Source organism: Hyalella azteca, unplaced genomic scaffold (genome assembly GCF_000764305.2).
Source record: "Hyalella azteca isolate HAZT.00-mixed unplaced genomic scaffold, Hazt_2.0.2 contig10999, whole genome shotgun sequence".
Lineage (NCBI taxonomy): Eukaryota > Metazoa > Arthropoda > Malacostraca > Amphipoda > Hyalellidae > Hyalella > Hyalella azteca.
In genome coordinates, this window is record NW_025941012.1 from 9,836 (window position 1) to 154,014 (window position 144,179).

Below are 144,179 nucleotides of genomic sequence, written 5' to 3' on the forward strand. Positions count from 1 at the left end.
AGTATTCAAATTATATAAATCTATCTTAATTGCCAGGATTTCGGATGGTTTGACGGTAATTTTGATATTAACTTTTATTATAGTATTTATAAGTGTTTTTACATTACAATCTAATTTAAGTTGAATTTTTTTACAACGCAGTGAAAACTATGCCGGTTGAAAAAGTAAGGGGTTAAAATCTAGGTGTAAATAACTAACTGCTAATATTTTTTGAACAAAAAATTTTGCTCAGGGTAATTAAATACACTTGAATTACTTTTATGCTGAGAATAAGGAAAGAAAAAAAACAACAAAAAACGAGAGGAATTTATGTTCAACAACATTTACCAAAAATAAACTATATTAAAATAGGGGAGTGACATTGGCTAGGGGATCTAGATAACAGCTGACTAGATCTTGGTTGATATTGTAGTGAAAATCATACAATAAAGGTGGCGATCATGTTAAAAATTCTTTAACTGTTCTTATTATGCCGGTCACCTTTATATATGTTCACAACATATCGTCTATATATCTACGATATACCAGTATGCATACTTTAGCTAGAATTTGCTGGTGCATTAACTGTATAGCATGTTGATTGATTTTTGGTGTAACTCCCGGGTTTTATAGTGACGGCTCGCAGCTTCCAGAACAACATGCAGAGTGAGTTTCGATATAAATGTGAATAGTTGAACATAAAACATTCTTTAACTTTGCAGTGGTCGCGTGCAAAAGCTGACCAAATTAGTCACTTTTTCGTTCAGTTTCGTTACGGTCGATTTTCATAGGCGTGGATTGAATAATGTGTAATCGATGCGACCAATGTAGAGTTAACAGCCTATATAGCTTAGATGCTGCATCTCTCGCGCCCGCCAAGGAAAGATGTGGAACATATTAATAATATCATTTTACATTTCTACAAATAAAGAAAGAACTTCAAGCGGAGCTACTTAATATACGAACGTTAAAATGAAGAATCGAGAATTACTGTGATAATCAAATTAAATTTTGCTGCATAAGGTCATTTTTCTATTGGTTTGAATAAAAAGTGTTAGTGGCAATACGTAGTCGGCAAAGTATTATATCCAGCTATAAAATGTTTGGCATTCCGATTTGACGAAAGTTGCGAAACCTGACGCTGTTACGAACGTTTTATTCTAGACTGCTTAGGCTGCCTTCAATAAAAGTATGCCTAAATCAACAAGTTCTATACCTGAGTGAATTGTCAATATTCCTCCGCTCATAACGGCTTGGAATAATGCAATACAGCCAGACATTCAACACAAGGAATTAGTGATAACGACACATTCCAAGATCGCTGCTGTGTGATTACCTACGATATATCACTCAAGGAAGACACAGTTAAATATTCAGATAGGAACGTTCGTGGTGATTAGCATTTATTATTTAAGTCGTCGAGGTTTCGTAAATCTCGTATGTTCTAATGTGACTCCTACCTGCCGGGTCGATGATGATTTATAGTGCAGAACCAGTGGCCGCACGTGTTCCATGGGATGTTTTGGTTCCCATGTCGATGTTTGATGGCCATGAGTAAATTAATTCAACTTGTAATTTCCCTTGTCGATGTGGTTAACTCGAATCCCTTAGAATTGATTCAATCTTATTTTCAGGTTTCATACTATTATTATACCTGTGTAACGAAAAGTAACCTTCATCTTGAGAGTTAAGTAGCAAGATGGTACTACCCTTCCTCTTTCTATGCGTTGCGTTCTTACACCGAAATGTCAGTGCATTCATTATTTAGTGGCGTGCTGCCTTGCTAGTTCTTGCCCTCGGTTTTGCTTGATCGTTCTCTGTGAATATTTAATTCTACTTATGATGCAAGATTCTTTTAGAATGTTCACGTGGTATCCTATATTCGAATAACTGGAATACCTCAAACGATTCCCAATTCAATTGGTGATCTTCCTTGACTTTGTCTAGAGATCTTTTATTTCTTCATAGGGCCTTTAATTAATTCATTGAAATTTTCTATAAAATCATCTTAGTCTGGAATTACTTTCCATACTCTGACAGTACATCATCTTCCTTCAAATACTTCATTTAAATGTTCTAGCTAAAACATACGACCAGTTTGGAATTACTTTCCCATAGTCTGCCTGTACATCATCATGTGGAACAGCCTCCCTGATAGCATCGTTGACGCTCCGAGTATGAACATCTTCAAAAACAGACTAGACGAAGCTATGCAGGAACATTTGTTCAGTCTTAAAATGCCTAGCAAATTACGGACCAGGCAATAAGTCCAGCAGCTATCTCAATCAATCGTCAGTTATGGGAAGATCGGGTTCCAAAGGCCGGATCCCTTGTGAATCAAGTCACGAAAAGTTCAAGAATCGGCAACAGGCCATGGGCCTATTTCTTCAACGCCGACACTTCTATTCTATTCTATTCTAATATCTGCAGTACTTCACCTCAGTCTTCTATTTTTGTTAGCGTAGCGCAGCAGATGGGTTTGGCGAATATTTAGCTTCGCATGAAAATCATTGCAGAAGCGTACGACTTACTGACAAAATTCATTATGAGGAAATGCAACGCACCAAAGTTGTACTTCTGAAATGTGGTGCTTACATTCAACATTATTTAGTGTACAAAAATAATAGTTTGGACGTTAACGCTATGGAATTCTATCTTGCTTTTCATCAACAATAATTGATATTATTTATAAAAAATCGGTTAACGGTGATATTTAGGTTCAATAAGTATTTTTAATTTGGCTACAGAGAAGCAAATTACCACAACATTGAAAGTTTGCTTCACTGCATGATGTAGAAACTACTAAATCATTTGCGAAATTTCTAAGCATATAATAGAAAAATTTCTGCAATAAAATTGGAGAAAATGAATTGTTACAAAAATATCCCCTTCACATTTCAGAGGGCTTTCTAAAATAAATCCAGATGTTCATTTGAACCATCACTCTATAAATTTTTCCAATCCAATAGTGCGCGGGAGACTTTTACCGAACTATAAAGTGAAGAGGTTTTTTCTGCTTCCTTGTTCAACCACAGATTAGACGCGATTACTGGAAAATTACTGGAACGAAAAGATAACATAAGACTGTTTGATAACATAAAAGACATAACATCTTCCAGACTGATTTGTTAAATCCTTTGGCAACAACAATACATCAAATTTAGTTTTCTCTGCAAGACAAGATTACCAATTCAAAAAGTAAGGAAAATACAAGCAGCCAGCGTGTTCGACACATCTTTTGTCAACCATAGTCGCCAACGGCAAGTTGAAATCCCGCGTCGCAATTTATTAGTGGCAAAAATTTTAGAGAAAAGGTGGCGGCTTTGAAATTTTTCTCATTCTTTTCTTGTCGCTCGTGTGGATTAGGATGACTGCTCTGGGATTGGAAGGAAAGCCGGACAGAATTATGAGAACTTTTGGATCATGAAAACACGCGACGAATTTCCGGCAACAGCGCGCGTAAATTTCAGCTTGTCGAATACGCTTGCATGAGATCCGTTTGATTTTCAAGATTTGTGCTCCAGAATTTTTTATCAAATAAAGCAGTTATTAAAAAACTATTCATTTTTGCAGATTGAACATGACAAAAAATCTGTGATGCTCATCGACGTTTTGTTCACGGTCATCAAACGTCTACGTGTATGATCATTTGCACATGAATAGTGACATCAAGCCTTCACTCAGAGAAACCAGTGGGATTCGTCCCAATAGCCATGCACTTTTTTGCCCTTGTGTGGGTTATCCTGAACCACTTTGGCCCGGTAAAAAGGCGCATCACAGTTTTGGATGTTACATGAACCTCTTATTTTTTTGAGTGACGCCAGCCGAGCTAATCAAGCACAATTGCTATTCTCACCGCCGTTGCGTCATGATGGCATGTCTGGTGGCCAGCGCCAACATGGATATATTGCATCGGGACACCTTCAATTTTGTCGACACAGTCACTACAATTGTGGATTCCGTGCCACGCTCACTCCTCTGCTCTCATCTTCCAGGAAGAAGGAGTCAGAGTGAAGGATTGCCTGTGGATTGTTGAGTGAGTTGTTGGCTGCTGTTGAAGGCAGTAATTTATGTGCTGCGTTTCTCACTTCATCATCCACTTGTAATTGGCTCACGGCCATTAGGGAGCCCTGGCCTGTCCACTTCTCTTTCCATCCTAAATTCCATTGGAGGATCTGTGACGAGACTTGAAAAGGTTTCGATAAACTGAAATAGGAATGTGCTATTGCAGTGATTGTAATAGATTCTGTGTGTAAGCTTATATCGCGAGAAGTCGAAAAATCAGATGACATTTTACTGAAAATGGGAGAATTACTGTTAGATCTTTACGAAAATGTTCACAAAATGGTTCATTTTGGTTCATGAATATTCCGTAACGCGAATTTTATTTGCTTGATTTCATGCCGCTAAAATATTCCTTTAAGGGATAATCATTGACCAATGTCTCACGATCATCACTTTAGAAACAATGGAGGAGTTTAAAAATTATTAATCTATAATTCTCCATAAATAAACAATTTTAGAGCAACTCTGTCGAGAACAAAGGCCGCCTCTTTGAATACAAAGTTTTGCACTGTTATTGTTGTGTGGAAACGTGCAACACATAATAAATTTATTTACGTAGAGCAGCACGAACGAAACTCAACGACCTCCGACTAAGAGGCTCATTTATTTTTGGAGAAGTGAAGCGAAGCGAGGTTTTTGGCTAAACCTTAAAGAAAATTATGTCGAAAAGCTGCAATGCAATTAAATGTTCATGAAACAACATTTCCATTGACTAGTACCATGGCAAGGCAGTGCCTACTTATTCAATGTGTTAAGAATCATTATTCCTCTCGACAAAATTCCAAAGGCATGTCGATTTATTTCTTCTTTCACTTCCAGCTGTTTGATTAAACCATCCAAGTGCGCCTGGTATCTTCTATGACTTCATTCCAGTCGTTTATTCGTTCATCCCAATTCACTATCATTACAACACAATACGCTATTATTTCATTCCATTATTCAATTATTTCATCCCAATTCATTATTGATTCCAATCCACTATTATTTCATCCCATTGTTCTATTATTTCTCCCAATTCATTATTATTTGATCCCTGTCCACTATTATTTTATCCCATTCTTCTATTATTTCAACTCAATCCACGGTTATTACAACCCACTCATCGATTATCTCATTACATGCTGTCTTGCATTACTACATCCAAGTTATCCATTATCCCATCCCAGTCTTTCATTGTTTATCTAGGTTTGATATTACTTCTTCACTATCTGCAATATTTCACAAGTCTTCTAATACTTCTTAGCAATATAGTTTAACTTTATCAAAGTGCTTTATTAATCCACCTACTCTTTAATTTTGCCAACCCAGTCATGCATTACTACATCCCAGTAAGTTATTACATCATCCTAGTCATTATTACTTTATCCATCTTGGCATTATTCCATCTCGGTTTTTTAATACTGCATCACATTCTTTATTGATAGATTTAGTCATTTTTACACTAAGCCAGTCTTATGTTTCTCAATCCCATTATTTTTTTAACACCATAAAGTTCATTCATCTCTTCATCCCAGTCTTTTTAGCGCATTTTCTCATTTATGGAAAAAATGCACTATTGTGCTCGCCTTATCCGTCCGTCCGTCCGTCCGTCCGTCTGTCTGTCTGTCTGACCGTCCGCGACTTCAAGTTTTCGTCGACGAGAAAATGCGCTCTCTGTCACTCACTGCAGTGAGTACTGAGTTATATTTTTTTTACTTCGTACATTGGTACGAAGTAAATTTCGTAGTAAACTTCATAGTAAGTAAACTTCTTTTTCCACTTCGTACATTGGTACAAAGTAAAAAAAGACTGAGTTAATCCTGCTACCATCACATCATTAAGCTAGTCATCCCTCTCTATTTGGACTCTTCGCTGCGTAGTGACCAAATGACTGAATTTTAGCCTGTCGTTTCGTTAAGGTAATTAGCGACTGTTGGTTCACATAAAGTACAGCTTATTGCTGCTAATGATTAATGCGGCGCTAGCGTTTTGCCCTTCCAAAATCCTTGTCTTTACGGCGCCATTAATGAAACTGGGAGGCAGTTTTTCTTCAATAATTGCCAAGCGAGGTTCCCTAATAGGCAAGCAGATGGGGTTTGGGGAGTAGCTTTATGGGAAATGCGTAAGCTCGCCCAGAATACAAGAGAAAGCGCTTGGGTGTTGTGGGGAAAAACGATGGGGAACGAAGGAGGTAATGGGGTTTCATTTGCTCAGTATGAAAACAAGGAGTTGGAGAATGGTAACATTAAAAGTTTGAGAAAATTATGTACATAGAGACCAAATTGGTGCAGAATCAATATTGAATTGTTCTTTAGCTTTAGACGTAAAGCCATCTTGATTATATTTACTAAAAGTACGAGTTTCAATGTCCTTCGTTATTGTGACTCGTCGTCTTAACTCGTATATTAAATTTTCCTTTCAAAATTTGTTGCAAACCTAATTTTTGAGCCTTGTTCCGTAGCCACTAGATTTTTCACAGAATTTTAGATCACGTTTTGGCCAAGAAGAAATATTGAGCCGCTTTTCTGAGTCGTTAGCGCGAACAAAGACTCGTCTCTTCAGGAAAATTTATTGCAACAATATACCTCGGTCTCCGAGCTCGACTCCAGAACATTTTCGATGAAGGCTAAATTCTCAAGAGGAAACACTAAAGTTTGAAACAACGAACAAAACAGGTGGCGTTTGAAGCTTCCTTTCAACAGCGCCTTTTCATTGCATCACCGCTGCACCCGCTTATGCGTTGACAACTAAACCCTCTATACAAAAGGTGTAAGGAATACGAATGCTTATTCCAGTGTCCTTGCAAAACGGGTTCAAGAGTTGTATGCGCGGCTTAGGAATGCGAGTGAAGCAGGAAACTAAGATTACCCAGAGAACGGGCTAATACTCTTAGCACAGGCAGTGTTGTTGGCATATACAATTTCGAATAAGTTTGAATTTTAATTCATATTTCTTGTCAGAGCTAATCCATTCGAAGTTTTATATACAAATTATTATGAATAAAATAAGTTTTCGAACAGAACCAAAGTACTTAAAATGCACACCTCAATCAGTTTAGATACTACATACTGTTTGAGTCGAATCTATACAGCGTGCCCTAGGTTATGACAAAAATGCTGGAGACTATGTACTTCTACCGTAGCCACCTTTTCCTCGTCGTAATTTTATTTTGGCCGCGAATTCGCGGGCATTTTTGGTAGTCATTAAACGGTTGCTTCTTAAATTTAGGCACAATTTAATTTATATGCTTTATCTCTCGGTTTTAATTAGTATCTTCCGTTAGAGAGAATTCCTGTTGATTGAGACCGTTTAAAACGGGCAAATACCCAATGAGCCCGTTTGTAGTTTTCGGTAAATAGTGATTTTGTGATATTTAAAAATTTGTATGTCACATTTACTAGCGATGTCTGATCGTATAGGTGGTGATTATTGGTTTTTACCAGGTATCGGTTCTCAAATTAAGGACCGATACCTAGTCTTTTGTGTTTATATAATATTTTAGTATTTCAGAACCGAACTGTCAGTATTAACGTCCATTTAATTCATTGCGTGCCATTAACTGCTGTTTTTCGTTTATATCTGTGCATATTGATTAGAAATCATGTCCTCAACACTAATAAAGTTGTGTTATAAGTATCCCACTCGCCCCTCCACTCCCTATATAGTCGAAAAGTTTGGACTGGCTAGCGCCGAAGACCGTTCGACCATCACCGTCTCGCTCACTCTACTACTAAAATCTGGAGGGCGATTGAAAGTATAAATTAAATTTCAAATTACATTTCGTTGTAACATTACTTCAACCTACTCGGTTTACATTTATTAATGGTCTTAGAAATTTAAATGCGATTTAGTACAAGATCAAACTTTCAGGTATTCTTTTCATGATGGTGTTTTTGGGTTTAACAAAGTCGTCTGAAATAGATACAATTTAGATCATTATTAACTTTTCATACATGTAATTCGGACGAAAGTACTTCTAGATCAAGCATAAGGTTATTTCTTTGTCTTGAGAGAAGAGACTGGATTGAGTGTTGCATTCAGGCTGTATTTTAGCTCGGACGAAAGTACTTCTAGATCAAGCATAAGGTTATTTCTTTGTCTTGAGAGAAGAGACTGGATTGAGTGTTACATTCAGGCTGTATTTTAGCTCGGACGAAAGTACTTCTAGATCAAGCATAAGGTTATTTCTTTGTCTTGAGAGAAGAGACTGGATTGAGTGTTGCATTCAGGCTGTATTTTAGCTCGAACGAAAGTACTTCTAGATCAAGCATAAGGTTATTTCTTTGTCTTGAGAAAAGACTGGATTGAGTGTTGCATTCAGGCTGTATTTTAGCTCGGACGAAAGTACTTCTAGATCAAGCATAAGGTTATTTCTCTGTCTTGAGAAAAGACTGGATTGAGTGTTGCATTCAGGCTGTATTTTAGCTAATCTCTTTCGGGAGTTTGCAGCTCCTGAGGGAGCCATAGCTGGCATTGTCCTGGAAGGCAGAGCTTGCCCTGTCTTTGTACAATAGAGACGCGCTCCGACTGCCATTTTTCTTTATTGCGATTCGTTGGTCTGGAAAAGCATTCTGTTTTTCGACCGACTTCCTCTTGTCATTCAAACTCCAAGTTGAAAAAAGACAGCTTTTCTTCGGCAAGAAAAATGAAAAGTTTCATTAAAACTAACGGCTTGGTGTTCGTTATGAACTGCACGACAGACTCCATGCAGGACAAAAAACGAATAATTTCTTCTCAGATAAAATACCTGACGATATTGGGCCAAATGACGAACAATAAAAATTAAAACTCTGGTTCTAATGAGTGGACAAAGCCCTCTATATCAAGAGGATGAACATTAAAACTAATATAACGGACAGGAAACAAAATCTTGATAATTCGGTGAAAATTTTCGAGTGATGCAAAATTTTCCTTATATTTTTCATCATATTAATTTGCCATCGTATTTGCCATTACGTTTTTGCAAGCCGTTGGTAAACCTGCAACAGTTACTATAATGCGTGTTGAGCTAAAAGATTACAACTCAGGATGCTGTGTTGGAAGCCTTGTGAATAAATTGTGCTGTTGCCTTCAATAACTGACTGAAGAAGCTCCCTAACGACAGATAGCTTTCTCTGTTTTCCCGCGGGGTGGCGAACACGGCATCTAATTCCCGTAGAGTTTACACGGAAGAGCCAAGGTCAGAACACATTGAAGTGAGATCTTACGCGAAAAACGTGCGCCCGACAATCTTCGAGACCTTTATTTCTCGAGGTGTTCATAACGAAGGATTAGAACAGACCTTGGGATCTGAAGAAATTCTACCTCTTAATCCGTGGAAGTGCAGTAAAAACATTGGAAAAGCCTTAGTAACAGGTCTGCTGCGTGCTTGTCTTGAGTGCTCTGACTGCACTCTTAATCTGCAGCCGACATGACTTTAATACTGATAATTGTGTTCGTGTTGGTATGGTATGAATTCGACTAAATTAACGCTTGTGAAAAGAAAATGATGGAAGATCAATGATCAATTTGAGGTCTGTTGAATTATGAATTTCATGACATTAAAATGAAAAATGATAGAAAATTAACAGATTGGGCTATTTACTGGAAGTGACATGTTCATTACAGTATTTAAACGGAACTATATATTCACCTGGAATTTTTGTTCAATTTCGAAAAACGTAGAAACGGTGAACGTTCATCTGAATTACATGCAAATTGATGCCCTGATCATTTATTAATTTAATACCCATTGAGACATCGAAAGTTACCAGGAGTGAGAGCACTGATCGAGAGAACCCTTTTCATCACAAGCAAGACGAACCAGATTTCCACGTCAGAAAATATTTTTTCGACTTCATTTTCTATGATTTCGTAGATATCACAACGCGCAGTAAGGCCTTAGATCGACGTCTAGGTCTTCTTGCAATCCTCCGCTTGCCAGCAAACACAAACTTTGGCCCCAAAATCCCGGTTTCATTCGGAGGGCAATAACCAGAATGAAAAGATCTCGTTTAGTGGCTACGAGAATTTCAAACGGCACCGATGTGGGCTCCAACTGATGACCCTCAGGATTTAGAAGGTGAAGAGGTTCCACAGTGCCTAAGTAATCCTATATTAGTGCTCTAAAATGAGCAGAAAAATACCAAATTAATTTTTCACATATTCCTGCACTCAAAATATATATGTCTTCATAGATTTATTTCAATAATGACCGAAAATGGTCACCCTTGCGGGTAAGATGAGCTATAATATAATTAAGGTTCATGCAAAACTTAACTTGATGATCTTAATGCTGAACTTAAAGGACTCGCCTGAACTTGTGTGAAATCATGCCAGTTTTACTGATTTTTTACTTTGAGCCATATTTTTCTATATTTCGTACTTGTAATTAAGTACTCATTACCGCCCATATTATATACTAGTCTGGCCAAAATATTTTCGTTATAAACATCATGATTGGATTTATTTGCAAGTAACGCGTCCGGCCTTGATCAGTTTAGTTTTTATCAATGATTTTGAAGACTTTTGTTATCAGTTTCTATTCAGTTGATGCCTCATTGGTCGTATTTAGTTTTGAAAATTACACGACTTTATCACTTTTTTAAACTCCCTTGATGTCCATTATAATTTCAAATTCATTCAATATTCTCTTATAATATCCACATTTAATCCGGACATAAGCTATGGTTGCGATTTTTTCGCAACTCGAATACATAATGTGCATGAATTTGTACATCTCGATTTCGTTCCTGGATTACCCAGCCTATCGAACGGAAGCAGACAGAAATTGTCTGTGCTACCGGACACGCCCGCTGTTCCGGACACTCGAAGACGTCCAAGTCATCCGGAAGAATTCTCTGGAGTTCCTTGAAAGTTTTTCTGCTCCTATTGCCGAGCTGGAGCTCTGAAAGAAAAGCCATAGCAGTTTTCGGTCCTAATCCTTTTGGCAGAACGTAATCTTTACGCGAAGACTTGACTTCATCCTACTCTGAGCGCTTGTGTTATCCAATATGGACTATACACTTCACAACCCGTCAAATGCACTCTTACCTTATCCCCTCACCATGTGGTGGTATCTGGTAAATAAAAAATCTGCTTTTTCGTCCATATCAAAAGATTAAAAGGTGATTTTTAAATTGTTTTCACAATCACCTATATTCAGGAAAAATTACCTGTTAAAATAATTTTTACAATATGTCGTCAAGGAAGCGTAGAACATGAAATATACCGAATGTTCCGAAGTTCTTCGATTTATTAAGATGTATATATTTGGTGTGTGTGAATTGTTGTTTATTATAAGCCCTCATCTCGCATCTGTACGGAACGACCGGACACCGGCCCTATATAACCGGCAATGGAAACAAGATTTTGCAAATAAATTCTGGATTAAATCAAGAAATTTAGATAAAATGTTATGCTCGAGCTGCCCAGCAGGCATGCAAATCTCGTTTAAACTTCCAGACAGGGCAAGTGTTGCTCCGAATTGGAAATCCGTTCGGACTTTTGCCGCAATTTCTTGAATTAAAATTCGCGGTACCTGTGTGGGTAAACACATGTTAAAACTCTACATGTCGTGGATGAATTTGATATTGACGAGTTGAAGAATAGGGCTATCAATTTAGTCATATTCATTAAGATATCGTTGACTTTTACATATGCTTTCGGCCATTTACAAGTTTGCGTTTATAGTATTGGGGATTGTTGAATTAAAATATGCTTAAAATATTACTCATAATTTCAAATTCATCCACTAAGGTTCACAAAATCAATTAAAATTGGGATGCAATTTTGCACTTATCCGCTGCTTCTGAGAACATTTAACACCATCCAATAAAATATGGATGTATAGAACAATGTAAGGAGGTCACATAAACTGTCCTCCCTCGTCTAAAAAAATACTTGTAGATATTTCACGCAGCTGAAAATGTTGAACGTTGGAACTTGTGTCCATTTTTGAACAAGTATCCACCATTTTTTAGATTTTATGGTCATTTTCCACATAAAGTTCGTGGAAAGTGTCTTCTACGTAAAGAAGGTGGAAATTTTTCCACCAGTATAAACGGATATTGTCGTTCCAAGAAAAATATCCAGGCATGTTTAGAACTAGTAGTTATCACCGTTTATCTCATTCTTTGGAATTCAACAGTTTTATTGAAGAAATCTGGAGTAGCCAGTAGTTTTCTGCAATAGACTCCCTAATTGGAATTGATGATTGTGAAAGTTACAATTGCCCGTACCGCTTTTCTTGTTACGGTGCCGCTTATTCCCGTAACAAGAAATATTAATCCTGCACTGTTTGATTAATGATTTGATAGTTTGGATTAGGGTTTCTTCGCTTGCGTTTGTGTAGTTGAATTTTGGTTGGTAGGCAGTTGAAGAATGAATATAGTGATGTTAGTGTATACAGTTGTGACGCCGTCGGATTAGAACCTTCTTAAGAATTTTCGTTATCTAAATAGGGATATTGTCATAAAAGGGGGATAAATTCGTCATCTAAATAGGGATATTGTCGTAAAAGGGGGGATAAATTCGTCATCTAAATAGGGATATTGTCGTAAAAGGGGGGACAAATTCGTCATTTTCAATAGGGATATTGCCAAAAAATTCCAGTCTACGTACCGAAGAGTTTCCTTGATATAGTTCTGAGCCAATTAATGGGATATATATGCTGAATCTAAATGTAAAAACTAATGTCAAATTTCTCTCTACGCATGCTGTGAATTGAACTTTCGAAAATTGCGAGAGTGGCTTGCACATATCCAACACATGCTGTGCACAAATGTCCACACATATATTTAATTATTCGATTAAGTTTCCCCTCGATGAATTTTGCAGCATGGCTACCGAAAGCTGAATAATTCATTACAACCTCCAGCAATATCCGGGAGCCTCCCCCTCTTCGTTCGATGATGAAAAGGTTGGCATCGCTGTGGCATTTACGGGAAACTAGGAACAAATTGGGTCAAGTTTTAGCAACCCATTTATGTTCAATATTACGCCTTTCGTTAAATTTCTTTTTATATGAGTCTTTGGATCTCGGAAAAGATAAAAAAGAACAAAGATATATTTCGTTTGACCAAGGTAATTGATAAAGTCGTACAAATAAATAGGAATTTTATGTTTGCACTTTGGTACGTTGAATAACGTTCTATATAGTTACAACAATACAGCAGAAGGATATTGGGTTTTACAACCCGATATCATCAACAATCCAGCAAATGAAAAACGACAAAATACTGTTTTAGTTTTAATTTTCGTTTTCATTAGTAATTTATGAGTGTAACTGATGCTGAATTGCTTGCTAGCTCGAATTTTATTAACCTGGAAGAGCCTTGGTGTTTATATTTCAACTGATAGTTAAGTTATTAAGATTAATTTTTATTTCAACTGATAGTTAAGTTATTAAGTTTAATTTTTATTTCATTTATAGCATCTTCACGATTCTGAGTTTTATACTTTCCGAATAGTAATGACAGTCCAAATATTATTAGTCGCAGGTGCATAGAATATCGTGAAAAACTTGTACGGTAATTTTAAAATCTCGTAAGTTTTTTTTGTTATGAATGTTTTTATGTTTTAGGAAACGCAGATATTTCATCTCGCAACAATAAATTTTGGTCGTTCAGCTTAATTTTACTGACTTTTAATCAAATCTAATCTCGAACTAATGCTAACTTAGGATTTTTTAAATTCAAAATACATACTTATATTCTTCCTTGATTCCACTTGGCTTATTCATTTACTTAATCACAGGAACCAAACAAATAAGTTGTATTTTTTATTGTTTCACTGACTTTAGTTTGCTAAGTGAGAGGGCCGAGCTCAAGTTCACTTGCGACGCTCGAATAATTTAATAAAATCCTTGGATTTATAAACAGCAGTTTTGATCATTATGTTAAAGTGTCGTTAATATTTAAATCGTGAGTGGTTTCGTAAAGGATAAACAAAGAATGAAGACGTCCATATTGTATTACTATTTTCTACACATATTTTAGGCAAAAATAACTCTAATGTTAGACCTGATCTTGGTGCTTTGTTTTTCTCATACTGCTATTTACAAGAAAATACATTAATCTGCACTTCATAAGGTTAAGAGTTACTTTGAAGGAATCGCCATCTTGAACCGAGGTATTCCAGCATAGTTTTCGTGAAAAATTAACCGATGAGAAACGGAAAGCTTCCGCGAGTCTTTATGAGGTACCGTCTTTTGAAACAATCTTCTTTAATTAAATTTTATATTAAAGCAACATAACTTCCTGCCTTAGTATATTTTTTGGTTTGGCATACTTACTTGATCCACAACAACAAAGATGATGCTCGCTTCATAGGAGATTGATTTTATTTCTAAATTAATTGCATGAATTTTTAACCTAACAACCGCAAAAACCAACTAATTTTGATCGCGAGAGTGATAATCTTTATTAAGATATATTAAAATTTGTATGTCTAACATTGTTAGTGAGAACGCGAATATAAAAAATTAACACCTCTATTGAACGTATTTCATAAATGTTGCTAGAGTATATACAATGGAAGGACACTTTCAGCGACGTCGTTTTACAGAGCCAACACTTTGTAAATTAAAAATTTAGACCACGCTGCAGACATGAAAAAGGGTCTGTTCCATGGAAAACTTTTAAATTTAAAACTGCAGCGTTAGTCTCGCATTTCATCCCCGTTAAGAAGTGGAGACAAAATATTTCCATTACAAAGTTTTACGTTTTTTCGCAATTATACTAGAATATTGACGGTAAATAAATCTTTCCAATGTAAAAGAGGATCGTGGTATCAAAAATGAAAAGTGGCTTTGCATTTGAATACTATTTTAAGGTATAAAAATATTAATCATGCTGAATGCGATCATCGTTGTGGATTATAAAAATAAAAATGCTTGCTAATTTATATAATACACTTTTAATAATTATTGGTGAAATATGTGGTATGGGAATGTGAGTAATCTAGTTAATTCTGCTATGTTTGATACTATAATAAGTCAATTGTTCAATATAGTGTCTCATCAGACAGAACTCTCGCGTTCGCGGTCCGTTGAAGGCAAAACCACTTCCGTATCATGAGCTTTAATTTGGACTCGTATCCTGTCATTGTTGGGAGCAATTTTCAGTAAATGATCATGCAAAGGATTTTTGGCATGAAATCCTCCCGCGCGTGAATCTCCAGTACCAGATTTGGAAGTAGCCGGAATTGATTTTTCTATTCTCCTCTGAATATTATCAATTTTTTCTTTAGAATTTCTCCTCTTCATTGGATTTTCAGCAGCATACATGAAATTCAACGAATTATCTCTAGATTTTGCACGGAAATTCTCAACCTCATTTCCATGTTTCCATGCTTCGGGTTGGGGTGGCTGTTGCCGTTTACTGGGCAACGTTCGATACAAACCTGCATGGTCATTATCGCGGCTTGAAGCATCATGTTCACAGTACCGATACTGATCATTGTTTTTATACATGACGTCATACGCGTCGTCTAGCGAAGTGCGACTCGTGCAACGTTCAGACTGAGCTGAGAACTGAGGACCAAAAGAACCATAAGCACCATCGGGGTCCAAGTTACGGGATGGAGCGGGAGGCGGAGGGTCCTGATGATGGTGATGCTGGATGACAGCACCAAAACTTTCTGATGAAGTGCTGCTGCTGCTCACTGCGCGGCCGTTCTTCGAGCCGCCTCTGTAGTCCGAAGACGTGTTCTGTTCAGGTATGAAACATGCTTTCGTTATAGGCTTGCAAGGTGAATGAAGATGTTTTCCCTACTAGCAATTTTTTCGAAAGAGTCTATTTAGATGAAATAGGTTAGTTGAATTCGAACATTACAACATGAAAGTACCACGAAAGGTCAGTAGATAAGTCGCAAAGTAGCTTTGAATATCCGCATATTATCAGTCGAATGCCCGCATATTATTTCAACTATTTTAATGCTTAGTATAAATTTATGTATTTATTATTTTTTGTTCTCGAGAAAGTTGATCTAAGTAACAAAAAAGCTAAATACAAGGCTGGAGTAAGTGAAAGTAAACGGCAGATAGACAGTAATACATACATTGCTTACAAGTAATGATTTTAACGACACTTTATAAGTTCTGACAGTGCTATTTGTTCATATATTGGTATGAGGTCACTCGTAGTATGTAAAAATTATTAATTTCAACATAGTTTTAATTAAAATTAGTGCACATTTCAAATTCATAGTAAAAGTTAACGAATAATGAATTTGTAAATATCAAAATAACATTAAATATTGGCACTCACCACACTTGCCGTGGAGGTGCGTGAATGTTTCAATGTTGCGGCAGGGGTGGAGTTCGGGGGAGAGGCTGGAACTGTTAACAGCGGTTCTTCACTTCCACCTCGCGAACAGAACCGACCTACGACCATTGGAGGTGTGTATACATATGATAAAAAAATTTACAATATAATAGTTTTTGCGTGCAACATGAATAGTTATAGTAACTACAACAAATGTTAAATCTTATGCGTAGAGTTACTAATAACTTAAATTTATTATAAACAATTTGTTTGAACCTTGTTACATTTTTCACCCTGGTTTTTAACTGATTGTAGAACATAGTCACAACTATGGTAATAATATGCAATTAATAGATGTACGCTAATTTTGCATGTTCATTATTTGGAGTAGCACCGTCGGTAAATTATAGACGAGTCCTGCTAGACGTCACATAAAGCAAACAAAATACATACAATTCGGGACCAAAGTTCCGAACTATCAGGAACACCCGATTTTCCTGCCCGTTGAATGCGCGTACAGTCCACTCACAACATTCACATTCGCAACTCACCCTTGCTAATAATTCAACACTCCACCCTCAAAACTCACCCTTGCTAATAATTCAACACTCCACCCTCACAACTCACCCTTGCTAATAATTCAACACTCTACCCTCACAACTCACCCTTGCTAATAATTCAACACTCTACCCTCACAACTCACCCTTGCTAATAATTCAACACTCCACCCTCACAACTCACCCTTGCTAATAATTCAACACTCCACCCTCACAACTCACCCTTGCTAATAATTCAACACTCCACCCTCACAACTCACCCTTGCTAATAATTCAACACTCCGCCCCCACAACTCACCCTTTATAATAATTCAACACTCCACCCTCACAACTCACCCTTGCCAATAATTCAACACTCCACCCTCACAACTCACCCTTGCAAATAATTCAACACTCCACCCTCACAACTCACCCTTGCCAATAATTCAACACTCCACCCTCACAATTCACCCTTGCTAATAATTCAACACTCCACCCTCACAACTCACCCTTGCCAATAATTCAACACTCCACGCTCACAACTCACCCTTGCCAATAATTCAACACTCCACGCTCTCAACTCACACTTGCAAATAATTCAACACTCCACCCTCTCAACTCACCCTTGCAAATAATTCAACACTCCACCCTCACAACTCACCCTTGCTCCATGCAGCAGGCTGGGGCTGGATAACGTCCGGGTTGTTGTCTGGAGCCGCTGCCTCAGTCTCCAGGATGGTACGTTTCTCCAAGTCATCGCTGTCCAGCAGCGAACGACGCTTCGTGTTCCCAGGAGAATCTGTTCAAGTAAATTCATAAATGAATAAAAACATGAAAATAAATCGTTCAGTGAAATTACTCAATAGCTGTCTAAAAATTATACATGCATTGTAGTCCCTTTATGTAACGATTTTATTTTTTTGGAATATTTATTCGGGGGACCAACGGTGCACCGGTACATGGGCGAATACGTAACGAGATAATTATTGAGTCATGAAAAAATATTTCTTGATTGCGACTCATTAAACAAGTTGAAAATGATGATGCACTGAAGTTTTAAAATGAGTTAGTCTAACATGCATTTACTTGTAATAGCTGGCAAACCTCCACCTCGTGAGCTTACATGGACAATGGTTCCTGCTCAATGCATGGGTATCCCACGTAATTTTGGCTTAGGTCTTTGCATTTTTTTTAAGATAACTGCAGGGCATAGAAGTTTCATACACTCACCCACACGACGGACAAATCTTGTGTACGTAACGATGCTTATGATGATTATGATTTGTTGTTGTTGTTGCGGTGTCACTATATGTAAGAGTGGAAGAGAACAATAGGTGGCACAGAGTGGCCAGAAAGAAGGGGAAATGGAAAAGACAGTAGGAGATGAAAAGGCGCATTGCGCATAATTGGGTTGGTTATAGGTTTTAGAGGTTTTATTAGGGTATGGGGGATGATTATGATTTTAATGATTACTCACCGCTTATTGATGTGGACGTGGAGCGTATCCTAACGGAGGTGTTCTGGCAGCCGCTGGGCGCCCCGGACCTGAATTTGACGATGGCCACGGCGACGGCCACGACGAGGACGAGCACGAGGGCAGCCCCCAGCACCATGCCGATGAGGGGCGTCGTCAGGGGTCCCAGTGACGAGCTTGCCAATGAGGGAGGAGGCTTCATGGCAGCTGGGGATAAGAAAAAATAAATCCGTTGAATAAGCAGGTGAAGAGGTTAGTTTGTTGAAATAGCCGCTGTTGGCAGCTGGGAAAAGAAAAAAAATTGTTTGAAGAAGCAGGTGAAGAGGATAGCTTGTTGAATTAGCCGTTGTCGAGACTCGTAATACTTGCGACAGCTGGTCCCATAAATGAAAGAATTAAAACAAAAGCTTTGAAGACAAATCTGTTGCGTTTTGGCGTTAGTTTGTATGCGTAAGTCTTTCCAAAGTCTGCTACTTGACGTTGTTGTGAAGAAGCTTGCCTCGATAGACTCACTACCAGACGTTGTTGCGAAGAAGCTTGCCCATACAAAACCGCACCGCGCACGTCAAAAATGAGAGCTGGCCGAGCACATTGAGCAGCATTAGGCTTATTTAATAGGACGCTTCCAACGTTTATGACCCACTCGCGACTCCTAAAGGCGCTGTGCCCCCCGAAATTATGAACATCTTACTGTTCTGGGAGCTGGTGAACGGACGCAAGCGTTTCTGCCTCCAGCGAGCAAACAAGGAAAAGCCACCCCAGAATTGCTATATAAACAACGACAAGTGACGCTCAGGGAAGTTTGTTTGCCTTTGAAATTCGTCGATTTTTACCTGCCTGCGATAAAAATGAATATAGTGATGGGGAATAAATACAAGTGATTGATTTAATATTTGTATATTTATTATTCATTAAATATATAATATTCGTGCCTATATATACAATATAGGCACGAACTGGCGCGTGCAAAAATTTGTATCATTAATCTTGAGGCAGTAAAAGGTCAGCATAATGTAATAAATTAAGCATGAGAAGATCCAATTATATTATGTTCTGTAAATAAACCATTGGGATAGATATAGCAAATATAGTTTTATGAAAAAGTATCTGAACAATTTCTATCTATTAATTAATCGTCGAAAATTGAAGAAAAGGTATCACTTCTACCACGGTTCAAAATGTAGTTGTGGTGGGCAAATTCCTCATACATATAGGGGTCTTATTATCAGAGGTGGGCAGTAGCGCGCTACATGTAGCGGCCGCTACTAGCGGCCGCTACTAGCGGCCGCTACATTTTCAGTAGCGGTAGCGGTAGCGGCTCTACATTTAAGGCAATGTAGCGGTAGCGGTAGCGCCCGCTACATATTTAAGTAGCGATACGAGGTTTTGCCGTTACAGCGCTACCGCTACATTTATAGATAAAGCCTTTAGATTTTACTTAAGGGGACCGGCTACCCTCCAACAAAACTTTTTTGTTTACAGACGGATCGTTTTGAAACTTGGTGCACATATGTAAAACAAAAATTTAAAACCTTTTTGTCATGTAAATATAAAAAAATGAAAGAAAACGTGGAATTAATAGAAAACGGCAAATAAGGGGTACTCTAAAAAAGTTTATAACTTTTGCAAATCNTTCCAAGTAGCGCTGCCCAGCTCTGCTTATTATACAAGCACGTAGTTGAAGCCAACAATACTGCATATTACATAATTAATATAATGTTTGCTTCTGCTCGCAAAAGTGTATAAATGAAAAACAAAGCCCATTACTAAATTTTCATTTCAGCGTGTCAACTTCGAATGTTTTGTTATTACGTTACTCTTCGATTTGGTAGATTTTTAACTAATTTTGCAATGTGTTTTGTCTCGACTCGTCGCCATCGAACATGACGATATACCTTGGTGGCTCAGGAAAGAGTCGTCAGAGCGGAAAGTCACAGCGGAAAGTCTCGTAAGCACGCCGCAACGCCCTCCAAAGCTCGCGAAGAGGCTTCCGAGGCCTTCGGCAACCCTTCAAAGTTCCACGGCTATTCTTGCGAGGCTAACGATGGATGCTGCAGCCCACGGCGACTGCTTCTGCATCGCACGACAAAACCTCGGCAGGCAGCAACAATGCATGCGAAGCAACCGACAATGCCCCCGAGGCACATGACGAAGCCTCCTAGGCTCACGATGTTGCATTTGAATCTCACGCCGAGGTATCCGCGTCTCACAACTATGCATCCAGTGCATAGTTGTGATCCGAGACATTAGATCCGAAGATCTAATGTCTCCGAGGTTTACGTGATCCTCGGAGCTCACTACGTTCTCTACGGAACTGACTGGCTCCTCTGAGGCTACCCACGACGGCGCCGCCATTGGTTATGATGTCCCTCCCAAAATTCACTTCGACGTTGTTAAGCCTCCTGGCTCAAGATGACCCTTCCGGTGCTCACCACGACGCTCCCGAAGCTTCACGACGATGCATCCGCGGCTTTTGACGCCACTCTCCAGGCTCACGATGATAACTTTAGTATTCAGAACGATACCTCTCACGCACACGACAACCCTTCTTAGGTACACGTCAACGCTCCGAGGCTCATCATGACGCTTGTGAGTACCATTACGGCGCCACCGTAGCATACGAGTTTTACATCGACACTTCCGAAAGTCACCACTCCGCCTCTGGGGCTCACGAAGACGCTTCCGTAGCATACGCCGAACTCCTCGAGCTCCAGAAGATCTCAACGACTTTTCCCCGTGCTCACGTCGACACATCAAATAGTTGCGACAAGTCCTGGAATTTGCGACGATGCAGCAGAAACTCACGGAGCTGGCTCTGCGGCTAACGACGACGCTACCGAATTAGAACGATGCTATCCATGCCTACGACAACTTTTCCGAGTCGCACGACAACCCTCCCAAATCCACGTTACGACTCCAATACATACCGTTATGTATTCTAAGTTCACAAAGATGCATTCGAAATTTACAACGATGTTTCAGGGGCTCACGATGGGGCCCACGGCAGGGCTCCCGTAACAAACGACGATGCGTTCTTCGTCGACTCCGACTCTGAAAATCACGACGAGGTTTACAACTGTGATGCTGAAGTTCTCGATGACTTTTTCCCAGGCTCTCGTCGACGCATCCGAGGACCAGGAAAGGTTTTGAAGCTCACGACGATGCATCCCGGAGCTCGCGAAACCGTTTCTGGGGCTAATGATAACGCTTCCTAAGCTCGCAACGAACCTCCCGGAACTCTCGACGACTTTTCTGTAGCTTACGACCGAGGGTCCTGACGATGTATCCGAAGCTCACGACAATGCTTCACAGGCTCAGGACGACGGCACATGACCCTCGACGATCGCTCAAGGGTTCGGCGTGAACGACGATGTTTATATGACTTACGACCATGCCTTCGAGGCTCACGAAGACGCTTCCACGATTGACGTCGACGCCTACGATGCTCACGACGACGCTACAAAGATTCACGACAAGGCCTCCGATGCTCACGACGACGCCTTCATGACTAGTCCAGAACGATGAAGACTCCATGACTCATGACGAATACTCCGATGCTCAGCACGTCGACGCCTCTGAAGCTCATGGCACCGCCTCCAAGAAGACTGCACTTTAAACCAGTTTGCGTAACGTGTACATTGCAGCCCAGACGAATTTGAACTAATTGTCATTAGCTTATAAATAACGTTAGGGAATATTATCTACCTGTTCGCTTCTCTGCCTGGTCCCTGAGTGTCACGGCACTGATTGGGGTGATTTCCCCTCTTCCCTTGCTGTTTAGAGGGAATACGACGCCACTGAAACTGCCTGACGAGGGGAGAGATCTGGCCCACAGCACCGGCACCTGCAGAGGAAAGAAAGAACTCGACACATTGAAAATGACAACCGAAGGATACCGAAATTGTGTACATTTCGTATAAATTCTTCTTTGTGCATCAACCATGTGATCGTGAGGTTTAGATTTAAAAATATTTCGAACAATATATTAGATAGATATTTCAAATTAGTTCTTTCTTATCCTACTGCTGTAATTGGGTAACTACTAATGCAAAATTTCTGAATTCGGGTTATATGTTATAGTCATTAACGATTTGTCTCTGGCGATCATAAATGTTTTTAGACAGCAGTATTTCACAAAAGGTTTGATGTTATTTAATCACAATTTTGTAGAACACTGGAAAGTAGTGAAATATTCTTCATAGTCAACCATCTCGTGTAAATTCAAGCAAGCCTGTGAAATATACAAATAATATTATCTTTAAATGTTTCTTTTGAGTTTCTTACATCTTCCTTTCAATGTGAATTAATTTAATTGCGACACCTGATAACATTTTAGCCCTTAGTATCCTTCTAAAGCTTATCAAGATATCCCCAACGTTAATAAGTTCATCAGCATGGTCATACCAATCATATACCCTCAACGTGATCAATGTGGTCGAGGAATAATCAACTGGGACTTGCCTGGCTCGACACGTTGGCCACAAGTTTGCCAGTTTGCTCGTCGTACAGCTCCATGATGAAGGTCTGAGGCAGGCCTCCGTCAAATCCTGGCGAACATCGAACATTCACGTCCGTTGCGCTCAGGTTGAACTGCGAACAGTTGTGAACTGGATCGGGGGGACCTGTTCAACAAACAGCGGAGAATACTACGTTATTTACCGATCGAATACATTCACGATTTCGAATTGAGGATCAGACAAAACTGATTATACGTTAATTCCCGTGTTCACTGTAATAAAGTTGATTTTTTTAATGAATTTACTTTATTGACAAAGTCTTCCTACAGTTTTTGCGAGAAAATAAAAACAAAAAGGTTACTTTGACGAGCATTTGATTCTGAAACTCAGACAGCTATGAAATTATGATATGAAATTATTTATACACAATTATTCGAACCATTCAATTGTTTGAAAACACATAAAAACTGAAATTAATATTTGCTTTAACCGTCAACATGAACTAATTTTTTTTTAAATTAGGTGAGCAATTAACATGAGAAACTGACTACGTTGATAAAAATTTAAGAAGAAATTCACAAAAAAGTGAAGCTGTCGGCAATAGACAGTAGGGAAATTTTTATAAAAACTGAAAGGTGCTGCTAATAATTAAGCGAGCAACCATCGTGAAAAACCAAAAATTCTGGAAAAATTAGGAAAGCAATTAACATAAAAAACTAAAATGCAGATTAAATTAAGGTAAGCAATTAATATAAACTAAAAACGCAGATCAAAATTAGGTAGGAATTAAACAAAAAACTGAGTGTGCAGATAAAAATTGGATAAGAAATTAACGAAAAACTGAGAGTGAAGATCAAAATTGGATAAGCAATAAGCGCAATAAAGAACGAAAATACAGATCAAAATTAGGCAAGCAATTATAATAAAAACTGAAAATGTCGGTAAATATCACTTAATAAAGACAATAAAGACTGACCAGCAGGGAAGATATGGAAGACACACGGCCGGGCTTGTCGGCCGACGGTGTTAGTACCCCAACAGAGCAGCGTGCCGTAGTCCAGCTCAGTCTTGGGGGTGTAGCGTACCGACGACCTACGTCCTGCCACCGATACCTTGTTCTGCAACGGTAATGATAGGGTTACCAGCATGGGTACCTTGTTCTGCAACGGTAATGATAGGGTTACCAGCATGGGTACCTTGTTCTGCAACGGTAATGACAGGGTTATCAGCATGGGTACCTTGTTCTGCAACGTTTTGATTGAACTATTCAATTCTAAAAATTAGGGTGGTTTTTAATTTTTACGGCGATCAGTTATCATCCCAATAAAAAACATTAATTTCGTGTTAATTGTACGCGAGATCATGTATAGAGCGCCTGATCATGTACACGAGGACAATGCAACAACAGCAACACAACTGAAGAACAAAAAAAAGTCAATAATGTTTGTAATCGAACAATAGTGCATCTGAGCAATAAATTCAAGAGGAAAAGCGAAAATCTTCCCATTCAACCTCTAGGGGATTAGAATGCTACAAAATTATCCACTAAAAAGAAACGATGTAAGAAGCTTTCTTCAACCACTCAGAAGAGCTTTAAATAACAGAGCAGAACAATGGGGGCGAGATCAAAACATTATCTCCAAGGTATCGCATTACGAACAAATTGAATTTGTGCAGCTCTATGGATTCAAGCTTTAAGCTAGGAGGTAAAAAATACCGTTAGCAATACGTAGTGATTGAAGCTTACAAAATTACGAAGCAAAACTGATGTCTCATGCTAATTCAAAAATTTAATGTGTTTGAAGTATTAAACAATAATTAAGATGAATCAATGCTTACAATTCTGAACATTATTTGTCGACTTTGATTCTACGTATTAACATTCTGGTAATCAATATTCTTTGTCCGAGAAAATTTCAATCGGTTAATCACATACCATCGATTTTGCAACCGGAACAAAATGAAATTCAAATGGTGTTATAAAAAGCAAAATGAATTCGATAATGATCATCCTTACGAAATGAAACGTTAAATGTATTCTCAACTTCAAGTTCTTGGCCATTTTCTCGAGACCCGAGCCGAGACTGTGCAGGTGCTAGAAAAAAGGCATGGGGCTGCCGTAGAGTTCCGCTGCGTGGTTCTAATGAATAGCTATCATTAACATTCTAATGAGCAGCGGTGGAAGAGACATAATGCCTGAATTAATTCAGTCTTAGACATCACAAGAAGACGGTATAGAAAGTAGAGAGGAGGCCATCTACTCCAGAGGATGTCCTCATTCCAAAGCTTTCAATGTTTAGGACAATGAAAAATGAGAACGATAATTTGAGTTGGAAAGAAGGAAAATATACACACATTAATTAAAGAGAATTGGGAACACTTAATTTTATCAAGATTTGAAATTATTTCAAGCAAATTCATAGTTAGTGTAATGATACAATAAATTATCCTCCCGAAATGTTGGTATATATTTTGGTCTCAACGTACGGGTCAAAATTGTTACATATATTCATATTCCTCAACCTTAATATTACATGTAATTTACATATTAATTCCTTAACCATACTTAAACCAGTTAATAATTTTTTCAATCAAGAAGTACTATTTTCATTGGCTTGGCTTCATACCGTATTGTTTAACCGGATATAGCATTAAATCTACTAAATCACAGTTATATAGGTTTCTCGTTCAAGTTCTTTCTTCTCTATTCGTTGTCAAAATAATCGCAACATGTTTTGACCCAACAAAAACATGGTATTTTCTTTTTACTTCTGGATCAACAATAAATAATGTTAGGGGATGGAAGGGTCTTGGTTACGATTATTTATATAATTGAGGTAAACTTAGGATTATGGTTTAAATAACTCAACTGATATCTGTTTTACATTTTTTTGTCGTTTTAAACATTTCTCTCCAGAATTTTTGTCCATTCGGAATACTAGGCTACCTGTAGAGATGATATTCTTATATTGTCTATGACTTCATTAAGATATAAGAATTCGCAGCGCCAAGTATACACCGACATATGTAATAAGAGGCTTTGCGTGAGACCGATGACAAGCATGTTCCGGCATCAAAGGAATTAATAATTCATGTTCTCCTTTAGCGACAGATTTGCGAGTATCTATGAAGTAAGAAACCCTAAAAATGACAGAATTAATTAAAGTCGAATTGGTTAAGCATTGAAGCGTGATGCAACACCCATATCGCATACGATGATTTTCGTAGACTGAGATCCAAAGTGGTTGGATGTTGGACAGATCAATATTATCAACAGAATATGCACAACAAATGAATTTATTCACTAACTAGAATGACAAGGTACTCAACGGGAGGTCAAGGGGTATGAATAATTGAATACAACTGTCAAGTAGGCCTGCAACAATAGATTGAGCCTGAATAAAATATCGGGTGCCAAATGGAAGTTTGATCTCTACATGGTAGACTACTAGGCGGGCACCGTGCTTTGAAATATTATGGCGGGAACGCCATTATGAGACTTGTAAATGTATAGAATTGAAACTAAAAATAAAATAATGTAGTTTAGTTTTTATTTGATAATATTACAAAGCGGTCAAGTTCTCCTTACCAATTTAAAACTAATAACTCGCAAAATCTATGAAGAATGATTACCTCTTCCTCTTTCAAAACTTGACCGAATGTTATCACTCCTGTGTTGAACTGAAAAGGAGCTACTAAACAGAAGAGCTTGCGATAAATTGAACACTCGGAGCAAAATAAGATATTACTCCCAAATATTAGAGGTGGTAAATAAACTAGTAGCACCAAATGAGAGACGTCATCTGCACGTCATTGAAGGACGGGCTTAATTGAAAACAAGCGCTAGCGAAAATAGCGCACGCTTTATAAATACAGGCAGCCGAGGGCATGAGATAAATAGGTGTGCGTTAAGTGTGAAGAATTGTCTGTAAAATATGCATGACGAGTGTTTATATATTGGGACAATTTCTGGAAAAATAATGGAGGAAGCAAGTGAAATGTGGGCGCCTAATGGCAAATAATGTTGTTAAAATGTATGGGCACTGATTACAAGAGCAGGAGGCAAATAATTGAGCATGCACTGAGTTAAAACATAGGAGCTCATATACATCATAGAGTTTACGTGCGCCAAATAAAAGTTTTAGTATACAGTTAAAGCCGGACACGAAATAATAGAACAGGCGCTACTGACGCATAGTACTATGAATCACAAATTGACAGATGTCCAATTGATGAATATATCATGATGAATATTCTGGATAACAGAGTGTATTCTGGAATGGATTTCCGGGTGAAGAACTTTTACGTGGTTTGAGAAGCTGGTGAAAGTATTTTAGAAACGAGATGTGAGACCGCACAGGTCTAAAGATAGTGAATTTCAGTACCAATATATCCACGGGGCTTTGAACAAAGGTAACTCTGGACGAGGAGAGTGTTCAGACAAATGGATTTGTATATAGCCACAATGCTTTTCTAACACAAATTTGTACATTATTCGATCACAACTGGGCTAGGGCAAAATCCGGCATCAGAACAGTAACCATGCCGCGTGAAAATTCAACAAAAAAGATCCAATATTCAAGCTTGCCCATAATTACGAGTAAACAGAGCATAGTGGATGGGGAAGTCGTGCTGAGTGGGCGGATGTATATCAGAAAAAAATTATCAGTACTCACTGCAGTGAATGACAGAGAGCGCATTTTCTCAAAATCGACGAAAACGTGAAGTCACGGACGGATGGACATGACGAGCACAATTGCGCTTTTTTAGCGCATTTTCTTATTTATGATTTATGGAAAAATGCACTATTGTGCTCGCCATGCCCGTCTGTCTGTCTGTCCGTCTGTCCGTCCGTGACTTCAAGTTTTCGTCGACGAGAAAATGCGCTCTCTGTAACTCACTGCAGTGAGTACTGAGTTATATTTTTTTCCATCAATGAGAAAATGCGCTAGAAAAAAGTTGCAGAGGAAAGACTCCCATAAGCTAATATTAAACTACGAATTCATTATTAGTTATGCCAGTCCTCGTCAGTGTAGCGGTTCATCTACTAAATAAAGCGTTATGAATTCAGGCAGCCGTTCGCGTGCAAACGGCTTGAAGTGTGCATCAGAGACTGCATTAAAGAGCACATTGAAGAGTGTATTAAAGAGCCATTAGCTCGGATTGACTGGGAATTCGGGCACTGCCGTCGATGATTGTCATCATTGAGCGTAATCCATCGTCTGAAGCATAACGTAAACTAGCGAGCGTTGGAGCAATCTTAGATGTTTAGAGGCGACGGTCTGTAATACTCATATTTATGGACAATCAATGTCCAATGCCAGCCTCTGGTGAGTTACTTGGAGCAAATATGCATACTGTGAAGCTTGTGTTAACCTATAGTAGCTTATGCATGGTGCTGAGTAAACTGTACTCTAAGCTTTCTTTCATGTATGTTGCTTTCACTCCGTTTTAGACATCATTTCTGGAACAATAAAATTAGTGGTATTGAATTTGCTCCGAAAATCTTCACGATTCCTCGATTCATCCAAGTTTGGAGTATTGAATGCATCTCGAAGATAAACACTGAAAAGTCTAACACGAAGAAGATTCTCGTTGTTATAAGCGATCATAGTCGGCACGCCAAGACTTAAGAGTTTGACACCTGTAATTTCCAGCTGAATACTTAATGGAAGGCATGCACGGGTATGTACTAGGCACAAGTGATTACACGATTGGCCATTCAATATCAACCTGTTGAATTCATGTTCTTCTTACTAACTCCACGAAAAAAAATCGTTTCCCTAGGAGGCTATTATAGAATTTGCAAGTAGTTTTAAACTATTTTAATTTTAATTTAACTAATTTTAAACTATTTGGTATTAAGAATGGTCATGAAGCAAGTAATTTCGACGCGTCAGAACCACACATTATCTCGTGCCAAAAAGAAGCTGATCTGTCATTTAGCAATATATAGAGTAGCATGATTTAATTTTCATAGAATGAAATCAAAACCTTTGAAACTAATGCGATCTAGTTTAAATTTCCTTATTTACTTACGATCTATTTAATGTAATTGATTTCAAATTTTTCATATAACTCGTCAAAATCTGTGCAATATTATAAAGCTTCCCATTCAAGTTTTTATGTTATCATTACCAGATGAGTTTGGAGGTGAATGTCATTCATCACGCATAATTTTGGAACATGAATCAAGTCCGAGCATAACTTGATCAACGGCATTCATGTTGTTTAGGTTAAATAGCACCTATTATTGGATGAGTGATCGAAATACTTGAATTAATTAACATCAGACTCAAGGGTGGTTCAGCGGGGATAAATTACTGCCTCACTTAAATTGAAATTCACTGTTGAAGCGGTGCGAGGAACTGATGAATCAATGTGAAGATATTTTCAACATAAAATTCAAATTATATTTCGGCTAAATGATTAAGAAAATATAAATAAATAAACTGACGCATGAATATATATGATAATTCCAAACGATTTCACTTCAATTAATTCCATAAATTTATAGTGCAGAATAAGCTTTCACCTAAAACTCATATGCATAAAATGTTATTGGCAAAATAGGCGAAAAATAATGGTAGGCTTGCGCTCTTACGTGAGGCTGCGGCATAAAAAGCAACAAGCTTCATAATGGAACTCGGTTAAATATCAATCAACTTTCATGAGCACCCCAACCACAAGCATTGAATCTAAAATCTGTGAGTTTTTATATCAATTCGTGCATCAAGTTATAATTCGGTGCTTTATGTAAACAACTCTGAATAATAGGCTGCGCGCAGAACCTTTCAACTGGAATTTGATGTCGGAAAAATTATTGAACTGAAATGACGCCGTAACTATAGCCTTTATTAATTTTTTTAGTATCTGAAATTGAATTATTCGTGTCCCTCGATGGAGGTTTTCCATTAATGGAAACTCCCAAAGCTGCGCTCATTTCCTGCATTAAACGAGAAATTTATACCTGCCAGCCCTAATGTCGTAAAATGCACGTGAAGTAATTTATATTCAATTAAAATCCCATTGATAGCAATGCTGACAGCTTTTTAAAGATAAATGCAAGAGATAATTATTACTGTGGAGGGCTGTTAGTAAGCGAATATCGGTACACGTCACGTTTGTAGCACTACTACATAATTAATTTTCACTGAAACTGATTTACAACGATTTACTGTAAAAATTGAATAGTTAAAAATAGTTTTTAATTATTCTTTTGTGAATTTACTTATCAAATCAAAAACTATGTTACTCTTCACAGCGGTGAAAAACTATAATAAATTAATCTTATTATATAATCACAATAAAGTGAAATGAACGGTTCGCTAATAAGCAAAACGTTATATAAATGATGCGATTTTTCACACGAAATGTGAAGGTAAAAAAATGCATTTGTCCGCATGTGTGAAATTTTGATACCTTGAATTTAATGATTCAAACAAGAAACACGAATGAAAAGCATTTGAGTTATACCAGCAAATTAACATACGTCATTAATATATTTACATATTGATATATTAATATATATATATATGAATTATTATAGATTAATATATTAATACAAACTCACACTAAGCCCCTCTTGAACCCTTCCATATAATTGAAGCAAAGTCTCTGCTTTATAAAGATGATAAGTCTGGGGATTTGACGGCAGTAGATATCAATTCTGCTGCCTCTGATAAATTTAATTCTTGCAACTTATACGAGAATTTTATTCAAAGTTTATAAATGGTACGTAATGTTCAACGAGGCAAGACTGGATGTTCAGGCGCTCTTTACTGAGAAACATGTTAAATCGTATATCTATGCAAATGTATGCATTTTATATATAATGCATTTGTATGCATTTTCCATGTCCAATGTAATTTGCAGTAATTAAATTAGCCCATTAGACGTAGTTAATTTCAAATGCTCCACAGCATTCATTGTTTGACGCTAGATGTCTGCAGTAGCAAAGGATCCAAGCTCTTCGGTTAGTTACTTGAATTATTGTTTATCCTGTTTCATTATTGTTTATATGTCGTAGTTCATACATTGCTAATTCATATATGTATCATGCATTATCCCTTGTATATTTTTCATATTTATTTTCTTGTAATTTTCTTTTCTAGAAACCGTACGGCAAGGAATACTGTTTTTTATCTTGTCATGATGGCGCGTCTTGGAATAGCTTAGTAACCGTTCGCAAAGGACTAGCATACAAGAAAGTCCTCTACACTTCATTCTCCATTCGCACAGGGCAAATAATGGGAATTAAAATAGCGTAAAATAAAAGAATAAGTAAGCTTACGAGCATAAGGAATGCATAATTGGCTTCATTATGTCAATGTTAGAGTGCTTTGCATGTAAAAAAATGTTTCATGTCCTTGGAATAAACAGAAATGAAATAATAGACAAAGCTGACGTAAAACGACATAGAGCAGGTCGTAAAATTGAATACGACATAATATTACAGTTAATATTAGAAAAATGGGAAACAGCGTGCAACCAAATTAACGCAAAATGTAACCAAAGCAGAGCCGGCTAACAAATGACAGAATTAACAGAAAAAAATGTCACAGGTATATTCCATTATGTGTTATCATGTTATTAATAAACAAATTTCCAAGTCGTAAAATAGAAATATATATTTTATACCATAGAACCTGTCCCGTCACGCATGTTGTCACGTAATTTTGAAGAATATATGCAATAGGTCATTAGGGAGTGAAAAAGATCTGGGCACGAAATATTAATGACCAGAAAGTAGAAATAGATGGCAATAACAACCTGCGCGTTTTGTGTTTATGAGGAATATATAGGCTGGATGTTATCAACACAAAATAATCATAAACTGAAGTGTATAACTAACGGGGTATATCGACCTCTGAGAAGTATTTTATAATTTAGAAGAATATATACCATAGTACAGTTCTGGTAACAAAACAAATCTCTGCACTAAAAATCATGAATTATTGAAGTGAACAAATATAGAATAATATCGACCTGTGCAATGCATATATATTTTTGAATAGATGCCATAGCACAATACTGGGAACAAAACAAATCACTACACTAAATAATCATTAATTGAAGTGAACGAATATAGAGTAACATGCGCAATGTATATAGATTTTTAAATAGATGTCATAGCACAACACTGGTAACAAACCAAATCTCTATACACTAAATAATCATGAATGAAGGAATACAATTAGAGGGGAATATCGACCTGTGCAATGCAAATACTTTCGAATAGATGTTAGAGTACAATACTGGTAACAAAAGAAATCTCTACACATCATAATAATGAATTATATTGATCAAATATAGAGCATTATCGACCTGTGCAATGCATATATATTTTTGGAAAGATCCTATAGAACAACACTGGTAACAAAACAAATCTCTATACAAAATAGTCACGAATTATATTAAACAAATATAGAATAACATGTGCAATGTTTTTTAATAGGTGCCATAGCACAATACTGGGAACAAAACAAATCTCTACACAAAATAATCATGAAATAAATTGAACAAATATAGAGCAATACAGACCTGCGCAATACGTATGCTCTCGCCGGTGTTGTTGAAGGTCCAGGTGACGTGGTGTGGAGGAGGCAGCGCGTCCAGCACGCAGGGGATCACGAGCGTCTCGTGCAGCGATGCGCCGCGGTACTGCCAGTCTTGTTGTCCGCACACCGGCGCGTCTGCTCGGTAATGGTAAATGTTTCGTAGTTATCAAGCATATTAGATAAATGTTTCGTGTTTCGTAGTTATCAAGCATATTAGATAATTTCACTCATATAACATCTGCTCGGTAATGTTAAATGTTTCGTAGTTATCAAGCATGTTAGATAATTAACTGTTTTGTAGGAATGTTAAATGTTTCGTAGTTATCAAGCATATTAGATAATTTCACTCATATAGCATCTGCTCTGTAATGTTAAATGTTTCGTAATTATCAAGCATATTAGATAATTTAACTCATATCTGCTCAGTAATGTTAAATGTTTCGTAATTATCAATAAAATTAGATAATTTAACTCATATCTGCTCTGTAATGTTAAATGTTTCGTAATTATCAAGCATATTAGATAATTTAACTCATATCTGCTCAGTAATGTTAAATGTTTCGTAATTATCAAGAAAATTAGATAATTTAACTCATATCTGCTCTGTAATGTTAAATGTTTCGTAGTTATCAAGCACATTAGATAATTTCACTCATATGGTGAGAATGTTTATTTACAATTACTCTGTACAGATGATGAAGACAATGAATAATAGCTTGTGATTAAGACGGAGAGCATATATTTTTGAAATATTTTTTATTTCGTAAGTAATACTTACAGTAGACCATTTAATTCATATTGTAGGAATCTTTATTTTCTGTTAATATTTATAGATAAAAATGTGTGGCTTCTAATATACTGCATAGTGTCTTGTGATTAGAGCTCACGCTATCTAATTCCAACAATGTTAGATATCACGTTAATAAAAGTCAAATTAGTTCAATTAATTTATATTGCAGTAATCGTTAGTTAAAGTTACACTGAATAGATAATTAAAGTGGCTTTTCAATATAATGTGTTATATCTTATAATCACAATCATAATTATTTCGCTCATATTTTATGTATCATAATTTATAGTTGCCATGCATAGTTGAAGAAAATTCGTATGTGGTGCGCATGATGACATGAACTGGTAACACCGCACACGAAGGCCATAGAGCTCACAACTTAACGTGATAAATCTACGGGTTTTATTTGTAACATTAAAGTATCTCAGACTTTGGTATCATAGATGGAAGATTAGAATTGATATTTCGTAGCAATAAAAGTTGTTCAAAGCAACAGTTTCAAATTAGCGGCGTTTTATCGGGTAATGATTATATTATCGGATGTTGCCGAATTATTCAATTTACCTTGAATGACATTGAGATTTGTTACGAAATTAAAAACAATCCAACGAATGAATAAAAATCATGCACACCACCATTGCATATTTATGCTTGTGTGATAAAATATCTAAAGGAATATCATACAAATTTGAAACTAATTACATAATTTGGTAGCATTTGATGAATTAGTTAACTAACAAGTTTTTGACAACGCGTTGAAACGAAAAAGGATTGTAAATGAAATTATGAGATATTGTACCAAAATAACTTTACTAATTTATACTTTGGTGGCACGAATTCAAACATTGATAGGAAGTTCATTCGGGATTAGTACAGGAATAACGCTAAGCAACAATTGCACGAAACACGGCAACTGATAAAGAGGATAGAATCCCTTAAACTTCTTGAAAAGAGTTTATTAAAGGTTATTTCTAATACAACTCACTTCGAGAAGTTATCACCGAAGTCGTACGATTTGATAAATGGTTACGTGTTGAGGGAGAACCATAAATCAACGCTCTGTAAGCCACGCGTTCAAGAACGTCCGAGCAAAGTCAGCCGCATGTGACAGGCGCTTTCTCAACCGCATTGTATTTGTCACGCTAAGAATTGTCAACTCATCACCTAACTTGATATTTAATGTAGTTATTAACATTAAAAAAAGTGGATAAAAAATAATGAATAGAAGCAATTTTTACGATAAATGGGGTAGTAATAAAAATTATAATTACTGCGGCGTAAGCTTCATACTTAATAATCAAGCGCTTCGTTTTCACGAAATTTTGACATTTTTCAGGCACTTAGAAAAAACGAGGAGCTCCTCGGTTGCTTTGCTTAGTATTATCAAGCTACCATTTACATAACTCTTGGTGCTCATTTATTGCTCCAAATGAGAGGTGTAACAAAAGTGAAAAATGCGTTTCCTGCCTCAGCTATGCATCAAGACCGACATCGAAGCTTCCTGCCTCAGCTATGCATCAAGAGCGACATCGGAGCTTCCTGCCTCAGCAATGCATCAAGAGCGACATCGGAGCTTCCTGCCTCAGCAATGCATCAAGAGCGACATCGGAGCTTCCTGCCTCAGCTATGTATTGGCTGAGGCAGACTAGAATTTTATTCATAAGAGAACGGAAATAATTGAGGACGTGAGCGCCGTTACCCTCTACTCTTTTTGAGACAAAACAGAATTCTTCTCATGTGAATGAAAAGTGTTAAACTAAAAACTAATGTTGAGGTGCACTGAGTTGGATACGCTGTTGCCCTCAATGTTGCCTTGAGTTCTATAATAATCTTAATACGAGTTCTAGAATCATATTAATAAGAGACTCTAAATAATAATTATTGATGCCTCACATTAAACGTTGAGGTGCATAGAGTTAGATACTCCATCGCCTTCAATGCTGCCTTGAGTTCTAGAATCTTCTCAATACGAGTTCTGAAATCATATTAATACGAGTTCTAGACTCATATTAATTAATAAGAAACTCTAAATAATTTATGCCTCACATTTAACGTTGAGGTGCACAGAGTTAGATACACCGTTGCTCTCAATATTGCCTTGAGTTCTAGAATCATATTAATATGAAACTCTAAATAATTGATGCCTCACATATAACGTTGAGGTGCAGAGAGTTAGATACAACGTCGCTCTCAATGTTGCCTTGAGTTCTATAATCATATTAATACGAGTTCTGGAATCATAACATGAGTTCTAGACTCATATCATTACGAGACTCTAAATAATTAATGCCTCACATTTAACGTTGAGGTGCAGAGAGTTAGACACGCCGTCGCCCTCTATGTTGGAGGCTGTGCAGCTGTAGACGCCGGACGCGGCGCGGTCCACCCCCTGCACCACGAGGCTCTGGTTGCTCAGGATGATGCCCGCTGAGACGTTGTGGTGCAGGATTCGGCCCTTGTAACAGATAAATTATTATTTTAAGGTGCTTAGTTCCGTTAATTTAGTAATAAAAATCCAAAATAAATAATTATTTTAGGTTGCTTAATCGCGTTAATTTAGCATATAAAATCTGGAATTAACGGTCCTAATGCTGGACATTGTCCGCTTGAAATGCAAATGTAATTTTAAAGAAATATAACTCCGCTCACTGCAGTGAGTGACACAGAGCGCATTTTCTCGTCGACGAAAGCGTGGAGTTACGGACGGACAGATAGACGGACAGACGGACGGACGGACATGGCGAGCACAATAGCGCCTTTTTTCCATAAACGAGAAAATGCGCTAAAAAGCTAATTTAGATTCATCACTCGATCACTCAGCACAGGCAGATCATAAAGCCCAGATGTTTGAAGAATTAAAATAATGACTTAAATTGAAATTGTTATCGTTGCAAAAATCCAGAATTTTTGGGTAGAAATGCGACGTTTAAATTTATAAATCAAGCGCTAATGTCCTGACAACGAATAACTAATTTTTTTTAATAATTTAGAACCGACAGAGACACATTGTCTTCGATAGAGATTCATCATTAAATATAAAAAATTCTATCTGATGCTACAGCGTTCAATGACCTTAAAGTGTAAAGGCTTTATACATTTAAGATAACTGATGATTTAAAATGTGTATTTGGGTTATTTTTAGTCTCATGAGTTAATAGAATTTGCATGAAATCGAACATGGCCAGAAGTTTTTCACTACCTCAGCCAACCGTCAGTGCGCGAAGCTCATCATTGAAGAAAATTACAATGATCAGGCTTTAATAGATCATGTATATATTAAAATACATGTGAATAAGAAGTAAGGTTCAGCGTCATCCCATTAAATTATAATAGTTACTCATGAATTTGCAAGGCCAGTCATGACGAACGCACATCAATGATCATAATAACAACAGTCACATGACAAATGATGGCTAACAATTGTGAGTGCAGAAAAGGATGGAAGAGTTTTAATGATAATGAATTACAGAAAATTTATCGTCTGAATCGATTTATGCGAGATTATTGTCTCATATGTCAAAGTTAATTATAGGAGATAAAACAATTTGAATATTGAAAAATTAATTCAGCGACAAGATTTTTCTAGAGCTTATAAACATTTTGAACATTTCAGTCAGAAACTAAGTGATATAAAAACAACTTCTGCATTTAGGAAGAAATTGAAATAGGCATTGATATTTCTCGGAAATGCCACTCATATTGATTTCAACAAACTTCTATTAAAATAGGCAGAGATTAACCACAACCTAAAATTTAAATAATAAATGTCAAACTTAGGTGCAATATTTTACTTCGACTTCTCTAGAAAATCTCCAATACAGCTACTAAAAAAATACTTTGCGTAACCAGAAGTTATTTCTAATTCTTTGAAGTGTAAAAAAACCAGTGCATTTCAAGAGCATGAGCTTTAAAATGTTATTTAGAATTTCTGCGTATCCACCAGCTCTCTAGAGCGGCAGCGTTGACATGCACGGATATCTGGGAAATTATTCAGGAATTCGTCCATACAACATTCAGATTCAGTTCCATCAAACCCGAAGTGCAAAGTAAATATTCAGCGTAGCTACTCTACGGAAAATGGAGATAGTTACTCAGCCAGAATTAATAAGATAGATATTCCCTGGAAATTACTAAAAATGATATTTATTTAAAAAAAACAAAGAAAAATTGTGTATACTAGACATTTTTCATGGAGAAAACGGATAAAGATGTTTTAGTAAAAATAACAGAAAGGCGGTATATTGGAAATTGTGCGAATAGCTATTGGAGATGGATGAGTAATAGATGGAGAGTAATTGTAAAGTGTTCAGTGAGACTAAATATGGAAATTTTTATCTTGAGCCATCATGATTTTTTTTTGTTTTAATTGGCCGAGCTACGAGCTACACTAATATGCTTATGACATAATAGGGCCATATAGTTAAATAAAACAGAATATTAATCGATGAAAGTATCTAAAGAGTTAAAAATATACAAACCGATGATGCATGGACAAATATTAAGATAGTGACACAATATTGAGCTGCAAGCCTTAATAGATCATGTATATATTAAAATACAGGCGAATAAGAAGTAAGGTTCAGCGCCATCCCATTTAATTATAATAGTTACTCATGAATTGGTAATCTATATATACACACCTGATGATTCCATACGATTTTGTAAATGGGTGGGCTGGCGTTGACGATACATTCAAAGTAAACGTCATCGCCTTCTTCAATTGCAGACAGGTTAAGAGATCTGCCAGGCTTCAGAGTAACGAAGGGAGGATCTGAAAACGAGAAAGCACTCTTAAAGTACGACATTAATATCATTTTAAAGTGAAGAAAGAATACTTATTTCTGCGAGAAATGGGAACTTGGGAATGAAAACTAGAAAGCACTCATTAAGTATGACATTAATATAATTTTAAAGTGAAGAAAGAATAATTATTTCTGACAAAAATGGGAACTTGGGAATGAAAACGAGAAAGCACTCTTAAATTGTGACATTATTATAATTTTAAAGTGAAGAAAGAATAATTATTTCTGCGAAAAATGGGAACATGAATGAAATTATAAAAAGTGAAGAAAGAATAATTATTTTTGCGAAAAATGGGAACTTGGGAATGAAGTTAATTAATTGTCGAAAATTGTACCTACGTTGTCAATGAATAAAATTTTCAGATATCAGTCAAGAAAATCTAAAATTTTCGATGCACTGCGGAATTTTATTTGATTTAAATAAATGAATAATATAGGAGAGAAGAGAAAAGAGACCTTTCTTATAAAATTAAATTATCATTAGACGAAAAAGTTTATAAAACAATCATTGAATTTTTTCATTAGAAAATGCAAATTATTATTATTTTTAGTTGAAAACAAGTCAAATTGATTAACGAACCTAAGATATAAGACATACATAATTACCACACAGCAAGAATATTTGTGAGTACAAATTTCAGGATGCGACAGGATAAATTGCCGGCTAATTTAGAATTTCACCGCTAAGAATTAGAAAAATAGTTTTGTGAAAAAAATTTTTTAACAAAAAAGTACAAATTAAGGCATTTTAAATGAGGATGAAAATATCGTCGAGCTTGCAAAATTATTAAGCTTTTAATTATTAAGCTTTCCCGATCTTGATAGTGAAAATTCCTCGAGCTTAAATACAAATAAATTATATTTCGTTTCAAATTAATGGCATCCACTGACTTTTAGTCGACGTTGCGGAAGCTGCAAGCTTAAGTGAGTTCTGATAAATGAATAAACTAAGAAGATGTTCAATAAATTATCATGGATAAATGAGATCGAAATTATTACATTTGGAGGAACGGATAGTATAATTTTATTTGATGTCAAAGCGAATATCTTTACAAATAAATGACGTAGTGGAAAAAAGGGCCTTTCGAGAAAGCTAATCGAAAAATGAATTTGTTATTAGAAAAAATTTTAAATCAAATATTATGAACAGGTAAGAACGAAAAATTGTATGCGAAGATTTCTCTAAAAAATCACGAATGTCCAATACGTTGTGATCCCATGTCGTTGCCACAAGCATATATATGATATGTATCGTTTCAATCCTAAATATTATCTCAAACTGTTCTCAGGCTGAATATCAATCTTTAATGTCATACGATGGAAAGCCTCATCTATTTTTCGCCTAGCCGTTCTCGTCTGAATATGTCGAGACTTTCGCCATTACTTAGGAAATAACCTGAAGTTCTTATCACCATTATACCAGGTAATCGAAGAGTTGTTACAAATAATCGTCAGCGTGACCTCGTTTTAGATGATCAAGTTCAGCTGATAGCGCATTATTATTAACCAGTTCTATATCACTAACGATTCTACACATGGTACGCGAAAACAACTGTATCGGGCACAGCGTAACTACTGTTCGAATTCAATTTATACAACTTTTGTAATTATTTAGATCATGTCTAGATAATCTGAAAGGAATTGAGATCTGCAATCACGAGTACAGATTCTGTAATATTATAATGCACGTGTTGTCAACCCCAGTGAACTCGTTCACAGATCCAGACATTTCCAGCAGCATATTATGACCAGGACATTAACACGAAAACCCATTCATGCTATACTCTTTAATTATTTTATTGCCCATGCAGTAGAGTAAGTAAAAACAAATCGAAATAATTCATTTTCTAAGCCTGGAATACCCAGTAAAAGATTTCCATAATTGCCCATACTTAACTGGGAAAAATATTATTAAAGAAAAATTTGTCGACAGCTCCTAATAGAGGTTGACCACACTCACCCACATGTGCCTTAATCCTCTCCCTCCCCCCCAACGTCTCTAACGACCCAATATATATCGATTGAACTTCGAAAACTTCCAGTAATAACCCAAGTCGCACAGGCGCTCCTAAGAACTACATTACAAACTTCCGGTCATCGGAGCTGTGGAGCTTCGGTTAAAAATTAATTGTATTAATTGCATACCAAATCTGGTTCATTGTCGAAGATAAGAGTGAAGCTGCAAATGACATGCAACGTGTATATAGGAGAACTAAATGTGGTTCAAACTGACGTAGACTTAAATTATTAAATCTGTCGAAATTTACCGTCATTTAAGACTCTATTCTGTTTGCCCACTTTAGACAAATTTATTGACATAAGATTTAGATTTAAAAGTTCATTCAAGCGTACTCTGATTTTAAAAACAATTAAAAAATTTGTTATCACATTTGGGATGAGAATTGAAGTTACTTCACCACTAATTTACTTCGCCACTAGGTTTCTTCAATAAGTAACTTCACCACTACGTCACTTCACTAAGTTACTTCACCACTAAGTTACTTCACGACTAAGTTACTTCATAACTTGGGTGCAAGTCCGTCACCGATTTATTCTATAATTTTCACCATTTCATTCGCTTCTGTAAAATTCTATTGAATGAATCGAAACTTTTTTTCGTCCCTTCTTACATAACATTAATATTTCAAACTTTAATTATTAGACATTCTTATTATTTACGAATTAATTGACTTGGACTATGAAATTGACTATGAATTAAACGTATTAAAAACTATTAAGCATCATCAAAACACTTGATTGATTTGAAAAACTTGTACTTGTGCGATGTAAAGCTCACCATAGTTGAAGTTTCAATTAAGTAGTAATTAAATTTCAATTAAGTAGTTAATTAAACCTCACCATAGTTTCAATTAAGTTGAATAATTAGGAGTTTGAAAAACTTGTTTCGACTGAGGTTTTAAAGATTACAAGCCAATAACCTAATCGGCTTTAGTTCGTACAATTCATAATCATCTCCAAAGCATTTCTCACATCAATAAAAGCCTAATTTCTGTATTAATAGAAACTGATTAGCAATTAGACCGACAATTTTGCACCGGATAATTGGCAGAAAGCCACGTGTCTTCACCAGCAGTCTGACTTACTCGGGTAGTCGGTGAGTTAGCGGTGAATTAGACGCGTATAAAGTCTATCCTCAGGAATCTCACTTGTGCAAATGAGAAAAAACTGCGCCATTCAGTGCACTCATTGTTGTGTGTAGGCAATCAAACCCTAATTCATTTAAGAGGATTTTCCAACTTTCCAGAAACTTGTTTCACAAGAGACTAAACATGGATGGTCTCATAAGAGCATTAAAATCTTAATTAATTAACAAATATCGAGCACGAACTGAACTGTCTAGAAGTCAGTTCCGTTTCACGTGGTATTGCAATTATCAAGAGTTATTGTGACACGTTTAGCCGATGAGAAATTGTTAACAAATAGTGAGCAAACTCTATGTCAATATGATTTAACCCCCAAATTCAATTAATTTATCAACGCATGGAAAATAATCTTTGAATCAATTTTCTGAGTTGAGCCATAATAGAAACTTTAAGTGGTATGACAATTATTTTGTGAGCAGTAAGCGCTAGTGCAACAGAAGTGATCGAATTTTTGGAACTTTTTGAGGATCTATAATTCTAGTTAATTTACTTTTCTAACCGAAAATCATAAAACTAATCAATAGATAAAAAATTCTCGATGTTGACGTAAATTTGTTGACAGATCTAAGAATGTTACCGTACTGATTATTGATTATACAAATTTTTAAAGAAAACATTATGGATACAATAATCAATCCCGGAGGCTGCTTTAAGAAAGTATTCAAATAATTTCCAGGAGTATTTTGGTTCCTTACAAATGAACAGAATCACAGAAGATTTTACCTGAAAGGACAACTTCAGAGAAACGCGTCACCTTTCCTGTATCTAAGGCATCTCATCGGGATGCATGAATGTCTAAAGAGATGCAAATGGCCAGACTACCGATCGAAAAACACAACACTCGGTGCCCTGGACCCGCACTAATATCGAGGACACAGCAAACACTCGGAGCCTTGGGCCTGCACCAACACCGAGGATAACGATAGCACTCAGCACAGCGGACACGCTTTTGCATTTGGGGTTCGGCCAGCACCCGGCTTATCGGACCCACAATAACATGAGGCCATGCAGCACTCGGCACATCGGACCCACAATAACACGAGGCCATGCAGCACTCGGCACATCGGACCCACAATAACACGAGGCCATGCAGCACTCGGCACATCGAACCCACAATAACATGAGGCCATGCAGTACGCGGCACATCGGACCCACAATAACGTCGACAATAAGGTCAGCATTCGTCTCATCGGATCCACAGTCCGCACTAACAACGACGTTTAGGCCAGCTGACTCTGACCCGCAAGGCGCATCGGTTCCGCATCATCTCACGGCTCTAACATCGACGATATGGCCAGCACTCGGGCACATTAGACCGTCATCAACATCGAGGATGAGGTTCGAAAAAATCGGTGCACACGACCCTCATCAACATCGAGGATAAGGCCAGCCCTCGGTGCATAAGATCCTCATCAACATCGAGGATAAGGCCAGCACTCGGTGCATAAGATCCTCGTCAACATCGAGGATAAGGCCAGCACTCGGTGCATAAGATCCTCATCAACATCGAGGATAAGGCCAGCACTCGGTGCATCGCACCCGCTCCCGAATCGAGAGTAGAGCCGTTCCTCTGGAGGGTAAGTCTCGGATTGGAATCCTGTCTCGTTATAAATTCTTCTTCATTAGGGATATTTTTCAGGCTGAGATTCCTCTTAAAAGCCAATAAAGTAGGATTTTTTTCCGCAGAGACGCAGTCGACCAACGAATCCAACTTTATTTGAGGGCTCAAGCGCTAAAAAGGTTCTAGGAATCTTAGAAAAGCTGAACAACAAGATTGTGAATCATGATAACATCAGATAAAAAGTGTGAAATATAATAACAATGAATAACATGATATTGAGTAATATTAATGTAAGACAAAAAGCTTGTAGGTCAAAATAATATCGTCGGATAACCAAAATTGAAACACAGAAATCATGAAAATGATACCAGGGAAAATATTCAAAAATAAAAAGAGGAATCTGAGAAGCAAAAATTTCATTTTCATCACTGCGCAAGATTAAAAATTCAATCGTTGCACAATGTCTCGGAATTACTTTAAAATTGCGTTCAACTGCTCGCGCGTTTATTAGCGATACCTTGGCAGAGGCTACGAAAGTTCTAAATATTTTTCGATTAAAATTGCATTCTTCTGATTTTGTCAATTAGTAGGAATAATCAATTGTTTTTAAAACGCCCAATCACACTTTGGCGCGCTCACAATAAGGGAGTAGCTGAGCTGTTTGCCAAGTTACACATAGAAGTGGCTGTGTATTAAAGTAATACCTACAGTATATGCAATAAAAATAATTCAGAAACTTAAACGCACGTGTGTAGTAAGCAATACATGAGAATAACCGTGCAATGATATTCTAGATGATTGAAAATTAGCTATTATCGAATTCTTATGAAGAAGCTGCAATATTGTTTGTAATCAGTAATTAAGTAAGTTAGACCTCATGTAATGATTGTTTGGTAGAATTAAATTACGAATAAATGACAGCCACTAAGCAACAGTGCACATTAAGTTCAATCTTATGGGTTAATATAGTAAGATTGAGCAACGGCAAATTTCATAATAATAAATTACATAATAAATTTCAGAAGAAAAACAATGGAAAAAATAATATTCACCAAAACCGTATATGTTAGGTGCACTATTATCGGTGACACAACATAAACAGCAAAGAATAACTTGAGTAACTTGAATAAACCTCACAATACATAAGCGTATAGCCAGTAATACCAAATCAAGCCAAAAATAATAAATTAAAGATCGTTCACAATGCACAATCATATCATCTTTAATATATAATTAGGCAATAAATAATAAAATAAATGAGGCTCACAAAACCCAATCATATCATCTTTAATATATAATTAGGCAACAAATAATAAAATAAATGAGGCTCACAATACTATCATCTTCAATATATAATTAGGTAACGAGTAATAAATTAAATGAGGCTCACAATACACAATCATATCATATTTAATATATAATTAGGTAACAAATAATAAAATAAATGAGGCTCTTCTTTAATATATAATTAGGTTACATATTATAAAAATGAATGAGGCTAACAATACACCATCATATCATCTTTAATACATAATTAGGTAACAATAAATTAAATGAGGCTCACAATACACGAGGAGCGGCCAACTGTCGCGCAGAGGCTGGAGGCGCGCGTGGGGCGGCTGTGAGCGGCACGTCAGCAGACGCCCCAGACTGGAGGCCGCCGGTGTGATGGTGAGCACGCTCGTCGTCACGTTGCCGTCACGGCTGATCTGTTAGGTGAACATGAGGGTAGTGTTGATTAGTGTTGAATTACGTCAATGATGGTAATGTTGATTATTGTTGAATTACGTCTTGTAGGAGTAAACAATGATGGTAATGTTGATTATTGTTGTATTACGTCAATGATGGTAATGTTGATTATTGTTGCATTACGTCAATGATGTAATGTAGATTATTGTTGCATTACGTCTTGTTAGAACAATGATGGTAATGTTGCATTACGTCTTGTTAGAACAATGATGGTAATGTTGATTATTGTTGCATTACGTCAATGATGGTAATGTTGATTATTGTTGTATTACGTCTTGTAGGAGTAAACAATGATGGTAATGTTGATTATTGTTGTATTACGTCAATGATGGTAATGTTGATTATTGTTGTATTACGTCAATGATGGTAATGTAGATTATTGTTGCATTACGTCTTGTTAGAACAATGATGGTAATGTTGATTATTGCAGCACTATGTCTTGTAGGAGTAAACAATGATGGTAACGTTATTATTATGATGGTAATGTTGATTATTGTTACATTAAGTCTGATTGGAGTGAAACAATGATGGTAATGTTGATTACTGTAGCATTATCTCTTGTAGGAGTGGAACAATACTGATAATGTTGATTATTGTTGTATTAGGTCTTGTTGGAGTAAAACAATGATGGTAATGTTGATTATTGTTGAATTACGTCATGTAGGAGTCAACAATGATGGTAATGTTGATTTTGTCTCATTACGGTTCTTTGAGTGGAATAAAGCTTGTATCGTTGATTATTGTTGCATTACGTCTTGTTAGAGTGAAACAATGCTAGTAATGTTAAATATTGCTGCATTGTTTTTGTTGGAGTAAAACAATGATGGTAATGTTGTTTATTATATCAGAAACTCTTGTTGGAGTAAAGTCTTCTTCTGCCTCACCACGGTGTTATGGTTTGCTGTACATATTGTTGCTATAGAGATGCTCCAAACACAGGAATTCTGATCTGTCGTTTTGTGTAGAAACAATCCATTCTCTTTAATTTATAACTTTCATCGATCGTCCGTCTCATTAATGTAAATATAGGATGATAAATATATTTGTTCGTAAGAAAGAGATCAAGAAATATCATAATTAATTCTTTATTGTTTATTTTGTGTGTTGTTGGTCCCGAACGCTGTTCTTCCCTCGACTTGTGACACGAATGTTTTCACTAAGATACTTTTCTTCTCGTAGACTAAGTAAATCATAGAGCATTCCTTCTGATAGCTTTTCTGTACACTTGCACCTAATCATGAGCATGAGTCGTCTCCACAACATCTTGTTACGCGTTAGTACACATGTCAACTTTGTTCGGAAGCTAACATATTGTTCAGCTTGCTATTGTACAACATTCTGAAATCTACGCGAACAAATATTAATGCATAAAGTCAACTTATATTTTATACCATCATCAAAATCTGTACAGAAGAAGCATCTGAATTTATTTTTGTAACTACTGTAAAACAAGATTATAGGAAGTCGTCAAGCTTCCAAAGCGCAGGACTGCAGAGTGACACTATAGAAAGATGGAGAGACAATAGAATATAGTAAAGCAATAGAAATGAAAATAATATCGAATAGTAATATTAAAGCTGTTGAAACTAGCATAATAACTAGTTTCCGTATTACGAATTAAAAAGCACGACAGTGAATTGTATTATAATTATTGCAGACGCCACTTCCCACAAGTTTGAATAAATGATAGCCTTAAATAATAATATCAAGTAATATATAATATTGAATTTGTTTTATCCCCAAACTTGGATTATCCCACGTAAAGTTACCTAAACATTTCTAATTATTAAACACAATTAAAGTGTTACAGCAATAAATATACTAAACCAATTAACATTATAACTAAATATAAGAAGTTTACTGCAAATTTTATGTTATCAGATTATAAATTAGTTAATATACTGCACGTATTCGATAGAATCACATAAATTTGTCTAAAATTTAAAGAAATAAATAAATTTTTGAAAAAACTAACCCAGCAGCTGAAAAACAGATTTAGCGATGAAAAGCAAAAATTTCCAACATTCGTGATTTTGCTCGTAATTTTAGTTATACTGTAAAACCGACATAATTTTTTAAGTCAATAACGAAAGTCAAAGCACACATGACCGTAGGATGTTGTCAGTAGGTTTACCAGTTGGTGAAAAATTTTTGTTCACTAATTCCAACTTTATCATGTAAATTAGTTGACTATCCTGCTGCGTACAAATGAGATATAAGAATTTTCCGTTAAATGAACTTCGATATGTATAAAAATTTAAAAATTGTACCTCATGCTACTAATCAAATACGTTCTGCATCAGAGTAAAAAATTTTAATTGTAATAAACATAAAATATAAGCAAATAAAAAGTGACTTCACCTTCAATTATTCACACTATTTCGACTGCGGCAATCATATAACAATTATGACCATTATATTCGTCGTAAACATTGGAGACACAAATTTACCTGCTATCTCCATCATTACTGACAATTTTAGAAATGCATTCGCAGGAATAAAAATCCATTTACATCATCAAATTGCGGACTCATTGCTTGCATCACTTCAACTGACATGGGGGAAAATTTCGACTGTTCTCATTTGTAAATATGAAATTCGTTTAAAAAAATTTTTGAATGCCACCAAGGATCTAAAAACCTAGAAAATGTCTGCTATTTCTCCCCTTCACCTAAGTCACAGGCTAATCGAGTTTGGCTCAACGGACAAATGCGACTATTTTCATCCGCGCCTAATATACTTGGCTAGTATATCATTTAATTAATAGGAAATCATAACTATTAAATTAATTATTTGGCAGTGTAACGGTTGCTGATTAATACAACTCCTACTACCTACGTATAGTAAACCAGCAGTTCACGGGTGTGCTTCACTCACGAACTTTTACTGCTTCAATGTTTGCTGCTTCATCGAACGTGTAAAATAAGTTGGGTATTCTGAAGGCTCATTGTCTTCTTACGAGAAAACTTTGAGCCCAGGTGAAGTCCAATAGAAATAAAGTGAAGCTTTAACACAGGGCTTTCAGTGACAGTTGAATGACCGATAATGATGAAAGTTTGATGATAATTAATATTTTAACTTATTTATTGCTTCACAAATAGTGAGCGTTTGACGTCGATTTGAGAAGATTAATGAAAAAATCGTTCATAATGAATGAGCGCCCGCCTGTCTTCAGCACTAAATCTTGGTAAAAAATTAAGTGAATCAGCCAGGCGTTGGCTTCCAACACTCCACATATTAGCCAGTTATTGATTAATATATATTGAATTGATAATATTTGAAATAAAAAGTGCACCTTAAGTTAGGATAAAATATCAGAAAGAAAATGTAATAACTTAGAAAAATATCACATATGCACTCAAAAACTCTAATATTTTGCTCTAGGAATAATATAACAGAGTCTAAAGTGTTTCAAAAAGAATAAAGTTTCTCGAAGACACAGTTGTGATTATCCCACAATAAAATTCTCCGATATATGATCCAACATATTGAATTAAATTGTGATACTCACAATACGCTAACATTGTAAAGTATGTGTGTAGTATTTGGCCATCGAGAGCCAATAAAAGACTCAATGCTTGTAGTACAGAAAGTTTTGTGCACTGAAAGTTATGATAATCAGAGCAAAAAGTTTATGGAGTAAAATTCCCCAGAAGCGCATGAATCTGTCTGTCTGGTTATTGATGCTCATTAGTAAACTTTTCTTACCGCCTACAGTAACTCCGTAGATGTGTTCCTGAATAATTCATCTACGGACTTGACTGTTGAAATGAGTACTAACGTAGAGTTTAAATATTTTTTGTTGCGTTGAGACACTACGTACGACGAGCAAATGTATTACTTGCATCAGCAAATTAAGTGCGATTTGAATGTGTTTCCTCGATCCACTTACTTTCATTAGAATTTTATCTTTTAATTTAAATTATCTCACCTGCGTTGGGTAGTTCTTGAGCGGCTCATCATCAAGGAACCAGAGCAGATTAGTTACAGAATTAAACAATATACACGATTTAAAATAAAATAAAATCTCACCTGCGTTGTGTAGTTCTTGAGTGACTCGTTGTCAAGGAACCAGAGCAGATAAGTTACAAAATTAGACTATACGCAAGTTTAAAATATAATAAAATTTCACCTGCGTTGTGTAGTTCTTGAGCGGTTCATCATCAAGGAACAAGAGCAGAATAGTTACAAAATTAAACAATACACAAGCTTAAAATAAAAAATCTCACCTGCGTTGTATAGTTGTTGAGTGACTCGTTGTCAAGGAACCAGAGCAGATAAGTTACAAAATTAGACTATAGTTACAAAATTAAACAATACACAAGCTTAAAATAAAAAATCTCACCTGCGTTGTATAGTTCTTGAGGGGTTCATCATCAAGGAACCAGAGCAGATTGGTTGGAGGTCTTCCTCCTACAGCCTGACACACCATCTCGTAGCTCCTGCCTCCGACCACTAGTGGCTCGTGGGAGGTTAGGAGCTTCACGTGCAGCGGGGACACTATAATCATAATGAATACTCAAGTATATGTTTCATATAAAACTGTAATTGAAATTTGTAATATTTTTAACATTTTATTTTGTCCAAAATAGAAAAAAACACGATTAAAATTTATGCTCCAAATTTCATAGATTGCCTAATTGTTTTCCAGAAAAAAGCGAGAGCAGCATGCCAATTGTAATTTGAGACAATACACCTAACAACATTGCAGAACAATGGTATATTTTGTGGCAGAAAGAAAATATCTTCCTGGTGAAATAATCTCTCCATTTAAATATCATGTACAACTCATGTGAGAATAATTATTGATAAACGTATAATTTTGTAATTTTGCATCATTTTGATTTAGTATTCATATCTATAATTAACGTCGAGCGGAAAATTTGCGCCCTAGCAAATAAATAATTGAATAATAATTTAAACAATTATGGAAAATTATTTTAAAAAATTTTTTAAATGAATTATTCATTGAGGAAAAGACATCTGTGAAACTCGTTGTGGTCGCTATATATCATTTCCATACTGGAAGTCAATCAGCTCTCCAGTGGAAACGACTCTTCCTACTGAGAACCTGCACTTCTATTTAACTCTGAATAAATTTCCTGGTATTAAATGAGTTGACGGGTTCATTTTGTTTATAAATGAGTATTTTTGTTAAGCAAGCGAGCCACATTTCTGTTATTCCAGATTAACTATTCAAGTTACTAGGGAAATAAGCAGGTAAATGTTGAGGCCACGGTGAAAGCCCTTCAACTTTATTATTCCAGTAACTTAATGATCGATTTATTGCTTTTTTCTAGGCTTGCAAGAACATCGGGGCAGATGATACAGAATAGATCTCGGTAAAGCTGGACGCAATCATTTCTCAGGACGAAAACTATATACATATTCCTTTACATGAAGCAAAAACAGCAGAATAAAACTGAAACATAATGCCATTATACTTTCCCACACTATAGTATCAAATTACCGAATATGATGAAAAAATACTTCGTATTTTCATAACAATAATTGAATGAAACGTCTTAAATATTAGGAAATGAAAGTGTAAAAAAAGTAATAAACACATAAACATGGTTTACGGAAAACAATGTTCTATAAATTTTTAAAATAACAAATAATGTAATAAATTACATGTTCAATAACATATTAAAATAACATATATTGGCGTTAAAATGACATATAATATAAAATTACCAATAAAAACAATAAAATAATTCAAAAGTGGGAATTTTAGCACTCACATATCATGTCAATAGTGACGGATGTCTGCAGAGGTGCACTAAGATTAGTGTTACTAGCTCGACACGTCAGGACAGTGTTTAGGAAGCCTCTCTTGAGCGGGTCAATGAGAAGAGTATTGACCACCCTGCGTGGAGTGGCCATAACGGTGCTGGATATAAAAACTTCATTTTCTTCTTTTACTTCGTTATTAAAGATGCCCCTTTCTCTAGAAGTCGATACCGTGAAGCCGGCGCTGGACACCGTAGCGTCGTAGTCACCGAACATAAGCTTCGAGTGTTGGTAGGTAGGATAAGTGATGTGTCTGAAGGTAGGATACGTAGGGTCCATGTAATGAATGGGTTCACGTGTATTGTAGTTGTCACCAAAAGGGACATCTCCTTCCCACCATGAGACCGTAGGGGAAGGGTCACCACCTTCAGCCTCACAAGAAAGTCGAAGGGCTTCCCCTTCCACTATGGGACCGACTGTTGCTCCAGCCTCAGCGCCGTCAGGAGATAGAATTGTCAGGCGCTGAGGAGGAACTGCAATATAACAATTAATTATAGTTAACTTTAGTCTGTGCGCGGGGCTACATCGTATGCGAAATTTTTTACATTTACCTTTGCGTCGAAATTTTCTTATAAATGAGCGAACAAATTAACGTTCATCTAAATTATCAATATCACATTGAAAATATTTCTCACATTAGCGGAGATGAGAGCTAGTCATCCCGATGGCTATAATCATTTGAAGTTTAAGCTAAAGTTCTTAGCCATTCTGTCAATTTATGAATCCAAGATTTGTTTGCGCGTTTGACAATTTTAATGAATGGGTCTGCAATAAAACGGCGATGCGTCAATAATTTAATAGCGGCCTTGATTTCGTTTCCCGATTTCCACGACTTAGTTTGCATGTCAAATTAAAATTGATTACTTATTCTTGATAAATTATTAAACTAAATAAATGATCGATATATTCGGACGAACGTAAGCAATGTTCATTAGAAATGAAGCAGATTATTTTATCATACATGTTTTTATGTATATTTCTCAATGAAATTCCTACGGAGGAATTGTGGAAATTTTACATATTATAAATTTAAATTAGAATTTGCAGGCTCATCACACGAATTTATTCGTGAAGAACGTAATCCAATTCAAAGATTAATGATAAAATATCCAAATGATAACGTATAGCAAAATTTTTCGTTATATAGTTTGCGTATAATTTAATTCGAGGTCCAATGAAACTTTCCTCCGCGGTTATCTCCTTAATTAGAAAACTTGGTGAAATCTCATCAAATTTTCAATACTACGCAGGAAATTAAACGTACAGTTATCGGGCCTTGGCTTGGTAAAAAGATTTTCGGATGCATCTTCGTTTACGTAATAATCCTGGATTATTTCATTCAAGCAGCGTACGAATTAACGGAGCGAGTTCCTCAACTAATCCCAAAACTTTAATCATTCGATAACATCATCGGAATCGGGCACAAAATATGTCTGAAGTAATCATCCATTAATCTATTCGATTACACTGCATGAATTCAATAAGACTCGTTATGTGAAGACAGAAGCGCACGCAATATATCGCGGCAACGGAATTCCAGCGCAAAACTCACAACAATAAAAATGCGATTCGTCTGCAAGCTTAATTAACAAATTAAGATCGACAGGCGGCAGGATCTCCGGCAGCTCGGGATGTCTTCGTGCTAAATGAAGGGAATTAAATGGCATCAAGGTTGTAAGCTGGTGATGTCATGCAGTAAGTTGTATATGTCCAAAGAGTGGAAAAAAATTTTTATCTTGCAATGACCTTTGCTAGAGGGTATTAAGATTATTACAGTAGAATTAAACTGTTGGCTGGTTACAAGGATCAATAGACGAGGTAGGAGAAAACATCACTCTATTTCATAAATCACTATATAAATATAATTTATAAACCATCATGAAAGGAACAATGTATATACACGGTGATTCACGGAAACTTTCTGTTTTGTATTTCACGACAAGCAGCCAGATGTTGTAGGAAAAAAGTAAAGAGTATTTTATATAAGAGGCAAGGTTATAAAGTTTTGTCTCCTGCTTAGTAAGTTGCCAATATTCATTGGACAAGTGATCAGTGTGCGTTTGCTGTCGAGGCGTACTTTTCTAATGGCCGTTCAATTATATCGCTGCTCAACTAGCAGGATCTGTCTCAACCATACTAGGATCTGTATTCACACACGATTGTTAAGTGGGTGAACACATTTAGGGCGAGTGGAAGTGTGACTTCAAGAGTCTCTGGAGGTCAGCGAACTGCCACAACAACCGAAAACGGAGAGAGAATTTGAGAGGCGTTCTGCGTATACATAGACAATATTTTGCAGAGTGCCTCGTCTACCCGAGAGGTGGCCTTCTTTGGCCAGCCCGATTCCCAATTTGGCTCCGTGTTATTTCATGGGGTTATCTTTAATAAATTCTTTGCAATGACTGTCCAAGGGCTCTATCTCATTTGAAGAACAGCATACGCCTGGCCATCGCCTACAAACGCGTCGATATGCTTCGGCAAGTTGAACGGAACTTTAAAAATTGACAAACGGAATGCATTAACAATGGAGGCCGTCATCTGTTCGATGTCATCTATAAAACTATATGATCCAAAATTCAGCTAATGTTTTTTTCAATAGAATTTATATTGTAATAATATCTTTACTAGTTCTTTTTTTATCGAGCATTAAAATCAGGAAGTTCCCGTGAATCATCCTGTGATATAGTATAAAATGCTCATATAACATATTATTTCAACAATCAACACCAAGTTTGATGACAGAAGAAGGAGTAAACGCACAGTTTCTGCTAACATTATCATCACTATTAGTCACCATTCTCACTAATGACATGTCGTTGGCGTTGCTGAAAGTAGGAATGGTCCTGAAATTTATCATCATACTCACTGATGACTGTGAGGTTAATGGTGTAGGTGAGAGTGTAAGACTCATTGCACATGATCATCACTATATACTCGCTACAATTGCTTAAATGTAGCGCCGCTACCGCTACCGCTTCATGTAGCGCGCTACTGCCCACCTCTGATCATCACTAATGACTGTGAGGTTGATGGTGTACGTGAGAATAGGGCTCACACTACATTATCATCACTACATACTCACTAATGACAGTGAGGTTGATGGTGTAGGTGAGAGTAGGGCTGGTCCTGAAGTCGACCCTGCACTGGTAGACGCCCTGGTCCGAGGCGGCGACAGACCGGAGCAGCAGCGCGTTCCTAGGAGGCTCGTACGTCGCGCGGTTGCCCACGACGTCCAAGTTCATCCAGTGCGACGCGGCGTCACCGCGCGCGTCGTAGCTACCGGCCACGCGGGATAAATAATTCATAGTTAGATACACGCGAAAACTATTTAATGAATGAATGCATGAGATACGATAAGGTTACCTATAGAATTCCACATAATAAAATAATTACTGACATGATAAAGGTTGCCAATAGAATTCCACATAATAAAAATTACTGATTTGATAAGGTTGCCTATAGAATTCCACATAATAAAAAAATTACTGATATGAAAAGGTTGCCTATAGAATTCCACATAATAAAATAATTACTGATATGATAAGGTTGCCTATAGAATTCCACATAATAACAAAATTACTATGTCAAAAGTGTACTGTAGAAATATGGTAAGGAATATACTAGTGTGATGAGACAAAATTGTAGCAGCTCGGAATACGGGGTTATGCTGGATTACGAGATCGATTTTATAAGAGCTTGAATGAAATGATTGTCATCACCTGAAAAAAGGATTGTCTCTGCTTGATAAACAGTACTGATTCATTTTAATAAACAAGTTATTAACAGATTGAGAAGCGAGTTATTACCGCGATCGTATGTAGGGATATAAAGTTGTTTTTACCGGCGTTTGAAATGGGGTCGTAACTGGATTGCAACAGTCGACCAAAAAAGACTAATACGATTTTTAAAGGGATAATTGTGGCTGCTTGAGATGGTGTTACCATATTGTTTCAAACAGTTTTGGAGTAGTGCTGGAATACAGAGTTATACAGGTTCGCCAAGCAGGGCTGAATTTGCTCTAAAGCGGAGCTGAATCAGCTTAATTGCAATACTGGATTATAGCAACTGTCAAAAATTAAATAATTCATGAAAAAATTAAATAAATAAATATAAAAAAGATGTATTGCATGTTATGTAAGACTATTATACATTCCAAGCAGACGCTATAAAACCATTCAATTGTTTCATAAGTAAACTCACGCTTCAAAACTGCGATGCATTGATGGCTTGCGTAGTCAACGGAGTAGAGAAATACTGTGCAAAGCTGAAGCCTGAGACATGCTGAAGACGGCGGCTAAAACTTTTCTCTGAGCTCAGGTACAGGTTTTTAATTAAATTCCTGTGTAATCGATGCTGTGCGTAATTCTATTCCGGAATTCAAATAAAGAGTAGTTGAATATATAGCGGCAATTTTCCAGTTTTCCTTCCCCAACGCAATTTTACGCTTTCGATCAGCGCTAATATTATATTTTATATATTATATCGTTAATATATTTACATTATCAAGCTGTTAAAATTGCTTCCATTATGTAGTGGTTGATCAAGTTCTATTTATTATGTAATTTAGAGGTCACGTAAAATAAAACATAAATTCAATATAATCGAGATAGATTTTCCGGTAATTTTATTTATTCTATTAATATTTTACAGATGCACTGTATCGCGGGTTTTGGACGACACATGAAATTACAATAAATCCCGAATTTTCAAAAATCTCTTACAATAATCCCTCGTTCCACTCTCCGCTCACCGAAGTTAGAAACGAAACATTTAATTTTTCGTTTACAGTTCCCTAATAAAGTGGCCACAGTGATATAGAATTTACGAAGAAAATTGAGAGGAAATTCTCGTTAGAGATCCCTTTCTCGTGCAATTAAAATTTTAATGGCAGCATTGCATGAAATTTTAGTCTCGTGTATTTTTGGAGAAGATGTAGTAAGGAACTTGGTAGGAATTACACAGAACTCATCTCGATTTCATCGCAATTTAAGATTCATCGCAATACCAAAGCGCAATTTAAATACTGAAATCTGAATTTCTCTTAATCGAACGCGTGACCTTAGGAAAACAAGTTCAATTCACAGCATGTCACATTACACTTTGGAGAGATGATTTTCAAGCGGACTTTAATCTCATCACCTTCAGGCCGAAATAAAGGCAAACAAAATGGGAGCCTGAAAACGCAAAAAATAATAACTATTACCACTACAGTTAATATAAATAATAAAATAATAATACAGATAAATGCATGACCCGATTAAAAAAGGTAACCTAAAAATATGGGTCACGCAGGGTCCTTACTTGAAGATATTAATATTTCATTTTGAGAAAGATTTACAAATTATCGTTTAATAAAAGCTATTTTTGCGGCTATTCTTGCGGCTCAGACTCAATCATGATTTGCCTACAAAATATTTGAACCATAAAAAATTACTTCTAAGAAAATATTCTTACGTATTTTCGTTTCCTGTACAAATTTTTGAACAAACGAAAGCCATATTCGTTGGTAAAATTTATTTCGTGCTTCGGAATAGATCATGAAAAATAGATTGTATTTGGAATCCAGATCTAATCATTCAAATCGAACGCTAGCAATTTCTGCGACATAGACAGTCTGGTAGCATCGCGCAATGTCTAGCTGCAAGACCCTAAATATAAAAACGCTCTAGATTTATTAGGGAAGTTTATGGTCGTAACTAAGCGAATTTTATGGCAAATTTGTCAAGTTAAAGGCCATCGGGGCCATAAATGGACAAGTAGTGTTTCAGGAAGCAATTTTGTGGCACGAATGACTTGTACACAGGCTGCAAGAAGACCTGGTCGGGCCTGATAGATATTGCTGCAATTCTGGCATTTGGCCAATGGAATGGTGAAATTATCAACTTTAAAACCATGTGTTTATCATTAATATCATTAATGACTTGGGACTACCAGGTTGCAGTGGCAGTGAAGATGAGCCATTGAGATAAATTCTGCAATAAAATGCAATATTCAACAACAGAAGCGGGAAGATTATCTGATATAAATCAGCCATAAATTTTAGCGATGCAACCTATAGTCACGAATTTACTGTAAAAAACGGTAATTCAACTCATCGAATCAAAATCAATTCACCATTATATCGGTACAAAAATTTTAAACGTTTTATAAAGGAGTTTTCTACTCCTTTTTCAACAAACAAATCGATGATAGACCTAAGAATTGAAAAGATCTTCTATTGAGCTGTTGGGCGATCAATTATTGATGACAAATCATATGTCGAGCATATGTGTTGATGAATAGAAAAAATTTAAGACTTAAAATAAGCAGCACGACTTATCGAATCTAAATCACCGAACGAAATTACTTTATATCATAATTTTTTTGCCTCTTTATGAATTATTAAGGTAATTAAATATGAATTTTGTTAGTATTTGTATTAGGTTTTGTTGTTATGAATCAAATCAATAGTTCAGAGCATTTTATATTTCTCACTGACAGCTTTATCTCAAGTTCTTCATGAACGTTTCGACTCCAGTATTGCTTTCCATAATGAGACGCACTTTTCCTGATTTCAGTTCGGCCTAAAAACCCGGTAAAAGAAGCGTACTGCAGCTCCTATTTTATACGAAGCTGGCTTGAAAAAGCTGTTTGAAGATTTAAATCTAATGGTATGCAAATCCCGTCGTGAGAGTGGGAATAGCTGCCAGCTTTCGAAAATTGACGAAAGACTTTCTTTGGTCAGACATTTTCTTTGGTGCAAGAAGAGTTGTCGAACCTGTCACGGTAATAACTTCTTGTGAAGATCTTGAAGACATGTGACGATTCTGAACGAGGTGATGGAAATCATTAACCTAATGGCGAATATTGGTAATTTAGGAGATTAAATAACGATACATTTCAAACGAGCGAACTAACAATTAAATGGAATCTAAAAGGAAAATATTTTAAAATGGTGAGCTCTATTTAATTTGTCTGTACTACCAATAAATAATTAATCTAACTAGTCTAATTCGATAAGCTGTTGAGTACTGTGACCACGAGAGCCATACAATTAAGAGATGAATCCTCTTTTTTAGAGTCAAACACCATTAATTTTAAATCATTAAAATGTTACACTTCTTTTCAAAGACGACTGTGATAGTTTGCGTCAAGAATTATTCACAAATGTTGTTGTTGATTGCGTATATATAATGTTGAATTTTACCAATTTATATTTTTTACATCTCCTCACTCAATGATCTTCTTATATTATTAAACGTCTCTCGTAGCAACGAACATTCAGCTTTAAGTTCGTACAGTTGAGGCTAAAGTTGGTACAGTTGAGATAACTATTGATGGTTCACATGCAGATTTCATTCAAAATTGCACCTAAAACGCAAGCGCGATTTCTAGAGCTGCTTCCTATAATGCTGATAATAAAAGCGGCCTCATTCTCAGTCGTCTGTGAAGATGAGAATAATTAACCAATGCATAGCAGCAAGAGGAGCATAAACAACGAATTTTTTATGCAGATGTTGCAATTATTCAATAATGTCACTCAGAATGTTTGATTTGAAGTGAAGAGTTTTCACTGAAACATACAGGGCTCACCAATCATTTAGCACATGTTACGCGAATGTGAAATACTTGAAATCAAATTAAGAATATTTAAAATCAAAAGATCGATCACTCTCATCGTTTATCAAATAAAATTCATCAACGTTAGTACTTGTACATCGCATTGTAAGAGTAACGCAATAGATCCCAACTATAAGAACAATTTCTACAACAGGTTTTTGACGTGATAGTACAGATACCATAGAAAGAGAATGAGGATATCACGATATCTCCAATCTGCAATACGGAAGGCTTACTACAGTTGGTGTCATCACCCAAACCCGTCGAAATATCGCTTATGCAGCAACGTTCTCAATAATGCATGGGCCATGCAAGACTTGATCGAAACACGGCAGTGTCGTTTGTCACCAGATGTTGTATGGACGGGCAAATATTCGTCGAATGAGTTCACTCGTCGAGTAACAATCTCCCTAAAGAACTGATTCCATGTGTCACCACGTCAGGCCTTGTCTATCGCACTTGTGATCAAGTGTCAACAAAAAGCATCGCCCAATTATCCGGGAAATGCGAAAACGTGTCGCTTTAGATGGCCTGCGTAACAAGCTGCAAAAGCTTGACGGCTTATCGATGTCAGCGCCGAGGTGTTAACGGAGGACGGAACATGGGAGGAAACGACTGATATCTCGACAGTTTCAGGACAAATAACAAGTTGAACACGTGAATTAGTCGAGGGCCTAGACCGACAAAATACTGTAAAAAAACTGGCTGTAGCAAAAATTTATAGACGAATGATTTTTTTAAAGTAAATTGAAAAAATTTGAATTAAGTAAATGAATTCTACGACGCCGAATTGTTAGTTTCATGTAATTTTTGCAACAATAAGTGGAATTATTCACAAATAAGTAATGAAAGCGAGAACAAAAAATTTTGCATCCGTTAATGAATCCACAATGAAGACGTATTTGAATTATGTTTTCAACACTATATAGTAACCCTCTACCGTCGTAGTATGTCGCTCTCCGGGAACATAACTTTCAACTTGAATTATACGTAAACTATTGAGTGTAGCAACCTGAGGACGTTTGTACGCAACAGAGAACATTTTAAAGTTGTCGTACGTGGCGGCAAATTATACGTAAACTATTGAGTGTAGCAACCTGAGGACGTTTGTACGCAACAGAGAACATTTTATAGTTGTCTTACGTGGCGGCAACCATCAGTGCAAGTCATTTTGCGCTCACTAGAACGTATCCTTTTTGGGAAGTAGGCGCGTGACAATATTGCTCCGGTTACTCATGTCAGGCGGTATAGAGGGTATTAGGTATGAACCTGTAGTAAGAATTCCTCGGCAACAATGAGTCACAAAACTAAAAATTCCCAGAAGCTTAAACTCAGCACAACAAAATATCACTGGACTTGACATTTATGCCATATTAATTAGCAGAGATTTTAGAATGGCCTGTTCCTCTGGTCTTTGATGTGGGACCCAATTGAGACCCTCAGATAATTATTTCCTTGCATCAAGTTCTCGAGAAGTGGGGCTCTCAAGAGCCCTTTAATTCGTCTTTTCTTGAGCGTCAGATGTTCCGGTGCAGGTAGCGGTCTTTCAAAATCCTCGATGGAGGGAAAGAGAAGTTCATTTGGCGGATTACTTGAGGCATTAAGACCATTCAGCGGCTGCCTCAACGACCAAAGCAGGTTCAAGATCCATCCTTCTGTGCATACTTTCAGGAAGACGAAGATTCGCAACTAAACTGCTACTAGAATTCGAGATGCATATGAATATTTAAGAACAGGAATGTAGCCCATATTGGATCTTAATTTTAGACTCATCGAAACGAAAGAAAAATTGTGCCCAATTAGTCTCCTGCAAATTGGCAGTAGAAATGACCACGTGACAGAGTGTGGTGAAGGATATTTAATTGAAAGTAAAAAAAATGCACAATGTGGTGCTTTATCGCACAGATTTTTTCACACAATTGCTTTGCCATTGTAAACAAGCAAATCCCTCAGAGAATCTGTTGTTGATCATTTCTAATTCAAGAGAAATGTACTCGTCTATGTTAATGGTAGCTAATGAGTCCTTAATAGGCGCAGAGACGAAGAAAGATAGACCATGCATCGAACACCCAAACAGTTGTCTAAAAACATGCATTCATAATCGGCTCATAATTTTTAATTGAATAAAATATAACTAACAATTCTTACTTAGCAGCCAATATCAACTTATTGACACACAACCCATTTTTTAATAAAAGCCAACACGACTTATTAAATATTGAGAACGAATCGTGATTGGGGTAAACGCATTCTGGACAAGTTCCACAGGCTCTGACCTCTGAATTTGAATAGCTTTGAACCCTCTACCGCCTGACATGAGTAACCGGAGCAATATTGTCACAAGCCTACTTCCAAAAAAAGATACGTTCTAGTGAGCGCAAAATGACTTGCACTGATGGTTGCCGCCACGTACGACAACTTTAAAAATGTTCTCTGTTGCGTACAAACGTCCTCAGGTTTATACACTCAATACTTTACGTATAATTTAAGTTGAAAGTTATGTTAACGGATAACGGAGAGTCACATACGGCGGTGGAGGGTTAACTAGAACCTAAGGTAACAAATTTATTCAAGGAAATTCGTGCCAGAATATTTGCAGCCAAGATATATGCTGTATACTGCAAATATCTTGGTGCAAGATATATGCAGTAGGCTTTGTGTGATCGTACTCAAAATCAGTTGCGGATCTTTGGGTTGGGTAACTCGCTGGAATAGCTACAGTCAACAAGCAACATCAAAGACATCGGCATCCTGCACCCACGAGTGTTTCATCGGCTACGCGTTTGGCAACAGCACTCAGAGAGCTGTGTACTGTCAAGTTTGTATAGTTGGAAAGTTGCCTCCTTGTGGAACTATACTTGTGAAGCTTGCAGCTCTGAGCAGCTTCAGCAAGAAAGAAGTTCTGCTACGAACAGGCAGCTCGTTCTGACGCTTGAGGCATCAGTTTCAAAAAGAAGTTGGTTTGGAATTCGGATTCTTGAAGGAAACCTGAACTTGTTGTGCCTTCACGAGTGCGTTCATCAGAATGAAGACTCTGAGAAGCAAGTAAAAAGTCAATTCTGGTGTTACTTTTGAGTGATAGCATGTGGAGTTGGTCTAAAAATCGAACGATTTGATTGCTGTCAGGAAATGGTAAGAAGGAACGGAAATATATTTCTGTTTTACAGCGAAGCAAATTGAAACTCTCGGGCTATCGCTTTTGATCCTGAGACGTGAGCTGAATATTGTGTATTGTGAATCCAGCTCACGAATGAAGGGAGATCAGTCGGAACAACATTCTGTAATTTTATTAAAAAGGCAACAGGAAACAAGGCCTTGCTTTAATCACAATAAGTTTCAGTAAATTAAGGAAACACACTTATTGTTCTGTAGGAATGTTTCCTTACATACACGGAAACACTTATATCGCTAAATGCATTTAGCTACTAAGTTAGTTTTCGCAAGAAAAACTCGATGTGCTTGTGGCGTCCTTGACGATGATCTGAGTGAAGAAAACAAGCAAACAAGCCTGCTTCGTGAGCAAAGAAAGCCAGATCAAGCTAGTCTTTGTGGAAGATCTGCAGTGTGGCAGCCAAGAAAGACGTTTCAAGCATTGCAAGCAATCCTCCATTGAGAATCGCACCGCGGCAAGAAAGTATAGTATAAAGTCGTTTAAAGTCAGCAAGACAAGAGTCGTTGCATTTAAAATAGTAAAAAACTTGGCAATTGTAGGAATAGGAATTGGATACGCACTACAGACCAAAGAACACAGAAGTCACATAAAACCTTAAATAGGTTTTTTAGAGCAACATTTCACGCATGGATGAGTATGTACATACTCACCCATAGACGAGTACATTCGAGTGCATATGCCAACCCAATTAATGAAAATGTGGCATGTTTTATGTTTTATTATTTATTTCTGCTGCTAATTGATACTTAATCCTTGCCCGCATATTTTTAGCAAACTTTTGTGTCTATGTACATACTCAACCCTTCTATAACTGGCAAACCTCTCTGACTTTCAAAGAGGCCAAATTGTTGGTGGCCTCATGGCAGGTGGTGTGTGGCAGAAACTTCCTGAATGCTTAACATTTTTAAGGGTACTGTCTCAATGACTGCTTTTGAGAAGGGTGGACGCTCACACCACAATAAAACAATTCTTTTGGCGCGATTTTTAGGGTCCTTACATAGGCAAACGTCGCGCTCACTTAATGAGCCTAGCAAGAGATGCCGCGATCGATTCGAGTTCCACAAGGATCGGACCTTTCGATATCCTCGGCCAATCCGAACTTTAAACAAACTCGCTTTCACGGTTTTCTACCCCAACTTAACGGTCGAGTCATATCCTGCCGATAATGGTTCAACAAATCCCAATTTCTCCTCAACTTCACAACACAAGTAATGCTCAACATTACAATACAAAATAGTCAGAATTTCCTACATTTCATTCATGAAAACGTCACACTAGTGCTATAGTAACTGTAGGAACGCACATGTTGAAGGGCTTTAGGACGCTACACTAGTGCTACACCAACTGTAGGAACGCACCTGTAGACGGGCTTGAGGACGCTACACTAGTGCTACAGTAACTGTAGGACCGCACCTGTAGACGGGCATGAGGACGCTACACTAGTGCCACAGTAACTGTAGGACCGCACCTGTAGACGGGCTTGAGGACGCCGCTGCGGTACCACAGGACAAGCACCGCAGGATCCCCGGACTCCGGCGAGCGATGGTCGCACGGCAGCTCCGTGGCGCCGCCCGCCACGGCCGTCATCGACGTCGCCGGACCTGCCGAAGAATAAAAATAGTCATTTCGTTGCTTGTGATCAGATGTAGTCATTGTTTTATCAACATTAAAAAAGTATCAAAATTGGAAACAAGAACAGAAACGAAATAGGGACAAGTTTTCAGCAACAGAAACAAAGAAAAAAACAAGTGAATAGCAACAGAAACAAAGATAAATCAAGTGAGTAGCAACAGAAACAAGAAGGGACAGGCGAGGACAAACAGAAACGAAGAAGAGACAGGTGAAGACCAAAAGAAAAGAAAGACAGATGAAAGCAGATGAAGTGCACAGAAAAAAGTTTTGATAACTGTTATTATTTCGAGGATTGCCGTTATCGGTGATACATATGCTATACAATCTGATACATGCTATAAAAATCTACATGCTATAGAAATCTGATACACACATACTATGGAAATCTGGGTATTATTAATTGCGATGATTGAATTTTTTTCTGAATCGTAAGGTTATTCCGTACAATTATGCACGTAAAACGTTAAATACTCATAAATTCTGCCTACATAATCTCTAAAATTTCACTCGCCAAAAATTCTGTAATATGCGATCATGTGTAACGAAGATAATTACAGCTAGAATTCTTTTTTTTTTAATTTTAACTGAGAATTCCGTTATACTTCGGCCAAAACTTGAAGCCAGTATTCCGCCGCCGAAGCTAAAACAAATAACGATTGTTTGTAGTAGGCAATTTTTCTAGGCGCACTTTAAAACTAATTACAAATAAAACCACGTAAACCCATTCATTCCTTCACTACCCAGGTACGAACTGGGAAATATTGTATGTGTCCGACTTTTAGCCAACCGGTGGCCACCGAAATCACGGCCAAATCTCGCCAACGAAATTTTCTCGACGCAAGATGTTAGAGTGAGTCAGAAAAACCAACCCTTCTAATTATCCTGGTCTTCTTAGTGTTTTTTGTTCTTACAGAAACAACACTACAGCAAGTAGAGAGAAGAACATACATGGGTATCATGATATCAAAATTTCAAAGCGCAGTATAAATGTTCCCGAAAAATTCTTAAATAGGTTGTAAATGGTACGAAGATCACAAATATGCATTCGAATACGATTGGATGATGATACTACAATGCATTTCTAAAATCGATCCTAGAATATATTTTTACAATTTAAGGTAAAAAACTGTCACACTGACAAAATTAGGTGAAAAAATAGAGGATCGGCTTAAATGTTATCTCTTTTGAATGTTCCTCTTTAAAAGGTTCTCAGTAGAATTAAAGTTTATTCATGTTGTAATTAATAATTAATGACATAATTTCCCTTTGATATAAAAGCTTCTAATGCTGGAGACACTCAAAAGCTATTACCTTAACATATATTAATCAAACAAATAATCATCAAGTCGTTTAATATAAAAGGCATATTTAATTACACTTAATAATGATCCGTGTGTGCAGAAACTTGTAAAAATTAAACCTTTTTACAAGAAACTTTGTGCATGGATAAATATTACGGCTCCCTTCGTGTATTCCCCCTCTGATGAATAATTACTCTCTCTTAATCATTTAAATGGGAGCCATTAACATTTCTGTGTTGTTACTTATATTGCGTTAATCCACAGTGGGAATAAGCGACGCAAATGAATGCGTTACAGCGGCTCTAATCACATCAAGTTTAACTTATTAGATCTCCAGGGAGTTGACTTTATTCTGAAGTTATAAATTAGAACGTTGAACTTGTAATTTCTGTAGATCTTAGGTGTAATATTTAATTTTATTCAAAGCTAGAACCATGTAATTTCACTGAAAAAATGAAATAAAATGTATACATGAATCTAACTCTCTGCATCGCTCTAAAATCCATACTCGTTTCAACCTTGCATCCTATATAAGACGACATTATTTCTTAGTTTTTTAACCATATTTTTCTCGTGGTCTAAAAAGCAGCAGCAGCTGTAGGCCTCTAATCTTGTTAGGCTTGATTGTTTCTCGGTGCGGAAGCACGCGAGAAGCAAATATAAGTCCAGGTTTATTAGGCAGCTAATGTGGCCGTAGTCTTGGCATCCTGGCTAATACAATGCATCGTACCTTCCATTATCTTGAATGGGAATGGTTTCATAAATGGCTATGGGATGATTTCCTGCCTATAGAAATACCTTGCCGTCACGCAACGTATCCTGCACGTGAATATTGAGTGGGGAGACTTATGTAAATATTTGAGATATGAAGTGTCCGGTAATTGTGAACGTTGTTTTCTCGAGCTGCTACTTAATTGGGTCTGAGGTCGTTTTAATTAAATAAAATGATGCGCTGGAATATGGAGGAGTAGCACTGGCAATGAATATATTATGGAATAACATTATCTTAAGCTAGTCGAAACATGTCTATGGAAAAGTACGCATTGGGAACACGATAGATGAAAATTTGCTCCAATGATTGAAGTAAATAAAAGCAACTCGGTGGTAAACTTCTAACACAATCAAATTCGGTGAAAGTTGTTACACACACTTAGATAAATTTAACGAATTTCACAGTCAAAATTAACAAATTTTACGGAATCAAATTTCGTAGAAATACAAGTAAATCTATTAATTGAGACGTTGCAAAACGATGCATTGCAATTTATTGATTAGGCAATTTTAATGAAATTATTTTCACATTAAACAATTTCACTTAATCACAGTTTTGCCGCATTTCTTCTTAGTCTAAATATTTCCGGTGAAATAAAAATGATGCAGAAAGACAGCTCACTTAATAACATATGAATTCAATTTGAAAACTTTTTCATTCAGTAATTGAATGATGTTTTCGCCTTTGATGAAAACGGTATTTATCACACCCGTGTCTAACTTGACTCACAATAGAAAATTTAAGTTACAAAATAAGGCGTATTCAATAGTAGATCAATTGCAAAGGAGAAGTGAAATGTCTATGAATAACAAGAATGCAATCAATCCAATTCAATTAAAGGGATCTCAGTCAACAATATCCAGCAAACTTGTCGACAATCCCATCAGCATTGAATTCAATTCGCTTGAACGGAATAATGAAGCAAGTTCAGCAAATTAGAATAGAAGAACAAAATTACAGGAACTCCTTTGTTTTCAGGAGTCCATTACAGCAAAAAAACTTTAATTGATGCAGATAATTGAATTCTAAAATGAGATTTACTTGCGAGACCCGAAATCGTTGTAACCTCCATCCGATAATGACAAAGAAGCGAGATTAGCAAGTGTGTCTTGGGGCTTACTTATTAGCAGCACGTAAATTACACGAGGTTAATAAGGTTAAGCTCAGCTCGAATGAGACCAAGATTAAGCTCATGCATAATTGCTCTAATTGAGAGAGAAATAAAGCGGGACTTGATTACTCATGTGCAAGGCTGTTGCTTGATGATTAGTTTGATGAAGTTTTAGCATGGCTTGATTGCTTAGGTGCAAGGCTGTTGCTTGATGGTTAGTTTGATGAAGTTTAAACATGACTTGATTGCCGAGGTGCAAGGCTGTTGCTTGATGGTTAGTTTGATGAAGTTTTAGCATGACTTGATTGCCGAGGTGCAAGGCTGTTGCTTGATGGTTAGTTTGATGAAGTTTTAGCATGACTTGATTGCCGAGGTGCAAGGCTGTTTGGCAGATATAGTCAGCTTCATAAGGCTCTTGCAGGATTCATCCCACGTGCAATGTAGCTTGGCTAATTTTTTCCGCATAATGTATTCATTACAAAAACGATAACCTTACCACCTGTTCGACTGTCGATAACTCAATATGCGTTCCGATATGAACAGCATTGATGACGCTGAATGCATTCGAAGATGAAACACGCGATAAATATATTTTATAAATAAATATACGTGATTAATATATTTTCGGGCCTAAATTTTTGCGACAGATATACAACATTATTCCCTGAAAGACCGCTCATTAGTGCAATTGTGTCTTCGTTGCAGCTCACTTCAAACGAAGCGATCAATTTATTGTAGGAAATAAAGGGTATACAGGTTAGACTGCGTGGGTTATTTTGAACAACATCTGAAGATATAAAAAGGTTCCCTAAAATAAAGAAATAAAATAAAATAAAAATTATCGAAGTAACTTTGGAAACACTATTCAAAATTAACATCGATCAACAATAATTTAATGCATTAAAATTTAATGATAAGCATGACATTAAGTTTGATGAGGCAAACTGCCATGTGGGATCAATTGCCACATGCTCAACCAGGAAAATTTCCAACAAATTTAAAACGAATTTATAAATCAGCGAATTACCATAGATATTTTGGAATCTATAGAATTTGTAATCGAAATTGCAATTCTGCCAAAAATTTAATCACTCTTACAAGGATGTTGCAAGGATGCGAGTGCATTATTGTAAATATATGCAAGTATAGTGGGCAGTCAGCATCACTGACATTAACAGCTAAATTCGTGACTTTCTCTTCAACTTACAACATTTATTGTCAAAATTTTCAGAGCCTTAAAGATTTCATCGGAAAATGTCGGTTAAAATATTCAGAGAAGAAATTTCGTATCACTGTCATTCATTACTAGATCGTTCATAAAACAAAATAAAGATATTTATGAAACTGAAATTCTGCTATGTGATATTTCAAAAGAATAATTTGACCGTATTGTTCTAAAATGAATAATATTAAAACTTCTGCCCTAATTTCCAGGCCCATGAGTTGAGAAATATTCAACATAATAGCCGAAGAAATAAATGAGTGTACCTATTTCCGAATTATAATTTTCTTATACATGATATATATATATATAAATGAATATTTAAAAATTATATATAACATTAATTATAGATATAAATTAATATTAAAATTTTTATTTTCTTATCCATAATATATATATATATATATAATTAATGCAGGTTTCGTTGAAGACCAGAGAGTATTTCTTATTGACAATTTTCTTATTATTTTTCTCGATTCGGCGAATTAGGCTCTTGATAGGAAGTGAAAATCCAAATATCAGGTTTCCAAGGGACATTTTATTATAATTTTACGACGTTTCGAATGCAACTTCATTCATTATCAAGTAGAGGACGAGTTTTGCAACAAGTGAATTTGAAATTTTGAAATGACAATAGTACAAACATAGGGTATTATGGATACAGATCGTATCCATAGTCTATATATCCATAGTCAGTCTATACGTAATTAATAAATGATTAAAAAAACACTCAATGATGAACGGCGGCGTTTGAGTAATATATAAAATTATATATTTGCGTGAATCCTGGCTCTGATATGCATCTAAAAATTCTACCCATTCAATAAGAATGCGTTTCGTTGGGTGCTCTATCGTAAATGTTTCAAATGTTTGACGAATGTCTTAATACAGTGGAGCAATGCACAGCAAAAAAACTCACTCTAGTTACAAACAACAATATCAATGACGCTGTTAAAATAACTTTATTTGCAAACAAAAATATCAATAACGCTGATAAAATAACATACTCTAGTTACAAACAACAATAACAATAACGTTGCTAAAATAAATTACTCTAGTTACAAACAATATCAATGACGCTGTTAAAATAACTTTATTTACAAACAACAATATCAATAACGCTGATAAAACTGGGGAACACTATCTTTGATCTGCTTCGGCGTTCCAGATAAATTGTTTCTTTTATTTTAAGCAGAATTACAACAATGAGCTGAAACTAAAACGAAATTTATTTCGCCGGAAACAAAATTCTGTGAATCTCACGTTGCGAGTGTGTTTTTCCATCAGCCTATTGCAGTGCCTCAATTAGCACAGAATTTTCATGCACATTATTTACGTGATGAATTGATGAGGTGCCACGTCCTATCTTGGATATCGTTCATATTAGGTTAATTTATACGCTGCACGTGAACTTTCAGTGAAACGAATCCAATGTGCAGTTGGTCGGCGTCAATATTTGTATATGTTCCAAGATAACAGCTCAAGTAGAGTTATTCATGAGCTTCTGAACGCCTCGATCACGCAATCAGCTTTGCGACGAATTAAGTGCGTCACAAAATGTGGGCTCGAAACTCATTAGAATCCCTGATTAAAGTCACACTTGGCAGAAAAGAACACTAACAAGCTGAGCGGTTTAAGCCTGCCCAAAATAGAGTCTCTGGCATCCTTGATTATGGCGCCGATATCAAAGACCAGGAATATCGACCCAAAATTGTTCTTGGGGAACATAATCTAAATTTCTTCCATGAGAGTGCGAATTGAGCGAGTATCAAACGCCCAGTATGAAATCTTAACAAAACTGACAATCTTAACAAAACTGAAAATTTTTAAGTTATATGAACTCGAATTTGAATATAAATCACGCGAAATGCTAGACGATATTCACCGCAAAATCAGTTATCCTATTGAATTTATTTCGAGAAGCGTTAAATGAAATTCCAGACAGGACATTCTTGAAGCATAAAAAATGCTACTATATGCAATAGAATGAATAAACACTCCTTAATTACCACGAAATAATGAAATGTACGCATTTTGTTCCCTACGATAACATCCTCAATTCGGTATTTCGTTGAAAACTAAAAATAAAACTATGAAATTTCCCATATTCTGCAATCAGAAACTTTAAATGGAAGGAAATACATGGCCAAATTTCAGCAAAGTTCGTTGCAGTTAACCCTATCGACGCGTCGAATCTCGCGAGCAACTTCGTTAATAAACGTCTAAATGATGAAGACGTGGCTATAGAACCCAGCAAGCAGGTATGGTTCCACTTCATTTACTATACAATCAGGCGTCGTCCGCAAGTGCGTATCAATTTAGGCATCAAGACACGCTCCAGAAAGTTATCGCCGTTACGACGGCTCACTGCGATATTATCGCAGCAGGGGTCGTAAACAAGTGATCGTGATGAGATCGTTAGAAGCAAAGCACTATAACACATGTTTCGCAAGGTGCTTTTGAATGCGATTAATTTTCATTTGATTGGACCACTTTTTCATGGAACAATTCCAATACGAGTACCTTTATAAGTAACGATAAATTCATTAAAAGAATAGGTGTCGTAATATTAATTGCGTTGTCATAATTAATGTAATTTTGTTAATGGAATTCAAAGATGTCAATAATTTAGTTAGGATTTGTTGACCGTATTATATCAGGCAAATTCGAGTAAATCGTTTACAAATTATGGAAAAAATTTGCCATTAACAGGTTCAGCCGCTTTGATCCATGACATATTAACTTGACATAAATATTATTGTTGTGTTCTTGATTCTGCATGAATCTTCGTTTGGCTGAAAGTTCATCAGTCAAGGCTCATGGCCATTAAATCAGGGTTAACTTCACAGAAAGTTCAAATTTCGTCAGCCAAATAATTGAACCGTATTAGAGTCGCGAGCATTTCAAATCAGTCTGGTCTCGCTATTCAATGCGATCAACACAATAATCAATACTAGATTTTCAGTGAACAGATGAAATATTTTGTAAAAAAATGCTTCGCATCAAAGTGAAATCAAATTTTTTAACAAAAGCCTGATAAAAGAGTGTGTTTTTCCCTAAAATTTAACCATCGTTGATTTAATTCGACCCGCTTTTCAGACGTGGATACTATAAACTAAATGTGAGAACCCAAAATTGAAATTCAACAACTTGCATATCAATAACATCAGCCTAGCTGAAAATTTATAAAACTATACCGCATCGAGATTCGTAATTTGTCATATCATTTTTGTTAAAATTATCATTTATATAATAATAATCCTTACAATGGTTGCAAATCCTCGTACACATGCAGAATATTCCTACCTATACAAAGAATTTCTAAACGAGTTATACCGGAAAATAATTACAACCTTGATTTCAATAGGAAAATAACTCAGCTATAAAGCATTGATTCTCTAACATTCACTTGATCTCCAATCCTTGATCTCACTGGTCTCCTTGATCCGGCACATTAGAGATTGACCAGAAAGACAATTTATATTAATTCATATAGCATAATTTCAATTTACCGTGTCCCGAGATAAAAATTCCAAGAAAAATCTGGCTGTTCTGCACGCTATATCAATGCAGGAACATAGATATCTGCTTTACTTCAACAATATTCATTTCCAACCCAGAAGTTTGTGTGGCCCAAAATCGAAGGAGTTGCGAGTCTCAATCGAAGCTTTCACGCCACATTAGATATCCATAAAATAAGATTGAGATTAAATTGTGCCATGAGATTGAACTGTGTCATAAAGTTGAGAGTCACGCCCTTACAGCTCAGTTGCTATGAAGACTAGTTCAATTTTCACTAAATTCTCCACATTTCCTGAGATTTTGAGAACACCCGAAAGGACATAGTTTAGCTGGTAAATTTCAATAAACACTCGAAAATCATGTTCTTTTAGAATTTATCATTGAAGCCACGAAGAATAGAAAGCAAATTATGAACCCTAATTTATTACAAAGGAAGAAAAATAAATTCTGCTGTTGATTGCGTCAGAAATGATAAGAAATTGCTTCGCAATAAACCAATTTCGTCCATTAAGTTTTCGTTCAACAAAAATTTGCGTATAGTCTAAAATTTATTTTATTTACATTGAAAAACGTATATATTTAAACCATTAGAGAATGCAAGTATAATAGCCTGAAAACAAATCGTGTCTTCCTTCATACAAAATTGCGTTTCCATTCGCACATTTTGTAATTGGTTTCAAAGCTTTGCTTTACTTCAACGAGCTAACCCTGCATATTCGCATACCGTCTCATTCTTCTACTGCGAGGCAGATTTATATACGTCCCATTTATAACGGCTACAATACGACTCGAATTAGGGCAAATAGAAAAGTTTAAGTCGGAATGGGAAGACTGGTGGTAATTTTCATATAGACTTTGAAATAAGATTTATTTCTTATAAATCTCATTTCAAAATAATCTATTTTCGCTAGATTTATATCTATATCTGACTTCAAGGCTTCAATCTCTTCATTCAAATATATCTATCTTTTCATTGAGTGTAACAATCTACCCTTACAAGCGAAAAAAAGATTCACTGCTATATTCTTATTTCGAAGACATTGTGATGCTATTGTTTAGTATGAATGTTGATCTCGTTTCTCTTCTGCATAATCCACGGGCTTCACACGCCTGTGTTCAAAACAACGGCATTGCGATCGATGCAGAAGCGAAGCCCGGAGGTCGCGATCGCGTGTGCCAGAGTTCAGAAGACGGGAGAACGACCGACCAGAAGTTGGGCTGGTCACACCAAAGTCACGCAAATCATTGAATAAATCACAGAGCAGTATGGCTGATACCAGACAACCTGCAATTAAGGTCGTTACCCAAATAAAACTTACGGTGCATGTGGGTGGTTATGACACCAAGGTTGAATGCTTAGCGGTGGCAGCTGTGGCAGCTTAAATTTTGCAGATTTAAATCATGAGTTGTTTCAAATCTTCGTTTTCTCTCTTTGCGCGTTGACGAGCTTCAAAAAGACTCATCAATGCCCTTTGATAATAAATGCTGAATTATTGCTAGATGTTGAGGATGTTCAGCAAAATTATATGCCAGCATTGAAACATGCGGAGCGAATTATAATTTAGGGATCAGCACGATTTGGGCTAAAATATGAAATCGATTGCCATGCAGAGCTGCTATATTTCAAGTAGGCCAAACATAAATTATGGGAATTGAAATGATTGACACATCAAAGTTTTCATAAATGGAGCAATCTCTCAGGGAAAGACGACTATTAATTACTCCTAAATTCAGGGATATCATGTAATGCTGCCGTTAAAATACCCATTACTACCAGCATCTGCCTGCTAGACTAGGAATTGTTTTTGTTTCTACCTCTTGACGAGATAAATTTGTATATGATTTTATTTTCTACGATTTCGATAAAGTTTATAAACACAATGCCTTGAAGAAAATAAATGAAATCGTATATAGAGTCGATTTTTTAAATCTATTATTTCCCATACAACTTAAAACAACAGGCTAAAACAATTGAAGCTTGTCTTGTTTTCTTTCCATTGATTACGCTGTTTGAATCCGATTTCTGTCAAATGAGTATTTTTTGCGAATGTAGCTGGCCGAACTCAGTGGAAGTTTATCCGCAAGCCAATTATGACATTAGGGCGAAAATTTAAATTGCACAGCAGAGTGTTGGCCGAAAAAGTTCCAAGTTTTTGAGCTACTGAGTGAATGTCAGCTGCATTAGAAAATTACAAAGTTGAAACTGAAATAAAAGTTTCAGTTATTGCATTATGGAGGCACTGGGATTTTGCAAATTGTTATAAACGTGTCCCTGCACTGATTTTAGAGAAAATACATATAATGGAAAGAAATTTCAATTATACAATACGAATTAAATTACTGATTTTATAATTATTTCAAGAGATAAAACTGTAAAATTTAGTTTTTATATAAATCACTTTTTGTCCGCCCATAGATCTGCATATTCAAGCACAAAATCAAAAGTAACAGGGAAATACACCAGAAAATTTGATGTTTTTCTGAACTCGTTAACAAAAGGAACATTTGAGGCACGACTTCGAATTCATCACAAGAACATCATGGCTTTGCTGTGGTAAATTTCAATTTGAAAATATTTTACTTCGATGTCCGGCTAGCAGATACTGAAAGTTCAAACATCATATATATATACCTGCATCATGAGTAATAAATGTATCTATCATCCTATTTTGACTTTACCCCACATTTTGTTTGAATTATTGGCGAGATAAAAATAATCAACTATGAAAATGAACTTGAAGGCCTTATAAAAGGTATCATCAGCAACACGCTGCGGAGTCTTCGCATAAAAAACCATGTCAAAATAATTAATTCCATTTCAAGTGCTCACCCAGGATAACACGCATAACATTTTTAAAGCACACCAAGAAAAATTAGATCACTCTGAATTTAAATCATTAATATTTAAATATACAATTTTAATATAATCGAATCGATGCCAAAAACATGATTCACAGAAAATTACTTAATCTGGTTTTGTAACCTATTTCTGGATATGGGGTAAAAGTTACTTTTAGAACTAATTGTATTATCATTTGAAAATTATTTTCAAATAATAGAATTACCTCCAACTAATTTTACCTTGCGGCCATGAGCTATTCACTCCATCATGCATCTCCCGTTACACGGCCCTTTGCTCAGGTTTCGAGAAACTCGGGATTCCTTATCGGGTTCCTCTCGAGCCCCGAGCAATGAATGTAAATTTTCACTCGGGCAAGAAAAACGGCTTCCTGTTCTTCAAAATATTGCTATCACGCTTGCCTTCACAATTTGCCGCTCGCCCTTGGTTTAGCATAAATTCGCCCCAAGAAAGCATTAAAGAGAAGACCAAAGACTCTCCCTGACCGTCGTCATCCTTCATGATCTGCGGTATGGGTAAAAAACTTGTGTGTAAATACAGTGACAGAAAACGATTCGTTTCTGTCCAATTTAGAATGCATGCACAAGTCCACAGCATTACCGGTGACGAGGAAGAAAAAGACATCCATTAATATGGCATCTTTTGCTGTCCAAAGTAACTGGCGTCAGGAAAACCCGCGTAAAGGCAAGCTTGACACGTCATATTCAATACAAAGGATATTTTTGTGTTCATGAAAACTGCTGTGATGCGAATCCATATTACAGTCACGCTTAGAAAAGCGTTGGTTCTAGTAAAAAAATTAAATTAATGCTACGTAAAATCGATTGTGCACACCTTTGCCTAATGATAATCACACTTTTACGTAACGAACTTTTTTATAGTTGCTTTACCTGAAAAAATATCAACGCGCTTAAGAGTTGTAGGTGCTCCCAACATCAGTAAAAAGGAAGATTTATTTTCAGTCTCTCAAGATATAAGAATAATTGTTTTCAACGTTAAAATTTATAGAAATTTACCCGAACCCGAGGAATGACTTGGCATTTTCTTATAAATTACTTAGGAGAGATCCACTAGATTTTCCTTTTAAACATGCTATCTCACGGGTTCGTTTCTAGACTTTGGTTCAGAATCTTTGAAAGTGAGTTTGCATTAAATCTTCCTTCAGTTTTTCTCATTGGGGTCCGCATGACGGTTCTTCATCAGATAATAAAATTTTCACTTAATATTTTGCTCTAAATAACATCGCCAAGATTCCGGGATCAAAGTCATGAGATGCCAATTTGCAGCAAGTCCTTATTTCACATCAGGTTTTTGATCATCACGCAGCAGAGGATGATGTTTTGGCTTACAGATATCATTACAAGAATAATAAAGAAACCACAACTGAGGATAGTGCGGCTAAAATGATCATGACCTTTAATGGCAGCCATGGCGTTTGATAATTCCCGAGGTTGCATTAGACGCAATGCCTGCACCTGCACTTAGTACTTGGCTGCCGCAACGTGCCCGGGTACAAGCAAGTATAGCAATGGAAACTCCAATTATTGTTACTTAGGCTTTTTATTGGACTAGCGATTTTGGGGCTTGGATTACAGAGCTCGCTGGTGCTGCTGTAAACTTGTCGGGAATCTTGGAGGCGAGCAAATTACGAGCCGTTCTAACGTGAGGTCGCGCTCCAGATTAATGACATCTGCCGGGGCTTCCTGAGATGCACAGCTTCAACTCTCCTTATCTAATTTGAGTTCAGCCAAGAAAATTACAGAAGCCAAATAAATCTTTGGCGGCGAGTGCGGCACGCCGGCCCATTCGTGCCATAAATACCAGCCAATGGCAGCGAGATTCTTTATCTGACTTCAAGGCTTATTCCAGCATAGAATAATCTCAAGACTGCACGCAACGAAAGCTCCACCTGCTGCTGATTGATATCAATTTATTGTGAAAGCGAAATAGAAAATATACTCGGACCAGGAATTTCTAGGACTCGAGACATGTGCTGTAGTGCGTGAATAAGCTCGCACATTAAAGGAACATGTATTTCCATGAATAAAAAATGCGATTGAGTTTGATTTAGAAAATTAAAAACAGAAATTATGGATAGATAAAGCCTTCGAAACTCGGCACTGCGCTCACGATTCCATTCAGAACAGTTTGCAGGATTCTGAGATGAATCTCTCAATAGCTTCAATGTGAATCTTTAATTTGAAGAAATGGTAGACAAGTATTGTAACGGTGATGAACATTTGAAACTTACAGGCCGCATGCAGTAATTCGCATCGTCGTAGCTAAATACTTCCATTATATCGCAATATTTATCGACAGTTCAGACGAACAAGTTTCTAATAACTGAGCATCTGACGCAGTCGTAATCTTCATGAATTTTTACGCATAGACATCGAGCATCGCAGGACATCCCCTCTTCAAGTCTCGCTTCATTTCAAGAAATATAAAACCTCGACAGCTCAGGAAACCTGCAGCCGTACAAGAGACATGACAAATAGCGAGCAATGCACGCGTAACGATAAAGTCTGGACCCCTTGCAGAGAGCTTGCGATGAGGTAAACATGTTTAAAAAGAGTGGCAAATTTCCATGGTGTGTGACCTGACGAATTCCCACATGACGATTGTTTGTTCATGTACGAATTGCAGGTGAGTTTGAAAGGAATTCTGGCTACTGCGAGTTTGAATGTATTAATGCAAATTATTAAAGAGGGAGCTTTTTGTGGAAATGTAAACAGTCCGCGAATGAGCTTTTCGCAGCCAAACAAACTTGGAGAAGCAGTCAAGCGTGGAAAACCGTGCGATTGGGAAAAGTATAAATCTAAAAGTATAATAACTTTGAATCAACGTTTATATCAATCGAAAGAATTTCGTTTTCTTAGGATAGTATCATGTTCACTCTCATATTGATTATGCGTATATTCGTAATCGAAACACAAGATTGCAGCAACCAAATAGGAGAATCTAATTAAGTATGGTATGGACCTCATCTGCAATTAATGGAAACAATTTTCGCCCGCTAGTTTCCTGCACATTCTCACCTCACATGGATCTCACACGTACGAGGTCGACGCTATGCTTATTCCAGTTCATCGCGGTTATGGAGAAAGTTTTCTAATAATTCGACAAAAAGTTAATGGAAATGATTTCAAACGATGCCACCCAAATCGAAGTACTGACATACTGCAGCGCGTTACATTTCCAAACATTCAATCAGTAAAATATATGAGCGCCAGTAAAACTGTTGAATGGAAATGGCTTGAAACTAAATTTCAGGAATTCATATGTTATTTACAGCGACCAATGAGTTATTGTAGCGCTCTGGAAAATTCATCTAATATGAAGTGATACGTCGGGCTGCTCGGGCATTTTATATTTGAGAATCAGTAGTTCAGCCAAATTAATGAGCAAGATTCTTTTAAATTTGTTGAAATTATAATTATGGAATGAAATATTAAGCTGCAAAAAAATTTAAATGTTTCAAAATCATCACTTGATAGAAATGAAAGGGTACCAAAGTCGATACCAATTTTGCGGAAATGGGCAATGTGAAACTTTCAAACAAACGATTTTCATTGAACTATAATTAACTTCTAACATATTTTAACAGAGAGCCAAAATGTAACAAAATATATCACTGCGAAATTGTGTAACTGCAATTTAATTTTCTGGCAGGAGTTTTACATGAGCTTGCACCTATTTAATCGATTGCTGAAATTTTGAATCAAATTACTCTCACCATTGTTGTTGTTATTGAATGAAGTTTCATCAAAATTCATACTAGGAGAAAAAACTTTTTGAATTTATTAGAAATCAAAGTAACTCCTTCGATCAAATATTTATTGAGCCAAGAACTGGAGATTTGGCTTCATGCAAATCCGGGTATCAGAGATGATTTTTACCCCCGAACTTGCATCCGCATAAAAGTTTAGTTCATATAGACTCACTGCTTGTTTGGCGAGATAAAAGTTGTCCTAGGAACGCTATGATCGAGTGTGTTGGAATTTCATCTAGAGCAGTTCATGGCTGTAAATCTTCGATTTACTTGGCGTTTGAAAAAATCTATTTAGGAAGGCATAAAAATCGGTGCAGTTACAGACGGGTCAAATATTACTTAGGCCCTTAACAAGGTGTATATCGATTAGTTAATCCCTAGACAGACATTATATATTAGTACCTGAATTATTACGTTTCCTTGAAACGGGGAGTTTCAGCAAAAAAATGTCCATCCGGAGCAACGAGAATTCCTTGGACTGACTAACAAACTGCCTAACAATTTCTATTAATAAAAACCACAGTGCTTTCTATGTTTGAGAGACTAATTGTCCAGTGCAGCGAAAAAAGCACGATGAGCTACAAGTTATTAGGCGAAGAAAGCAGCCAAGAACAACGCAGTGCAACTGAACCATCCCATTCGCTACAATATAGCGTTGTGCACTCAATCTATCCTGCTCCCCGAGGGCTGGAAGGCGAGACTTATCTAATTCCATCGTAATTAGCTTAGGCAAGATCGTAACGTTAGCAGATCCTTTCTCCATCCATCGAAGTGTGTTGGCTTAAGAGCTCGTAGCTACGCTGTTTTATGGATCTCGACGCTACGCACGCTCTCGACTTGAAAGGAGAACAACTTACTTGAAATCTGCCCATGGGTGCTTTAGGGTTTAAGGATAAGACTACAAGTGATGGGATTAAACAGACCGACTTGGCCTACTCGAGTCCAGTATAAAATATCGATCGATCACGATATTTGCATGCTCTTTTCCACTTAGGAAGCATCGATTACGGCCCTTTATGAATTGATTAATGAATTAATGAGAGAAAACAAAGTTTTCTGCCCACTATCAACTTAACGAATTTTCCTTTGCAGGAGATATACTCAGACCAGAATTAATGCCAGTAATTCTTAAAATGAACATGAGTTATGGGACCAAAAGAAGATATTTTTATCGAAGACAAAACCTTTTCACTTCACAAACAAATGAATGCAAAACTGCTCACTCATGACGAATTAATAATGTTGATGGCATTGAATTATACATAACGGAAGTAGAAAAATAGTAAGACTTATTGTGAGTCAGGCTGTTTTTTGACGATTAGAAGCTCTAAATCAGGCAAACTTCCAATTTGAATGCATTTGACAACCATACCTAAGCTTGAAATATGAGTGATTTTATAATTCACATGCACTGGCTAGCATCGCAATATAACACGAAATATTTTTTTCTCTGGTCCCAGGAATGATAGAAAAAAGGTACATTAATCGTCGTTATGTAATAGTTAAATCACCGTAGCCGGTAAGTTCGCTCAATTAATTGCTATACTGTGAGGAATCTAGAATGTCCGTCGGTGCTCAAAATGAGTTTATTGCACGTTGAAATATATAACTCAATACCGGATTTATAAGGCACCGAAGCAACTTCCCATTAAGTTCCTTTGCTGGAATTCTTCCCAGAGGCGCTCGATAAACCGATGTACAATCGACAGCACAAGTTCGCCGCAGTATAAAAGAGAAAAACAATGCTAGGTCCACGACAAAATATCACTTCTGCGTTTGCCGATTGGTGGCCAGCGATCATCATTTATTGAATTGATGGTGAACAAACCAACGCATTATTGCAATTTGTGGTTTGTTTGAGCTACGAAATGGGATTGGCTGTGTGTCGAAGGATTTAAAATTTTGCCTTTCGTCGTTTTGAAATTTTCGGTATTGGATTATCGTAGTTCAAGGGTTTTTTTTCGGGGTCAGACCAAAAGCGCTGCTAGCGGCTTAAGGGAGGGGATTTGGGTCGATGTGACCAACATAGGACAGACATTTTCAACCAAATATTGAATAATTGCATAAGTGTTCATCAGGTTAAGGGACGTAGGAAATTTGATGCAGTGAAATCGTAGTAACACAAATGAACATTTTCTGTACAAATAATTGCAGGGAAGAAGAGTTCATGCAGGGAAGAAGAGTATATTATATTTGGACGTGCTAGAAAAAACGTCTGCATTTCATTCGAGAAACATAAATTGGTCTGATACGTATACGTCGTCTGGTTTAGAGTTATAAATGTCAGTTTTATGAGCATAGTCCTTAGTTAGAAAAATGAATGGAAGTGTATATACAAATGAATTATATAAATAGTAACCCTCTTTCTTAGCCAGAGCACGTGCAGAGAGCAGACGAATAACTATACGCCTTTTTTATGGGCTTAACCGAGACAGGATGACCAAATAAGGGCCTAAATTATACTACTATTCGAGCTAGATTTATATAACTAGACTCACTCATTTCTATGAGTGTAGAGTTATATAAATCTAAACTCATTTTTAAGAGTGAGGAGTTATATAAATCTACACTCATTTCTATGAGTAAGAGTTATAAAAATCATCACTCATTTCTACGAGTGAAGAGTTACATAAATCTCCACTCATTTCTACGAGTTATCAGAGCTGGGCAGCGCTACTTTGAAATGTAGCGGCCGCTACCGCTACCGCTACATGCTCTAAATGTAGCGGGCGCTACCGCTACCACTACAATTGCTTAAATGTAGCGCCGCTACCGCTACCGCGACTGAAAATGTAGCGGCCGCTAGTAGCGGCCGCTACATGTAGCGCGCTACTGCCCACCTCTGAGAGTTATATAAATCTAGTCATTTATGTCTAGAAAGTTGAAGCTCATGAGTGCGCACGATAAGTAGATGAAAAGTCTTCATGAAAACACCTTTGACAGACACCAGCTATACCCTAAGAAATGCAAAGTGTACTAACATTCAAACAATTATTGTTTGTCGACTGAGATTTGTCACAGCCCGACATTCTTTAGAACCTCGGAGCGCCAACACACCTGGCGAGAAAGAACAAACTTCATCAAAGAAACAAACAATGTGAAGCAAAATGACTTTGAAGAGGATGTACATCAAGAAGCTTTCAAATGAGTTATTTTTTAAACGTGATTCCTTTGTTTTATGTACATTTTAAAATTATCTATTTGCAAATAAGTTCCGATTGAAATTACACGGAACTTTTACATTTAGCCTTAAAATTTATATGAGAAGACTTACTATGAAAGTTGAGACGAGATTGTGGGGAAACATATGTCATGAAGACAGACTGGTTTCTGGAGATAATGTTGCGCCGTCTAAAACGCTGCTAAACTCTATGCCCATAATCATTTTGATTGTAAATATTGAATTCTTTGCGAAAATATCAGCCAAAAGTAAGATTATCCTGAAAATTTTGACGAGACGTACGAGTGAAACTTGATAAATATTATAATAACTTATGATATGTTATTCCATAACTAATTTCTGACAACCAGACTGCACTTGATATGTCAAGCTTCAGTTTCCTCTTCAGGATGGATAGATTCTGCTAGAACATAATCTTTTACTTGTTAATTACCCAGGCAGAAAATGTATTTATATGTAAGCTTATTAAAAGAATTGCTCATTTAAAAAAAACGATATCAACGGAATTTCATGAACCTATTCCAGAAACAGAAAAATCCCACTCTGAACACTTGTCTTACACAACATGAAAAAGATTGAATTGAATCACTTTATTTATTCACTCAAATTATTCTTGAATCTCAATAGAGCATTAGAATGGAAAAATAAGCTCCGAGTCACACAGACTTCTTCGAATTTGCAACACGTGCACCTCCGTGAAAACATTTCCCGCTGGAGGGTAGCAGGAGGAGCGCGAGTCTCCCTGAATGCCCTGCTAAATGACACCACTCAGTCTGGAGCGTGTGACTCGGCTCATGAATTTTGCCCGGCGACGTCAAGCCACCAAAAGAGCAATCGCCGTAATGGAGGGGCTCCGAAACTCTATACTTAGGAACCAAGAACTATATAAACGGTATGCGCTGCATCCTGTAAAATAATGGCAATTGATAAAAATGTCATTTTATTAAATGATGGAAAACTTTTCGACCCATCAAAATGAGAATGCAAAAAGGGACTTTGAGGGAGAAGTTGAGCATAAAAAAGGGAGAAGTTAAGCACAAGTCACTAATACTTGAGTTCTATATTTGATTCGATGAATTCATTTTATAAAACTTGCTGTACAGTGAATCGCTCAATCCATTATGACATTATTTGGTAATTAATTGTTACTTGATTGTATTAATGCCAAAACTAGCGAAGGGTCACTAATGTATATATAATTGTGGGCATAGAAGCAGCACCTATATAAGGAATGATTTAATAAATAACTGATTAATTATTAAAGCGCAGAAAATAAAACCCTCAAATGACACACGAAGTAAAAATAGACTCGATTCAAATATATTTCGTGAAAATTCATGTTGGTAGAAGAAGTCCAGAATCGAGGAAAGTCGATAAATTAAAAGCTGTACTGAATCATCTGGATCAAAAATTGCGTTGCAAAATATCAAAATAAAAACAGCGCTCCGACGGTGTGTAGCATGGCCATCGGTGCGCTATTTTCATTTTATAGGAGGACATATTCCATCGAAATTTGAGCTAAAATAAAATATCCTAGTAATTGGGATACACGCAATGCAATTAATATTTTTAACAGCACTCATAGCTGCATTGTTCATGAATATTTGGCAATGCGACGAAAGTTGCGCAAGCTGCTAGCATGGTTTCCCAGACTCAATCTTTCAGGTAAGGACTGATCAAGATAAATTTCAAAGCTCGGGCACGCACATTTAAGGTTATTTGAATAGCTGCGCGCTATTACATCACCTGTACAAAACCGCCATTGAAGAGCGAATAAGTTAGGTGAGAGCGGCGGCATGAAACATTATGACCAAGAAACCATTCATTATTCTTTATCACACAAACTTGGCCCGTAAGATTAGCAGTAGTGGCCCCTGGGAAGCTCGAGTCCATCTTATTAGCCATCAGCTTTGGTCTCCACGCAAGGGGCCTACCGTGTCTATTCATTGTGGAACTTGCAGGCGCAAGATAGAGAGTCCCACGGTCCCGATAGCCGAGAAAGATTCAGTCCCCCCTCTCACCAAGGTCTCAATGCATTAGAAGATTGAGTCCCCAGGTGGTGACATGCTAAATTCACATAATCTTACGTGATAAGGCTTCAAGAAATCTTCAGATATCTGTGAAATCTCGCAGAAATTCAAAATAGTAGTAGTTCACGCGCTAATCAATAATTTTCTGAAGTTATGTATATTTAGAAAAGGAAATTGCTTGGCTGCAAGGAGAGCGACGTAAAGTTAGCTCAATATATATTGTCAAATGAGGATCGCTAATTACGTTAATTAATTATTTTAGGTACTATAAAACTGCGGTTTCTTCTTCATTCCGAGTGTAGAGAATCGGAGCCAAATAATTCCTCTGCGAAAGAAAAGATCATGCGACTGAAAATGCTCTTAATATATATTAAACCAAATTCAAATGAAATTAGGATTCCGCAATTTATGCAAATGTTACGCGAGTTTCTTCCAGTGATAAAAAAGCATAAAGGCAACATATTCTCTTCGCCTTTCTTAAAAAATCACATCTGCAGCAATATTTTAAATTTTGCATGGTCACAGAATTAACAAACTGCAATCAGTAATGATTATATAACAAGACAATGATCCCGAAATACCTGTAAAAAACGCAATAGAACGTTCCGTATGATCAATTGTTAGCGACCAATTCGCGTTATAAAAGATCAAGGCCTATGCTGGCTAGACCACGCAGCACATGTTGGAATTCAAGCTAAAATTCAAATGTACTTGTATCTAACAGCACTAAATATTAGCATAATTTAAGAAAATATTGTTGATGGTTCTTGAGAGTCACTTAAAAATGCTCAACAACAAAACTAAACTTAATTTCGCATCCATCCACACTGAAAAGTTCGGACAAAAAATTGGCCCAAACCGACACCAGCCACAGCGCGCGTAAGGCAAGACACAAGTTAAAAACTCCGGTGACATTTCCAGCTGTAGGTCCAAATTGAAATTTCGCCTCCGTCGCTCGCGCTATTTCTGCCTAAAATACGACGCAATTGCCACATGAAAGAAGCTAGCTACCATTGTAAGCGTGTGACGGTGTTGGGAGCAGTAGCCTAAGTGCAGCTAGTAACAGACGATATCTGAACAAAACAGATACATAATTGATGTAGGAGGAGCTCGCTGTATATATGGAGCTTCCGACGCACAAGCAAGTAACAGCGAAGTGGATGCACCGCTGAGCTGCAAGAAGTGTGAGCTAACCTTGTGTTCACGGATGCCGGAAAATAAACACTAAGGGGTTGAATACAGAAATTCATTATGCGTAATAGACTACGACCAGCATTTTAGTTTCTGCAAGATTTTCAAAGAATGGAATAATGAGAAAGAACTGGAAGGACTTGTGCTGGTATTATCTTGCCCCATGAAGCAAATAACATTTAGTAATTCTAAATATAATATATTACACCGTTAGCCAACCAATAGCTTTCGGAACTGTAATTCATTATATATATACTAATTCAACTCCTTGCGATGGAGACACATTGTATCAGTTAACTGGTCGAGCGTGGACAAATGGAAAGCAAATTCCAGTCTGCATGCAAATTGCGAAGGCTTTTGCATGTGTAAGCAACCTTTTCTCGCGTCGCCAACGGTCGCTCGACTTTATTGAAACAATGTCGAGCGTTTTTCGAGCGACGTTCAATTTGCTCGACTCAATTTAGCTGCACCAAACCCGAGCTAATTTCAGTTTACGGCTGAATAAGTTTTTTAAATACTTTACAAATTTTAATGAAGAAAAATCAGACAAAATAATGAAAATAACATGCTGACACCCGTAGGTTTCGATTTCCCAAACCTCCTAGTTCACGTTTTGGGATTGCGTCATCCATCAAGATACGTTAACTTCAGTTGAATCTTTAGCAAGTTTAGCACAAATTTTATCATTTTGAATTGATTATAGTAGGCGCGATAGAATATTCTGGCTTAGCAAAATCTTAGGGAGCTCGCACCAACTGTAAATTGATGAATCCCTCGTGGATTCAATGTCAGAGAATCCAATTTTGCCCTAGAATGACGCAACACAACTATGGAATGGTAAGTATGTCGTCTGGCAGAGTTTTCTACAGAGAAACTAATTTACTGTCCTAATTAATTAATTTACTTTACAATTAATAGAGAAACTAATTTACTAATTTAATTAATTTTTAACCATACGACAGCCACTTCTGTTGCCTCGCCACTGGAGTGCATCACCGCCTCAGTAAGTCGAGGATCCCGATCAAGTTAGGCCAGTTTGCTCAAAGTTTACGCACGGATTAAAACAAGGTTTGCCACTGGCTGAGAACGTATGAACATCGCGTTAATTTTGATCTAAGTACATAACCAAGCCCATCACAATTCATTTTCTCGTTCATTTCTATTCTTTAAAACTTCATTACCGCGAGAGATTTTCAATACATTTTTCAAGTCAGTATGGGTTTGATGCCTGAAAAATCTGGGGAGGTTTCGGTAATCATTATCGCCCAGGTGTTAAAAAATCTCTTGACGCTACACGACTAGTCGAAAGAAAGAAGAAATATTTATTTGATTCATTATAGACAACTATTCCTCCGAGCATTAAATATCGCTCATCGTCATCCGTGGTATAGGACACCGCTAGCAAACACGCTTGACGCGGCTCTGGCAATTAATTTGAGGTTAGGAAAGGTTCAATACAGTTCCAAATACAATTATTAATAATTCCTTTTGACTGAATGCCATGACATTTACACAATAAAGTTCAGTAGAGATTATAGAATATACATCATTAAACCTAGTCACAGGCCTTTGACCGTAAACAACAGAAATCTCACACTTTTCTAATAATATGAACAGAGACTCGAAGATTAGAGCCTTCGACCAAGATACACAACTGACAAGAATAGAAAATTTTTTGCACCAAGTCGACATTTTCATTATTATACCTTCTCATAAAAGTAATAGTAATAATTCCTGATATTTTTTTCTCTTGGGAGCAAATACCAGAGTATAAGAAATTAAAGTACATCGTCTCGTTCAGAGCTTAAATGTATATCATTTTAATTAGTTGGGGGCTCTTTCATCTTTAATTACTGATCAGAGAATAGCATTTTCGAAAGGCCGGAATTCTAACAGGTCGACAATTGGGGTTTTCCCGAAATGCCGCTTATTGAAGGTCAGAGACTTAATCAATGCTATCTCCACAACACATAAGTAACAATTGTTGTCAAGGCATACATACATGTTCAAATAAAGGTCCAACTTACTTTATTGCGTTGCAGTGCAGTCATGCAGGAAATACATTAAATGTTTTTTGCTAGAAATAATATAGCAATACGAATACCGGGCAGGAATCTGGAATCATTCTTTATATCAAGGCAAACCCCTGCGTAGTCGCGCACATTCAACACAGAATACACAAGAAGAGGAGATTATATTAAAAAAAAAGAATGCTTTCATTATGTGCAGTACATGAACGTTTCTTGATTAATTGTTCAGTATTAAAACTTTCATGCCACTGTGAACCTGAATCCAGTAACTACGATCACTACTACTAGTTGACGGCGTGTTCCACCAGAGGCGATTCTCGCAACTACGATCACTGAACAACACCACAAACATCCTCACGACCTCGAAACTCGGAACGAAACTCGGAGAGGTTAATTGAAGATCCGGATTTTTTGTTAGTATCGATCGGGCTTTTGAGGTAAATTTATAGAATTTGTTTTTTTTTATTTAAATAGACAAAATAATCTTTTATACATCTCAATCTTCCAGAACTGGGTTTAAACCCCCAGAGATACGATTCTTCAAAACTATAATGGAGTTGTACTGTACAAATCGAAATAGTTCTATTCATTCATTCGAGCACAAACTGACAGGTTTACAATCTCGATTCGAGACGGATAAGTTCGATTCCATGTGTAATATGAAAATTCAGTCAATGGTGATTCTGAATGAAATTTGTTCGAATGTGCCATGGCCTTGACTAACAGCTAGAAACGTAAAACTTTCTTAGACATCCAAATATATCTAACCATGTTTGATATAATTACGAATTGTATTGAAATATCTCTTATTAGCTTCACAATTCGAATGCGAGGGCGGTATAGGATTGGAAAACAAAGCAAGACGGTTTTATATAAAGTGCGTTAGAAGTTCAAAGCCCAGAAAGCCTTTGCTTTTGCCAAAGCAAAGGAAATAGTTAGAGGCATCTGATACGTTATAAGATAAGTCATTAAGTAATTAATCAAGATATTCTTAAGACCAAAACACCATTATAGATCCTATTCACGTATTTTTCTGACGATGCGAAATATTCGAATGAGCTCTGCATCTTGAATACGATCAAATGCGGGATAAAAGACTAGATTTCAGCAAACAGCGTCATCATTGTGCAAAAATATCTGAAAAATACAGAATTAATGGTCGTGTAGGATATCTTGTTTTGGAAATGGCTGCTATAAATTTAGCATCATATCCACTCATCACTCAACATTGAAAAATGAGAAGCATTTCCACATTACTGAACACGTGAATATATTTATTCATACGTTTTTTTTTTCAAACGATCAAGAAAAAGTAATAGAATATTTGCAGTAATACACCAAACGATTCTATTTTGCATTCAATTTTCGATTAATAATTTGTGTCGACATTGTGCAACACGAGAAATCATTAGCGACCTAATAATAATGCTTTTAAATTTATCATTTACGAGCAGGTTATCTGTATAATTCTCGAAATGGATTCATTGAGAATCACATCGTCATTCCCGAACACGACTAAAAAAAACTGCTCATGTGGACCTCGCGCAACACCCACTCAATTAGTCGACGTAAATGGAACAATTAATACGGCAATCGGCTTTTAGATTGCGTGCTCTCGAAAATCCATCCATCAGACAGGTTCTGGCCAAGTAGAGTGCATTAGCTCGCACCGATTAGAGAGGCTGCGCACGACGCGTGTAATGCAATGTTTCCAGGGATTACTCAACTGAACTCTGATGACCGTGTTAAAATGAAAAGTTCAATGAAGAACATGCAAATTTTATTTAAAGAAAAATTGCACATATTTAAAAAAAATGATTTAATAATGAATTTTAAATTAAATTGTATACTCGGATGATTCACGAAGAGTAATCTTAAATTCTAAAAGTATAATGGAATAATAACTCAATATGATAGATAAGATATAGGTATTGAATTGTTTGTTGATATAATCATATTTTGAGAAAAAATTGATACAAATTTGATGAGTAATCTGCACTCGTCGGAGAAGCTTCTATACTGGAAATATTATCATTTAAAATTAATCTCATTTTCTGTTTTTATACAACATGTGTGCGAGCGTACAGTGTACTGAGAACAGCCGTGCAACATTCGAGTAGATTCTATTTCAAAATATCGAGTAAATGTTTAGTTTATAAGCGGATATAAATTTTTGCATACAAAAGTTTTTTTTAAGAAACAAACTAAATTAAATTTAATGAACAAATAATATCATGTCGATATGAAACTAAGTAAGTTTAAAGCATACAATAAAAAGCTACTTCAATATCAAAAGACTCAAATAAAAATCTGAATATTGCAGTCAAGTTAGAGTTTTTGTTCAGACAAAAAGTCAAGCAAGTTATATGAACGCGGTAAGCGAGCTGGAGCCCCGCGTATACTTGACATTATTTGCGCATTAGTGCCTCTGAACCTCTGCGCACTCAAAGCTCTTGGTAGAATTAAATTTGAGATTTAGTTTACACACGACATGAGTGGCTACTTAATAAGATAGCAATGTTGTCGGAGCTTCAATAGTGAGCTTTGATGGTATTTTGTTGTAGCAGTATTTATTTTACATACTGGTCGCAACATGTGAATTTAACTTCTTTCAATGTAAGAGTTACTCGTCTTTCTTTAAGATAGTACTGTATATATTACTTATCTTTCTTTAAGATACTGTATATCTATTTCTGAATTAATAATTGAACTTCAACAACTAATTCAATATCGTATCCAACCACTACAGATTTATAAAAAATTGATTTTTATTTCTAGCAATGGATTTCAAAAAGAATTTTACAGAATCCTTGAATAAATGAGCGATAGGATTTCTTGTAAGTAAAGTTTAAGAGACGTCATGCGTAAGAGAAGAGGCTCGTAAAGATGCAATAGAAGTAAATAAATAAATAAAGGGACTAATCTGAAGCAGAAAAAATGTGAGTTTATCAAGACAAAAGAAGCCTGTGATAATTAGGTATTTTAAAATATATGAGAGAGGCAGGCTGTGAGATTTTTCTATAAAAATATGATGCTGGAATTCAAAAGAATAATTTTTTATTAAATCATCACATATGCGATAAGTAATAACAGTTTAAATTACCTGAACAAGAGTAAAAACACTACGTATCTTAAAAGTTTAAATCCCAAGGATCCGTAAGTCATATGCAATGCATGATCGGTTTTAATCAATCTGAGCTGAGAAACACTATATAATTTATAATTAGGGTAATTTAATAAAGTAGCGCTATGCATTGTGCAACAGTTAAAAAAATGCAGGAAAAGCACATGTGAAAAATTCACAGAAAATGGCTGTATTTCATAAGTGGTTGTGCAGTCAAAGAAGCAGCGGCTGCGAGTAAAAATTCTCCCAACCGCGCCGCATGGTCTTCTTTTCATAGCATCTAATCTTTCTACGAGCATTGAATCTTTTCACTGGCAGCTGTGAGTTCTCGAGCAAACAAACACTTCAAACGCAATCCTAAGTCGCTATAGCCAAAAGAATTCATCTCCTCAAGGGACTGCCTTGCCTATCCAACTCATCGCGCTATCTGCAAGGGAAGTCTCAGTCGACGATTTATTCTTCTTATTCTTGAATGCAAACAAAGACTTCGCTGCATCCTTCGTCAACGTTGAATTGGCACGCGGATCGTACAATTCGCACAGACAGGCGACGTCGGTTACTAATGCGAATTCGTCCATTCACTATTTTAGCCTGTAATCGATTCTGCACGGGTTATTATTACCTGAATAATAATAAAATACTGAAAATTTTCAGAATGTGTTTGATTGGATGTTTAAAGTTAACCTAAAGAGCCAGTTTATAGGTACATTTGTTTCTCTGTACATACGGACTGTTTAGGTGAAATAATGTCTTATTAAACTTTTCGTGATGTACAGCTTTCAAATCTTCATATTATGTCATCAATCATGCCGATCCTTGAATTTTTTTAATTTACTAAAAAAATGTATCAATGATACGTAAACTTAACACAAAGATGTCTCGAAACCATCCTATCGCTTTGAGAAGGATCGTCGGTGTTGAAGAAACCCGTCACTGTGGTGATAAAGTGATAAAAATCTTAGCCGCCGTATCGACGGCAGTCCATGAGATGACGAACAGCCACCAATAAACCGGTTAAATTTTTAGGCGAGCACAGACCTGATTTGGATATAGGAACGCGCATGCAATAACTCCTTTTCTTAACGCCTCCTCGGATTTTTCCGACGAAATTGAGCCACTCGGCCTAAACTGTTCGACACGAATGTGATCGTTTCGAATTTTTCTAAGTTATAGGCAATCTTAAGTGAATTTGTCGAGTTCGATCTCATATATAATTGATTCGCCTACGAACCGGTAAGTTTTCTTGAGTGGAATGAACACGTTTCTGAACCAATTCGTCTTGTGTAACATTAAAGTTTTCTCACATTTTCATTCAGTTTATTCACACATTTGAGAGAGTTGGCAGCAGAATATGCCCTATTTTGATGCATACATATTTTTAAAAACAAGACGCAGAAATTGAAACAAGAAAGAGAAATAGTTTATCGATTTTAAGGTACCCGTTTTTGAAATATCTTAACATTAGTGAATTATGGCATCAAATTTGAACAAAGTCAATAGTTGGATATTTACTAAGCGAAAAAACATTGATACTTTCCCGTCTAGGAATTTACGACCCAAATAAAATCTGAGTTTATGTCATCACGTTATCGTCAAACATAAGCTGAATTAAAAACTGCCACCGTAACAATAACGTCTGGTGCCTTATTTTCCCCTGCAAAGCATGAAGTTCGAGCATTAAATTAAATCCAGAATAATGATAATTAGTTATTTTCTCTTGTCCTCATATCATCTGATAAAGAAGGTGAGTTTAGGTCTAGGTATTATCTGGATTCCTGGTGTATTTTATTTGCACGGCTGCTGCTCGAATCTTACTTGGCTTTTCGTAAGTGCGAGCGACTGCTGGTTTATCAACTATCAGTAATCCCCGATAACTCCCAAGCACTCACATTTATAATGAATAAATTAAATAACCTCCTTTGTTTATTTCAAACGTTGTGACTTCCACTGAATTGCGTTCCATATGTATACGCAATGGTGGAAATGTTTAAAATTAAAAGTTAAAATAACAGCACGGAAATGACTCATTTTTACATTTATTTTGAAATAATTCGGTTTATCTTTATCAACATCGCATGCATGAGTTGATAATTAAAATTTAATTAATGAAGCAGGACGCTATAAAGGCACATCGTTCAGGCGAGTGTAATGCAAGATGCCATCTAGCGGCCAACAGCGATAGCAAGAATTCATCAACAATGCGTATACTTCACTGCTGAAACATCGATGACTTAACATGCTTTACGCAATGGTCGCTATTAGATCGTCAGGGAAACGATTTCGATATTTGACGGGCTATATAGAATTATTTATTACTTGACGCATCAAATTTCCCTTTGATCTTTTAATTTTATCAGCATCCGATTTTGATTGAATTTTATTTCACAGAATTTAAACAGGGATAGCACTTCAGAATTTCATTTGTAGCTCATATCAATATGATTTTATTAATATTACTTTGTTTTGTACGATGCTTGCAGTGGTACAGCGTTCGGTACGCGATTGATTGCTGACTGCTGCTCCAGATCAAAGGCTTTGATGTTCACGATGTCTTTGGCGAGCCTGGCTACGCCAATAAATCAAACAGACACAACTATCACAGACAAGATACTCATGGACAATTACGGTAACGTAAATATATTGGCCAGGAACTATTCAGGCTTCGGACACTATGTAGGACGTTATTCAGAGATCGTGACCTATTATTCTGTTCCCATTGCAGTTGTGAGCGGAACCTCCTCTTTGCAAGATGCATTAGTAAATTAAGTGCATTTTTATAACATATGTTCAACTCTTAATTGTGTTGGCCATCTCTTATCTAGGATTGTTTATCACAGCCAAGAGTCTAGAATTCAGGGTAGACGAGCAATTTCCGATCATAGAAATTAGGTACTCTAACAGATAATTATTAAAATTTAACCTTTGATTTTTAGCTACAACTAAATATTTTACTGTCTCGCATCAGTATTATCTTGATTAATTAAATAAAAATAGCGTAATGATGTAGATCAAAATTTTTCAAGACGAAGTTTGAGTGAAAATAATTAGCACTCTTGAACTCTTAATTCAATTGAAACATATGATTTAGACCATCGGTTGATGCATTTTAATTAAATGCATTAAAAGGCTCATCAGAATAGTTCGAATAAAACTTCTGAAATATTTCGAGAGTATCTAGATCCACATTCCAATAAAATGTAAACATTTCTCTTCTAAATTCAACGAATTAATTTTCAGTGATAAGGCATTCACCCAGATCGTAATTATCATTCATTCACCCAGATTGTGAATCATTCACTCACCCAGATCGTAAATCATTCATTCACCCAGATCGTAAATCATTCATTCACACAGATCGTAAATCATTCATTCACCCAGATCGCCCAAATTGTAAATCATAGGCAAATTTCACACAATAAAATGATAGCCATATAATTCCGATAATAGATTCCCCTTATATTTCTGAAAATAAATTTTTCCATAAATCCACTGCGCAATTCTCAAGCGGCACAAACAAGAAGCCTCTTTCAAAGGACGGTCGAGCTCAAACCGATCGGCACAACCATGAGAACTGCGAGTCAAAAGTGCACATCCAATTCAAGGATCTTCACAATTCCTTCTTTAGTAATGAAACGACCATTAGGGCACTATTGATACTGTCCCATTTGTATGTGTTCTTCAAGTACGTAGAGGCTTTCATATGAAAAAAAATTCACCTGCTTCCTGTGCACTTATAAGCGTCATCAGACAATTGTTTTACCGGTAAATAAATATGCTCTAAAATTGAAAATATCCTAAATAATACCAACAAAATATAGCCCACACTCCATTTAAATAATTCCTTGCCAAGACAGAAGTCATTCAAAAAATCACACGACTCGATTGAAATTACAAAAATTTTAAACGTGTCATTCATGAAACTACCAAAAACGTTTACGTCAACAAGTGGCAAGTGCCTACAAGCGCTGTCCTTTCATGTCTCATGCATGAGCGTGAGTGCTGAAACTACATTTGGCTGCTCTTTTAAGCAATTAGTATTAAGTATTATATCAATTATCTGCCTTCAGTAATATTACGTGCTCGAGTAGCTCTCATCAGATAGTTAACCAGGGACACGTTCGCTAACTCTTAGTGCAGCGGATAATAACGTAACGCTCTAATTAAAACATGAATTTTAACTGTACCATTTCTCTGAAGTTTGGAAATGTCAGTAAAGCGCCTTACTGCAAGTTGGAAGAAAACGACAACAGTCGAAGTAATTCAATGAGCGTAGTAAAGATGGAAAATGGATTATCCCAAGGATGGAATAATGGCCCGAGTCTTTGACAGAGAGAAAATAATCGAATATCAACATTACACGGTGTCTTCCTTCTAAGAAATAAATAATGGCCAGTGTGAGAAGAGATCGTTTATCATTAAACTATAAATTAAGCCAGCACTACATTAGAACAGGTCGTGTGTATGTTATGGACGCTCATTTCGTGAGTAACATATGATTTCGGGTTGGTCATTATTAATGACCAACCCGAAATAATGACCATTATTATTAATGGTCATTATTATTGTTGAGCACATGATAAGATATCGCAAGCTGAACATTACAGTGAGCTCAATGTACACATTAATTAGCAAGTATTTTGAGTTCATCTAACAATAATTACGCGTATGTTGAATTTTACCTTAAATCGGAAATAATTTCTGTTGTCATGCACTGCCTGAAAAGTTCTAATAATCTAGTTCATAACAAACTCAAAATGAGATGACCGACACTACTCGTGATAATTGGTCAGAAAGCTGTTAGGTCAGCCCTTTAATTCAAACCTGCCCGAACTCAACATGGAATTTAAGAAAAGATTATAATCCCGTGGTGTCGCTTATTTCCAGAGGAGAAATTATAATCATTTCGAATCACAATATTTTTTCTGGCATGCTTTTAGCATCATGGAGTTCAGTTTTCTTTTTGTAATGTGGTAATTTTCGGAGAAGCTTGCGGCCAACATTATTCACTCGCGAAGAAGTAAGTTTGGTGACTGAAATACCTACATTTTATGCGTGACAGGTGCGCGGCTCAATTGTTATGCAACATAAAAGCAAGTTGAAGCGTCTAAATTGCACCCATGTTTGTTTTATAAACTAATACCAGAAGTAATTTAATAGCACTAATTTTATTAGGACATAAGGTATTGAAAAATGTGGTGTTCGTCCAGCATTGTATCATAAACATCAGATTTTTTCAACATTTTATCCACTAAACAAATATTTTATTTTAGAAGCAAAACAAAATTATTAAGTGTTGATTCCTAAAATCTAAACCTGAGAAGGCCGCTCCATCGTGGCTGGGGCTAAAAATGAAGAGACTGGATAAAATATTGAGCTCTGGCCAGAGCCAAGCCTTGTAGTAAATAATTTGTTTCAGTTGTGGAATTCCACGTACGGTTCAGTGGGCGGAAGAACTTCCTGAAGGTCAGCTGGACTAAACTGCATCGATTTTATTGTGAACACTGGAGACAATGAGCATCAGAAACTAGAACAATATTATAATGGAATAGATGGGAATTTTAAAATCAGGTTACGTGTGGAACCTACATTTTTCAGATCAAATTCAGTATAGGAAGCAATGCGAGTGAATAATTTGAAAATTGAGATTAAATACGAGAGAAAAACGTATATAATAACATGCAACACATAACATATTGAGCGTATTAATAGGCATAATCGCTCTAATGCTTCGATTGTGGAAAAAGTTTTTGTGCGCAGCATTATGTTCAGGGCAAACTTTCAATAAAGCGATTGCCATGCGACCTCCGAGTTTTACTCTGTAAATTAGCTGTTATTTATCAACATTTTGTGAACATCCTTACAGTAAAAAAATGGCAGGAATTCAGGTATGGGAAAATCTTCCAAACTGGAATGGAATTCAGAAGGCCTTATAACCCCTAGAAGCTGGGCCTTTTGAAAAAGTTTCCATGATTGTCATCTGCATGTAAGCAATATTTACTTCTGGGTAGTTATCATGGCAGAACGAAAATAAATAATACAACGCAATCATTGTAATTTTCTTTCATTTACATTCACCAGGAGTCCGTCTTAACGTTTAAATTATTAAAAATATTCATCAGTAGTATTGTGAGCGCTTGCAGTCGTCCCAACATTTGAATTCTATCAAGTAATGCGCCAGCGAAAGCAAGTTTCTTACGTATGATAATGACCAGACCGAATTTTATAATAACGTTTGCCACCAGCAAATATCATAGCTTGCGTGAATGTTAGTTCAGATAAAAAAGCACTAAAATTTCAATAATATTCTTCACAGGACCGCGCATGTCATTTATTCTTATCAAACTCTTACTTTCTTGATAGTAGATACTCATTAGCGCGCGTATGTGGTTTGATGTACGTATGTTTGCTTCCAATTAAAAACCGTCTTAGCAAATTCTCACCAGCGACAAAACAAGAATGAATAACGCGACTATATGACTCACAAAGGCAGTTTAGTCTCCATAGAAGCATGTGTGCTTGGAAAGCTCCCAGCCATTGATGTTAAGTTGTTCACCTGCCAGCTAATATATACATCAATTGTCAAGCGTGACAAGTTATCAGGTATTGGTAAAATAATCCATACAAGTCATCTACAAATGGAGTCGTAACCATATTGCGTCAATTATACGTCGCCGGCATCAAGTATTTAAATGGATTGCATGACGTGGCCGTTTGATCGACCTTTCCACTCGACCGCCTCCATCTTACCTGACCAGATCCGGCGATTAAGCAAGCCAGTTTTAGTACATGCGTCGGTGTGTTCATTTGACCAGGGTTCTGTTTCATTAAGAGCTCTTCAAGAAAGATATTGACCATTTGCTGCGATACGCAGACGATCAGCATGGACGTAAAACTGTGAATTGTTCTCGAGCGATAAATGGAGTGCTAATTTTTGGTAATTTTACGATCATTGCCTCAATTAGAGCTCTAATATACTCTGTCACGAAAATGTAATAATAAAGTGCACGAAAACTTTTCTTGAAGTAGCTTAAATGCAGATTAATACCGGTAATGAATCCTAATCCCTTCTTTTGGCGTGAGCAATTAACTAAGTTTGGCACTTGCCTTTCACGTGATATTAACTGCCGTTATGTTATACTAAAATGAAACTGGTTGTTGATTCAGGTTTTTATTTTAGGAGTGATCTATAATCGTGACAGGTTCTTGTCGAAGAGAAACCTGATTTAGTTGACAATACGGGGGCCGAGGAATAGAAATTCCCATATAACTAAAAACACTTTAAGAACCTTTTCAGTGTCAGCTCCAATGACGGAATATCGACGGCCATTATGAGACCAGCAATGTGCCGACAATCATCCATCTTTGACTTTTTAATCCGCAAGAGTTGGTTTTCGTTGTGCGGACAGCGGCATTTGAGGTCCGTCTTAACGACCGCCATGATGAACGTGAATTACGGTCTCATGCTCGCTCTATAGGAAGATGTGTGGCCATGAACTGAACTGATGACTCATCGTTACGCTTGATAACTTCATGCTTGACTCGGACCTAAGACTGGTGTTATGCAGGGCTGGTGTTATGCAGGGCTGGTGTTATGCAGGGCTGGTGTTATGCAGGGCTGGTGTTATGCAGGGCTGGTGTTATGCAGGACTGGTGTTATGCAGGACTGGTGTTATGCAGGGCTGGTGTTATGCAGGGCTGGTGTTATGCAGGACTGGTGTTATGCAGGACTGGTATTACGCAAGGCTGGTGTTACGCAGGACTGGTGTTATGCAGGACTGGTGTTACGTAAGGGTGGAGTCAAGTGTCACGTACAAAATTAGACTTTGCTCCAATGCACAGCCTCCTTAATTGAACGGTGAGGTACTTTGTTACCATGAATGGAACATTATTGTAGGAATGAATGCACTTTTGAATCCGTTATTTTTAAAAATGTAAAGTTTATTTTCAAGAAATATTATTCACAGGTCAAGACGAATAAGATGAAAAATTTTTTTTCAACAATGTTATTAGAAAAAGTACTTCAATTACCATGAGCCAATGTGCAAGATTTTTTAACGTGAAAAAAAATTATGAAGCTCCCCAGATTTAGGTAACACGAGAAATTAATCATTTAATTAGAAGGTAAAAGATAAAATCAAGTTCATAAATGGCTCAAAAATGTTTTATGTTTTTGGCACTTTTTTGAGGTACGGCTATTACGAGACTTGCTATTAAAGATGCAATGCCAGACGCACTGGTATATGGAGCAGTCACAGGGCACAATCTCCCAATTATCTCCATGTGACACATAAAGCAATAACGCATCCTCAGCAATTCTTACTGCAGCGTCCCTTAAACATCGCAACATTTTTCTCCACGATAAAAAAATTTTCCATGTCCTTTCTAGCGAATATTCTTGGCTTCTTCATCGCGTCAAGGTTTTCCTATTACTATGGCACCGTGGCATGGCAGCGGCATTGGGACCTGGTTTTTAATGCCGAATAGCGCCTCGGTTATGCGATTTCGAAAGCAAAAGAATATTGCTGGCCTCTGCAAATACATTCGTTGTAAAGTCACGCAGTAGCTAGAATGTAAATGGTCTCACACATAGAATAAGAAAATTCAATTGATAATTATGGACAATTGCATTCATTTCTTTAAAGCTTTCTTGATTAGGCCCGACGATTCAAATTAAATGAGACAGTGTTGTTTTTATTAATTCCAAGATTATCTTTTATACAGGAGCAATGCGAGTAATAAAAGGATATATTCAAACTTGAATTTTTTTAGTTCGTTTAGTTTAAATAGCTTCTGAATGTGTCCATGCATGGCTAAAGGCAAATTGCGACCAGATGGCTAGCTCACATTCCAACAGTGGGCTGCAGTTTCCATGAAGATTCCCAAAAAGTTGCCACCATGTCTCGCCGGCTCGGGGAGCTTCAATCACTTAGCAGGAAACTAATTTTTCCCTTCGGATATCAAGAGCGAGTGTGGAAGTTCCTACGCAATCGTTTTATTTTCTCGATGAACGAAATAGGAACGTTGGCTTCCTCGTCTTGCGCTTCAGTATGGAACGCTTCATAAACCCGTCTGAGATGGCGGTGCTCTTGGAAAAAGCGACGATAAAGATCGTCGCAGTGCTGCCTTTGAGGCGCATAAAAGTCTTCCATATAATCGACATCCAGCAACGATGCAGGAGAGCGACCGTGCAGATGAGCCATGAAGAATCCCTTAAACTATTCCCGAACTGCGGGACAATCTTGAGATTTCTTGCTTTATCGAGAAACGCTTGTAATGGTAAACCGGTTAACCACAAGATTGTATTAGCGATCTGGTCAAATGGTAATGCATAGAATTGCCTGAGAGTCCCTTTTTTGTAAGTAATTTAATTTTCTTATTTATGAAAACCTTTTCAGAGCATGAAGCATTTACAAGATGGTTATAATGGCATGAAGTAAAGGTAAAATATTCGCCAAATAAAAAAAGTATTCCATTAATATAGTAATGCCTAATGCCAAAATTTCGAGGTTTTCAAGATAATGCTACGTCATTATCTTGACGACAGTTTGAAGGGCGAGCGTTACTTACGCAACGCACGGAAGCCAAGCGATCAAGCGATCGACTTGACCCATGATTTGAGGCAAAGAAGTGAACGCCATCTACTTTTTATTTAAGCCTTTATACATAAAATAATCCCGGGACCTTATGGTTTTATCCTAATCTTCTTCCTAATTATCATGCCGACTGACAATATGAGGTCATAATATTAAAACGCATGCTGCTGAATTAAACAGTCAATATCAAGCTTATTATCGTGTTTCACCCCCCGTCACAAATTCGTGTTTAATTCCCGACATTCTTTCACTGCTTCATCATGAAATACCACTCGCAACTGTCCTATTCACTATTGTGCATCTTCACAAAAGATCCCATGTACATTGACCGGATTGTTGATCCTTCCCCACAACACTCATTGGCCTCCCCACAGCACTAGACTCTTCCCCCACACACTCGACGTCACCCTAGCCCCACTGAGGAGTCAGGTGATAGCATCTTAATGCGAAGCCATGACCTCAGGATCGTTACCGTCGTGCTTGTATTGAGTGGCCGCAGCTATACACAATAACTTGCATGGACGACGTATCTGCAACTTATGAATGGCCGGGTGTCGGCCACCGATGATTCCGCGACGATTCTCAATTAGAGAGGAGACCTCAGTAAGACCGAACGCCCAGCCCATATTCGAGTGGTGAAGCGCTGACAGGTAATTAGCGTGCACTCAATAGCGTGCCTAAACAACCCACCAATATCGGCTTATCTACCAGGGATCTACCTGGCCACGAAATATGGACTCGTGCTGCCCACACCTTTACCTTCTGTGCTCGCATTGTAATGGAAAGCATTTGTTTACAGTAATCATCCCTGGCTTAACGACTTCTCCACGACCGCCGTCTTGAGTGAGTAATTTACCGCTTTTATGTGTAGCCTCTTGTAATGGATTTCATCAGTACGTAGCACCTGTGCCAAGATATTACTCATTATACGAATTCGAGCGAAAACGTAGGTGTTAGATTAAAGGACCTTATAGGTAAATATCACACTTGAGCAAAAAATGTAGCTTTTGATCTCGTACTACCTGTGCGTAATACGCGGTATTTATGGCAACACATTTGTTATTATACGAATTAATGCAAAGAAGTACAGGTGTTAATTAAAATGATGAATTATGCTGTAGCTAAAGGATTACTTTTGATCTCATACTATATATCGGTTGAATTCAAATATCATCAGGTGAATCTGTTGAGCTCGTATTTTCTTTTGAATAAAATTCTCAGAAAATTTACCTAAGATGAAAGATGCATTTTGCAAGGACTATTGTTGGGCTCATTTTTGTACTAGGCATTAATCGATCTATTTTTTCAAGTTCTTCTATTCTTGCACATGTGGCCGAATGCCTCAGCTCACAATATTCTGTCATTCTTGCCGAACGGTTTGCGAGTGAAACTTATTTGTCTGAAGTCTAATTATATAAATCGCAATAAATATATGCGAGATTGACAGCGTAGGGCTTTTTCTTTACAAAAATATTGAGTAAACGACAGCGTTTGATTAATAAATTGTTTTTATTTTGATTAGAGAGAAATGTAACAATGTATCCATTGTCCTATAGAATTCGCAGATTCGAAAGAAAAGGGAAATAATTGTTACAAGCGATTCCTAATGATTATGGCATATCTCTGAGACTTTATACGTAAGTACCGAAAGTGTGAAAAGTTAGAGGAACATTTTCAGCTTGAACTTCCAACATTGATGGAAAATAATTTGTACATAAAATATGCCACATGGCAGAAAAATAACCCAAAAATCCAATTAAGTAATAGTTTGTTCATAAAGTTGTACTCAAGTGTGAAATTTCACATCGTTGACGGATGGGAAAAAGTTGATTTATAGTTTATTATAAATATTTTTAAAGAATCACATATCGAGCAGCATCGTTGTGTATATAGGTATACTAACTCAAATCAACTTCAAATAAGCCTGCACGAAATATTTTTCGTAACACATTTAACAAGCAAACAATAATAATAAATTATTGCTAAAGTATTTAAATTTTTATGTGTAGCCTGGGTGACAATCTAGCGTAAGGGTGCGAGGGCTGAACATGCAAACACTGTGAGTAATTGAAAGCAAATCCCCCATATACTGGGGATTACGCCCTGTAAGAACCTCTACTGCATTCCTTTTCATCGATAAAATAATATCATTTGCGGATTTTGATTGGATTAGAGGTAGAATGAGGTGAAGAATATTATACCTACCTAAAATAATATTACTAAATCCACTTGCGCCGCAGCCTATATGCCATGCGGTATAATCAGAATTGACTTGGTTATTGACCTCATGATGAATGGTAATTTAAAGTTATTTATTTTAGAGGGATGAATACAATGAAAAAAAAAATACTGTTGCGCCTATATATACCTTACAAGAAATTTAAACTCTCTACACGCAAGCTGGAAAATTTCAACCGATTTTAAAATTTTCGATGAGTACCTTGCTTTGAAAACTTTATAGGCTTAAGCAAAAAACTTGAAATGCGTAAATTAAACATAGGTCATTCAATTTTATGCATATGCGTGGTAGTACGTTGCTATATATTTTAAAGATCTTTTTCAAGAAAATCGAGCAGCCTCATTGTACTAAGGTTGAATTTACTGGAATAACTCATAACTCTGTGTAAAGCCATAATTAATGGCACTCAAATCAGCTGAAGTGTGACCAAAAGGTCTAATTCAGGTATGATTTTCAAGGAAATTCGTCAAACGTCAAGTTTAAAAGCTTGAAGCACGAGTTTGACACACAGCAGCGTGCGCTGTATCGCCGAATGCTCACGTTGGCACCAGAGAGCCTCACATTTAAGGTTCGTTTGCACGTAGATGACTGTAATATTGACTGGTGCTGGACTGCGTGCGTCGTGACTGATGAGAAAATAATTACAACGAGAGTCTCACTCAAAGGAGTTCTAAACTACACGAAGCACGTCCCTAGATAAGTGAGGGATAAGTGGACTTGAAGAAGTCAAAACTTGACTTTAGCCTTGTCACGTCGACGATAAGACCACGCGCAAGATTACAAGGGTCTGTTGAGGAGTCAAGTGCAGCTTCGGGGTTAATAATTACTCACATAAAATCCACAACTCGTCTCGTACCTAATTTTTGGCAATGACTAAGGGGATAGATATCATAAAAGCGTATTGATAGATAACGCTATTCTAGGTATAGAATAGTGTTATTACGAACCACTTCATTCAAGGCAGGTCATTCAAACTTCTTATTTCACAAATGTTGTCACAGGAGTTACACTTTCCGTTTTTCCTTTTTATCATTTCGTTGAGAAATGTTCACTGATTTCCATTAATCCGTGATAAACAAACAGATATCACCCAGCATTTAATTAATCTTATAAAGCAATATCTTATTTTACTGGTCATTATTTTCACTTCATGTTGTATCTTATGTAACTAATTAAAAATGAGAAAAAAATACACTTTAATCATCACTTAATTTGTTTAACGATCTCACCTGAAACACTTTGTGCTTCACGTGGGCGTCACTATCCGATCACCGCAATGTTCAGGTCTGAGTCCTGAATTTATATGGGGCTTTAGTTTGAATAGTTCAGTTCGTTGAAGCTACGAAGCTACGTTGAAGCTTCGTTCAAATTTGAAAGTCAAATAGCGGGCCCCATTTTAATTGGGGAAGGAACTTGGTGGGGCAAGGAAGAGTTTAAACCTGCGTCGCCGATTGTCAGGTAAAAAGTGACTGGATTTGAAACATGCTTGCTGATTGTAGGAAGAAAAGTTATGTAATTTGAAACTTGCTTGGCGATTGTAAGTTGAAGAGTAAAGTGATCGAAACATGATCGCGATTTGCGACCCTTTATAAAAAATTCATGATCACAAGATCATTATTAACGTCATTAAATGATCATTCGATGCTGGTAATGCCAATTAAAACGAATATGCGGGCAACGGGGCAGTTTAGGGCGGGTCTGAGAATTGATAAAAAATAAAAAATAATAATAAAAAACGTTGAGAAATGATAAATACAAAAATTAGAAGTCGATTCAACTTAAAGAATCTCTCAATAAGAGCTTAAGCTCATGGATAAATACGTCACGATTTAGTCAAGCAACATTTATCACAGCTTATTGAAGTCAACAATGTGGAGAAAATGCGATCCGTTTTTTTTTTATTTTTATTTACACAATTTTATTTGAAAATACGCAAAGGAATGCCCACAACAAGAGTATTTAACTATGCTGACTTTAGTTTATAGTTATATTTATTTGATCGGCGCTTCTAGCCAAATTCCGTTTCGTAGCAATGCCCACATCAATTAATAAACTAAGGCGATCAAGATCAAGAAGTCTCTTTGCACTGCATTATTCATGAACTTTGCAAACAATTAAGGGTTAGCAGAACATCCTCCTGACTCTCCGTATAATTTTGTCAAGTTCCCGAGCACGCGGCGAAGCTATTGGTAGTTTAGTGCGCGTCAGTATTCCGGCGTAACACGATTTTATTTCCTTCAGAATGAGCGTGAAAAGCCTTCTAACTGTATTATTTATTATCCATTCATTCAGAGGCGTTTACTCATCGCGTAATTCCTTTCGTAAATCAATTCATGAGGTATTGTACGTTAACCACGTTATAACGAGTTATAACTACGGAAGTATAACTACTAAGTATCTTGAATGATCGGATCGATCGTCAGTCATAACATTTCCGTCATCACAATTATTTGTTTCAGATTTCTGTAATTTTCGTCATCACAGTTATTTAATTGCTGCCTTCACAGTTAATTAATTTTTGTCACCACAGTTGTTTCATTATTGTCATCACAGTTTTTCTATTACTGTCATCACAGTTATTCCTTTGCTATTCTCACATATCTTACATTTTTGTCACGAAATTTGTTTGATTATTGTCATCAGTTTTTCTGTTCCTGTCATCACAGTTTTTTAATTGTTGTCATTACAGTTCCTTAATTATAGTCTTCAAAGTATTTTACTAAATGTCATCAGAGCTCTTATATTACTGTCGTCACAGTTTTTTACTTACAGTCTTCGCAGTTTCCTAATTAAAATCATCAGAGTTTTTAATTACAGTTATCAAAGTTTTTCTATTACTGTTATTACAGTTTTTCTATTACAGTCATCACAGTTTATTAATTATAGTCATTACAGCAGTTTTTTAAGTGTTGTTATCATAGTTCTTTAATTGAGTTTACTACACACAGTTATCTAATGTCATCACAGTTTTTTAAACATTGTCATCACCTTTCTTTGATTACTCTCATCTCGCTTCTCTAAATATAAACAATGATAGTCAGCGTCAAGCATGACGTTTACAATTTAAAATCATATTTAAATTTAAATACATCTTAAGAGTTTCAGTCGTAATATTGTGCAAATTATTACGACAAATGAGGCCGGATTTTCTCCCCCGAGGGCACCTGACTCATCAATATCAATGTGCGCATGTGCGACGCGCTCACTTCTGTGGCGGAGTAATTTTGGTAACTTATTTTTCTCTTAGTCACCAAACTTGCAGCTTGCATTAATAATATTAGAATTCGAAGTTATTTTAATTGTCTGATGCATGAAGGAGCATTGATTATCGCCAGAAACATGTAGGAATATTAATGATAATCAATATTCCTACTATTCCAATATTATAATATGTGTAATATTATAAAGAAAATGTACTGCATCATTTTCATCTTGAATGTAAATTTTAATCCTAAATTACTTTTGTTGGCATGAGAATTTTGCCAAGTAAATTTAAAATATCGAGAATATTTATTCTTCGAATTAAATATTCATGATTTGATTAAATAAACGCAAGACAATTATTTTGAGTGGATATATTCAAAAACTTTGATAAAAAAACGAACGTCATCAAAGGTTCGTACCGAGAATGTAACCAACGATCCCAGAATAAAGTTCATATGTAAATTTTAATATTTATAAGGCCTTCAATTACCACATATGAATCAATTGGAATAATGTCCACTAAACACTAAAATTTTTACAATGTAAAACTAATAGTTAGAGAATAGCTTTATTTTGATTGCATAAATAATTATTTAGGAAGACACACGTACAGGTAGAAAGTAAATTAACACTCAAGCATTGTTATACTCAACTATAATTTCGTATATTTTACATTGATAAGGCAAAAAGTTTAAGGAACATATAGAGCTGAATTTGACAAAGCTTTACTACGCAGACCTAGAATTGGAAAGAATTTGAGTCACTTCTAAGGTACTTCAGAATGACTATGTCAAGTCGATCTTTTATGTTGCTCAGGAAATCGCTTGCCGATATCACATTCATCGCTTACCTTCCCTTTGTGCGATGATATGATGTAGCGAGTGGGAATGAAAAGAGCTATTATACAAAGGAAAGAACAAATACAAAGGAACACAAAGGAAAAATACCAAGGAAAATACAACGGAACAGGTAAGAAGTACTACAAGCAGGCAATATCGTGTAGTTTTGCAAATAGATGGCAGTACCAAACATTAGTGCATGATAAACATATTTGTGATATTTGGTAGAAAATCGAGATACTGGCTGGTTGATTGTGGTAGTTCAGTAGCGTCGCTGCAAAGAAAGTGAAGGCGATGCAGGGAAAATCATAACTATTCGTAGCAGTCTCCATTGTGTTTGTTCGCAATAAATATTACAAATTCTATTACCCAATTTATCTTTTAGCTATTTATTATATACTATAAGATGAATGTATAACTTGACTTCGCTATAAAGCAGCATTCGCTGCCTCAACCAGAATTAAACATTTCAAGATTGCAGGCGCCAGTTAACAAACAACTACAATCATTACAATCTCAAATAGTCAAACTCTTATTCAACTTCTTTTTTCTGTGCGGGGAAATAATAACCACTTATTCGTAATTTTATTATTATTGGAACCGACATTGAAAATGACGACATGATGTGGCCTATTATAAGTCTCTGGTGAAGGATTGTTTGCCGAGACACAAACCGTAATTTTCCTAACATATTAAACAGTGATAAATGAAGATAAGAAGTCTGCCTTTTACGTACTTCAAAACAAACGCTTGTCGATATGAAACTTTACGACGTCCTCGACGAGTGTTTCATCATGCGAGTCCTCCTTCTAATTGAATGATTACGGCCAACAGGGAACTTACGGCGCACAAAACAAAGCGTCTTGAAATTAAATTAGTAGACAACCTCCTGCTGGTCGTGACTAATGGGAATCGTTTGTCAAGAAGCTTTTAAAGTTTATTTGGTGCATTTAAGCTTGGGAACATTTTCGTTTTTTATGAACTGTTCTAGCATCCGGCACAGTTTTATTATATGTCGTTGAAAGTGAAAAATTAATTTATGCTTCAAATTGTTATTAAGTTTAATGTTTCATTATTATTTAGATTTTTGTTAAGAATTATACGAGTATAACTGATACACAATTTCCTACGTAGAATTTATGAGCTTATTTTGATGTATTTTTAACACTATATCACTAGCAGGCTAAAAATAACAATTAAACAAAATAAAAACGGGATTGTTTTTATGGTTCAAATAAAACCAATGAAATTCTCAGCTGCCGTGGTTTCTGGATTTAAAAATGCCCGCGATGCCTGTTAGTTTAAGAAGAACTTGTGTAAAAATTCTTCGAAATCCCTTATGCAAGCACCGACAAGTTCATGTTCGGACACAAAGATCGCTACAACATCATGCCACTTTCGTTCGTTGAAGACTTTCTGCAATATTGCACGGCTACAATTTCCGCTACAGAAGCTCAAAGAGAAAGGACGAATTTCTATCGATGATTGATGATGAAGACCTTGAACATTCGAATGATGACAGACTACGAAAGACTACTCCGCACTTTTTGAAGTTCGAGAAAAAATACGAAAAATTTATCCGAAAGATTGTCAAGTAAAGGATTCGCGACTCAGCAAAGATGAAAAACTGCTGCAATAATTTCTCAGTTATTCTGCTGTAGCAGAAGGCGAGTTTTCAGGAGGTTTCGTATGAGCAGCAGTATCATCTGCGAATCACTTTGAAACGGTGAGGGACAGGATGAATATTGATGGCCTAGACTCAGCTCAATTCAAACGCATCACCCATTCCAATTTAACCATTTCAACGCATCTCCATCCATGCTACACCGCAGGCTTCACGTCGTCAGCTTGCGGCTACATAACAATAATTTTATATCGCTATTCTCACGCAATACAATAATGCTTCATCGACTGGAGCAACCATGTACTTACATCCGCCATACTTCAAAAAATTATTTAATTTCAGCTCGAGGCTCTTTTATCATATGCACATATTGTTTACATTGTAGCCAAAAAAAGGGGTCGAATGCTAATGCACAAAACCGTTGAGCAATAATACTACTACCATATTTGCAGCAGTTTACGACGAGCCGTATGATATATGCAAACACCTGCTCAAACGACTCCATTCAAGCCAGCAAAACCTTGAAACAGGTTCATATGCAGGGGGTGCTTCATTAATTCCAATTCAACGGTTCTCAAGGCTCCATGCAATGCGACGAGTTACCGCTCGATTGCACTGACTGTCACCATCACGGGTCTATTTGTTTATAGTTTAGACCTCTTAAAGAAACGAATAGACCTCTATCTTTAGACCTCTTTATGAAAGCAAAACATTCAAATAATAGGACCTGACTTATTTAAGTCTATAAGGGATGATTGTCATTTCATTCACATGTTCAAAGATTTACATTATCAATAAGTTAGCCAGTCTAAAATATTTTAGTGTGGGTCATGAGTGAAATATGAAATAATTTATTCAAATGACAAGATTGCCACCCAATCAAATATTGCTCTCGTCATTGATCAGGTGAGCGAAACGAAGTGAAGAGCACCACGTTAGTAGTTCACTCAAATAACTTCGTCAAACGACACTCCCTCACAACTGTAGATTACAAAAAATACATTAACACATACTGTACTGTAGATTACAAAAAATACGTTAACACATTCTACCAACGGTGCTCATTAAACCACTCGATCGACACTCTGAGGCTGATGGAATACGCAGTTCTCACCGAACTATATGATAACGCCGTGCTTGCAGAACTAATTATAAACGCTGTGCTCACAGAACTACTAGTAAACGCCGTGCTCACAGAACTACTAGTAAACGCTGTGCTCACAGAACTACTAGTAAACGCTGTGCTCACAGAACTACCTGTTAAGCGCTGTGCTCACAGAACTACTTGTAAAACATTGTGCTCACAGAACTACTTGTAAAACGCTGTGCTCACAGAACTACTTGTAAAACATTGTTCCCACAGAACTACCTGTAAACGCTGTGCTCACAGAACTACTTGTAAAACATTGTGCTCACAAAACTACTTGTAAAACGCTGTGCTCATAGAACTACTTGTAGAACGCTGTGCTCACAGAACTACTAGTAAACGCCATGACAATAGAACTACATGATAACGCTGAAGCTCATATAAAGAACTATTTGAGAACGCTGGGACTCAATAACAAATTAATTTGTGAACTTGATGTTCGTCCTTCGAGAGTTTGGCACACTAGTTCTTGCCTAACAACTTTCTCTTGTAGGTTCTTCCATAACGTCTGGACCAATTGCGTCGAAATCCTCAGAAACTTTTAAGTCAAGCAGGCTATAAGCGAACGAGTATTTCATCTTGACCGACGGCCCGTAGATCAAAGGACCCCAACAGACATCTGACGTTAAAATAACATTAATTCAACGTTGTTTCAACTTCATTTATCCGTTGTGACAGTGCAAGAAACGCCACGTGTTACCGATTGATCCCCCAGCCACCACACTTACCCCGATGAGTAGCACGCACAGTCTATATGGGCCCATTACACACATTACGTAAATGTCTTGACAGCTTTTTTAGATTTGTAGCATGCGTTTCTGCACTGAATTACTTTAAAATTAACCTCTGCAAACTGTAAAACTAACTAATTTAGCGGAAATCCACTAATTATGCTTAGTTTGTAATAACAAATATTTTTATTCGATTTACTTGTTCAATTGTGCGGTAAAAATGTAATAAAGTTGACGCATGACTGACTGCAATATCAACTTCAGAGTAGAGCAAGACTACTGTTAAAAAAACCATCGGGCTTCTTTAGGTGAGTTGAAAGATTATTCTACACAAGACCTGTTTATTGGAGTTCGTAGTTGTGTCTGCAGCAAAATCGAAAATGCAAAGCTTTAAGTTTGAACGTAATTATACAGATTTGCTATTAAAATTTCACATTATTCGTCTAAAATCAGATAAGATAAAAACTATATAAATGGTAAACAAACAAGAATAAGGCTTTAACCGAATCATCGAAAATACTGGGTGGCCTACTGCTGACGTTATATATAAATCCAAAAATACAATATTGCATGTCGCTGACAAGACTGACGACAGTTCGTATCGAGCATATAAAAGGGTAGAAGCTGTTTGTCAAAGATAAACCTTAACAACTACGAAACAACACGATGAAAAATGAACATTGGTGATTATAAAAACATAGAAGAGTTTATATAATTAAATTTATTTTTATTGGTGCAATTCTATGTAACATAGTTTTAAAATTCGAATAAGATAAATATAACAACATCGCTACAGTATACTTTCTGCCTTACTGCCTATCCTTGATCCTTTACTCTCCATGCCATTGACCGACCACTTGTATCGTGACAAACTATAGTGTGACTCCTATATTACAAGTTATTTGGCTAAAAATAAGATTAAAAATTTTCCATCTTATCTATTTTTAAAATATGATTTTAAAAATAGAAATTGTTTAGGCGAGTCCAGGCAAGGATGTCTATTCAATAGCTGCTACTCAACATTTATATATAACTACAAGAAAACCACTCATCCTCAGTTGTTTGCTAACTAATTTCGACGTAACATACAAATGTTAGTAGAAAATGGTTGTAACTAGCTGTCAAAGAAATTAGTACAGGACTTGTCTAACTAGCGACGCAATTTTTGCTTTGTGAGAATTATCCAGACCAAATTTGGCCCGAAAGAGTTTCAGTGCTACCACGCTAATTCTCTCTGTCACTATACACTATAAGCGCAAAGTAAGTGTGTCACATTGTCACAATGTGGACAATATAACCCTTTATTTTTTCATAGTAGAGGATGGTCGTAATGAAGTTGGTAGCAGCCGTGACATAGAGGCTGCTGTAACGACAGTTTTAGGGATTAAGGCCACACTCAGGTCCCAGGTAAAACCCATGTTTTGAGGGAGCTTTGGGGTGATGTACGACTGGTCTCGGTACCCCCCATGTAATGCATATGGAAGCACTAGGTAGAGTTCGCTACTGCTATGTTCGTGTGGTGAGGGCATTAGCGTGTTATGCCTTAGGGGCACTGGTGCGAGTTTAGCAGATTTGCGACTCCGGCTGACCTCCGTGCGTTTACTTCAAGAAATATCCTGAAATTTACCACGTCCAAGCTTATGTGTGAGTTCTGAGAAATAAATTATTTCAATAATATTTCCATTATATTTATTTAAATTGCAATGTGCATTCTTCAAGAGACGCCACTCGAATTTGTTCGACTGATGATAAGTTGTTCTAATAATCAATGAAATTCAAGGCCAAAGTTAGGATTAGAAGTCAAAAACCTATTCGGTAAATGTAATCAAACAATTAAAAATAATATATTTGCGTTTCAATCAGTCAGCTTCAATTAATAATTAAAATTATTGTAACTTGCAACATTATCGTCCCGACAAACGAACGCATATGTATCATTATTTAAATTTAACCCTACATAATAAATTTATTGCAAGTACACAAACCAAACCTGAAACACAGACCAAAATATTCAACTGAAAGTAAAGATCCTATACTTGAAAGATCACTATGAATTATACTTTTAACTGGAAAGTTGTTTGAATCTACGAAAATAAATTGAAAATAGTTTCCGACTCCCTCAACTAGAGTGAGAAATTTCTAATTTTATCAAAATTTTCAAGGTTATTCAGATTTTCCATGGCTTTCTTATTCCTACCATCAGACAATGCAGAATGTTTCTAGTGCGCCCAGCGGAAAGCTCACTGGTATCAGGATTGAAGGAGCCAGTTCTTCTCAATCACGGGGTATGCCAATTAAAATCCTTTAATTTTAAATTACGTAACGAAGATGAAGATGGCCACTGTGTCTCAGCTGTGACGACTGCTTGTCACGCTATAGGAACGTGGCAGATAAAGTTTTAACAAAGACCACAAATAACGTAAATATTTCCACAAATAACGTAAAGGCCCGCAAGGACCACAAGTAACGTAAATAGTTCCAAAAATAACGTAAATATTTCCGCAAATAACGTAATGGTCCACATGGACCACAAATAACGTAAATATTTCCAAAAATAAAATAACGGTCTTCAAGGACCAGAAATAACGTAAAGGTCCGCAAGGACCACAAATAACGTAAATATTTCCACAAATAACGTAGAAGCCCACTAGGACCACAAATAACGCAAATATTTCCAAAAATTTGTGGTCCACAAGGACCACAAATAACATAAATATTTTCTCCGTATTTATTCCCTTTCAGCGCCTTGAATAGATATTTTCAAATGCTGTCAAATTGCTCTCTTCTCCTGGTCAGAAAAGTCAATGCACTAATTCCGGATTGTTGGTATATAATTTAAGTCATTTTATTGCTCACCATTAAGATGACTGAAAACTTTTAACTCATCTCTACTCGAGCTCATTTTTACCTTAACCTCATGCCTACAGCACGTAGTACAATATTAGCGCACACAACATTCGTTTTGAATTGCCGCAAAATGCAAAGTGATGTTCAATGGCACTCATCCACTAAATAAAGCAAATAATTTTTATTAACGAATCCATGTATCTCGGCCTCTAGAAAAGTCCAACATTCACCAACTGTACTCGCGTTGTAACTAAAAACTGATACGGAAATAATTTTCTTGAGTTCCAAAGAATTGGGCAATTTGTCGCTCACTATGGCAAGAACTTGAAGGTCCCGAAGGAAAGAAGTCTACGGGACGTCGTCCCCAAGTTCAGAGGCTCTCCAGGAATGGGGCAAGTGTCCATTACCAGACAAGACATTAATCACTTCCTCAAACCGCTTCACTGCGGCTCATATGCTGCCGGCGATCAATTTGAACGTCCACATACGAATTAATTAAATTTTTATTCAATCCTGTTCCTGTATTGTTCTTACGGACGTTTATACTAATAAATTATTCAATGGATTCGACGGTATAAGGCACTGAATTTAAGGGCAGAAAACTCAAAAATCAGTTTTCTCACCAATCGCCTGGCAAGGTATCAAAAAAAATGCTAAGAATTATTAAATTTAATAGTTACAAGATCAGCAATAAACTTTCCAGAACTGTTAGCCATCTTTAAATAATTAACATCCCCCTAATAGAATCAGCGCTTTCAGTCATAATAAATTTGAAGGAAATCCGCCTAAAGAGACACTCTAAGAGAGACATCTTGACCAGCGGAGTTATTCTCGACGCAGGAAAAAGCAAACTCGACGGCCGGGAAACAAGAGAATCTACTTGCCGATCTTTCTTTTGCAGGATCAAAGCTAAGCAGCGGTCGGCGCTGACGGAATATCAAGCGAATTGCCGTGTCACATCTGCGACCACGCAAAAACCTTCGTTTCCCCTTAAAAGAATGGGCGGGTTTGGCGCAGGTTTCACATATGACCACATGCTACAATTAAACACGTGTTCGGCCAAAGACAACTAGAGTTAATCGATGATGAAGGCTCATCATCGATTAAATTTATTCGATTACCATCGATTAATTTGTCGTTTCGTTCGCTGACATGACTTTCAGATTGAAAATCCGATTACTTAACGTTTCTCAATTCTAGTCTTTGATATTGCATTGAATAATTCATCTGTAATTAAAAGTAAAAGTAAAAAAATTACTATATTTTAGAAATTCTTTTTGACGGAACTTTAAGATCATTCGTTGTTCTCATGACACACATTTTTTAATAGAGGTATATATTTCCCTCACAATATTTAAATCATACAATTTCGAAGCTGCAAGAGCAGTTACAAAAAGTAAGTAACAGGTGAACAGAACTTTAATAACTCAATTTTTAAAACAAAAATAATTATTGGAATAATTTTCCTAGCAATAGTCGAATAATAAATTTTACCAACACCGTCTGCAGTAAATTTTTGTTAATAAAGTTCAACTTTATTATGCACACAAAGATTAAACATTTCAGCGAAATGAAATAGTCACATAATATTCAAACGTTAATCTATTTAATATTTTTTAACAAGGAACTAAAAAAATAAATTTACCCGAAGCAGTTTCTTTTCAGAATCCTATGTATTCAGAAGCATTAAACATCCCCTGCTCTCTGAATTAATATTTTACGAACGCAACTCATTATCATTTAAATCCTATGAAAAAATTGAGCTTTGAGAATTATTACACCTGAGATGGCTTTACTTCATTTTCGAGTTTAATTTTGGAATTATCAACTGCAAATTGTATTGAAAATTGAAACAATAATAATTGAGAAAAAATTTAAATAGTTATTTTAAATATTTGACAAATTGAAACAGAATTTAAATTATTAATGAAGGAATAAGAAATATATGAAAGCTCTTCTGCCTCTCTTTGATGATAAAAAAGTATGTGGTCACTAAAATATAAAATTTGAAAAATAGTCGTAATTTCTTTGACAAATCAGCAAATTAAGCCATTTTATTCTCTTCAGCCAGTAAATACATTTTAGGAACTTGAAAAAATGTGGAATTTTCAAATTGAACGCTTGATTATGCTCGTCATGTATAAACAAATCATGACAAGCCACCAATATAATGAACCAAGCTAATTTTTTTCTGAGCTCATTCAGTTTGAAAATGCTCAGTATAAGAAAAATGATTCAGAGGTGGAGATGCATGTGAAAATAATAGAAATTTACAGCTAATTGCCTCTAGTTATACGCCTAAATAACTGAAAGTGGTAAAAAAAAGTACAAAATTTACGTCTAATTGGGTGATCTAGAGGCACCCACCACTCCGAAATTAGTGTCTCAGCATAAAGTACTCAGTTAACTCGAGCTATTAACAGCACCGCTCTGAAATTAGCGCCATGGCAAGGAGGTCATCAGAATGTATGGGCTGTAAATAGTGCTGCTCTGAAATTAGCACTTAGGCAAAGAGATAATCAGCACGGGCTGTATATGGCGTTGCTCTGAAATTAGCACCTTGGCAAAGAGATAATCAGCACGGGCTGTATATGGCGGTGCTCTGAAATTAGCGCCTTGGCAAAGAGATAATCAGCACGGGCTGTAAATAGCGTTGCTCTGAAATTAGCGCCTTGGCAAAGAGATAATCAGCAGGGCTGTAAATAGCGTTGCTCTGAAATTAGCGCATTGACAATGAGGTAAGCAGCACGGGCTGTAAATAGCGTTGCTCTGAAATTAGCGCCTTGGCAAAGAGATAATCAGCACGGGCTGTAAATAGCGTTGCTCTGAAATTAGCGCATTGACAATGAGGTAAGCAGCACGGGCTGTAAATAGCGTTGCTCTGAAATTAGCGCATTGACAATGAGGTAAGCAGCACGGGCTGTAAATAGCGTTGCTCTGAAATTAGCGCCTAGGCAAAGAGATAATCAGCACGGGCTGTAAATGTAGCTGCTTTGAAATTAGCACCTTGGCAAAAAGGTATTCAGTTAGCACGAGCTCTGAAATTAGCACCATGGCTGTAATGGCACCATCAGCACGAGCTGTAATTTCAAATAGCACTGCTCATATACTGAACATCTACGCAACTATAAACATCTACGTAATAGAGAGTAAGTAAGTAACGTCATGATGCAGGCATTTTACAGAAGGCAATCAATTTGATACCAAGTTCTGTAATTAAAGTTTAATCGAAATATTCAAAGAATTGTTTCCCTTAACTTCACTTTACGAACGACATAACCCTTTAATCAAGGAAGAATTTTGAGCAAGTTCCAATTTCAATTAGTTACTAGTTTTTGGCGAACAGAAATTAGGCCAAGGAAATAATATTATTCCATCTCAGCTCAAATTGGAACTCAATTAGAGCGTGCAAGGTAAGGAATTGAGCTTGCAACAACGTCCCAAAAAGCGATTAATGTCAGTCCATTTTTGAATAACTTTGAGAACAAGTTAAAGTTTCTTCTATTCCGATGAGAAATAAACCCTAGTTTGTCAATAATATTTATATCGTGAAAATATTAAGTTTATTATTGAGGAGCAAAAATGATCAGAAACTGGATGCGTTCTCAGAGTTGGGAAGTCCTTCACTGCAGCGTAGCGATTACCTCGACTGCAGATCAAAGCAGGCCTCGCTCAATGCTTAGTCTGCTTAGGGAACATAATTAGCGAGAACACGCCGAAGCCACCTGAAGACTACAGAGACTGTGTCTTATTAAGCCAATAAGGCCTCTAAGGAGCCATTCGCTGATCGTTACTAACAGAGGCCTTAGATCGCTAAGTCTTTCTAAGCCATCAGTCGACGAGTTAGGCGTCACGGCTTGAAAGTTACCAAGATGGAAGGTGATAAATAGTGAGAGCATTACGATAAACATTAACTGATCTGGCCCTTAAGAGCAGAAATCATTTTAGGTAATTTCTTGTTTATTTATGTCTTTTCGAGCGAATCCTATCATGGCCATTGTTTATGACAATGTCAGTAGTTAAAGATTCAATCAATCTGCCAATGCAGTGTTACTAACTTGATAATATTTTTGATTTACTTCATCATGAGTATCGGCATAAAATATTGGCCAGATTGACTTGTTTCAATCCAAGACTATGTCAGATCAGTAGTACCAATATCGTGTCCATAACAACTGATGGCTGGGATAGTTTTATCGCAACTGCTGAATGACATAGAAATCTGAAGCAGTTTTTAATGATGGTTACACCTTAAGTATATAGAATGTATCAAATCATCCTAGATAGTATATAGAGAATATAAATAGAGAGTGTATATTAGAGTATGTTAAAGTGTCCTGATCGTTAAGTAAAGCATCCGCTGGCAGTCAAGTAAAATACGTACGATCAATAAATAATTGGAAGCTATCATAACATCCCAGAAGTTCGCGGCTCCAACTGATGATCAAAACAGGCTAATTAATCGACACAATGCAGTCATCACCCGAGAATCTGCTGCTCTTAAGCATGCTGAGATTTTCAGCCAAGATTTCCTATCTACAGCGCACGGTTCTGTAGATATAAAGATAATGTTCATTGCGTACTATGACCTCTAGTTCTCGCTCTATAATCTCTCCCAACGAGCTCGATTAACTATGAAAAGCATCATTCCTTTTCAGCTTAGTTAAAATCCAGAGGAAGCTTTCTGCGGTAGCTGCCCTGCAATGCGGCAGAAAATGACTGAATAATGAAACTGCACTAGAAATTTAATCAGGAGATTACTAGTCAGTGCATACTAATTTTTAACAACGTTTTTTCAATAAACATTTTGAACTGTGTCATTAAGATTAATGTATTGATTGGTAGCGTTAATAAAATTTTAGACACAAATTCATTTCATGCGACTAATCGATGAAAATTGACGTTTAAAATGCCATCGATTTAGCTTAAAATTACGATATTGTGATGACATCCTTGATGACACTCGTTTCTTTTACACTAAATGCCAATAAAAATATATTTGAACTAATCAATGTTTGAGCTTTTGTCGAAGTTACCAACGAGTTGAGTATATAAGTATAAGTAAGTGTATAAATGTATTAAGTAAGACGAAGTGTATATAAGTAAAACGAGCTGAGCGTTAAACCAAACTTTAATAATCAGAATAAATACTAGTTAATTTTATAAGATTTCACAAGGGAAGTAATACTATGATATATAGTAAAAATAGTAAAAATTCTATTACACCATATATAACCTGGAGAAAGAAAGAGTGAAGTTCGAGAATAGAATCAACTATTGACGAAAAGTTATTGCAAATTTAAAATAATTTTTCGCTCCTTTTCTAAAATTGACTTCAATGTGGCTTCATCGTAGCCATGACCACTCGATGAATTAAAAATCGTGAATCTTGGAGCGAAAAACTGACGTGAAAAAAGTTTAGCATTTCGAAATTAGAAATTTTTGAATAAACTTTGTTCTCTTATACTAGACATATTCAGTAATTTTTATGCTTAGAAAACAGTTTGTGAATCTGAGAACCCGAACTTAATTCACGATTTAAAATGATATATCAGAAAGTACCATGATATTTTTTGGTGTTTCTAGTTCTGAAAAGTTACTCCAGAATATACTCAGGAAATTAGTGGCATAAAGTATGCATGATTCTGACAAGATGTCTAGTGTAAAAAAGTAAAGCGGGTATATCTAACCTCGCCTTTGATATATTGATCTGAGAACAATATCCATCATTATTCAGAAACCCGATAAAAGGCAGACAAATATTTTCTGAATTATTAAGAATAATTTAAATGCAAAATGAGGATATATCGTTGATGGAAAATTAGTTCACGAGCTCATTTCGTGACCGAAAATGGCCTTTGAATTATAAATTAAAATCTGCGCCAGAGAGATAGAGATCGCGCTGAGAGCTAAATAAGTCTCACTGCATCTTTATGTTCATACATTTTTTATCGTATACAAGAAACTGAGCAAGTGAACGTCATGACGATTCTGTGCGATGTGAACTGAGACGGAGACTCTAGAAACGTGAGGCATTTTTGCTTCAAGTCGTGGATGTTAAGATAAAAGTTTGCGTTTGAAAGCTGAGAAAACATACATGGTTTTGAAAGATATATTTCTCATTCTCTCTCGCTGGTCAGAATTTTTGACTCAAAATGAAATAGAAAGTTATTTCTTGATCTCCATGGGCAAATTTTGCAAGTGTCTACAAATATAAATAGTATTTATTCAGTTGAAGGGTAGGAAAAAGCCCAACCGCATCACACTAATACGATTTTCTCTCATATGACATCGGACCAAAAGTATTTAAAACAAACCTATTCAATTTTTTCAAAGATATATGTCATCTGTCATGCATGTCATCTTTCATGCATGCATTAAGATAAGATATTAAAATTAGGTGTTGCCTTTGCCAAATTATACCTTCGGTTTTACTTTTGCATTAATTAATTATTAGAAATAGTTCCTTGATCACGAATTAGCCAGCAATGTTGCACGCATTTAGAGTTTGGCCGAACTTTGCAGAGGGTGGAGATGCTACGCTGCTCGGAGCGTGTCTAACGAATGCATGTAGAGCTCAGTCGTATTTCAGGCTTCAGTGACAGAGCAATCAGCACGAAATACAACTGAATAAATGAAGGCGTGGTCGCCTTAACAGCGCTTTAAGCGACCAAAGCTAACAGATCTATTTCATTATGATCTTTATCTAAATAAAGTTTCTAGCATTTCCTTGGCGTAGCAGAAGAATGTGAGAATTGTCCTTAAGCTATTTTTTACAGCCGTTGATCAATAGCAATATACTACAAATTATCCTGCAGAAAAGAAAACAATGTTTTTAGAATCGTTGCATGCATTTCGTTCTTCTGGATCCTCTCGCAATTATTTTGGATTAATACGACCTATGTGGCCATTACCTGAGAATGGAGTTTCGCAAATCCTGTTCGGAATATGGAGATTGGAGAATCCTGACCTGCAAGATCACGATAGCATGTATAATATATCTTATTTCACTATGATCCGAGTTGCAAATGTAAATACTGAGAGTCATAACTTACCTCGCACAGCAGGAATAACAAAGGGATAAAATTGAGAGTAGTGAAATTGGTCATAACTTACTTATGTAGTCATCCTGGCCTGGGTACCTCGCCAGAATCTCATTAGCCGCTGCTTCGGAGTCCGCGGTTAGCCCGCTAGCCACGGCCGCATCGCGCGATAAAATCAGGCTCATGAGTAATAAAGAAGCGAGACTTGGGGAATATCTTGGTCGTCTTGAAGAATGTTTGTGCCAAAAAGAGCACCGATGACGGACGTGCGTTAATGGCAGTGATTTGGATGCCAAAAGTAAAGAGGGAAGAATTGCAGAAGGGAAGAGAGTCGGGAAAGAGAGCTGAGGTGATAACATATATGGGTACCGAAATGAGAAAAGTGATTGCGGAAATATAAGACATGCAGGAAGGAAAGAATACATGAAAGATTTTAGGGCCGGAAATCTAATTGATGGTGTATTAGGATCTTTTTGTTCGGCAGGACAGAAGATGTCATGGATCACACATGCACATGTCAGCGACCTCCTAGTAGACAGCTTAGAGGTCGGCACGCAAGAGGGATCAATAATTGCCAATTTGTGTTGACGTGAAAGGAAGAAATTTATTTTTGAAAAACAGCTTGATAATTGGAGTAGAAGAAAACTGTAGAAATAATTTAACAAGTTGTAGGCAAAATCTTCAATGCAGAACTTGTGACGGTGACAAAGATGCATCAACATGTTTTCTGGCACTTTGAAATTTGATCACTAATACATAGATTCTCTGGCACTTCCATGAGCCACTAGCTTAACTAATCGTGCTGCTGTTTCATTTCATAACTAAATTACATTTTGCGCTCACTTCCAGGAGTACGTTCAATTTGCACATTTCAATTAAATGTTTCAGGTCTTTCAGCTCGGTAATTTTTCTGCACAATAATTTTCAGGTATGAATGTAAGGGTTATGTATAATGAAGACACTTACTTATTTACCACAAATTTACTGCACTAGAATATCTAAATATTCTAAACAATAATGTAAAAGTTTTCACTTTTAATAATAGAGAAATATACATCTAGCGTATTTAAAAAAAACATTTAATGTCATGATAAAAAACACCCTGCAATAAACTATCGTAACAAACATACCAAATGCTTATTTTCTTATGTATATAATAACAACATTATAAGCTTTATAGGATGTCGAATAAAGCCGTTTAGTGTTATAAAAATGTTCAAATAAAAATATATATTTAAAAAATATAGGCAAATATTGATAGCTCTCCGTTATAATCACACAGAAGTTTAGGATCTGTAGGCAAACGGTCACTAATGATGGATCAATACTTGTGTTCTTAAATTTTTGCCCCAAGTGTCAAAAACTATAAATTAATTTCAAGAGAGATTCATAAATTACAATCGGGACGAGCACAATAACTCAAAATTATTATTTATCGGACGAAAATACACGGAAATTAAAATTGAGATCAGTGCTTTCGGCTGAATTAAAACAGATAACCTCTGCATCAGCAGTGCTAAAATTGCCACACATATTAGGAGATCAGCGCTAGAAAAATTCAAATCCACGAACACTTCAACAATGAAATCCAAAAATGAATAGCGTGATCAAGCAGAACATATGGCAACAATATGACACCCTCCTCCTATATTACGCCTAGAGATACAATAAGAAATAGTGGGATTCAGAAGAGCATATGGCAAAAATATGACATCCTCCTCCCATATTACGACTGAAAATCTAATAAGGAATATAAGGAATAGTGTGATCAAGAAGAAGATATGACAACAATATGGCACCCTCCTCCAATATTACGTCTGGAAATAGAATAGCGAATAGTATAATCAAGAAAAACGACTTGCAACAATTTGATACCGCAGAAAATTCGCGTACGAAATTCAATTAATAATAGGAATATTGTGAGAAACTAATAGTCGACTACGACGCAGATGCGGCCACCGATAATTATGTAAACATATACCCTGCCTCTTACCTTTATAAATAATGATGTTGTCGCGTATAGCGAGCACGTTTCCAGAATGGAAAGCTCTCAAGGTTGACCTTAGTTTTTTTAAGTAACCCCAGAACCAGAAAGATCCTCTTCACAGCCCTCGCTCAGCAACAAGATCGACTCGAGAGCATGACCATGCATTGTAAAAGACTTGGCTAGCGTCACGAGATTATAGTTGTTCGTGTGTCAGACGATGTCTGGGGCCATCGTATGGACGTTAAATTTTTAACCATTATGGAAGTTAAATTTGTAATCATTATGGTTCAGTAAAATGTTAGGCATGTTGCAAAAGTATTTAGTTATATATATATAAATAATATAAAATGTTCGTGTGGTTTTGGTCCTGATTTAAGATTTGAAAATGATCATTTAGATAAAGTCGATGATTAAGCTGTTTCTTTGGGGATTTCTCCACTTTTTCGAGTACTAGTGTCAGTAGATAAAGAGAACTGGAAATATAAGATTACGCAACGGAAATATAAGATTCCCCAAGCAAGACAATCGGCGATGAAACAATAACCAAAATCCAGAAGAACCATTATAACATCCACAACGATCAATATGAGTCAGCCAATGTCTATGATTCATTATTTGATCAGCTACGTCTGGTTCAAGGCAATGAACAAGAACTAGAGTTATTATAAAAATGTTCGAAAATAGCCTCCCACTATAATGTTGTTTCTTGCTCTGCATTAATATTCACCACCAAATTGATGTGAATTTTTAGCATTTAATACAAGAGTGTCATCCGAGCACTATTAATACTGCTTCGTACAGGCTAAAATGGTTCCTTGAACTGCAAACAGAAGCAGGACGAGCTTATGAAGATAAATAATACTATGGTATTATTTTGTGTGAAATAAGTATTATTTGTATTGCAATTGCATGATATGATCCATATGAATCTAGTTGTGGATGGTGGATGAAGTACGAATATAAATATCGATATCTAATTTCAGTTCAATATTTTCAGTAAAAACGTTTGCATTTACAATTATTGTTTCGTCAATTTTAATCGCAAAATCAATGGCTTTGATAACAGAGCTTGATAACTGAGACGGTTCCAATTTAAACAGGAAAATTTAAGTTGTGTCGACTAGTTTTTCAGGAAAAAACTCATTCCAGCCATCGCAGCACATTTTTATCACATATATCCCATGGGCTCTGCTATTTAGAAAGAAAGCATAAAATTTCTCAGCCAGAATTATTCATAGTAACAGAACATTTCTCAGTAACAGCTTGGAATGAAATTTTTAATAACTAACCGTTTTTTTGGCATGTCTCCAACATCCCTCCGCCGTACTTCAATAACATCCGTACTTTTTAACATCCCTCCACTTTAATAAAATCATTTCGTAGCATACCATGAATCTAACCATCGCGACTCGTTGCTATAATTTGATATAATGATGCCACCAACGGCATGATTGACATTAAAGATTAGCGTTGGATCTCGACAGTCATATCAGCCGACACAGACTGTCAACTTGCGCTATCTAATTGGTGCTCGCTTTTGTAAGGCTGTAGCGTCTTGCCGGCGAGGCTTGCCTGGAAAATGCCACGGCATTGCCATATTTACGGGAAATTTATTGTTGAGCTGGATAGTTGATGCCTCGCAGGGCGCGAAATTCAATAACGCACATCTTAGTGAAGAAATTCTCTACGTGGACTGCAAAACGATTTCAGATATTTTTACAGTTAGCGACGGAATTAGAGAGAATTTTAATATTCATTTTTCGTTGAACCTACAGTTTTCAAGAGATCAGTCACGCAACAAGTTGAAATGAGTGAAAAATAGATAATCTTAGCAAAATTTTTTCACAGGGCAGAAGTGCTTAATTGCAGAAAATAATTTTGAAAACTTAACTGAGAATTGAAATTTCACAGCACAATATACTGGTTGGACACGAAGGAAAAGAGAGGATTAAGGAGAATTCTATTTTTTGAGTAAATTCTCTCCTTAAGAACAAATTTGAAATTAATTAACTCATGGAGAATTTGTTCTGAAATCAATTCTGAATAATATAGGAGGAACTTTCAAAGAAACAGTAAATAAAAAATCGATTATTCACAATCGATTAATCAATTATTAAATTATTATCATATATTATCGGCCCTCTCATTTTAATGTGCCCCTATCATTCAGTTCTGTACCGTTCAGCCTAATCATGGCTATTCAAATACAAAAATCCTAAAGATTTTTCAGTCAATTTCGAGTCATCTGATAAACCAATCAGGATCGAGATTATAATTTAAAAATTACCCACACAATAGGAATATTAAAATTAATGAGAATCGCCCATGCGACTTGCATACTGATTATAAGCACACATCAACATAAATCCTAATCAAAATAACTCATAGACACAATTTTAATCAAAATCACACAAGGAGCTAAATCATAATTAAAATCACACCTATATATAGACATGAATCCCAGTTAAAATCAAAAAATCGATGTATATAATAAATAAACTAAAATCCTTTACTTGTTATTGAATGGCAGATTATTGAGGCGGCCTACGAGAATCCGGAACGTTGCAATCTACAGCCTATATTCGAGCCAGTCGTGTCAGCTGGAGACGAGAGCATTGTCCTATATTCCAGTATTTGTTTGCCAAACGCCATTGGAAGATTAACTATTGCATCCTCTATTCAAGTGGCTTCAGTTGTCTTAAGGATTGAAGTAGCTTTGCGAATTGTATCAGTTCCAGAGCGCGCGTCCTGAATGGTAGAGAATGGAATAAGTTGTGATCGGTGACTCATGGGGTGAGAATCATTTTACTGGAAGCTTGCTTGCTATAATTATTGCCATAATTGTCCATAATAATAGGCATTCTTCATAAGAAATATTTCAAAGATTTGAAGTGGAAATAATTTTTTATCGAAAAGAGATTTATTTTTCAACAATTCGATAAACGAATCATCAATACTTTCTTAAACGTATTGCGCTTTAGCCATGGAAATTTGTAGAAAGATGAAGGTTTGATCGTATTATTCTCTAGCCATCTTTCCTCTCTAAACAACGGTAATATTAACCAATTTAAACAAGATGATCCTAAACATACATGCATTATCGGACTAGATAACAGGTTCAAGCACCGTAAAACGTAAGATTGAGTTTTTAATTTGTGGGGAAGTAGACGTCCTTTGCGCCTGCCAAGACCAGCGCTGTGCCGTACATAAGCGCGGGAATGACCAGCTCGTGCCATAACAGCCGGTCCTGCCTATACCTGTACTGCTCACCTGCGGGTACTATCAAAACTAGCTTAACACGTTGACTACGATTGCTTCATCTTGTACAATTATTTCATTTTATGTACTTTTTTTAAGCAGGGTTGACAGACGGTCATTTTTTCCGGACAAATTCCGTGAATTAGTTTTTCTCAATTGCGTTGGCCGGCTAAAATTTATGATTGGGGTACTTCCTAATTAAATTTTAAATACTGCAAAAAGAAAATAAACGGAATTTTTATAGCGGAACCTACAAATAAACTAGTATACATTGAATTATCGGCCTTTTTTGGCCTTTTTTGTTCTCGGATTTGGCCGATTTTAGGCAACCTGAATTATGTACCACTACCTCCTGGAGAAATACATTTCGTGGTACGCATATGTACCAATACGTAGTCAACGTGTTAAGTACACGTAGTGATCTAATTAAGTACACGTAACGACCTAATTAAATACACGTAACGATCTAATTAAATACACGTAGCGGCCTAAGTACACGCAGCGGCCTAAGTACATGCAGCGGCCTAAGTACATGCAGCGGCCTAAGTACATGCAGCGGCCTAATTAAGTACATGCAGCGGCCTAAGTACATGGAGTGCCCTAAGTACACGTAGCGGCCTAAGTACTCGTAGCAGCCTAAACACATGTAGCGGCCTAAGTAGAAGTAGCGGTCTAAGTGAGCGTAGCGGTTGATTCCTCGTCTGTGATTGGTGGGTTTAGCTTGAAAAGCCGTCAGTGATTGGCTGACGAAGTTGCAAACAAACGAAACCACAAATATGCTCATTGTTCACGTCAATATAGGCTATAAAAGAACTAACACAAGAATGGTATACATGTGATATAGACAGATTTTGTTTAAGCAATGACATGTAGCGAGTATTGAATAATAAATTGTAGGAAACAGTTATGAAATGGCAGTCACGTTAACCTTCCATGATAGTCAATTTTTTTCGTTTTTGTTGTTCATCTCCTACATATCAATTTACGTTGTATCAAAAAATAAGTTAGTAAATAAAGTAAGTATTTGAATAGTACGAACGAATTCGGCGAGATTACGAGCATTTGTAACATGAACGTCAATCCGATCTTAAAATGCTTGGCAAGAGAAACAAGATATATATGCGCATACAGCACAGAATGCACGGGTTGTTCTCATCTCACGTCTAATTGCTGTAATTATCCTGTCAAAGGCAGGGAAATAGCAGGATGTTAACGCAGGATATTACAAAAACAAAGCAGGATATTACCGAGAACAGCGCCTTTTAAGCGCGATTAATTCTTCTCATTAGTAATCTCTAAACTAATGTTCACGCTAAGGAATATGAATAACTCAGGATCAAGATTAGATAATAAAACTTGCAGGCGGGAAAAGCTAATTACAATTATGTTGCATAATAGTACGAATTTTAAAATTTTGGAAAATTGAGAAAAAGCAAAATTAGGAAAGGATTTATGAGTACAAATATTTTTGATATGAATTTTTTTATTTTTATTTCATTTCCAAGTGAATTGCATCACGATTCATGCAATATTCGCATGAATAAAATGAAAAATAAATGACAATGCTTATACCAGAAACAGATCAAATATCTGCGACGATCACTTCAATGTATTATTTCTCCTGAAATATGAATGTTCTCGTAATTCTTATTTCAAGAATTTACGATCAAATCATCTAGAATACCGTCTTTTTTTTGTAAATTATGGCATTTTACACTAGCACCCCAAAATGCATGGACAACCTCTCCATGAATCCGCTACACAAAAGCACAGTTCTAGCCCGGTTCCATGAACCAACATTCGAAATAGACACTATCATCATCACACGTGGTGGGAATTGGGTCCCATAAAGATAATTATGCCAATAAGGTAAGTCAAGAAATGCCTGGCGCACAGCAGTAATTTTCTGACCAAGTGCACTGGAAGCGAGGGAAGTGTTGGGACGCACGAGCGGCACCCTCCTCACTCGACCACTGATGCACACGCACTGAATAGATCACAACTCCGGAGTCCGGACCCAAGACGGTAGAGCGGAAAAGCTGTAAGAATTATAGTAATCTGAATGGCAAACGTAAATTAGTCGTCAGTCATGTGATTAGCAGGATTCTCTTTTTATCACTGTACCAGAGATATATCAATAAAGACGGCGGGCGGAAAAGCTGTATGAATGATAGTAATCTGTAACCCGCCGCTCTCAGCTCGAGCGAGACTGCCAGCGCCCCCATCAACGTCACCCCGATCACATTCTCCGAGTCCGAGTCCGAGGAGTCCTCCACGGAGGACGAGAAATGGTACGTCATCCCCGACTACGAGGAGGTCCCGAAGTCGAACAACAGGGTGGAGTGGCGCATTGACTGCGTCTTCAGTCATCAGTCATGAGATTAGCAGGATTATCTTTTAATCATTGTACCAGATTTAAACCAATAGAGACGGCTGGGCGGAAAAGTTATAAGATTGATAGTAATCTGAATGGCAAATGTAAATTAAGTCGTCAGTCATGTAATTAGCAGGATTATCTCTTAATCATTGAACCACAGATATAAACAATAAGATATTATTCCTGAAATATTAGTTTCGCTCACCTTGATTTTTTTGGATTATTTTGTCATTATTAATCTATCAGGGAATAAAAAAATTAAAACCTTCAATTGAAAGTGTGACAACTTAAATAAAAATATTGAAGCTTCCAAACGCCGGTAGAACTGTTTACGGTCAAAAAGATTTGGTTCCTTTCCATGGTCGGATGCTCTTATTTCACGTTCATTTAGAATGACACGCCTACATTAATTATCGAAATCATACTTTTTGTTCAGCTGCTGTATCGAAATTACTCAACAATGGATTGTGAAAAATGCATATACATACCTATATAAAAATGTTTTTATTTACGTGTGGGCATATAGTTGGAAGCTTTGTCCAATGAAAATAATCAATTGTCAATCAAACAATTGTCCAATGAAAATAATCGCTTTTGAAGTGATTAAAATAACCTTATTAATCGGCCCATTTCTAAAACAATTGTCCATGTGTTCGAGTACAGGAAAAATCTTCCTTCGTCAGTATTTCACCCGTTCCTATTCATTCACCGCAAGATCAGAACGAAGAACTGATCATAGGTACAAGGATGAAGAAGTAATCATAAGTAAGGGAATTGTGTTGGAAGGGAAACAAAGGAGTAGCAGCTATCGTCTGTCATTCTAGTCTTTGTTTGCCTTGGTTGCTGATATCGAACTGTCGATAGTTGGACATCGCTGCCCGTCTGGCAAGGAGACCCTCGAGAAAACAACACCATTTCTTCTGCTTCAGACCCACAATGGAAGAGAAATCCAAGGTGCGGGATTGAGGCGAGTCATGAAATCGATCATCTCGACGCCATACGTACCCAAGACATCAACTCAAAACCTATGGATTTATTTGTGTAAATTCGGTTCAAATGAAATGTATTTCATAACATATTAAATGTTATTATTTTTGTCTTGTCATCACGATCAACTGTGTGCTCAGTATGCATGTGTCGGCAGCCAACAATTAAGGTAGCAAAGCATCGAGTTTCCTCGTCGGAACTTGTGACAAAGTCGCGCCATAATTGATTGGTTTGTTGCACACGACGGAGCGCTGCGACACTATGACTATGTTATACCCGGGAATATTTGAATACAATGAATAATTTATATCTGAGGTCGCTGGCGTGAACGGTAAATTGAAGAACTGCGATAAAATGGCTTGAAATGCATATCACAGATGCCCATTTTATTGAATTCTTCGCTAGAAAAATGCGCCACCGAAGCAATTAGTTGTCTGTCACGAAAAATGTCTGTAACTTACTGAAAGCTAATACGAAATACAAATTTATTAATCATTCGACAAAATTGAATTATATTTATTCTCAACTTTTTAATTTACTTTCTCATTATATTAAAGAATTTTCTCATGATCAAAATTTTTGTTCTGTTGCCTAGCAGTTCGTCTCACCACAGGCGCCCAGGTACCGTGACGGGTAAGGCAGCGCCAATGCGACCGACGCGCCAGGCAGGTAAATGGATGGTGTTTATTCCGGCGCTATCTTGTCGGCATCACGATGTTCTTGGTAGCGCCTACCGCCTCAAATTTCACCTTATAAATGTGCCCGCCCACCTCACAAAACCAACAATTAATTCCAAGAACTTTTGAGCGCTCAACACAGAGAAACTCTTGTCTGTATAGGGAAAATTCAACTAAATTACTTGGAAATAAAATTTAAAATATCAATAAATTATATATAAGAGCACATACCTCCCCAAATTTATAGAACATATCTGATAATTTGCTGATCGGCGGGCGAAACCTCGTTTAAACTATGCATCATTTGTGCAGTAGTTCGAACTAGTTTATTTGTTTATACAAGATACAGGGCTATGAAATATGCGCCTCTTTGGGCGATGGTCTCAATTACACGAAGTCATTCGTGATTTTTATTTTCATGTGCGTAATTTGGAATATAACAGAACCATACAGTTAATGTTTATTTTATTTAGTGTTTATTTTTATGATATAGGAAAGTTAATTATTTGATCGTCTAAAAGTTTAGGTAAAAGACTACATAAAAAATCCTTAAAACATATATGACTATAGCAATCAAAGGAAGCCGATGATTTATTCCTCAACATTTACATTCCAAGCCATGTTGCCGAGTCAATGAGCCGAATTCCACCTGCGTTAGAGCCGCCATTTTCATCGGATCTAAAATTAAATAAACGGCCTAACACCGGTCAAAAGTAGCGGCCACCTATTCGCCTTCTAAAATTTAAAATAGAGAAGCTGGCGCGCGTACAAAAGGAAGACCTCTGAGCGATGCCAGAGCCAGATAGGGCCAATGTTAAGATTAAAGGTGTCAGAAAAGGCGCCTGCTACTGAAACTTGAAGATAAATGAGCTTGAGATTGTTACGGCAGTTTGTCCTGTTCTTTAGATAAGTCAATCGAGCAAAACCACAGGCCTGACCAGAGGAATTCTGCTAAGCTACGATTAGAGATGGCGTTAAATCGCTACCGCTCGAACTGTAACAATTGTAGTTGTTACGTCACGAACGGTAGCAAGTTGACGCGGAAAATTATTTCACTTGTAGTGCAATTTAGATGCCAATAACGAAAGAATTACCCAAAAATTAGCTTGTGAACGCTTGATATACAGAATAGAATAGAATAGAATAGAATAGAATAGAATAGAATAGAATAGAATAGAATAGAATAGAATAGAATAGAATAGAATAGAATAGAATAAAATAGAATAGAATAGAATAGAATAGAATAGAATAGAATAGAATAGAATAGAATAGAATAGAATAGAATAGAAGTGTCGGCACTGAAGAAGTAGGCTCATGTTCTGTGGCTCTATATAAAATATATGGAGCGTATTAAAATGCGGAAAAAATTTGTTATGATTCAACTCGTGCAGACAACAATATCGAAGTTGGAACACTTTCAAATGCTTGAATGCTCGGTAGTTAGATTGTTTTCTAGCTTCATTTGAATCGAAATTATCAATCAATTGTTTGTATTGAAACATGTACTATAAATAATTCAGGAGCAAGTCGTTACCTAAGGAAGTTCAGCCTATTATTGTTTGCGTTCGGAGTACAATTGAACCATAAATAAAAACGGATCAAGTAAACTCAATAGCAATAGCTTTGGTTCACCGATAATCTCACTAGGATTTCAATGGGGCGCGAGAGCGGCGTGTTTGTAAGGACGATAGCATCACGACACTAGCAGCTATAGAGCGAGCGCGTCAGAATTTGGATAAGTCCAACACCTTAAATTCCACGCTTTATTGTTCAGCTGATGGTATTATAATCATTCTTTCTATAGCAGTCTGAGAGCAGACAATTTAATAGCAGCTCGGGACGTTCTATTGCTTCATGAAGCTGTGATGTTTACGGTTTGAAATTTCCCACGTTTTGCTGGTGATGGAAAGTGGAATGATTGACTAGGGTAAACAACATGGAGAAAGTTAGATGCGACGTACAATATATGCAAATTGTGATTAATTGCCTCGAAGAAATTGCATTACAGTAAATTTATTGCTCTGCTTCAGTGACATTGCAATGCAGCGTTTGCATTTTACTAGTCAAAGTGAATTTAATGCATGGTTTTATTTGCTATTCGTGCAAGCGTTTCTGCTAAAGAGCCTCGAGATTTTGTTACATAACGAACAAACCTTCATTTTACTGCATTTAAATATATTATGATCAAATATTACCATTTGCACGTAATCCCATAATAAACGATGTCAATTAGTAGATATTCATCACGAATAACTTCAATCACTGTAACATAGGTCAAAAATATTCATATTAAAAAATAAAAAAATATATAACTCAGTACTCACCGCAGTGAGTGACAGAGAGTGCATTTTCTCGTCGACGAAAACATGAAGTCACGGACGGACTGACAGACGGACGGACATGACGAGCACAATAATGCATTTTATTCATAAATGAGAAAAAGCGCGATAAACGCTGTATAAAGCATGCTGCTTGTTGTGTGTGCATCGTTTGTATGAGAAGCGTTGCATAAGAAGCGACCGGGACACAGCATAACACTGAAGAGCGTGAGGAGCATAACACTGAAGAGCGTGAGGAGCATAACACTGAAGAGCGTGAGCAGCATAACACTGAAGAGCGTGAATGAGGAGCATTACACTGAAGAGCGTGAGGAGCATTACACTGAAGAGCGTGAGGAGCATGACACTAAAGAGCGTGAGGAGCATAACACTGAAGAGCATGAGGAGCATTACGCTGAAGAGCGTGAGGAGCATAACACTGAAGAGCGTGAGGAGCATCACACTGAAGAGCGTGAGGAGCATAACACTGAAGAGCGTGAGGAGCATCACACTGAAGAGCGTGAGGAGCATTACACTGAAGAGAATCACGAGACGTTATCATGTCTTCTTAACAATGTGAACATGAGATGCCAGGGCCCATGTGAAGGCGGGACGTAGCAAGCAGTGCTGGTCATGTTACTGATGCTATCGCTGGTACAACAGCTTCAAACTCCAGGTGCTTTTCAAGCACATACTCTGACATTAACTACTATGCAAAATAAAATGAATGTAGGAAAATAAAGTAGATGTAGGAGTATGGAAATATTCCATAAGCTGTGGAAAATTAATGGAAAAATCAAGAAACAACCGACAAAACCAGCAGGGAAACCACTTTTACGAAACTGAAAATAATATCTTTCCATAACAAATTATGTTGCTATATGACAATATGTTGCCAGCATTGATCGCTCATGTCAACATTGGAGGGGGGTATCAAGGATGAATAATTAGGGAGTTCGGTATTTTTAAATTAAGTAACGTAACATCCCAAGGGTAACGAAGCAAAAAAAAATTGGAAGCATTGGACACATTCTCGGAAGAGAAAATTAGGTAATCACTATTCAATTACCCATAAATTTAACATGACCTCGTCAGAAAATTTTAACTACTGACTGCACAAAATATAAATCTGGAAATCGTCGTTTGTGCACATGATACAGCACAGCGTGTAGCTGATTATCGAAAATTCCATTGTGTTTAATTTCAGAACAAAGGCGACTGAGATTAGGCTTGCTCCTTCACTATAATTTCAAAGAGCGCGTTTCATTATTGACTAAAGATATTTAGCATGCGAGTCAGGTATTCCAGCCTGGGAGGGAGCTCGTGTATTTTAAGTAAATCTTGGCCCTTCAAAGACGCCAAGTGCTGTATAAAATGGGCCCTACAAAGGCTTCAAAGAGGCATCCTGGGGCCCTTTTATTCCTCAGACTCTCTGAGCCCGTCCACCTCATTTTCATTATGTCCGAACCCCAGCTGTTTAGATTATCTTATTAACTTTATAGTTTTACTTTTTTACCTATTTTTAACGCATTTTCTCATTTATGGAAAAAATGCACTATTGTGCTCGGCATGTCCGTCCGTCCGTCCGTCTGTCTGTCCGTCCGTAACTTCAAGTTTTCGTCGACGAGAAAATGCGCTCTCTAGCTGTCACTCACTGCAGTGAGTACTGAGTTATATTTTTTAGATCACTTGCGACTGCGCGTAGACTAGATACGGCTAGTTCGAAACACTAATTTATTGCTCCTTGAATTGCTCTCCATTTAAGTTGAGTCCTTCTTATGTGTGTGTGACTAACTTTAATGGGACTTTTTAAAACTTGAAGTGTTTGTCGAAAGTTTGCGATAAACTCAGCGTCGGGGGACAACTTTTGAGCGAGGAGTCTAATGAAAGCAAAGTGCAGCATGCTTCTCGTCGAACATTTTTCATTCACATGAAGATAACAAAATCGAAACGTTTTTCTGTTGCCATTTGAAAGATAAGAGATGAATTATTGAAGATTTATTGCCGTTTATTTTCGATATTTTAACAATTATATTGTGAAGGCCACAATTAACGGTGATTATTCAAGTTCCAATTTCTGGGGTTTCAAACTTTAGATTCGTTTTCACTTCCCTGTTTTTATATCAATAATAATTTTCGAGGATACCAAATTTCCTAAACACTGACCCCTTTAAAAAGGAGAAAAAAAACTCGAGTCAATGATTAGTGGACCGTTTCCATAACGGCTTGAATAAGTAGACATAACAGACATAGATTCTCGAACATTGAATACTATAAATCAATTTGCCCAACATAGAATTCTACCTCAACCTCTATAGTTAAGGTACCAATATCTGCAGCAACACTCGACGCCTACTCACAGGGCTTTTTTGAACAAACCGCCTATGAACCTTTTCCCCTAAAAAATATTCAAATTAAATAGATAATGTTAGTCATATCGTCTACGTCACCCGCACTAGCATACGACCATCAAAAAACCTACGCCAAGCAATTAACCCCAAGAACTCCTTGTCAGCAGGCGTTTTTACCCACAAGCGTCCTATACGACAGGCCAAAAATACGCTTGCAACAACGCTGAAAACCCCTTGTTAAACGAATACTATAGCACTACCGCAGCCCTGCTACACGAATACTACAGCGCTACCACAGCCCTGCTCCACAAATACTACAGCGCTACCTCAGCCCTGCTACACGAATACTACAGCGCTACCACATCCCTGCTCCACGAATACTACAGCGCCACCTCAGCCCTGAACGAATACTACAGCGCTACCTCAGCCCTGCTCCACGAATACTACAGCGCTACCTCAGCCCTGCTCCACGAATACTACAGCGCTACCTCAGCCCTGTTCCACGAATACTACAGCGCTATCTCAGCCCTGCTCCACAAATACTACAACGCTACATCAGTCCTGCTACACGATTACTACAGCACTACCTTAGCCCTGCTCCACGAATACTACAGCGCTACCTCAGCCCTGCTTCACGAATGCCACAGCCCTGCTCCACGAATATTACAGCGCTACTACAGCATTGCTACAGCACGGATTATCCCGAGTTTTCGGCCGCCTCATTTGCCAACGCAGACTCCGGTCGGACATTCAAACCAGTTTTCCCGGCGATATCGGAAGGATGTTTATCGTGAGAGGGAAATTTGATCCGAGTCACAGGGAATGGTTGTGATATTCCAGCCTCTGGTCGCGCATTTCCAATATTTTGACATATTTTTCCACGGTGCATATCTCGAGGGAAATCATTCGAAAAGCTACACATTCTAAATTTTTCATTAGATAAAGTTATGAAGCTATTTTTTGAGTGTAGAACTATTTATAGAAAAATAATTTGTTGCATTTCAAATAAAATAGAAAAATCAGATTTAAATAGATATCAAAACTCATTTAACGTATTTATTGCATGATTTCCCGTGTACATATAATATATAGTTATATAGTTATAGAATATAGTTACTATATAAAATATAGTTATATAGTTATAATATAATTAATAAGAAAGTTGTGAATAATCTTAATGCAAATTATTTCAAGGGCAAAAAAGGCCAAGCTGATATTACGATTATTAGCAACCAAAAAGAGTTCATTTAGATTTGCTGTAGCTCGGATCGACAACACGGCTAAAATCGAATTTTCCTGCGCATTTTACGCGGGTCGAATAAATAATCTATTGACATGCGACCAACGCAGCCAGCCAGTAAATGTACATCGATTGTCTGCCACACCATATCACGGAAGCCGCTTCGGTTCAGTCACATTAAATACTAATTTAAATCAACTTGTGAAACTCAAATTCTTCCAACATTATTGAGTTATTACTAAATTTGAAAGTTATAAAAATAGAAGCAAATAAATTTCGGAGAAAAATTCTCATAATTTTATTGAATCGTGGATATATAATATAGAATTCTATTTTTATAGAATTTCTAGTGAATTTGCGATTCAAGCAAACGAGTGACATTAAACTTAAAAATTAAATTGGCGTTAACACTATTATGGCCCGATGGATCATAGTTCCCCATGTTCAACAAACATAAACTCTATTGATGGAATTTCTCTATGGATGTAACATTTACGAACTGCTTGATCTCGGTGAATTACACACAAATTATCAACACTCACTTTGATTTGCTTCAAAATAATTCACGAAATAACTTCACATCGCACGTTACCACGAACTTTTTCCAATAAGTTCGTGGCATGCAAGCGTGTTTTCCCAAACTCATTACTTCTTTTTACTGAGTTCTGCCTTCCATTGCAGCTCTAACATATTTAATGTGAAGCAACCCAGAAATTATTAATTTGATAACTGCTATAGTCCGCTTTACTTTCTTTCAAGCAACAAAAAGCTGACGCCGTCTTCAATCGAGCCCGAAATTATGACGTAGATCACCGCACAAATTCTTTTGTTTTTGTTCTCATAAATCTAGATTCAATTATAAACGACCACCGACCGCGCAAAACGCATTGAATTTACGATACAGAAACCGATACCTAATCTAATGGGCTTGAAATTATGCGATGTAGTTTTCACTGATGATGAATATTTATATATAATCAAGTACCTATGCGAAGATCTTTCTGTAATTTCAAAAGCTGATTTTCAGGCTTCATGCACTTCATTTTCTACACATGAAATATTTTTGAGCGCCTTAATTCCGTGTATTCAATCCCACTCTCAACTAGCGTGCTGTTATTTTTCAATTAACTCCATTTATCTTACTTCATGCCAACCTTCGTTGGTGAAAAAATTAATGATATTCATTGAAATAACGCTCAGCTTTCATTATCATCCTCTTGCTATTTAAATTTATTGAACAAAAACGTCTCGAGGCAGAGTCGTGCTTGCTTTTTAAATAAGAGATTCCAACCTACCCCTCCACCGCCTTCATTGCATTTCAAATCGATCAGGACCCAGTGAAAATTTACAGGCGCGTCAGCTTCTGATTTAGATTACCAGAAGCTGGGGCGACTCTAAATTTTGTAAAGGGAGCGTGCGAAGCTCGTTAAGACCTAAGCTTATTTATCTTTGATGTGGAACAGACTCGGTCTTCTACTTCGTTAAATCCTCGGCCTTCTGTGTCTCGCAATATGAAGGATGTGTCCTATGCATGACCCATGGATGAATTGCAAATGCTCAATTAGAGAGCAGGTGCCTCGTCAACGCAAATTGCCAGGCGTTTTAACTTCGATTCCTGACGCCAAATCGAACTAAATTTTCACGTAGTGCTTAATGAAAGACAGATTCATGCTTCCGGAATTGAGGATGATTTTTACGATGTGTTCAAGTAAGATTCAGCTGCACAAGCGGTACTAAAATTATTGTGCGGCCTCTCATTTTAGTTTATGCTGCTTGAACTGAGGAGTTCAAGGAAAAAAATTTCTAACATAAATTTTTTGCCATGGAAAATTCTGGGTATTTTCAAGTAAAGTTATTATTTACTGAGCAAGTAATTTAGCAAAACTAGCTAATTTGACATCAGCAAAGTATCGCTACTAAAAAAACAATACATGAGCCTGCAGGCATGCTATAGTTACCTCGTCTTTATTCATGACTCTCGATTAAGAACTTAGTTTGAAAATCTTCCGTAAAAGGAGCCTATAACCACAGTTGAATCTGTTAGATCTGTTGATTAAGAGGATGAGGTTGATGATGTTCAGGACTTAGAGCATCATTAGTGGGTGCAACATGCGTTCCATGAAGACAGTTACTCTAACTAAATTTATAGTTCGGAAATTATGAACATATAATTTAATTGCAGTTATTTTAAATACATAGACAGTATTTAAGAAAGTTGAAGCCTGAGATAATTCTAGCTTATTATAATTTAACTGGTACTGCAGTTGCATTACCAACAGTTAATATTTCCGGTTACGATTTCCAGAAGCAAAAAAAGTTAATGCGACCGTTAGTCGAAATGTCAATATTTGAATTCAACCTGATTACGAAAAAATAAGTATAGAAAAGATAGAAAAGGTCAATAATTGTTCCAGGAAAACATTATTGCAATAACGGAAAATTGATTAAATTTCATTTTCTGAATGAAAAAATTCATTCAAAATTCATTCTTTATTGGTGTAAAGAAAATTTGCGCAATGATTCGAATTAGAATCTTCGATTGGACGTCAACGCCAATTGAATGCCAATGAATTCGACACTCTCAGTCCGAAGGCCGGAATACATTTGCATAAAAGAAGTCTGCCTTCGTTTCGACGTAACTCGCTATCGTCAAGTTTTCTCAATGACATGAAGGCTAGAATATTGACGACTTCCTTTCCTGATGTGCAGGATCCCTAGGACGGCAAATAGAGAACTGCTATCGTCTTAGTCTTCCATGTGATTGTTACGCAACTTGTGCGATGCTGATCAACTTAGTCTTAAATTCAAGTCCGAGCGAAGGAGGCAACTTGGATCGAGTTGACTGTCAAAGTTTGGAGTCAGATCAGAGCCACTGCTCGTTGCAGTCTGGTTAATGTTGAGCGTTGCCTATTGATGTGATTGCCTTCTCTCCATGTCGCGTATTTATTATCTTCTCGCTTCAGCTTAGGGATTGTCTTGCTCATGAATAATTCCTACATTATATAATACCTCTGAATTTGAAATCTATAACAGACGACCGCCGACTGAGTGGCTTTGTTAGCGAAATGGAATCAATTAACTTAGCTTACGAGTTATTTTCCTCTTAGAAGTGGTAATAACTAAAAACAGACGCCCCATTGCCTCTCAATTAAGAGAATTTAATTTTTTCACTCCTATATCGAAACTGAATGAGATGAATAGAATATTTTCAATTATGAAATTCTAGATGAGCAAATTTTGAAATTGTTAGCTGGATGTCCAAAAAGTGGAAAAATATCCCGGGAATTTACGAGCTTCACAGTTCAACTTAAAAGACAATTTCCCATTAAAAATTATGAGAGAAAGCGGTGCTAAAATTAACGACATGATGTCTGATAAATAATTTTTTATTCAACAGTTGAGTCGTAGATGAACTGAACACGTGTGAGTGCGGGATCATGGGTAGCGAGAGCTTAGTAATAAGGGGGAACTCTGGTAATCATCACTAACAACCAGAAGGTAATTACGGCGTAATTACTATGCTTCCTAATTAGTAGTAACTAGACTACATGGTTAGACAAAGGAAATCGTAACTTGGAACGGTCCTGTTCGCACATGATTGGAAAATGAAGAAAAAATAATATCTTAAAATATCTTTAGGAAATGGATCTCACATTGCACGGCAGTTAAAGAATGGCATGTCTTTAGATATTATTTTCGAAAATTCATACTCGAATTTGAAAGCTTTCTAGAACGAGTTTATCCATCTTAATGTCGTGTGAACGTGGCATAAATATTGCCAGACAACAAGTTATTATCAGGATCACTGCAAAGGGACATTCAGGCCACTGGTTTAAAACCGATTCAATTTTTTGTTAGACAATTTGAGTGCAGAATGGCAGGTTGGAGAAAGTTTTGAGTTTGGTTTCATGAATTCCAAAGCTTTGATCAGTCCATTTTTTTAGATAAAAATCATATCAAATAACAAAGAAGTTCGATAAATTAAAAAATTATAGAAATTTATACGCATATATTTCATGAAACATTACACAAATTTGGCAGCTTAGCATTAGGTTTGAGCTGCTTCTTAATATTTGTTACCGCACCGAAATATTGTGCAGTTCTTACATTAGGTTCCTCAAAACAGAATATTAATATTAACCCCAACCTGGCCATGAAAAAATTGGCTAAACTACACCAGAGGTCGGAGCTCTCGCGTATTTCAGAGGCGAATGACGTAAAACGTCTGAGCAGCACGCTGCAAAATTTATGAATCAGGTGAAGTCTTAATATGTTTTACATTATTTTAAATTGTTAACACATTATCAACTTTGTTTCTACTCGTTCATATATCTGAAATAGAGTTACATGTAGAGATTGTACGATTACAGGACAGTGTTTGATGCACTGTAGATGTAATACTAAGTTGATTCCATTTCATCACTCATTCATTATCAGATTGTCCTCATGGATTATTTGCCTGCATCATGCATGCCACTATTTCTATACAATTAAGCGTTAAAAATTTATCGCTACTATAACCTAAAAAAATACACCTATAATATATATCACAATTTGTATATATATAAATCTTCCACTCTATGAGAATCCATCCTAGGACAAATAATTCAGGTTAGCAATAATTGATGCATATTCAATAATATTTTGAGCGGAGTTTGTCACGGCGTAGGAGACATCGTAGCATGAATGCCACAAAGCACGACCAACACGGTGCGTTACTCTAGCCACATTATCGGTGAAGCGGTCATAGCCGATATCGGAATGGTTCAGTGGAGCTCGTAAGAACACAGAAGCCTTCACTTGTTTGATCTTCTCTCATATAAAATGTAGATATCTCTACATCTGCATTATTTATGTCATCGACCTGTTGATCTGACATTAGGAATCAGGCAGATCTCTACAGGGCTGGATATATTTAGACACAACTTTAATATTACAAAAAATGTATCTATGGCAAACTTCTGAAATATTTAAAATAAAAAACGAGTGATTTCAAAGTTGGTTGCAGCTTTTAACAACAGTGAACGATAAGCCAGTGAATAATTAGTAGTATGTCAACAATTGAACAAGTTTCTATAGTTTTAAATTTTGCGTGCATACCGCAAGAAAGTAATAAGTATATCATTACTCAACATTCGGACACCACGAAAGTTACGCTTAGTTACGCTGTCCGTTAAAAGTATCGGAAAAGGGCGTTCGTGCACATCAGCGGTGCGCTTGCATATTTACAACAATACCAGTAATGGAAATTCGAAGTATTCACTGCTGAATTCAAAGCGAACCACAGAATTTCTCTCCACCTAACAATTTAATTTTAGAGTTCGTGCAAAAAAACGATTGCATTCCGCGTTCGGCGCTGAAGCTTTGCAACTCTCGAGAACGTACAATAAATCTGTGACTGCCCTGGCTTTTAAATCCCTGGCTAGGAACTGTTAGGGCTTGTTAGGCCGACACTAAAATCCATTGCTCGCTGGGTCCGAGAATGGTCGCAAGTTGTGCCTATAACCTCGACCAATCAAGCGGCATTGGTAAACCATTTAAATGCTATTGGGAATCATGGCTGGCTCTAGGGTATCCCAAAATCATTGGGAGTTGGCTGATTTTAGACAGCTTTTCACCTAAATTGTCAACTTATTATTTCAACTTATTATCTTATTTAAATTTATTGCATTGACATTTCTCAAATAAACTAATTTTAATCAAGTTAGTGTGTTTTTAGCTCTGAACTTTAAAATAATACAATAGGATTTGAATATCCATTGACATAATCAACTCTATTTCAACATTTTTTTTGAAGTTGGTAAAGAACATCCAAATTATTACGATTTCGATTTTTTCCTTGTCAGAAGTCACGAGGCAGCGCAACCTGAACAAATACTGACATTTTTTAAAGTTCACGATTAACTATCACATGGCTTCTGATCTCGGGACGGCGGAAGATTGCTATTAGTTTGAGTACAAGAACGTGAGATTGAGCAGCGACTTCAGCATCGATAATGCTTGACAAAAAGCACGCAAAATAAAAAATCATGAACGAACGTGTGCCGTTCGAGTGCAGGGTGGAGCAAGGAAATTGCTGTTTTATTGACAAGAAATTTTATATATATTCGTTAAATTATTTAGTACACTTCTATTATTTTTTTCATAACCATGATTTAATTTACATTTGTGGTTTTGAAATTTACTAACGTTATTTCGAATCTCAATTGCAAATGGCGAGACTAGATAATTTTCTTGTTCAGATTAAGTATGATGCATGTGCATGCATTAAAATGTGCAGTACATTTATTGCAACTATAACTAATGGCGTAAAACAAAAAATTTGTTAATACAAGTTAATTAAAATCTTACTTGTCAATATTCTTTATATATTTCACATTTATTAACTTGGCAAAGACTACGTCAGCATGTTCGACGTTGGAGGATTACATTTCTGCGTAGTTTTCCGTGACACTGTGGGCGTACAACATCAGCCGCTCGAAGTTCGTCACTTTCCTATAAAAGTTTGGAATTTCCCAGGAAATATTCGATGAAAATTCTGCAGACAGAAACACTCTGCAGGCAAACCAACCCAGCTTCGTGTTTTTTTGCTAGCGTGACGATGCAGAAACGAACTATATAGGCTAGCGTGCCTGGCGCAGCGTGAACGCTTCACGTCGAGAGCGATGTCATGTTGATTGCCTACGAAAACAAGTTGCCACCAACGCCTACACGAAATTTTTATCGTGTTTTTTTTTAAATCACTTTGGTTGTTAATGCTACAGTTTTATTTTCCTAACTCATTTATTTCTCTTTCTGTGTTAAAGACGTAAGCTAAAATTTTTTAAATGCGGCTACTAATACTGCAGTTTTATTTTCATAACTAATTTTTTTGTGTTGAAGGCGTAAGCTAAAATTTTGAAAAAAGAATAAGGATAATTGAACTCGTTCAATGTAAATGGGAGAAATTCCAGTTTTTTCCGAATTTGGAAGAGGCATTTTATGGTTCTGATTCCAGTCGAGAGAAAAGATTGCTGTACATATTTTTAAAAGCTCCAGCACAACTCCCAGTGAGCATATTTATGAGTGAGATGACTCAACCCAAAAGTGAGACCCAATTTTATCTTTCACATTTTTAGCTAGACCGAAACCAGGTTTCTAAATTCTACAGAAAAGAATGCAAAGCATTAATGCACTTTTCTCGGTCAAAGATCTCAAAAAAAATATGATGGAAAAAACTGCGCTCGCAGGAATTTATAGGGGTAAATATTCCCTTATTGTTCATTATAGCCGCGCGTCTGCGTGCATATTTAAAAGCTTGAAATGATATACGGTCGCTTGAAAATTGTGAAAGCAGTTAATAACTCCGGGCAAGCTTTCTGTAAGGAAACCCTCAAAAATAACAAGTATCACATACAATATTAATAAAAATACCTATGAATTTCTGCAAAATGTTACTAACGCTGTACGTTTCCATTTTAAAGCGCAATTCCTTTATATATTGTTCTATCAATTTATTATCTAAATAAATTTATGAACATTAGGGAAGGATAAATTTGTTTTCACATTTGATTTAATAATGGTATTTTGATGATTGTCTGCTCTTCTTTTGTTATAAATGAAGAATATTGAAAAAATATAAATTAACGAATCTATCAAGTTGGAATAGTACATTAGTTAACATTGCTAATGGAAGTAAAGATTACTTTTTTGGGTGAATAATTTATCTATTATATCCTAAGTCCAATAAATGTATGGCTTTTGAATTACTGTTTGCACTAAATGAGTTTCTCAGCTTACATTTTGAAAAGATTGTGCAATAATTCAAACAAAGCAGGACAAGACAGAGCGCGGATGCGGTCGCCCACGCTAAATCAGATCGCTATATTATCATACGCACTCGCCAATTCCAAACAATAATTTAGTTCTACGGAAAATTCTTTCTATGGTGAGGCTCATGATTGTGGCTAGCAATTCATTGGTAGAATGTGCATAGGCTGAATTAGACATCCATTTTTCTTTCGGTTGACATGGTGGATGGTTAATACTTATTGGGCTGTTTTGATAGGTAATTTTGGCTTTTCCCCGTCGGAGAATACTGAAAGATTAAATTATAGATATAGAGAAAATTGTATGACATGTAGAAAAATATGACCAAGTTAATGTGAGCTACAATTTTCATCGACCGAAATCATAGTATTAGCAGTAAAATACGCATTATTGTTTTAATCCCAAAAGTTAATCAGATGTGAATCTAGATAATTAACTGGCTCTCGATTTCAATACGTTTTATTTCTGAAAGACGTGATTTTCTCTGTCCCGGTTAAATGGAATTCATTGGAATACGAGACAACAAATCAATTTGAATTAAGCCAAGAAAAAATGTCCAATTCGGGGGAGCAGCGCGAAAAAAACCTCCGACCAGGACAAAGGAAACCATTCCAACTGTCCACGGAATTGACCATAAATATCAGCAAACCCGATGGAGGGTCGCAATTTAAACCTTTCAAAAAATATATAGAAGTATCTATCCCTGCCTTGCTCTATTATAAAAGTTATATTCAGAGAGTTCGTAGCATGTCGCGCGCTGTCGGTCTGTAAAACTTACGAGCGCCTATTTCATGTACGTACATCGATTTGTGTCCTGAGATAACGATGGGAAAATAGATTTTTCAACATTCTTAGATTCTTTCAATTTTTTTCAAATATTTACCAAGCATTCAAAATTAACGTCAATGCAAAATTTCTGCTTGTTGAGGTTTCTCGTATGTAAATTGTTCCAACCTTCATGATGACTTAAATTACTGGACGGCATATGATAGCCTCTTGAATATCAAACGAGATTTTCATTTTATTTATTTATTTCTCAATTTAGTACCCTAAATAATATCTTTCTTTCATTATGAAATCGTTGCTTATTCGTTTCCAGAAACTTTCTCAACGTTCAATAAACCAGTTTTCACTGTACCGTCTTATCTACCAACCTCAACCAAGGCTATTTTAAATCCCCTCAATATTGCTGATTTTATCTTCGCAAGATACTTTACCCTAGGCGATTCGAGGCTTCCAGTACGCACATTGAATCAAATCTCCCATTACTGTTAATCGAAAGCCTTCGTAACATATTTTACAGTAAAATTTGTTGAATTTACAATTCTATTATTTGTTCAAAACCACACTTTCCGCAGAAGGATTAATTTTATGCTTACATCATTCAATGTCACCGTATCAATCTTATAACCCATGTCCCTCTAACATAAAATTCCACCCACATCACACCTTCACTGGACGCGTGAAGAATAACTCTCATCTTGAGATCAAGGTAGCCTTGCTACGAGGCGATAAGAGGCATGATTTCTTTTGATCTCATAGCCGGGGCAGAAAGGCTAGAGAACGCAGCACGAGGCTTCAACAAGACTCAAATTCGTCAACGTTTTCTCGGTAATCTTTCATTTAGTTGGAAAACCGGACGTAGAATTTTTCTTTACTGTCCAGTGTTTCCAGCCGATCTTCTTTTTCAAAAGAAACGAGATATCTTGTAGCACCTGCTTGAACACGATGCCACAGCCTCGTTTAACTGATGGAGTCAACTTATCCTTGACTAGACTATACAGGACAATGTACCAAATTACGTGGACTTTAATTAACACTTGCACTGCACCGAATTTATTTTCATCTCATTCTAAAATAACATCAAATTCTAAAGCTTAGCCATATATTATAGCCATTAGCAGTGGAATATGATGAAATATAAACTAATAAACATGATTAACAAAATAAGTGCTTCTTACGTGCGATGCATGATTCAATGTAATTCTCCAGATAACATTTTCATACTGCTAGATTAATATATGATATGAAAAAATTTTCAATAAAATAAAATAATCGTGCTCAAAAATTATGATTTTGCTTTGTTAACCACGATTGTTCCTGAACATTTTTTTGTAAACTGGAATGTTTTTGTCGTCCTCAATGAATCCCTTTCCCGGTTGATGATTAAGGAAGTAAAATGTCAAACGTGCCTTAGGAAATAACTTCAATGAATTCGATTTTTGATGCATGCAACACGAAAAATGAATTGCTACCAAAATATTTGACAATCTATTCTTTCTGGAATCTGGGAACCTATAAAAATGTATATCTACTAAAAAATATTCTCCGGAATATTTTTCAGCTGCAATTCTATAAAAAAAAACATTAAGCTACTGTCATGCAGGAGTATTACCGTGATATACATGATAGCTGTTCTTTTTTAAAATAAAAATTACAATATTAGAGTCTGTACGAGAGGGAGAGAGTTTTGTACAAATTGAACATTTTTGGATAGCCTTGCCATATTGAGCAGGAATTCTCTACCACATCGCTCGAATGCTTTAATTGAAATGTTTCTGTTTTACACCTGAATGGTTCATATAGACAACGGGTCTGCGAATTAAATGTCATTTTCCTAATTTATTGATGCAAGCCGCATGTGACTTCTCGCTCGATTTGCTTAAACGGGATGCATTCAGATGAAAGGAATCACTTGCATTAACATTGAATAATTTTGAAAGCGACGCCAAGTACAAGAAATAAAAACTCAAACTTACTAGTGTGATAAAATGGATATTCTCGACAGACTAATTTTGAAATATGACAAAAAAATATCGTATGCAATACGAATATAACGCCACAGGCACATTCAAGCGTGAAAAAACTACACACACAAGAACAAACTTAATTCATATATACTTAGACCTAAATTATTTCCTTTTTTTGGTTAAACCTAGCCTATAGAATTGTAGATCAAATTTGTCCACTTCAAAGCCGGAAGTGATCAAGAATATTCATTGTTTTTCCTCTCATGAATGAAACAAAAAATGATTTGAACAAACCAGTCGATTTACGCTAATACTTCTATTAAGTATAGTATAGTGAAACTTTTAGTTGATCTCAGCTTCTAAATGACATTAACAAAAATCGCTCCATGAAAAACAAGGCAATCATCCGTAAGAAAACATCCTGCGGTCCTCAAATCAGATTTTGTGCACGAGCTTTAAGTTTACGTACGAATAAGTTTACCACC

At 36.5% G+C, this 144,179-nt stretch overlaps 1 protein-coding gene across 3 annotated transcripts; it reads right to left on the bottom strand.

Annotated features, from left to right (window-relative positions):
• Positions 1-13,966: 13,966 nt before the first annotated feature.
• LOC108665284 lies at positions 13,967-118,906 on the bottom strand. 3 transcript variants are annotated; one of them, XM_018152020.2, is made up of 16 exons: positions 118,014-118,906; positions 62,394-62,526; positions 53,237-53,430; positions 50,106-50,627; positions 48,707-48,861; positions 44,177-44,321; positions 37,726-37,856; positions 35,381-35,540; positions 32,279-32,430; positions 23,712-23,853; positions 22,740-22,900; positions 21,984-22,122; positions 18,282-18,485; positions 17,466-17,603; positions 16,272-16,387; positions 13,967-15,712 (listed from the first exon to the last, which is right to left on the bottom strand). In XM_018152020.2, the coding sequence occupies exons 1-16, from the start codon at positions 118,660-118,662 to the stop codon at positions 15,023-15,025; spliced, it is 3,831 nt and encodes a 1,276-aa protein (XP_018007509.2). In that variant the 5' UTR covers positions 118,663-118,906; the 3' UTR covers positions 13,967-15,022. The 3 variants fall into 3 exon arrangements, with proteins under 3 accessions (XP_018007509.2, XP_047738629.1, XP_047738628.1); XM_047882673.1 differs by lacking the exon at positions 118,014-118,906 and adding an exon at positions 85,547-85,610; XM_047882672.1 differs by lacking the exon at positions 118,014-118,906 and having other exon boundaries at positions 62,394-62,713.
• Positions 118,907-144,179: the final 25,273 nt, after the last annotated feature.

Excerpts from the sequence above, each read along its gene's own strand:
- LOC108665284 (XM_018152020.2), bottom strand. The coding sequence starts at position 118,662 with ATGTTGATGCATCTTTGTCACCGTCACAAGTTCTGCATTGAAGATTTT. Across the intron at positions 44,322-48,706 it reads TCAAGAACTATACAACGCAG|ATCAGCCGTGACGGCAACGT; the intron begins GTGAGATTTTTT and ends TTCACCTAACAG. Across the intron at positions 15,713-16,271 it reads GCACCTCCACGGCAAGTGTG|AACACGTCTTCGGACTACAG; the intron begins GTGAGTGCCAAT and ends ATACCTGAACAG.